Source organism: Amblyraja radiata, chromosome 24, assembly GCF_010909765.2.
Source record: "Amblyraja radiata isolate CabotCenter1 chromosome 24, sAmbRad1.1.pri, whole genome shotgun sequence".
Taxonomy (NCBI): Eukaryota; Metazoa; Chordata; class Chondrichthyes; order Rajiformes; family Rajidae; genus Amblyraja; species Amblyraja radiata.
The window spans coordinates 1,872,210-2,010,395 of NC_045979.1; the positions used below are offsets into that span (position 1 = coordinate 1,872,210).

The 138,186-nt window shown below is 45.9% G+C and overlaps 1 protein-coding gene across 2 annotated transcripts; it reads right to left on the minus strand.

Annotated features, from left to right (window-relative positions):
- Nucleotides 1-27,022: 27,022 nt before the first annotated feature.
- On the minus strand, nucleotides 27,023-120,599 carry slc16a4 (solute carrier family 16 member 4). Of its 2 annotated transcripts, XM_033042259.1 has the most exons (10): nucleotides 120,318-120,599; nucleotides 76,257-76,410; nucleotides 74,240-74,390; nucleotides 68,632-68,764; nucleotides 66,217-66,360; nucleotides 56,765-56,926; nucleotides 54,455-55,057; nucleotides 37,636-37,847; nucleotides 33,766-33,859; nucleotides 27,023-28,927 (listed from the first exon to the last, which is right to left on the minus strand). In XM_033042259.1, exons 3-10 carry the CDS (start codon nucleotides 74,342-74,344, stop codon nucleotides 28,674-28,676), a joined length of 1,707 nt encoding a protein of 568 aa, XP_032898150.1. In that variant the 5' UTR covers nucleotides 74,345-74,390; nucleotides 76,257-76,410; nucleotides 120,318-120,599; the 3' UTR covers nucleotides 27,023-28,673. The 2 variants fall into 2 exon arrangements, with proteins under 2 accessions (XP_032898150.1, XP_032898151.1); XM_033042260.1 differs by lacking the exon at nucleotides 54,455-55,057 and having other exon boundaries at nucleotides 27,423-28,927; nucleotides 120,318-120,539.
- Nucleotides 120,600-138,186: the final 17,587 nt, after the last annotated feature.

Here is a 138,186-nt window from a genome sequence, read left to right on the forward strand (position 1 = left end):
TGTTGTTATAGTACCTTCCTCAACTACCTCCTCTGGCAGCTCGTTCCATACACCCACCACCCTGTGTGTGGAAAAACTCACCGCCTCTATTAACTCACCTCACCCTCTCGCCTTAAAACTTGATCTGTCTGTCATCATGAATGGGCCACAGCAAGTGTTAAGTATGTCATCTACTGTGGGTATTCTCATTGGGAAACTTCCTGGCTTCAACATTGATGTGGCTGGGCCAAGCCAAACCGTTGGTATCGACGGACGACTCCTTCACTCTGTTGACACTGATGAGGAAGTTGAAGTCATGCTGCCATGTTATTAAACTGTCGATCTCCTTGTATTCAGTATTCAGTATTTACTTTAATGTAGTTTTAACTGAGTACTTCCATACACAGTAGAAACGAAAAATTGTTTCTCAATCAGTTCCCGTCAGTGCAGTTAATAAAAACAGAATAAACACATATAGCTTTAAAATTAAAATTACCAAATCTAAAATAGGCCTAAAAATTGAAATAAAAACAGACATTCAGACCGAACAGTGGCTTTGCTTTGACAGGTGCCTAGCTGTCAAAGTATGGGCGAGGTTAGATGTGTTGGTGTATGATATATGGGGAGGGGACACGGTCCGTTAACCAGTCTTATTGCCTGTGGGAAGAAGCTGTGGAGCATCCTGCTGGTTCTGCAGCTGATGCTCCTGTACCTCTTCCCAGATGGCAGAATGGAGAAGATGTGGTGTGATGGATGATAGGGGTCCTTGATGATGGAGATGGCTCTGCTGATGCTCCGCTTCTTGTAGATCTCCAACAGGAAAGGGAGTGGAGCACCAATGATCCTACTGGCTGTCTTCACTATCCTGCTAAGTTGTTTTTGTTCATACTTCCTCTTGTACTTCCTCTTGTCATCGCTTGAGATCTGGCCCATCATAGTGGTGTCACCCAAAAACTTGTAAATTAAATTGGAGCAGACTTTGGCTGTACGGTCACAAGTATAGAGGTGGAAAAATCATGAGAGGAATAGATCGGGTAGATGCACAGTTTCTTGCCCAGAGTAGGTGAATCAAGGAACAGAGGACATAAGTTTAAGGTGATGGGGAAAAGATTTAATAGGAATCTGAGGGGTAACCTTTTCACATTAAGGGTGGTGGGTGTATGGAACAAGCTGCCAGAGGAGGTAGCTGAGGGTGGGACTATCCCAACGTTTAAGAAGCAGTTAGACAGGTACATGGATAGGACAGGTTTGGAGGGATATGGACCAAACACAGGCAGGTGGGACTAGTGAAGCTGGAACATGTTGGCCGGCGTGGGCAAGTTGGGTCAAAGGGCCTGTCTCCACACTCTATTGCTCTAAGTATATAGGGAGTATAGTACCGCGCTGAGAACGCAGCCCTGTGGGGCCACTGGTGTTGAGAATTATCGTGAAGTTTGTTTGGTTGTCTATCATTGTTGATTATGGTCTATAGCTCAGGACATCCAGGATCCAGTTAGAAGAAGTTGAAGTGAGTTGCTGCTTTAACTGGAAGGAGAGTGAGTCCCTGGGTGGGAAGAGATTACAGAGAAGGTTTAGTTTAGTTTCGAGATACAGCATGGAAACAGGCCCTTCAGCCCACCGGGTCCACGCCAACCAGTGATCCCCGCAAAGTAACACCCACTAGGGACAATTTTTTTACATTTACCAAGCCAATTCACCTACAAACCTGTACATCTGGAATGTGGGAGGAAACCGAAGATCTCAGAGAAAACCCACGCAGGTCACGGGGAGAACGTACAGACTCCGTACCGGCAGCGCACGTAATCGGCGCTGCATTCGGTGTAAGGCAGCAACTCTACCGCTGCGCCACCGTGACTGCAATAACTCTGCCTGCATGTCATAATATTGGAGTGTTTGCAGGTGAAGTTGGAAGAGTGAAAGAGAGGCATGGAAGCAGTGGTTCCTTTCCAAGAAAAGAAAGGCTAGTGTGGTAACCCAGTAGTTGACACTGTTGCTTCATGGCTCCAGGCACCCAGGTTTAAAGAAGGGTCTCGACCCAAAACTTCACCCATTCCTTCTCTCCAGAGATGCTGCCTATCCCGCTGAGTCACTCCAGCATTTTGTGCCTACACCAGGTTTAAGGATTGGTTTGAGTTCAGTTTCAGTGTAGTTTATTGTCACGTGTACTGAGGTACAGTGAAAAGCTTTTGTGGTGAGCGAACCAGTCAGCAGAAAGACAATACATGATTACAATTGATCTATTTACAGTGATTAGATACATGATAAGGGAATAACATTTAGTGCAAGGTTAAGCCAGCAAAGTCCGATCAAGGATAGTCTGAGGTTCATCAAAGAGGTAGGTAGCAGTTCAGCACTGCTCTCTGGTTGTGGTAGGATGACTCGGTTGCCTTAACAGCTGGGAAGAAACTGTCCCTGAATCTGGAGGTGTGCATTTTCACACTTCTATACCTTTTGCCTGATGGGAGAGGGGAGAGGATGGAGTGGCCAGGGTGAGACTCATCCTTGATTATGATGCTGGCCTTGCCAAGGCAGCGTGAGGTGTAAATGGAGTCAATAGAAGGGAGGTTGGTTTGTGTGATGGTCTGGGCTGCGTCCACAATTCGCTGCAATTTCTTGCAGTCTTGGGTGGATCTGTTCCCAAACCAAGCTGTGATGCTTTCTATGGTGCATCTGTAGAGGTTGGTGAGAGGTGTAGGGGATTTGCCAAACTTCCTAAGTCTTCTAAGGAAGTAGAGGCATTGGTGTGCTTTCTTGGTCGTTGCTTCAATATGGGTGGAGTTCCTTTGTCCTGCTGACCTTGAGAGAAAGGTTGTCGTCTCGACACCAGGACACGAGTTTCTCGATCTCCTTCCTGTACTCCGTCTCATCATTATTTGATATTGGGCCCACAATGGTGGTGTCGTCTGCGAATTTGAAAATTTACATTAGAGCTCACTGTTTTTTTTTTTGTTCCCCTCCCCCGTGTCCAGGCAGGTTTCTGCCAGGTGCTTCCATTTCTATCCGTATCTCCACGGTGTGCTGGTAGGTTAATTGATTACAGTGAATGGCCTAAGATTGAGGTAAATGGCAATAAGAGCCAAAGGGAGTTGACGTTAGATGTGAAGGCAGGGGACTGGGATTGGTGGTTTTGCCATGGACCTGATGGCTAAATCCCTGACTTTTATCATAATTAGTGAGAGCTGGTGAGGGAAGCATTGTCATCAGAACAGATCTATTTCCTGCCAAGAAGCTCCTGCATGCTCTCCAGTCACTAGTCTTTATTTCACAGTTCCAGCCTTGCTGTTATTTGTTCATTCTTTGAGGTCATTCACCTCCTGTAGACAAGTTGACTTTGATTAATGAACCTTCACCCCCCCCCCCCCCCATCTCAACCCATACTATTGTCATTAGCATCATTTCCACCTACCCTCGTCTCCACCTCAACAAATACATTGCCTTTATTCTCTTCTCCATATACTCGCCTCTTGACTTACAATAATATTTTATAACTTGTCCTAGTTCTAATTAACCATATAACCATATAACAATTACAGCACGGAAACAGGCCATCTCGGCCCTACAAGTCCGTGCCGAACAACTTTTTTCCCTTAGTCCCACCTGCCTGCACTCATACCATAACCCTCCATTCCCTTCTCATCCATATGCCTATCCAATTTATTTTTAAATGATACCAACGAACCTGCCACCACCACTTCCACTGGAAGCTCATTCCACACAGCTACCACTCTCTGAGTAAAGAAGTTCCTCCTCATGTTACCCCTAAACTTCTGTCCCTTAATTCTGAAGTCATGTCCTCTTGTTTGAATCTTCCCTATTCTCAAAGGGAAAAGCTTGAGCACATCAACTCTGTCTATCCCTCTCATCATTTTAAAGACCTTTATCAAGTCCCCCCTTAACCTTCTGCGCTCCAGAGAATAAAGACCTAACTTATTCAACCTATCTCTGTAACTTAGTTGTTGAAACCCAGGCAACATTCTAGTAAATCTCCTCTGTACTCTCTCTATTTTGTTGACATCCTTCCTATAATTGGGCGACCAAAATTGTACACCATACTCCAGATTTGGTCTCACCAATGCCTTGTACAATTTTAACATTACATCCCAGCTTCTATACTCAATGCTCTGATTTATAAAGGCTAGCATACCAAAAGCTTTCTTTACCACCCTATCTATATGAGATTCCACCTTCAAGGAACTATGCACGGTTATTCCCAGATCCCTCTGTTCAACTGTATTCTTCAATTCCCTACCATTTATCATGTACGTCCTATTTTGATTTGTCCTGCCAAGGTGTAACACCTCACATTTATCAGCATTAAACTCCATCTGCCATCTTTCAGCCCATTTTTCCAAATGGCCTAAATCACTCTGTAGACTTTGGAAATCCTCTTCATTATCCACAACACCCCCTATCTTGGTATCATCTGCATACTTACTAATCCAATTTACCACCTCTTCATCCAGATCATTGATGTACATGACAAACAACAAAGGACCCAACACAGATCCCTGAGGCACCCCACTAGTCACCTGCCTCCAACCCGACAAACAGCCATCCACCATTACCCTCTGGCTTCTCCCATTCAGCCACTGCTGAATCCATCTTGCTATTCCTGCATTTATACCCAACAGTTTAACCTTCTTAACCAACCTTCCATGAGGAACCTTGTCAAAGGCCTTACTAAAGTCCATATAGACAACATCCACTGCTTTACCCTCGTCAATTTCCCTAGTAACCTCTTCAAAAAATTCAAGAAGATTAGTCAAACATGACCTTCCAGGCACAAATCCATGTTGACTGTTCCTAATCAGACCCTGTTTATCCAGATGCTTATATATATTATCTCTAAGTAACTTTTCCATTAATTTGCCCACCACTGAAGTCAAACTAACAGGTCTATAATTGCTAGGTTTACTCTTAGAACCCTTTTTAAACAATGGAACAACATGCGCAGTACGCCAATCCTCGGGGACTATTCCCGTTTCTAATGACATTTGAAATATTTCTGTCATAGCCCCGGCTATTTCTACACTAACTTCCCTCAATGTCCTAGGGAATATCCTGTCAGGACCTGGAGACTTATCCACTTTTATATTTTTCAAAAGTGTCAGTACTTCTTTTACTTTGAAACTCATAGTATCCTATAACTACTCTACTCGTTTCCCTTACCTCACATAATTCAATATCCTTCTCCTTGGTGAATACCGAAGAAAAGAAATTGTTCAATATCTCCCTCATCTCTTTTGGCTCTGCAGATAGCTGCCCACTCTGTTTCTCCAATGGACCAATTTTATCCCTCGTTATCCTTTTGCTATTAATATAGCTGTAGAAACCCTTTGGATTTACTTTCACCTTAGTTGCCAAAGCAACCTCATATCTTCTTTTAGCTTTTCTAATTTCTTTCTTAAGATTCTTTTTACATTCCTTATACTCCACAAGCACCTCATTTACTTCATGCTGCCTATAATTATTGTAGATCTCCCTCTTTTTCCGAACAAGATGTCCAATTTCCCTTGAAAACCAGGGCTCTTTCCAATATTTACTGTTTCCTTTCAACCGAACAGGAACATAAAGATTCTGTACTCTTAAAATTTCCCCTTTAAATGTCCACCATTTCTCTTCTACATCTTTCCCATAAAACAAAATGTCCCAGTCCACTCCTTTTAAATCATCTTGCATCTCATCAAAGTTAGCCTTTCTCCAATCAAAAATCTCAACCCTAGGTCCAGTTCTGACCTTCTCCATAATTATATTGAAACTAATGGTATTGTGATCACTGGACCCGAAGTGCTCCCCAACGCATACCTCCGCCACCTGTCCCGTCTCATTTCCTAACAGTAGGTCCAGCACTGCCCCTCCTCTAGTAGGTACCTCTATGTATTGCTGCAAAAAACTATCCTGCACACATTTTACAAACTCCAAACCATCCAGCCCATTTACAGAATGTGTTTCCCAGTCTATGTGTGGAAAGTTGAAATCTCCCACAATCACTACCTTGTGCTTACTACTAATATCTGCTATCTCCTTACATATTTGCTAATTGGTAATTTGGTAATTGAAAAGTTTATGAACTTGAAAGATTAACCTCTCTTTCTTTCTCCACAGATATTACCTGACCTGCCAAGTAATTCCAGCATTTTCTACTTCACTTTCTGCTACCAATGAATGAGTTGAGTATGGTAACTTGGGGATGATTATAGGCTGACCAGATAAGCTTTTGTAACAGTTTAAAATCCTTCAATACTGATTGAGCTTGACGTTGAAGAAGCCTTTCTCGTGCTCTGAACTGTTATGCTAGCTCACCAGCCTTCCCTCAATCCCCTCTACCCCTCTCTTGGTTGCTCATTTAAAGTGTGGCAAAGACGCAGTGCAGAACTGCTCATATCATTGCAGTAACAGACGGATTTCTGACAGATGATGAAAGAATGGGTCGACTGGGCTTGTATTCACTGGAATTTAGAAGGATCAGGGGGCTTCTTATAGAAACATATAAAATTCTTAAGGGATTGGACAGGCAAGATGCAGGAAAAATGTTCCCGATGTTGGTGGAGTCCAGAACCAGGGGTCACAGTTTAAGAATAAGGGGTAGGCCATTTAGGACTGAGTTGAGGAAAAACTTTTTCATCCAGAGAGTTGTGAATCTGTGAAATTCTCTGCCACAAAAGGCAGTGGAGGCCAATTCACTGGATGTTTTCAAGAGTGTTAGATGTTACTCTTGGGGCTAACGGAATCAAGGGATTTGGGGGGGAAAGCGGGAACGGGGTACTGATTTTGGATGATCAGCCATGATCAAATTGAATGGCGGGGTTGGCTCGAAGGGCTGAATGGACCACTCCTGCACCTATTTACTATGTTTCTATTTTGCAAATGGGGAATAGATTTCTGCAATGGAACGCTACTGAGATATGAACTATTTATTTTCTCTCCTAAGGGACTCCTGGACCCATCCAGTGGCTTTCAAGACAAGGCATTTATTGAAGTTTTCCACAAATTGCAATCATTTACCCCAGGAAACTTTCATTGCTAATTAAACTTTGGTCAGTCGTTTAATGAAATGTTCATAATATATCAACATTCCGGTGAAGAGATCACCAGGAGGGCAGAGGAGAAGAATCTTCTCATTGGGAAAACTGTAACATCCTCACTGAACCATGGAAATCTATGGCCCACAACCCCTCAATTTAGGGTCCCAACCCAGAATGCTGCCTATACATTCCCTCCACAGATGCTGCCTGGCCTGCTGAGTTACTCCAGCACTTTGTGTTTTTCTCAAGATACCAGCTTCTGCAGTTCCTTGTGTCTCCAGGGTCAATAGACAATAGGTGCAGGAGTAGGCCATTTGGCCCTTCGAGCCAGCACCACCATTCAATGTGATCATGGCTGATCATCCCCAATCAGTACCCCGTTCCTGCCTTCTCCTCATATCCCCTGACTCCGCTATTTTTAAGAGCCCTATCTAGCTCTCTCTTGAAAGCATCCAGAGAACCTGCCTCCACCGCCCTCTGAGGCAGAGAATTCCACAGACTCACCACTCTCTGTGAGAAAAAGTGTTTCCTCGTCTCCGTTCTAAATGGCTTACTCCTTATTCTTAAACTGTGGCCCCTGGTTCTGGACTCCATTTCCCATACCATATCCCATTAAGAACTTGCAGTCCTGCGCATGACTGGGTCTGCAGGAACCATATTGTTCTCCAACCATCATAGAGCCCACCGAACTGGATTGGAAGCAGGTCTCCCTTGACCTAAAGGACCACTCAAGAGGGCATGGGTTGTGTGCATACCAGACACATTCAGGTTTGTGATGGAGGACTGAGAATAAAACTGTTACACATGCTCCAAATGACATCCCTTAACTTCAGCTTTTCAGTGAGGGTATAGTGAGTGACAAAGGCTGGACAGCCACCTTCACGTGGGTGAAGGTTGCTCTGGGAACTGCCTTAGAAATGATACCTTGTAAATTCTCACTAGAGTCGCACAAGGGGTAGTTCTAAGGAGGTGACCATAACACATAAGAACAGATTTAGGCCATTCAGCCCATCGAGTCTACTCTGCACACCACTACAGGAGCTAACCCAAGAGGAGATTCACTGTGAATCTAAACATGCAGTTTCCCCATCGGATAGGGTAGTGCTGATGCTGTGAGTCAGTAGAGAATGCTTTCCTCTCATCATTAAAGTACTCCCTCCCAACAAAGAACATTTTTTTTCTAAAACAAAACAATTTCTCAATACTAGATTTACAGTTTTTTTAAATATTTGCAATCTTATAGTGTGTATTTACTTTCACAGCTGGTTTCATGTTGTGTGCTGATCCGAGGGAAATGCCTGGAGCAGGATTGTGAATGAGGTTTCCATCCATCGGAGAGTCCAGCCTGAGATATGTAGTTCTCCTCTTTAAATTGTAGGCTATGATAACATTGCTTCTGGTAAGTAAATTGCATCTTTCACCCTTGCTCGGATGATCTCACCAGGACTACCAGCAGTAAGTAAGAAGAACATTTTCATCCTTTCTTCCATCCAGTTTTTTTAGTTTAGTTTATGATTGCCACGTGCACCGAGGTGAAGTGAAAAGCTTTTTCTTCCGTTCTATCCTGTCAAGGAAAAGACTATATGTGATCTCCAGAGATGCTGCCTGTCCCGCTGAGTTGCTCCAGCATTTTGTGTCTATCTTCAGTTGAAACCAGCATCTGCACTTGCTTCCTACACATGATTCCAATTAAGCCGTCCACATAATACAGATAAAGGAGAAAGGGTACTTTTAAACATAACATGATTTTTGGCTTTGAATTGTTGGTTGGAATACAAGCTTGCAATCTCAACAGAAGATGCCTCACAGAGGAATGATTTAACATAATTTGTTGCTGGGCCAGTTCAATGGATGACTTAATTTGATCGAAATGGTAGTCTTTTGGGAGGAAGTGGAGCATATGGAGGAAATTCGAGGGCAAGAAGTTAAGAGTCTGAGGGTATTGGTGAAGAGATAAAAGGAATTGAAAGCAAAAGAGGAAGGAAGAGTTTGGAACAGGTTGGCGGGAGGAAGCTGGGAAAAAGTTGACAAAGACGGTGACAAAGGCAGTGAAAGGATTTTGCAATATTAAGTTTAAATTGGGAGTCAAGAGTGTGAACCTGTCTGCTTGGATCATCATCATGCACTTTCATGTTCTCTTTTAAATCAGTGATTTGTAGAATGGAATTTATCTAATGTCTGCTGATTTGTAACCAACAGGTCCTTTGGTTTTATTTTCATTGCATTCAGATACAAGTTGCTGCTGAGTGTGTTCCCTGCTACATCCAGTCCCATCATTCTGCTTCCCCACTTGAAGAGCCTTCACTAATCATTGCATTTGTTTTCACAGACTCTAGCACTCTCGTGTTTTGTGGAGAGTTCATACTGCAACCTGGAACATTGATTTTGTTTCTCTTCCCACAGATGCATGTGACCTGCTGTATATTTCCAATGTTTTATTTTTATTTTTTAATGTATTTTTATGCATAAACAAAACATCTTTTTAAAAGTTCATTCTCACTTCTGTATCCATTTTATTGTAGTTAAACCAATGCGCACATGTACCGATTGCTCTCCCTAAAGGGCCTGTCCCACTTAGGCGATTTTTCAGGCGACTGCCGGAGACTATGCGGTTGCCACATGTTCGCGGGTGGTTGCCGGGGAGTCGCCTTCATGGTCGTGAGGAGTTCCTGCATTCTGGGAACTAGTCGCGGCCTCATTATGGTCACCGTGAATTTTTCAACATGTTGAAAAATTAGTGGCGACTAGAATGAAGCCGCCATGGAGAGTAGCGAGAATTCTCGTGCTGTGGGTGGGTCGCTAGGAGATCCTAATGGGTTGCCAGGAGGTCGAAGGTTCTCGTAGGTTACAGCCGGTGCTGACCGGTGAATTTCATTGGCTCATTGGGGAAAAAAAGTAAGTAGTTTTCAGAACCAAGGATAATCGACCGGTAATGTTAAATGTTCGCCGAGCTTCACAGCCGTGTATCTCTGGCTTCTTAAAAGTTGTCTCCACTCCTTCTCCCTCCTTCTCTCTCCCCTCCCCTCCCCCCCTCTTTTAAAAGATTTACCGCTTTAGCCGTCTTAATTGCAGCGCCAACCTTCCTGTTCATCGCGGTGTCTGTCTATCACCTTGGCTTTGTACCATGTGAATTTCACGCAGACAGTGCTCTCCCCACTTGCCCTGTCACCCGCCTGCATAACGGGCTGGTGAAGGAAGAGCTGTGTGTGTGTGTTCGTGTGTGTGTGTTCGCGCTTGCGTGTGTGTTCGTGTGTGTGTGTTCGTGTGTTCCACTTCCACTCTTGACAGTCGCCGTTCCAGTTGCCTGAAACATCGCCTAAGTGGGACAGGCCCATTACTACCTTTACTCCAGGAGCTTTTGCCTCTGATTGTTATTTTGCAGTGCTACATGTTAAATGTATGATGAAATGCGATGCCTTTGTAATGAAGGAGTCCCCAAGTAGCCTTGAAGGAAAGCCTGGATACTGTGGCTGGAGCCTGCATATATTCAGCATGCAGAGCGGCAGTCTGCTGGCGGGAAACAGCAAGGACCATGAGCGCTAATTCAGGCATCATCTTCCACTTCCAAATTCTTGCTGGTGCTCCATGTTTAAAAAAATATATATTGTTGGCTTTTTCCCAACCATCTTTAGCTGCTTCAATTGTAAACACATTGTTTACCATCTTAAGGTCAGAAGTGGGAATGTTTACTTATAATTACACAGTGTTCAATTCCATTAACGACCTTGGGAATGAAGCAAGATCTGGATAACGTTCAGAGATGGGCTGATAAGTATTGAGTAACATTTGTGCCACACAAGTGCTGAGTAAGATCTCTCCAGCACTGTATGACCACCTACTTTGCATTCACTAACGTTACCGGCAGTAGAGTAAATGGAGAAGTGCTTTAAATGTGAATAACTCAGGCTTGGGTATGCAAAGATAAGTAAAATGTCCTGAACAGAGTGTAGAAAATATTCACAGGTAGAATATTAGCTCCAGAAGTTCCAGAAGAAACTGCAGATGCTGGAGAATCGAAGGTAGACAAAATTGCTGGAGAAACTCAGCGGGTGCGGCAGCATCTATGGAGCGACGGAAATAGGCAACGTTTTGGGCCGAAACCCTTCTTCAGTCTGAAGAAGGAACGTTGCCTATTTCCTGAGGTAGAAGTTCCAAGTGTTAAACCACACGTGGAGGATAAGAGCACTTCCGTGGCGGTCCTTTGAAAGTAGGATAATTTTATCAGAATGATGACTCTTCCAAGAGCTAAATACCAATACAAGATTGTACAAACTGGTCTTGTCCCCCAGAATGTGGATATTTCATCAAGTTTTTCAACATTTCATGGAGAATTAAGAGGCTACATAGAGCAGTGTCATTGCTTGGAGAATCTAGAATTGGAGAAGTGGAGAGAACTTGGTTTGTTTTAATAAAAACTCTCTGCATTGATAAATACTGGAGGGTGATTGGTAAAACTGTAGTTCGGTGTTCTTCTGTAAATTACACTTTGCACGAGATTTACTTATTTGTTTAAAATCTGAAATTGGTAGTTTTAATAACCAGGAGTATTAAGAGACTGAAACAAAACGGCGATGCAGAGTTCAGGTAAGAAATTCAACCGTAGCTTGTGGCAGTAAGTGCAAAGTCATCACCTGCTGTCATACACGCCTCCTTAGTGCTGACACTGTTGTCAACAGTGGAGCTGAGTGCGGAGAGATGGACACCGGCAGGGGGCAGGCAATACACGCACGTTTAGAATGAGGAGCCAGAAATTAATATCCTTCCCTAGCTGTGATCTCACAAAGTTGTGGGACAGGTCCGAGCTGCTCGGTGGTATGTTCCTGTCCCTGGGTTCATGTTTCCTTCCTTCAACAGCAGGAAAAACACTTCGACTGCTTCTTCATTCGCCTCATGATTATCTTAGAGAAACGTGAACCAAATTACTCTTTACTTACCTCATGTTTTTATGCTGAATCATTCTCAGTGTTGTGCCACGGTGTTAATATGAATGTTTTTTTAATCTATGTGGTGATGCATCAGAAGAGAGTGATTGTGTTATATTTTGGACTTTCCTTATATTTTTCGTTTTATTTTGTAAATTCATTACTTTGAAGAAGTTGTACTGTTTTTATAGCCTCTTGCACGAGTGAGAAATGGCCACAAAAAAATATTTGATCTTGGTATGAATCAGAGTAAAAGAAGGGATTTATCTGATCACACCTGTTGTTTATCTGATCACACCTATTAACATGTATAATCTGCTTAAAATGTGGTGTGAATTTCTTTTCCATGCTATCACTGTTACATCCACAAAAAAGTACAGCAATTTTACACCCGTCCAGATGCAGTAGTGGATGACGGCACATCTCTTTCAAAGATGACACATAGAGAATAAGACATTACACATTGCTTCCCTGATCTTAATTTGAATGTTAGATTTATGATTTATAGTTCACAGAGTTAAACGATTGCTTTTAGAAATGAGAGATAATGTAAATAGGTATTGTTGCCAAGGTCTGCTGGGGATGGAGTATATTTGGTATTGACGTCTAATCCCTGAATTATACTGGATGTTGTGGTTATCAAGCACTAGACTTAGGTGGAAGTGGACAACATCTACTCCCACCCTGTTTGTGTAAGGACAACATCCCTTTCTCATGGTTTCTCTGTCTCTGCTCCATCTGTTCTCAAGATGAAACTTTCGACTCCAGGATATCTGAGATAACCACTGAAGACTTCTTTCCACAGTGGTTGGATCCCTCACCCATGTCTCCTCCATTTCCTGGCAGTTCTCAAAACATACCCCCGAAAGACAGGTTTCTCTGCTCTTGTCTTTCACCTCACCAGCCTCTGAATGAACATATCATTCTCCAACATCTTTGCCTTCTTCAACATGATCCCATCATCAGGCACCAATCTTCCCCTCCCCACCCCTTCTGCTTTCTGCAGAGACCATGCTCTCAATGACTTCCTGTTTGCACATATCACCCTCTCCCTCACCACGCACTTTCTCCTGCAATTGCAGGAGGTCCAAGACCTGTCTCCCTACCTCACTACTGTCTGAAGAAGGGTTTCGGCCCGAAACGTCGCCTATTTCCTTCGCTCCATAGATGCTGCTGCACCCGCTGAGTTTCTCCAGCAATTTTGTGTACCTTCGATCTTCCAGCATCTGCAGTTCCTTCTTGAACACCTAAACAACCTCCCAGGTGAAGCCGAGGTTTACATGCACCTACACCAACCTCATTATTGCATTTGATGCACTCCATGTGGCCTCCGCTACATCGGTGAGACCAAGTGTAGTCTCAGCGACTATTTCGCTGAACACTTCAAGTCAAGTCAAGAGAGTTTATTGTCATGTGTCCCAGATAGGACAATGAAATTCTTGCTTGCTGCAGCACAACAGAATATTGTAAGCATAAATACAGAACAGTTCAGTTCAATTCAATAAACAAGCAGATAAAGTGCAATAGGCTGTTACAGTGCAATAGGCTGTTTGTTGGTGAGTTTAATAGCCTGATGGTTGTGGGGAAGAAGCTGTTCCTGAACCTGGATGTACCAGATTTCAGGTTCCTATACCTTCCACCCGATGGTAGCAGAGAGATGAGTGCGTGGCCAGGATGGTGTGGGTCCTTGATGATGTTGGCAGCCTTTTTGAGGCAGAGACTGCGATAGATCCCTTCGATGGTGAGGAGGTCAGAGCCCATGATGGACTGGGCAGTGGTCACAACTTTCTGCATCTTTTCCGCTCCTGGTAGCTCAAGTTGCCGAACCAAGCCACGATGCAACCAGTCATCATGCTCTCTACTGCCCTCTATCCACCAGGATCAGCGGTCGCTCCTGGTAACGACATTTCATTTCTCCTTCATGTTTCATATTCCACGGGTAGCCCAGGTCCTCTCGCACACATCTTTCTTTCCTCTCTGCCATCACTCAGTTTTTATCCACCCTCTACTCGTCACCCATCCTTGTTTACCCACTATCCCTCCCTCTGGTTCTACATTCCTCACCTTCCTTTCTTACAACACTCCACCATGTGCAGCCCTGTTTGTTTTCTTCACATCACCTCCAGCCTTTGACTTTCTCCACCATTTTCCCTCCCACTTACCTGGATGCACCAGGCCACTTGCCGGCTGTTACCCCCTCCCCTTTCCTTCACCTCTTTCTAGTGGCTATCTCCCCTCTTCTCTAGTTTTGAGGAAGGACCCTGATGTAAAACATCATCTGTCCATTCCCTCCTCAGATGCTGCCTAACATCCTCAGTTCCTCCATTACTCCTTTTTTTTGTTTTTGCACTAGAATTAGTCATGGACCAGCTATGAGCATTGCTAGGTACACAAAAATGCTGGAGAAAATCAGCGGGTGCAGAAGCATCTATGGAGCGAAGGAGATAGGCAACGTTTCGGGCCGAAACCCTTCATCAGACTCTTCAGTCTCTTCAGACTCTTCAGTCTGAAGAAGGGCTTCGGCCCGAAACGTTGCCTATCTCCTTCGCTCCATGGATGCTGCTGCACCCGCTGAGTTTCTCCAGCATTTTTGTGTACCTTCGATTTTCCAGCATCTGCAGTTCCTTCTTAAACACATGAGCATTGGTAGTCCAGCCAGAATTGCAGATAAGAGCAAAAATATATGAATGTCTTTGGTTTTTCAGACTTTGTGCGTGAAATTTAGACCCTTCAAGAGCTGCTGGGCAAATGGAAGGAACTGGAAGAGGAACCATTTAGCTCGGGTGCTGCCCATGTAGGTATGAGATGAAAAAGATAGAGCATAAGAATGTAAAGGTTTATTGTGTGGCTGTTGTAAACAACAGTCTGATTGAAGTTGGATGAAGGGAGCATTACCTGATCTTTTTCAATATTATTTTGGCTGAATTTATTTTCATGCATTTACTATCAATGGCTTAAATTACATACAGTGTCCTCCATAGTGTTTGGGCCAAAGACCCATCCTTTATTTATTTGCCTCTGTACTCCACAATTTGAGATTTGTAAAAGAAAAAATCACATGTGGTTAAAGTGCACATTGTCTGATTTTAATAAGACCATTTTTATACATTTTGGTTTCACCATGTAGTAATTACAGCAGTGTTTATACATAGTCCCCCCATTTCAGGGCACCATAATGTTTGGGACACAGCAATGTCATATAAATGAAAGTAGTTATGTTTAATATTTTGTTGCATATCCCTTGCACGCAATGACTGCTTGACATCTGATTCATGGACATCACCAGTTGCTGGGTGTCTTCTCTGGTGATGCTCTGCCAGGCCTGTATTGCAGCCATCTTTAGCTTATGCTTCTTTTGGGGGCTAGTCCCCTTCAGTTTTCTCTTCAGCATATAAAAGGCATGCTCAATTGGGTTCAGATCGGGTGATTGATTTGGCCACTCAAGAATTGACCATTTTCCTCCTTTGTTGCTTTAGCAGTATGTTTATGGATCATTGGCTTGCTGTAGAATGAACCACCGGCCAATGAGTTTTTGAGGCAGATACCCCAACGGTATGAACATTGATTTTTCTAACTTCGGATAGCCCTTGCTTTCTCTCTCTCCATCCCCTTCCCAATTCTCCCACTTGTCTTCCTGTCTCCGCCTACATTCTATATTTATCCCGCCCCCTCCCCTGACGTCAGTCTGAAGAAGGGTCTCGACCCGAAAGGTTGCCCATTCCTTCTCTCCATAGATGCTGCCTCACCCGCTGAGTTACTCCTGCATTTTGGGTCTACCTTTGATTTAAACCAGCATCTGCAGTTCTTTCTTACAGTTTTTGAGACATTTGTTTGAACTTGAGCAGATAGGATGTGTCTATACACTTCAGGATTCATTATGCTACTACCATCAGCAGTTGTATCATCAATGAAGATAAGTGAGCCAGTACCTTCAGCAGCCATAACATAACATAACACAGAAGGCCATAACACCCCCACCACCATGTTTCACAGATGAGGTGGTATGCTTTGGATCTTGGGCAGTTCCTTCTCTCCTCCATACTTTGCTCTTGCCATCACTCAGATATAAGTTAATCTTCATCTCATCTGTCCACAAGACCTTTTCCAGAACTGTGGTTGCTGTTTTAAGTACTTCTTGGCAAACTGTAAACCGGCCATCCTATTTTTGTGGCTAACCAGTGGTTTGCATCTGGTAGTATAGCCTCTGTATTTCTGTTCATGAAGTCTTCTGCGGACAGTGATCATTGACAAATCCACTCCTGACTCCAGTGGAGTGTTTCTGATCTGTCGGACAGGTGTTTGGGGATTTTCCTTTATTATAGAGAGAATTCTTCTGTCGTCAGTTGTGGACTGGCCTGCCAGTCCCTTTGCGATTAGTAAGCTCACCAGTACTCTCTTTCTTCTTAATGATGTTCCAAACAATTGATTTTGGTAAGCCTAATGTTTGGCTGATGTCTCTAACAGTTTTATTCTTGTTTCTCAGTCTCATAATGGCTTCTTTGACTTTCATTGGCACAACTTTGGTCCTCATGTTGATAAACAGCAATAAAAGTTTCCACAGGTGATGGAAATACTGGAGGAAAGACTTGGTGCTTATACCTGCATGGAGGAGGCAATTAAACACACCTGAGCTATTACAAACACCTGTGAAGCCATGTGTCCCAAACATTATGGTGCCCTGAGATGGGGGAACTATGTATAAGCACAGCTGTAATTTCTACATGTTGAAACCAAAATGCATAAAAATGTCCTTTATTAAAATCTGACAATGTGCACTTTAACCACATGTGATTTTTTTTCTATTACAAATCTCAAATTGTGGCATACAGAGGCAAATAAATAAATGATGGGTCTTTGTCCCAAACATTATGGAGGGCAGTGTACTTTGGAAAGCTGATTATCCAACAAGAGTTTGTCACAAACGTTGCATTATTAACGTTGGATAAATCCAAACCTGTGTTCACAACCAGCCTGCTATGTCTGGCTGCAGCTCATTGGTTGATTACAATTTCTAGTATAATAGTCAGAGTTATGGAACGTTTCCAATGTTATTGTAATTAATGTTTACTACAAATTTTCTGTTCAGTGTTGATGGAATTATGATGATGTAACTCAATAATTTGACTGCTTAATAAAGATTTTATATTGCACTAGTGTTATCTCCATACTTCCTGCCATGCTTGGATAGGGGACCAGATTGCCTGTATATAAGAAACACATGGGTTACTGGCCGCATTTGCATGAGGCAAATCTTTTATCAATTAGATGTCCTATAAATTGTTTCTTTTGACGGCTGCTCTATTGCTCTTGAGATAACGGCATAGCTGGCAAGCCAGTTACTGCCACGTAGCACTCCACCAGTAGATGAGATTTGCAGAATCTCTAAGTTTGCCTACTTTGAAGAAGTCTCTCCAGTGGGAGTTCTGTATGACCCTCTCTCTCTCTCTCTCTCTCTCTGCTCTCCCTGCTGCTCTTTAACCACGGTCCGACCCAGATTTACCCATCTGCCAATCAAGCCCACCCTCACCTGTATCCACCTATCACTTGTGTAAGAAGGAACTGCAGATGCTGGTTTAAACCGAAGATAGGCACAAAAAGCTGGAGTAACTCAGCGGGACGGGCAGCATCTCCGGAGAAAAGGAATGGGTGATGTTTTGGGTCGAGACCTTTCTTCAGACTGGATAGGGATATGGGAAACGAGAGATATAGACTTTGATGTGGAGAGATAAAGAACAATGAATGAAAGATCACTCATTCCTTCTCTCCAGAGATGCTGCCTGTCCCACTGAGTTACTCCAGCTTTTTGTGGCTTTGTGCATCCCCCCCTCTTTTTCCAGCTTTCTCTCACTCCCCCACTCACTCCATCAATCTGAAGAAGGATCCCGACTTGAAATGTTGTCTGTCCATTCCCTCCACAGATGCTGCCTGACCAGCCAAGTTGCTCCAGCACTTTGTTCACTCAACGAGCTTTGAAGGTGCATTGTAGATCAGCCTGTGTAGATCTCTTTTTCAGATGTCAATTCCCCATTTGCCAGGTTTGATGAATTTATTTTCACAACTTGGCCGGGTGAGGTTTAACCAACGTGTCGAGAAGTAGCATTGATTGGTCCCTATCTGTAAAGCTGTTCGTCGGACAGTCAAGGAAATATCGTAACCAGCAACATTTTAAATACACAGGTGGGCCTAAATACAAGAAGGGCCTAATCCTGGAACATCACCTCTCCATGTTTTCCAGAGGTGTTAGAAACATAGAAATTAAGTGCAGGAGTAGGCCATTCGGCCCTTCGAGCCCGCACCGCCATTCAATATGATCATGGCTGATCATCCAACTCAGCTCCGATCTGCTGAGTTACTCCAGCACTTTATTGTGTAAGTCAGCATTTGCAGTTCCTTGTTTAAGAAGGAACTGCAGATGCTGGAAAATCGAAGGTACACAAAAATGCTGGAGAAACTCAGCGGGTGCAGCAGCATCTATGGAGCGAAGGAAATAGGCAACGTTTCGGGCTGAAACCCTTCTTCAGACTTGTAGTTCCTTGTTTCTCCTTTCAGAATTTCAAGTTTGGCTCATGTCCATTTTTTTGACAGCATTGTAAAACCATTTCCACTGAAAGTAATTTACTGATTATTCGCAAATATTTCTGAGAAGAGATTTTATTTATAAAAGAAGATCTATTCAACCCTTTGAGGTTTATGTTATTAAACTTTACGATGTTTCTGGTCTCAACTCTATTCGACCAGAATTTAAATTAGTTTTGTGACTATGAAGAGCTTGTTCGGTTCTCTGCACATTCAGCTTGACTGAAAGAGGTGCCATCCTGGTGCATTTCCTTGGACATTGTAGCAGCCGTTTAAATACAATTTATTATTGATTCCCTGATGTATTTAAATGTAAATGAATACCTCGAGGGAATAAACATCTATTGTTCAAAATACTCATTAATGTTCTGGCTAACACCTGTCAGGTTGCTAACTATGCAACAGCTCATCTTCCCAACATGGTAACACCAGGCACTGTCCCAACTCCCCGATGGAGAATAGCTGTACATAGGCTGTATATAATGCGTTTCCATCCTGTGGCCCAAAGATTTCCACACACAAACAGCAATGCATTTGAATCAACCATTCAGTTTAGACTTACAGTGTGGAAACATGCCCTTTGGCCCCCCGAGTCCGCGCCGACCATCGATCGATCACCCTTTCACACTAGTTCCATGTTATTCCATTTTTGCCTTCTGCACACTCTGGGCAATTTAAAGAGACCAATTAATCTACAAACCTACACAACAATAGACAATAGGTGCAGGAGTAGACCATTCGGCCTTTCGAGCCAGCAACGCCATTCAATGTGATCATGGCGAATCATCCCCAATCAGTACCCCATTCCTGCTTTCTCCCCATATCCCCTGACTCTGCTATCTTTATCTAGCTCTCTGAGGCAGAGAATTTCTCTGAGGCAGAGAATTCCACAGACTCACAACTGTGTGGAAAAAGTGTTTCCTTGTCTCTGTTCTAAATGACTCCCCCCAACATCAGGAACATTGGAAGGTGAGAGGAAATCAGAGCATGCTGAGAATTCATTTCACTTGCACTTTATGTGCAATGTGACGAATAATACTGATTGATTGATTGATTGAAAACACAGGCGGTCACAGGGAAAACGTGCAAACTCCGTACAGACAGCAGCCGAGGTCAGGATTGAACCCAGGTCTCTGGTGATGTAAGGCAGCAATTTTACCAATGCCGCATGTAACTTATCAAATATGTCTTGCCCTTGTTCAGTCACACAAAATTCTAAAGGAAAAATAATTTTACCTTATGTTCTGTAGTGGCGGCTCTTTATAGGCTGTATTATGATATCTATCTATCTATCTTCTATCTATATTTAAAACTCTGTGTCCGACCGGCTGCCTGCTGCCGGCTTTCTGTCTGACTTGTGGCTGCCAGCCTTTGATTCGTTGCTACGCCAACACCAGACGCAGAATCGCCGAGATTTTTTCCATTTTGGTAGATATTTCACTTTTCATTCTAAGTATCCACTCCTGATTAAATTTCGTCGTGTTTATGTACACATTTTTAATAAAATCTTTCACTTCCCCCCCCCCCCCCCCCAAATTTCAAAAGAAAACTGCTTCTCACCCATAGAATAGATAGATAGATAGATGTTGGTGAACGTTCCATCGTGTGATGTCACAATGGCCAATGCTCACAGATGTCCAATCGGAATGGATCCATTTACATATGCCTTTGCACCAGCCCCAGCCGCAGCCCCTCCCCCCACCCCCGCAGCCTGTGTCGAAGCGCGTCATCACGTATGTGGGAATAGAGAAAGAGGATTGGGGGTGAAAGGGAATGGGGAACAGATGGACTGTCCCTACCCCTCCCCCTCTCCCTCCCCACTATTTCCCCTCTCTCCTCCCACCCCTCCCCCTCCCTTCACACTTACCCCTCCCTCCCCTACCCCATGCCTCCCCCACTCCCCCTTGCTCTCTCTCCCACTCACCTTCCCTCTCCCCCACCCCTCTATCCCATCTCCCTCCTCCCCTCCCACTGCCCCTCCCCCACACCTCTCTCCCCCTCCCCCATCCCCCACCCCTCTCTCCCCTCTCCTCCCCCTCCCACCGCCATCCCTTTCTTCCCCCATCCCCTCTCTCTCCCACCCCTTCCCTCTCTCCCCACCCCCTTCCCCCTCCCCACTCTTCCCCCTCCCTCCACACTCTGCCTCATCTCTCCCCTACCCCCACACATCTCTCCCCCTCCCTTCTCTCCACCCCTCTCTCCATCTCCCTCTCCTCACCCTTCTCCCCCTCTCCCCCACCCTCCTTCCCTCTCTACCCCACCCCCTTCCCTCTCTTCCCCGCCCCCTTCCCTCTACCCCTCTGTCCCTCTTCCACCACTCCCCCTCCCCCACACCACACTCCCCCTCCCTCCCCTCTCTCTCCCCACCCCTTCCCCCACCCCTCTGTCCCTCTTCCATCCCTCCCCCTACCCCTCTCCCCCTCCCTCCCCACTCTTCCACTTCTCTCCCCCCCCTCCACTATCCCTCCCCACTCTTTCCCCTCTCTCCCCCACCCCTCTCCCTCCTTCCCTCCCTCCCCATCCCCCTCCTCCCCCACACCGCTCTCCCCATCCCCCTCTTTCACCCCATACCCCGCTCTCCTTTCCCTCACAAATCTCTCCCGTTTCCTCCTCCTCTCCCCTCCCTCCCCTCTTCTCATACTCCCCTCTCCCCACCCCGTCTCCCTCTCCCCCCCTACCCCCACCTGTGTGTTTGAGGGGTGGTTAGTGTGAGTGTGATGCCGCTGCCCCCCACCCCGCAAACGCCGTTGGGGAAACAGACCCAACGGGTCTGCACTTGGTCTAGTACATAACTAAAACTCTCATCTTGTTATCTTCCAGTCTTTTTATTTCTGGGAAAACGGTTCGCGTTAGCGCTATGATTTTTCGCCAGTCCACTCACCGTTCTCCTGCGCTGCGATTGCACCAGGTTTTGTTCTGATCAGTTGAATGTCGTCAAAGTTAGCGAAGTTTAAAAATCTTATAAAACGCGCGTGCGCAGATCGATCTCTTCTCCTGCCAGTCGGCGCCGCGTGGATTGGTCTCTTCCCCTGTCACTCCCCGGGACGGTCCGCCCTTTCCTGCGCCATCGAGTCTTTACTGGAGCTGCGGGTGGCCTGTGGAGGTTTCCAACCGGACTTCGGAGGAATCCCAAGCAGCCCAGTCCCAAGCACCAGCCCAGCCCCAAGCACCAGCCCAATGTTGGAGACTCGGACCAGCATAGCCCGGAGTCGGAGATGTCGCCAAATGGAAAGCGGAGACTCAGATCCCGATGGAGAATGACCAGCGCCTGCTGTGAGTCCCCATCGCACTGCCAATTCCAGCCACAACCCCTCTGGTCCCCCTCGCCGGCTCCTCCCCCGTTATGCCCCCATGGCTCTTCCCCAAGCTCACTCCCCCCTCCCCCACCACCCCCCCCTGCCCCCACAACCCCCCCACTCCCAAACCCCAGAACAACCCCCTCCCCCCCAAAATCAATCCACTCGCAAGTCAGGTCCTTAGGTCGACGCTCGCCCGCTGCCTGGTGCGGAGGCTGCTGCCACAGGCCAAGCACAGCACATGGGCTGGACCAGAGCCTGGAGCTGGAGTGAAGGCTGAGCTCGGGGTTTGGGATGGGGCTGTGACCGGCGCCGAAAAAAAAGCTGCCGGTGTAACCAAGGACGTGCCGGGGTCAGGGACGAGCCCGGAGGTGAAGTCGGGGCCTGGACTGGAGACCATGCGGCGGCCGAGCTGACGGCTGAAGTCTACAGGACCAGGCCGAGTTCCAGGCCCTGGCGCTGCTCTACAACCTGGGTAGCTGCTGCGGCAGGGAATGGGAGGGAGGGGAGGAGGATGAGGGAAATGAGGAGGAGGGAGATGAGGTGGGGTAAAAAATCTTATAAAATGCGCGTGCGCAGATCGATCTCTTCTGCCAGTCGGCGCCGCGTGGATTGGTCTCTTCCCCTGTCACTCCCCGGGACGGTCCGCCCCCCCCCCTCCCTCTACCCTCCCTCTCTACCCCCTCCCTCTCCAGCCGCAGTTTGGGGTTATGCATGAGTGGATAGGGCGGGGGACGGGGACAAAGGAGCAAATAATATTAATATATCGGGGTGGTTCGTGTGTGTGTCTCCGCTGGCCTCTTCCTTTCCCCCCCCCCCCCCCCCCCCCCCCCGAGGGGACAGGACCCAACGGGTCCCCCCTGGTCCAGAAGTCTCTAAAACTCTCTGGAAGGGAGCTTGGGACATATTTGTAAATCTGGTTATTAAATTCTGGTGTGGTTTTTTGTTTAACCCATCCAGCTAGAAGATGGGAAGCAAGTGAACGTTTATTACCTCTCTGAGTCAATTACATTTGGGCTACGAGTCTAGACTAGACTGGGTAAGATCCCACTGGCTTGAGGGTCTGCCTGCTATTTTACCACATTCAATATTACTTTTACCACATTCAATATTACTGCCTGCTATTTTACCACATTCCATATTACCGGAAGTGACGCATGTACCCCAGTTGAATTTTGCGGTCACGTGGGTGCGGATCTACGCTCCAGTGACCTTTTGTGAAATCACCCTATACAGTATGTGTCTGTCACAGCCTCAGAAGCTACCAAAGTTGTTGGCTATCAGTGAAGTGTGGTCACTGCTAGGAAATTTGACAGCCAATATTGTGATTGAGGCAGTGCAGCTTAGGTTCACGAGATTGATCCCTGGGATGGCGGGACTGTCATATGAGGAAAGATTGAAAAGACTAGGCTTGTATTCGCTGGAGTTTAGAAGGATGAGGGGGATCTTATAGAAACATATAAAATTATAAAAGGACTGGACAAGCTAGATGCAGGAAAAATGTTCCCAATGTTGGCCGAGTCCAGAACCAGGAGCCACAGTCTTAGAATAAAGGGGAGGCCATTTAAGACTGAGGTGAGAAAAAACTTTTTCACCCAGGGAGTTGTGAATGGCAGTGCTGGCTCGAAGGGCCGAATGGCCTCCTACTGCACCAATGTTTCTATGTCCCCCTTCCCACAAAGAGCACTGTGAAAATGGCAGGATATTGGGAGATCATTCTAGGTCGGGATACAGTGTGTACTAATCACCCATTCTTCAAAATAATGGCAATAAATCTGAAATGATCATCTAATGGAACAGATTTGACATTTTCATCAAAAAGCCAACCCCCACTTGGAATTCCCATGTGCTGAAGCTGAGTATCTACATGGGTTTTACCCAATCTCTTGAGGAGGACACAAATCCATGTCTGATTTGGGGCCGGATTATAATTTGTACAATACAGCAGAAAATGGAGGCAAATAGAAGGAGGTTTGTTCTACCTAATTCCCTGGATTTTCTTCTCTGCAAACAGGAAGGATATGAAGGTTTGCAGAGGGTGTAGAAGAGGTCTACCTGGAATGCTGCCTGTATTGAAGGGTAGTTTAGTTTAGTTTAGTTTATTGTCACGTGTACCGAGGTAAAGTGCCCTTTGCAGTGAAAAGGATATCAGCTACAAAGAGAGGTTGGACAAGCTCTGGACTGTATAAATCTATATACTTCCACCGGAACTCTTGAAGGACGCCACAGTCGCACAGCGGCAGAGTTGCTGCCTTGCAGCGCCGGACACCAGGGTTCCATCCTGACGACAGCTGCCGTTTGTACGGTGTTTGTACGTTCTCCCGCGTGGGTTTTCTCTGAGATCTTCGGTTTCCTCCCACACTCCAAAGACATACAGGTTTGCAGGTTAATTGGCTTGATATGAGTGTAAATTGTCCCTAATATGTATAGGATAGTGTTAATATGCGGGGATCGCTGGTCGGTGCGGACTCAGTGGGCCAAAGGGCCTATTTCCACGCTGTATCGCTAAACTAAACTAGACTCAAGAAGTATATAAAATTGTGAGAGGCATAGATAGGATAGACCAAAACTGTTTCCCTCCAGGGTGGAATAGGCAAAGACTAATGCCCCTGTTCCACTTAGGAAACCTCTGGAGACTTTGCGCCCCACCCAAGGTTTCCATGTGCGGTTCCCGGAGGTCTCCCTACCTGCTTCCACTACCTGCAACCTCCGACAACCACCTGCAACCTCCGGCAACCACCTTCAACTAGCATCGCAACCGGCTTCGACTAAAAAATTACCGCTTTTTAAAACGGCAACCTATTTTTAGTCACGACCGGTTTTGAATTTTTTGAAATAATCGCCGGAACATAGAAGAAGCGGAAACCACTTTCGTCCATTAGGGAAACTGACAAAAACCTCCCCAAACAGCACGGAAACCTTGGGTGGGACGCAAAGTCTCCAGTGGTTTCCGTTCAGGTTTCCTAAGTGGGACAGGGGCATAAGAGGGCATAGCCTTAAGCTGTGAAGGACATAGTTTAAAGGAGATGTACTTGGATTTTTTTTTACACAGTGGTGGTTGCCTGTATCGTGCTGCCCAGGGTGGTGGAAGCAGATAGAATAGTGGCATTTAAAAGGCTTTGAGAATGACACATGGATATGCAGGGAATGGAGGGGTATGGGTTACGTTAGGGCAGAGGAGATTAACCTGGCATCATATTCTGCATGAACATTGTGGGCTGAAGGATCTGTTCCTGTACTATCCTATGTTTTAAAGTTAGCCTGTAGTTTGTGACAATTGTACAATGAACAATGTGGTCGGAAGAAAATTGGACTGAAGACGGGGTGATGTTTTTGCTGCACCTTGTGTCTCCACAACTTTATTCAATATGGTGTTCCAGTCTACCCAGAAATATATTAACTGCACAGATTCTGCTAAGGAATAATCAGACCATTTGTGGATAGTGCTCCGACCTCTGTGAGAAAGAGGACTTTGCAGAGAGCTGCAGTGTATTAGATATTTGGACAAATGGTGCATGTCCAACATCAACAGAATAATTGAAGCCACAGCATTTTAACATGTTCTTGGGTCTGAGACATCCCAAGAAAAGAAGAAATGTATTTTATTTGTTTTATATACAATAAAATCTATAATCTTTTTTAACCACAGTTTATAAAGTACAAATCCATTCAACAGAGAAAAGGTGATTGCTTATTAATAAAGATTTTCTTGGAAAACGAATGTCTGCCCAACTGACATGGAGAGTGGAAATAGACCTGACAGTGAGTAATGTTGTGACTGGCTCCTGTTCGGTACATATTATTGGAATGATGCTGCTTGTAGAATTGGGTTTCATACTGGAGTTAGCATGATTCCCAGTGGAAAATAACTACATATGAGGTGTAGTAATTAGAGAAGTCAAACCATGGCAGCACTTTCGCTGTAAATGGTAGGGCCCTGGAAGTGTGGAGCGGAGGGGTCTTGCAATGCAGGGATATATTTCCCTGAAAGTGTTGTGACAGGTAGAATGGATGGCCAAGAAGGCTTGTGGTACGTTGACCTTCACCAGTCAGGGTATGGAGTATAGTATAACATTACGTTACAGTTGTACAAGGTATTGTTGAGGCCACATTTGGTGTATAATGTTCAATTTTGGTTATCCTGCTATTGGAAGGATATTGTTAAGCTGGAAAGGGTGCAGAGAAAATGTATGAAGATGTGATGACTCAAGGGCCTGAGCTATATGGAAAGGTTGGGCAAGCAGGACTTTATTCATAGGAGGCAAAAGGCTGAGGGGTGATCTTATAAAGGTGTATAAAATCATGAGGGGAATTGATAGGATGAATGCACACAGTCTTTTCCTAGACAGCGGAATGAAGGAACCAGAGGATACAGGTTTCTGGTGAGGTGGAAAAATTCAATAGGAACCTGACGTGCAATTTTTTCACACATGGTGGTGGGTATATGGAACGAGCTGCCAGAAGTAGTTGAAGCTGGTAGAGTCATAGAGTTACACAACATGGATACAGACCCTTCGGCCCAACTTGCCTATGCCAACACTAGTCCCACCTGTCTGTTTGCCAATATCTCTCAAAACCTTTCCGATCCATATAACTATCCAAATGTCTTTTAAATGTTATTATCGTACCTGCCTCAACGATCTCCGCTAGCAGCACGTTCCACACACCCACAGATGCAATAACAACAATTAAAAGACAGATTAATAAGTAAGGTTTAGAGGAATATGGGCCAAATGTGGGCAAATGATACTAGCCTAGAGGTGGTACCTTAGATGAGTTGGCCCAGTTTCTGTTCTGTATCACTACACAACCAAAGATGTGCTCAGGATTTGAAGTCCTCGCATGCTGCAGCTCGAAAGAATAAATGGCAAATCATTGTGTTGGTAACAGATGTTTGGCCACACTGCCAACGTGTTGATAAAGCCCAAGTTGCCCCAGAAATCCACACTAAAGTAGTTGAGATGTTCAGCTCATGCAAGCATGTAGCAGATCCATGCACAGGCTGTCTAAAAAAATATGATCTCAATAAGTAAAAGAAAAGGTACAATGGGCTGGAGTAACTCAGCGGGTCAGGCAGCATCTCCAGTGAGCATGGATTGGTGATGTTTCTCGTCAGGACCTTTCTTCACAGGTCTTGACCAGAAATGTCACCTCTTCATGTTTTCTACAGATGTTGCCTGGCCAGCTGAGTTACTCCAGCACTTTGAGCCTTTTTTTAATAAAATAAACCAGCAGCTGCAGTTGCTTGTATCCAACTTAATGTTATTTACTAATTCTAGGCCTACATAAATTTTAAAAGCGGTTTAAAATCCTGTCATCCACGTCTTTCTGACCCGCGTAACAATCCCATTCCCCAATAAAATGAACACAAAATCTTTGTCCCAGTGTATGGATTTAGTCTTTAGGGATTCAGCATGGAAACAGGCCCTTCGGCTCACCGAGTCTGCACTGGTCAGCAATCCCCGTACACTACACACTAGGGACAATTTATAATTTTACCGAAGCCAATTAACCTACAACTGTGTATGTCTTTTGAATGTGGGAGGAAACTGGAGCAACTGGGGGTCACAGGGAGAATGTACAAACTTCATACAGACAGCACTTGTAGTCAGGGTCTAACCCGGGCCTCTGGCGCTGTAAGGCAGCAACTCTACCACCATGCCACCAAAGGATCTACATTTTCTGCAGACTAAATAATACATGCCAATTACAGTCCCTCCTACAGAATGACTGAATTGAAAATAGAACTTGTAAGTGGATAGTTAGTTAAGGATAACTCTTTGGTACTGTGCGTCCACTAGCCTACCCCAGCATTGCTATTCCTGTAGCCAGCCAATCTGGGAACTGCCTGGATGGTGAAACTTGAGCAACAAAAGGAACTGTAGAGAGAAGTAGTGAAGATAATGTCTAAAGTAGACAGTCATAACATGAACTCCCCCCCCCCCCCCCTGCACCATCTGCTCGGGGCCCCACGTTAAGCCCCATGAATGAATTTTTTTTTATTTTTTTTTACACAGAGAGTGGCGGATGCCTGGAACCAGGGATGGTGGTATTAGCAGATATGATAGTGGCATTGGAGAGACTTTTGGGTGGGCAATGGATATGGAGGGATATGGATCACGCACAGGCAGATAGGAGTTGGTCTAGCATTGTGTTTGCCACAGTCCTTGTGGGCCGAAGGGTTTGTTCCTGTGCTCTACTGTTCTATGCTCTTATGGGAAGGAGGAGAGCTGAAGGAGATATGGGCAGTTTGGTGATCTTCTCTTGAGTTTGATAGGGCCTGGTACCCTGGTACCACGTGTATTGGGTGTAACTGTGTGACGGGCCGCTCGTTTCACCTGCTACAACTCTCAGATATATTAAGGAAGCAGAGTTATGGTGGGAGAGATGGCATGGTGGGTCTCTGTGCAAAATGGCTCATTTTGGTTCCTGCAGGTAGAACCAAAATACAAAAGTGACTTTAGTCTAACATGAGAATTATTTTTTCCATCTGCTGCTGTCCTTTGAAGACAAAGATGAGAAATGATTTGTGTTGGTGGCTCTGAGGAAGCTCTCTCTCTGCGTCAGATGAAAGCCCATTGACTGTGTGAGTGCTTGCCCAGAACCACCTTTCTCTCACATCAAAGCTGTGCAAAAAGTTGGAGGATTTTCTTGTTTTATCAGGCATATTCATACCTTGTGCTGACCAAAACAATTCACCACAATTTCATTATCTGAAGAATTGCATCAAAAAAAATCACATTTTAATTTTGATGCAATACAAGTGTCCCTGCACAATGTGCTCAGAACTCTGGGCACTTGGATTTCCATCAGACAATATATCACTGTGGTGTTTTAAATAGTTTTATGTTCCTTGTGGGGCAAGACAGTCTTCTTTATACAGAGCTGATATGCTGCAACTTCTCAGATCTCACATCAGATGGAATAATGACTTGTCCGTTTTGGCATTCTGCTATACAGGCCACATTGGTGATAGTGTCCGTCTTCACTGTCTGAGTCTTGGCTAGTTTCCTTGCCTTGTACCTGCGTGCCGTGGGTTCCAGGAAGAGAGGCACAGCAGACAGGATGTAGCAGATGCCCGCCAGATAAAAGGAACAGTCGTACGTCCGAGTGTAGTCATACAGCCAACCTGGAACAGTTAACAGAGGCACACAGTTAGACAATGGAGAAGGGACTATTATCTCCCTGTCCGTTGAAATCCTCCGTGATATCCTCCATCAAGACCATGGCCGCATCGTCAAGATCCTCCTGCTGCTGAAGATCTTAAAACTTTTCTTGAAAACAGGATTATTTCTTTTAATAGTAAAATCCAGCAGGTCAGGCAGCATCTGTGGAGGGAACGGACAGACAACGTTTCAGGTCGGGACCTGTCTTTGGACTGTTGAAGTAAGGAGGAGAAAGCTGGAAAAGAGAGGTGGGGGTGGGACAATGTCTGGCAAGTGAGACGTAACGACAAAGGCAAGAGGTGAAAAGGTTTCAGATAAGCAGAAAGGAGGAGTGAAATGTTTCTTTCAATGCCACTTTCATCATCCACCCAACAACACAAATGCTGGAAAAGCATTGAAACCCTGGAGAGATTAAATGCTGATTCATCAATTTAGGAAGCTATTGCAAATCAATTTATAGACTAGAACATGACAACTGTGAAGAGTTTTGATCAGAAATAACAATTTTGTCTGCATAGGGACCTTGAATTTAATGTTGCCACAAGGTGAGCAAGAATTTAGGGGAATTTTATTCAGGCAGATGGTTCTGGGAGCTTAGAAAGATCAGCAATGGGGAGTAGTTACACAAAGGTCTGGTCAGATAAAGGATGATGCTTGCAGGACGAGGAAGAGCCTGGTTACATAAAGGTTAATGAATGCAGGACAAGGAAGTCAAAGTACATTGACTGGTCCCAGCCACCGTGACACTTGTTTGGTGAGTATTTGAATGATTGATGCAGACTCGAACACTAGAGGGCAGATGTTTTGAACAAATAATACTGTAGTGCTGGAGTAACTCAGCAGGTCAGGCAGCACCCCTGGAGAACATGGATAGGTGATGTTTCAGCTCAGTCAGCATAAGCACACGTTTCAATGCTCCTGGCTTGTGATAATCCAATGAGGAAAGATTCTGTTAGAATTAATTCCTACGTACCACTTTCATTAGACCCTCAATCAACTTTAATTTACTGTGGTAGTCTCAGCAATAGAACCATTTTTTAAGATGTTTTTAAATATTTTTCAACTGCAAGATGCAGATACCAATCAAAGCTGTGGTCTCATTTACTATCTGATCACTGCACAACATGAGATATGACACAAAGTGCTGGAGAAACTCAGCGGGTTGCTGGAGTAACAGCATTCTGGAGAACATGGATAGAGGGGACGCTTCGGGTTGGGACATTTCTTCAGAGATGCTGCCTGACCCGCAGGAGTACCTGGCTTTTGGATTTGGCACTGTTCACATCTCTCTCCCATTTATGTCTCATCATTTTGTAAGAACAGTTATCCCCTGTCATCGTCTCTTTGGCTCTGCAACATTTTGATGAGTTTGAACCTCTGCAACTATATGACCGTGTTTTTGACTTCACGCGTAGACGTGGAGAAGTGTAATAGTTACACAGTTTTGTATCCATAATTAATTTGTTTCATAAAAAGCCCCTTCATGATCTACTGGTGTTGGTTTATTAATGTCACGTGTATGAGGTACAGTGAAAAGCTTTGCTGTCCAGGCAAATCATATCATACACAAGTATATCATGATGGGGCAACACGGTGGCACAGTGGTAGAGTTGCTGCCTTACAGGGCCAGAGACCCGGGTTCTATCCTGACTATGGATGCTGTCTGTACGGAGTTTGTACATTCTCCGTGTGATGCGTGGGTTTTCTCCGGGCGCTCTGGTTTCCTCTCACACTCCAAAAGCGTACATGTTTGGCCTGGCCACACACTTATCTCACCGCTGCCATCGGGAAGTAAACAGCTATCCTACAGCCATCAGGCTATTAAACACTACAACCTCATAATCTATGAACTACAATAGACACATTATTATTGCACTGTTATTGTTCCTTTTTTTCCCCGCGTTTTTGTTATTTAATTTATTATGTTTACATATCCTGTTGTGCTGCAGCAAGTAAGAATGTCATTGTTCTATCTGGGACATATGACAATAAAACACTGAGGTGAAATTGTCCCTAGTGTGTAGGATAGTGCTAGTGTATGGGGTGATTACTGGTCTTGGTGGGCTGAAGGGCCTGTTTTCACGCTGTATCTCTAAAGACAAAGTAAAGTCTAAATCAGGCTATGCAAAAGAGAAAAAAGAAACAGGATAGAATATAGTATTACAACTACAGAGAAAGCACAGTTAGAAGAAGTACAAGGACTGCAATGTGGTACATCGGTGAATCGGTTATACATCCTGAGCATATGAGAGATACGTTTAAAAATAAGATGACAGCTGGGAAGAAACCGTTCCATCTGGTGGTACGTGTCTAAGCTTTAGTATCTTCTGCTCGATAGTAGAGGGGAGTAGAGGGGAGAAGAGGGAATTTCCGGGGTGTGAGTGTCATAGTTATGCACCATTGAAATAGGTCATTCGGCCCAACTTGTCTGTGTCGACTAGGTTTCCATTCTGAGCTAGTCCCGTTTGCTTGCATTTGGCCCATAAATCCCTCTAAACCCTTTCTATCCATATAACTGCCCAAATGTCTTTTGAAAGTCATCATTGTATCCAGTTCTGTAGCTTCCTCTAGCAGCTTGTTCCAGATACAGACTACCCATTGAGTAGAAAAAGGTGCCCCTCAGGTCTTGTTTACATCTCCCCTCCCACAACTTAAGCCTATACCCTCTCGTTTTAGAATCCTCAACCCTGGGATAGGGACTGTGAGAATTTACATTATCCATGGCCTTGTCCACCTCAAAAAGCCCGCCCTCATCCACCTAGGCTCCAAAGTCATTGATTATCACACTGTACAGTGTGAGTTGTAGATTAGAGTTGATGGGTAAAGGGGTTGTGGTGGGATGCTTCTGATAATGACATGTAAATATATAACTTAATCATAAAGTTTTTTATCTCATGTTTTGGCACATCACTGTGAGCGGTAATTATTACTTTTAAAGTTAACACGCTGCCTTTGGGTAAATCACATGCTGATGGAGGGCTGGCTTATAGAAGGTAAAGGTGCAGCAGTAGAGGTCTTGCCTTGCAGAGACCTGGGTTCAATCCTGACTATTGTGAGTACGGAGTTTGTACATTTTCCCTGTGACTGCGTGGGTTTCCTCTGTGTGCTCTGGTTTCCTCCCACGTTCCAAAGTAGTGCAGGTTTGTAGGTTAATTGGCTTCGGTAACAATTCTAAATTGTTCTAGTGTGTAGGTTAGTGCTAGTGTACGGGTGCTCGCTGGTCGGCGTGGACTCGGTGGGCCGAAGGGCCTTTCCGCGCTGTATCTCTAAACTATGGACTGTATGTCGATTTGAGATCTTTGACTGCCCAGTCTGTTATCTTTTCATTGTCTCCACGCCCCAGCAACGTGGTTCTGAGCAGCCATGGTCATGGCAAAGTAAGTCTGACCTTGCACTTTGTACAACAGTGTTAAACCTAATCTCAGGAGGGTGCGAGCTAGCACACATTGACATCTCACATGCACGGGGGAGCAATCTTGGACTCATGAACACGAACAAAACCCTGTGCATTCATTGCCATTTAGCCAGCACTGGGCCAAGCACTGATCACAATGCTTGAGGGGGCGTTTCCTGCTTTAAATACATTGGCTTTAAGAATGAGGTGACACAACATAATGACAAGAAAATCAAATGTCTGACTTAAAAAAAAAAAAACCTGTTCAACCACCTAAACACCCTGTTCTCATCTATCCACCCCAATTGCTGCTGTCATCTACAATATTTCTCTTCTGCCTCCCTCAATGCCAAGTATATTCACATTTTTGTTTCAGAAGAAACTGCAGATGCTTGAAAATCAAAGGTAGACAAAAATGCTGGAGAAACTCGGCGGGTGAGGCAGCATCTTTGGAGCAAAGGAAATAGGCGACGTTTCGGGTTGAGACCCAAAACATCACCTATTTCCTTCGCTCCATATATGCTGCCTCACCTGCTGAGTTTCTCCAGCAGTTTTGTCTACCGTCACATTTTTATTGATCATTTCGTTCCTGTGCTGATTGTGCACAGTCACCTACAAGGTGAATTTTTCTCTGCAGTTCAGGCATAGGCAGTAAGTGGCTCTCATACATCTACCAGTGAACTGCAGTTGCTGGAATCTTGAATAAAGCACAAAGTACTGGAGGAACTCAGCAGATCAGGCAGCACCTGTGGAAGACTACTCTAAAGAAGATCCCAACCCGAAATATCATCTGCCCATTCCCTCCATAGATGCTACCTGATCCAATGAATAATGGCAAATGCTTTATTGGTATTTTGAATATAATCAGGCACAATTTATGATAATGCCCAAACGATCTAATGTCCTGGTGTGCAGGAGGGAACTGCAGATGCTAGTTTACACCGAAGATAGATGCAAAATGCTGGAGTAACTCAGCGGGACAGGCAGTATCTGTGGAGAAAAGTCAGTCTAAAGTAGGATCTTGACTCGAAATGTCACCTATTCCTTTTCTCCAGAGATGTTGCCTGACCTGCTAAGTTACTCCAGCATTTTGTGTCTATCTCAGATGTAATGTTCTTTTGTTTTAACCTAACTTGCCAGTGAAGATTCATTGAAACATCACCAGCAATCCTGGTGATTTATTGTCCATCAGGAAGGCAGTAAAGGGAAACATTCTGCATTTGCTGATCATTTATCCCAGGAAACAAAGATCTCGGCATAACATTGTGGGCCTTCAGATCTTGGTTACACAGGAAGATCTAGTACTTAAGAAACATAGACAGAGGAGAACAATGCGCATTTGGCGAACATTGTGTGCTGAGGAACGCTGAAGTAGAGAAGACCTAGTAACCATTGCCATGTCTTTACCTGCTGCTGGAGGTCCTGTCAGGCAACCAATCCCAGCGAAAAACATTGAAAAGCCCAGCGAGATTCTCACTTTTGTCACTCCGACCAGATCAACCTGCGAACACAAGGAAGGCAAAGATGAACATTAGTGCATTGGAATCCAATTCTGCATTAATATCATCACATCAAAATCTGACCCTGTATTTGATGCAGTACACTCTATCTTGGTACAATGTTCAGTCAAAGATAACCAAACCTTCCTGTTACTAATATAACTAAGACCATTTGACATAGGACCAGAATTAGGCCATTTGGCCCATCAAGTCCACTCTGCCATTTGATCATGGCTGATCTATTTTTCCTTCTCAACCCCGTTCTCCTGTATTCATCCAATAACCTTTGACACCCTTACTAATCAAGAACCCAATGATCTCAACTTTAAAAATATTCAATGACTTAGCCTCAATCGCCATCTGTGGCAATCAATTCCACAGATGAATGAATGAATGAATGAATGAATGAATGAATGACTAAGTTTATTGTCCAAGTATTCACAGACAAGGGATTTGCCTCGGTGCTCCGACCACAAGTGACAACATGACATACAGTGACAGTTAAGAATGATACATAAAACATTAAACATTAATAATAAAACATTATTGATTAAACATGTGAATTAAACAAAATACCAGATCAAAAGGAGGCTACAGATTTTTGGTTATTGAGTAGAGCTACTGTTTTTAACTGTTTTTATGTCTGGCTGTGGCAGCTTTGACAGTCCCAAGTCGCCTTCCAGAGGGAAGTGATTCAAAGAGTTTGTGGCCAGGGTGAGAGGGATGATCCTGCCCGCTCGCTTCCTGGCCCTTGCAGTGTACAGTTCGTCAATGGGGGGGAAGGTTGCAGCCAATAACCTTCTCTGCTGATCGGACGATTCGCTGCAGCCTCCAGGTGTCGTGCTTGGTGGCTGAGCCAAACCAAACCATGATGGAGAAGTTAAGGACAGACTCCACGATGGCCATGTAGAATTGGACCATTATTGCCAGTGGCAGATTGTGCTTCCTCAGCTGCCGCAGGAAGTACATCCTCTGGTGCCTTTTTGACTGTGGAATCGATGGTAGCCCCCCACTTAAGGTCCTTGGAGATGATGGTTCCAAGGAAGTTAAAAGACTCCATAGATGTGAAGAAGGGTTTTGACCTGAGATGTTGCCCATTTCCTTCGCTCCATAGATGCTGCCTCACCCGCTGAGATTCTCCAGCATTTCTGTCTACCACAGATGTGACTGTGGTGTTGTTGATGGTGAGTGGGGTGAGGGGAGGGGGAGCTCTCCTAAAGTCTACAATCAATTCCACTGTCTTAAGAGCATTGAGCTCCGTCCGGGTTGTTGCGATGGCACCCGGATGCTAGGTGTGACACTTCCTGTCTGTAGGCAGATTCCTTCCCATCCTTGATCAGTCCAATCAGGGTTGTGTCGTCCGCAAACTTGAGAAGCTTGACAGAGGTGTCTGTGGAGGTGCAGTCGTTGGTGTAGAGAGAGTAGAGGAGAGGAGAGAGTACGCAGCCTTGCGGTGCTCCTATGCTGAGGGTTTGCGGGTCCAAGATGTGCTTTTTCAACCTCACATGCTGCTTCCTATCCGTCAGGAAGCTGGTGATCCACCGACAGAGGGGTTCAGGCACAGTCAACTCAGAAAGTTTGGAGTGTAGTAGCTCTGGCACAATGGTGTTGAATGCAGAGCTAAAATCAACAAACAAAATCCTCGCATAGGTCCCCTGGTGGTCTAGGTGCTGGAGGATGGAAGTGCAGACCCAGGTTGACTGCATCATCCACAGATCTATTGGCCCGATATGCAAACTGCAGATATTCCTGATATTTTTCAGCTTGGCCAGCACAAGCCTTTCAAGGGTCTTCATGACTACAGAGGTCAGCGCGACAGGCCTGTAGTCATTAAGACAAGCAATCCTTGCCTTTTTGGGTACAGGGACAATAGTGGAGACTTTGAAGCAGGCAGGGACAGTACAGGTTTGCAGGGACTGGTTGAAAATGTCTGTGTAGACCGGTGCCAGTTGTTCAGCACAGAGCTTGAGAGTAGAGGGGGAAACATTGCCAGTCCTGGAGATTTCTGACTTTTCTGTCTTCTGAAAAGCCTATCCACCTCCTCTAGTTTTATTGTTGATGATGGAGAAGTGATGTTGTGCAGCACGGAGGGTGTGGGTAATTGGGTGTGAAGTGGTGATTGGAGAGGGGTGGGTGGAAAAGGGTCCAGTCTTTTCAGACTGGGGTCTTGCTTTAAGTAGGTGTGAAGTGGTGATTGGGGAGGAGTGGGTGTAGAAGGGTGCAATCTTTGCAGACTGGGGTCTGGCTGTGTTTGTTGGGGAGGGGTTACCAGGGGTTACGTTTCTGCTTGTCTAGGAACTTGTCTCTCCTAGACTCTCCCATTCAATTGAAGAAATGTTAAAATTGTGTATATGCTGTTGGTGACAAGCATATTAACTTATGCTTTTATGGTGAGATATATATGTAGTAGGAATGTACAAGAGCAAGGTATTCACTGCATAGTTCCCTCGTGTTAAAAAAAAAGGACACAAGTGTTGGAGTAACTCAGTGGGTCAGGCAGCATCTCTGGAGAAGGGTCCCGACACAAAACATCACCTATCCATGTTCTTCAGAGATGCTGCCCAACCCGCTGAGTTACTCCAGCACTGTGTCTATTTTTGGTATAAACTAGCATCTGCAATTCCTTGTTATTACAACTACACATTGTTTCTGTTTCTTCAACTTCCCCAACACAGGTCACCAATAATTAAACCCATAAACCTGGACAGACATCCAGTCACAGAGTCACATAGCACGGAAACAGGCCCTTCGGCCCAACTCGTCTATGCTGACCAAGATGCCCCATCTACACTAGTTCATGTGCCTGTCCAGTGTCTTCTAAATGTTATCACAGTACAATGCCTCAACTACCTCCTTTGGTATTTTCACTTCTTCAATCCCTTGGTCTTCTTATGCCTTGAAATATTCCTTTGGCTCTTTATTCTACCTGACAGTGTGTGCTGATATGTCTTCAGTGTATCGTTCATGGGGCCCTTATTCACTGAAGCTTTACAAACAAGTTGACAAATTGATCCAGGCCTAATTTAATCCTAATGTCAGCTCGGGCGGTGGTGGACTTCACTTTCCAGAGACCCAAATACAAAAATCCAGGGCAATGCCAGGGAGCACTGGGCTGCTGCCCTGCACACCTGGTGTTAATGTGATGCCCTCTATGCTTCCTTATATTATTGCAGAACACTCAAAGGGGGTATTGCACTCTGACACGGTGCGGAAAACATTCCAAATGCAAGGCTCCTACTCACCATGACTGTGTCACAAGAAGAATTTAGAAAAAAGGATCTACAGATGCTGGTTTACACAAAATGACACAAAGTGCTAGAGTAACTCAGCAGGTCAGGCAGCATCTGTGAAGAACATGGATAGGTGATATTTTGTGTCAGGATCCTTCAGATTGGGTGAGGTCGAGATTGGGGAGGAATCAAAACAGGGAAATGTCTGATTTTATATCTTTTAAATATCCAGTCCTCTGAGTGAAATTGGTAAAGTCGTGATAATAAAGATGCTGGCCTCAAGGATGTGTCTCCACCACACCATCCATCAACACGAGAAATTGCCCGAAATCCTATCACTCATGCAGTAAGACTTTAGACATACAGTTTGGAAACAGGCCCTTTGGCCCACCAAGTCCTCGCCAACCAGCGATCCCCGCACACTAACATGTTCCTACACACTAGCAATAATTTATAGATTTACCAAGGTCTGTGTTTAAGGCAGCCACCATGCTGCCCATTGAGGAGTAATGAGGAGAGTCAGTAAGGAGGAGAAGGTGCTGATTTACCAGGACTGGGAGCAGCAGAGCCATGTATCCGCCACAGAACACGGCAAAGAACACCACATAGACCATCAGCTGGGCATAGGTGGTCGCCATTGGAGCCAGCAGGTTGGACAGGCCACACAGGAGAAGGTAGGCTTTGTGATAGTGGAGCTTGTTGGCGTAGTTTTGGTCAGCTATCCATCCTGAAGCCAGCTGGGCAACAGTCTCCGTTATACCTGCAACCACACAGACACAGCAGCTTGCATTACATAGCACGGTGAATGCAGTCACACATCCCAGGGCACTGTATGGTTCCCCTAGTGATCAGTCAGCCGACGGATTCAACGGACAAAGTAACTAAGTAACATGGTCCAAGAATCAGCTTTAAGTTCCATCCGCCCAGCAAGCTCCTGGCACGGGAAGGTTGTACGGGTTAGACAAGGGGAGGGGCAGGAACATCGAGTGGGGAGTTTAGAAAGGACGAGGAATGATTATTGGTGGCGGCACAGTGGCGCAACGGTAGAGTCGCTGCCTAACAGCGCCAGAGACCCAGGTTCAATCCTGACTAAAGGTGTTGACTGTACGGGGTTTGCACATTCTTCGTGACCATGCCAGTTTTCTCCGGGTGCTCTAGTTTCCTCCCAGGTTTGCAGGATAATTTGCATAATTAAAATTGGAAATTATCCCTAGTGTGTAGGATAGTGTTAGTGTACAGGGTGATCGCTGGTCAGGTGGGCTGAAGGGCCACACAGTATCTCTAATGTCTAAAGAACAATTGTGTGCAGTTCTGGTCACCTCATTACTGGAAGGATGTGGAGGCTTAGGAGAGGGTGCAGAGGTGGTTTACCAGAATGCTGCCTAGATTAGAGTTTCATTTATCAGGAGAGATTATACAAACTTGGATTGTCTTTCCTGCAACGTTGGAGGCAAAGGGGCGATCTGTTGGAAGTATTTTAAATGAGGCGAGGCATAGATAAGGCAGATAGTCAGAACCTTTTTTTCAGGATGGAAATGTCAAAGATGTGAGGGTATAGGTTCACGATGAGAGGGGGCAAAAGTTTAAAGGATATGTGTGGGGAAAGGTTATTCGACAGAGGGTGGTGGGATCCTGGAACGTGAAGCCTGGAGGCAGATTTGACAGTGGAGTCTAAGAAGCTTTTAAATAGGCACTTGGATATGCAGCGCATGGAGGGATATGGGGCACATGCAGGCAGAAGAGATTAGTTGCATCGTAAAGCACTTTACAGCCAGTGTAAGGATGTTTCTAGGTGGATATTGTAACAATGAGGAATCGTGACTGCCAACCTGATCATAGCAAACTATCACAGCCAGTGGCGGCAATGAAGGGGTCTAAAGAGGAAGAGGGCAAGGGTTGAACCTTGCAGCCATCTTATGGGAGAGGAAAGGGGTACAATGGGGAGAGGTGATGAGAAAGGGTGGCTGAGGAGAAATGGGGGAAGGAGGAGAGCGGATGAAGGAAGGATGAAAGTGACAAAGAGAAGGGAGGGAGGAGAGGTGGGGGGGGGGGAGGGGAGGAGGGGAGGGGGAGGGGAGGGGAGGTGGGGGGAGGGGAGAAGGGAGGTGGGGAGAGGGGAGGTGGGGAGAGGGGAGGTGAGGGGGGAAGGGAGGTGGGAGGTGGGGAGACGAAGTGGGGATGAAGAAGAGGAGGTGGGAGCAGGAGGGGAAGTGCTTCAGACGAGTGCAGCAGAGTGTTGTGGGCACGTGTGTGGAGGGGGTGGGCAAGAACTGCTGGGGATCGAGCAAGATGGGTGGAGAAAGGAAGTGGAGTGGGGAACATTAGAGAGGGGGAGAATAAGTAAGTGTGAAGCAGGGCGGATTTGTACGTGATTATGGTTACAAATGCTGGAATAGGCATTTGAGCAAGCCAGTGCCTGTGAATTTGGCAACAGACCAAAGGTTAGTGGGTTCTTTTGGCTGGAGTACGGAACACAAATACATGTGCTAAGAATAAAAAGAGTCTCAGCTGTGAAACAAATTCTCAGTAGCAATGCCGCTAGTGATGACTGAATGTGAACCCTGGAAAAATACAGGATGCAGGAAGAGTGGGTGAGGTGTGAGCGAGGATTGCCCACTGGATCGCGATTGACCCAGACATCAGCAGAGTGCAGGCGTAGACTGGGCCATGTGTAGGAAAGAACTGCAGATGCTGGTTTAAACCGAAGATAGACACAAAAAGCTGGAGTAGCTCAGCGGGACAGGCAGCATCTCTGGATCTTCAGAAAGGTCTCGACCCGAAACGTCACCATTCCTTCTCTTCAGAGATGCTGTCTGTCCCGCAGAGCTACTCCAGATGTTTGTGTCCGTCTGGGCGATGGGATGTCAGGCTGGTAGACGGGCTGGGGCCTACTCTACCCCAGCTGCCATAGTCTCTTCAAAACCTCAACCAAATACTCTTTGACCTCCTAATTCCAGCACATAAACACCTTGTTCACAGTCTCTTCTGCTTATTGTCCCTTGGTGTGAGGCATTATCCCTCCATATCCTTCCTAAGACTTGGTACCCGAGGATCTGAGATTCAAGCAACAGACCCTTGGAGAAGAAACATTCGATTGAGGAAAATGGGTGAGAGGTTGAACGAAGGATTTGTAAGGAGTTATGTTGTAATGAGATTACCTCTCAGGCTTATACATTCCAGACCACATAGAATCATGCAGCACAGATTAAGGCCCTTCAGCCCAACTCGTCCATGCTAACCAAGGAGGCCCATTCTCATCAGTCCCATTCGCCAGTGTTTGGCCCAAATCCCTCGAAACCTTGCCTATCCATGTAGCTGTCCAAATGTATTTAACATTTATTATAGTACCTGCCTCAACTCCTTCCTCTGGCACCACGTTCCATACATCTACCACCCACTGTGTGAAAAAGTTGCCCCTCAGATTCCTATTAAATCTTTCAGGGGCCAGAGGTTATGGGGAGAAGGCAGGAGAATGGGATTAGGAGGGAGAGATAGATCAGCCATGATTGAATGGTGGAGTAGACTTGATGGGCCAAATGGCCTAATTCTGCTAATCACATGATATGATCTTATGAGCTCTCTCATTAAACCTGTATCCTCTGGTTCTCGATTTGCCGACCCTGGGTTAAAGACTCTGTGCGTTTACTCTATCTACAGTTTTGCCTCATGATTTTATACACCTCTATAACATCACCCCTCAACTTCCTGGACTCTAAGGAATAAAGTAAAAATTAATCTGCAGGTCCCAACCGGAAACATCATCTATCCATGTTCTCTAGAGATGCTGCGAGACCGGCTGTGTATAGCTTTTAGTTTAGAGATACAGCATAGAAACATGCCCTTCGGCCCACCGAGTTCGTGCCAACCAGCTGGCCCTAGCCCTATCCTGCATACCAGGGACAATTAAATTTTTTTTTAAACAAAGCCAATTAACATCGGATTACTTTGAGAATGGGAGGAATTGGGAGAACCCGGGGAAAACCCACAGGACAATGTACAAACTACGTACAGACACCACCCGTAGTCAGGATCGAACCCAGGGGCTCTACCACTACGCTACTGTACTGCCCTGTGAGTTACTCTGCATTTTGTGTCCTTTCCAAGGAAACAGTGCTAGCCTAACCAATCTCCCCCCACATCTCAGGCCTCGCAGCATCCTCGTAAACCTTCTCTACTCTCTTTCCAGCTTAATGACATCTTTCCTATAGCAGGGTGATCAAAACTGAACATAATACTACAAGCACAGCCTCATCATTGTCTTGTACGACTGTAAGATAACGTCCCAACTTTAACACAACATCCCACTCAGCTCAACCTCTCCTCATGAGGGAGCAGCTGATCCCTGGACGCAAACCTGTGACATAGACGGAACGGGCTGCTCCTGGCTGCTTCCTGTAAGTGGTGATATTCCAGAGAAGCCACTAAGACACACAAGGGTTGCCCCAGGGGGAGCTGTCTGACTCACCTCACGAGTTCAGCAGTGAATCCAGGTTGGACCGACCGCTGGAATAGCGAGAGGCCACTGCACTGTGGAGGGATGCACTGCCCGCTGGATGAAACGTGCACTGATGCCCTAACAAAGCTGTCGTCTTTTGGACAAGGCTTTAGAGCAAGGCCCTGTCAGCCTTCAGTGGTTCTGGCTTAACTTCCCATGGCACTATCCTGAAGATGAGAGGAGGAGCTTTCTTAAGTGTCCTGATTGAAACAACACCACCAAAACCTGATTAACAGGTCGCTCATCTGCCTGTGGATCTTTCTGTGCACAGAAATTCCTCTCGTACAACAGGCTTAGTGCCGGGAAATAGGGAACTGTAGATGCTCGTTTACAACAAAAAGACACAAAGTGCCGGAATAACTCAGCAGGTCTGGCAGCATCTCTGGAGAGTGTGGATAGGTAACATTTCAGGTCTGAAGAAGGGTCCCGGCCCGAAATGTCACCTATCCAATGTTCTCCAGAGATGCTGCCTGACCCGCTGAGTTACTCCAGCACTTGAAGACTTTGTAACTAGTGATTTGTCACATGCCAAGCCCTCCCTGAGGTTGGCAGGCTTTCTTTCTTGGGTAAGAAAAAATAAATCTGCATTTCAAAAGTGGATTTCTGTGACTGAGCCGAGAGGCTTTGCGACAACGCTGACATAACTCTTCCTCTCGGGCAGTTGATAAAACATAGGGAAGGTTGCAAAATCAAAATGGAAACCTCAAGCTTGTTAGAACACTTCTCTCTCGCGCTGGGATATAGAACTGGTGGCCTTCCTGAGGAGCGGGCAGAGAATTCCCGAGAGACAGTGGAGACAGGGCAATGACTGCTGCTCCTGTTTTATCCACAACTGCGGGAAGGGGAACAAGAGGCAGGAGACACCAGCAGGTACATGTGATCAAACATGTGATCAAACTGTAAAGATAGGAGTGAACGGGTCCTTTTCAGAATGGCAGGAAGTGGCGAGTGGAGTGCCGCAAGGCTCGGTGTTGGGGCCGCAACTGTTTACCATATATATTAATGATTTGGAAGAGGGAATTAGGAGCAACACTAGCAAGTTTGCGGATGACACAAAGCTGGGTGGCAGTGTGAACTGTGAAGAGGATGTTAGGAGGTTGCAGTGTGACCTGGAAAGGTTGAGTGAGTGGGCAGATGCGTGGCAGATGCAGTATAATATAGATAAATGTGAGTTTATCCACTTTGGCGACAAAAACAAGGGGGCAGATTATTATCTCAATGGGGTTAGGTTAGGTAAGGGGGAGGTGCAGCAAGACCTGGGCGTCCTTGTACACCGGTCACTGAAAGTTGGCTTACAGGTACAGCAGGCAGTGACGAAAGCTAATAGTAAGATTAAACGAGAACTTACCAGTTTGAAGTTTGATCTTTATTTTATAAGGAGTTACGTCGAGGGATTACGTGAAGACCCCGCCAGCACGCATGCGTGACATTCTTCAAAGCAGCGGTGTGAAATCACAGACAACAATAAGTGAAATAAACATAGTAAGATAAGAGGAACTAGAATACCAGTTGACCTTTATGATAGAGGGTGGGCGTGGAGGGCACGTAATCCCTCGACGTAACTCCTCATAAAATAAAGATCAAAATTCGAACTGGTAAGTTCTTGTTTAATCTTACTATTTTACTTCAGAGTCACGTGAGTTGCTACGTGAAGATTTTAAAGATCTGTGATTTCATGCCGTGGAACGAGTCCATGCTTCACTCACTGCCGTAGTCGTCCAAGGGAGGAAGTATGTTATCGTATTCAAACATAAATCAAAATTCAAACAATATCAATTTATTTTAACAAAATAATAATGATCCCTTGGGATGAATCATATTACAGGATTTAAAATTGTTTCTGCAAACACAGCAGGTTTGGTGACCGGTTTGTTATAAAAGAGTTGGAAGGTCTTCTCTCTAGACCATCCTGCAGTAGCCAGGATATGGTCCATAGGCACTTCCATTTCTCTAGCTGTCGATGTTGCTGCAGCCCTGGTGGAATGAGATTTTAAAATGTCAGTATCCACCCCAGCAGCTCCCAAAACTGAGGGAGATGGTCTGCACTGATACCCCGCTATGAGGCTGTTTATGGCTGATCCATAGTGCCAATTCACTACCTCTTGTGGTTTTAGTGGACTCTAAATATAGCAGAAGGTGTGTCATAACACATAGTCGAGTATCTGATGGGTATGCCCGGAATTCCAAATTAAGTCCTGATAATCCTGGTCTGTTTTGTTTAACCAACTCCAAGATCCGAAAATGTATCTTGTCAGTTGATACAGTCATGTTATCCAGCCTCAGTTTATGTAGAGACTGGACCCTTTGAGCTGAGACCAGTGCCATCAGCATAACTGTTTTACAGTCAGCTTCTCCAGGGACAGGGACATTGCTGGTGACCAACACCTGAGCAATGTTAGAACAACACTGACATCCCATATCTGGGAGTACCTCGCTCTAGGAGGGTTTGTGTTGTATATACCCCTCATGAGTTTAGCAACTGGAGGGTGAGATCCCATGGAATGCTGTCCTAGTCCCTGCCACAAGTATGCTGACAGGGCATTCCTAGTGCAATTGATAGCGCTGTAGCTCAGTCCTTCTTCGAAATGAAGGCTGGACAGGAATTCTAGGACATTGGTAACTGTAGATGTGTTATACGCTATACCAGTCCTTGTGTAATACAACTCCCATTTCCTTATACAGGAGAGATATTGCTTCTTTGTTGATTCTCGGTAGGCCGACGTGATCATGTTCATAGTCCACTCCGTCTTGTTACAGGCTTCTATTAAGTCTGCTGCTTTATTCTTTGGCAATGTTACAGACATGTGGATAGAGTCAATTGTGAAACCCAATAGTCCATAGTTGTGGATGGCGTCAACTTAGATTTATCTGGATGGATGATGAACCCCAGTTTTTCAAACAAAAGTTTGGTAGCTAAGACTGCTGACTTAGCTAGTTCCAAGGTTTCCCCACAATTAATATATCATCAAGATATATCCATTAGGCAAGGCTTTATACTGCCATTGTTACCCCATCCAGTTAAATTTTAGGTATCGACGATGATCCTTTTGTATGGGTACCGAATAGTATGCATCTTTTAGATCGATGCATGCCATGAAGTATCCTTCGGAAACTAATTGCTTGGCAGTAACAAATGTTTCCATTTTGAAATGAATATAGTTTACAAAAGTATTCAGTTTAGTCAAGTCAATGATGATGCGACATCCACCATCTTTTTTGTTTTTTGTGAATATGAAAAGGGGAGATGCAGCGAGACCTGGGTGTCATGGTACACCAGTCATTGAAAGTGGGCATGCAGGTGCAGCAGGCAGTGAAGAAAGCGAATGGTATGTTAGCTTTCATAGCAAAAGGATTTGAGTATAGGAGCAGGGAGGTTCTACTGCAGTTGTACAGGGTCTTGGTGAGACCACACCTGGAGTATTGCATACAGTTTTGGTCTCCAAATCTGAGGAAGGACATTATTGCCATAGAGGGAGTGCAGAGAAGGTTCACCAGACTGATTCCTGGGATGTCAGGACTGCCTTATGAAGAAAGACTGGATAGACTTGGTTTATACTCTCTAGAATTTAGGAGATTGAGAGGGGATCTTATAGAAACTTACAAAATTCTTAAGGGGTTGGACAGGCTAGATGCAGGAAGATTGCTCCCGGTGTTGGGGAAGTCCAGGACAAGGGGTCACAGCTTAAGGATAAGGGGGAAATCCTTTAAAACCGAGATGAGAAGAATTTTTTTCACACAGAGAGCGGTGAATCTCAGGAACTCCCTGCCACAGAGGGTAGTCGAGGCCAGTTCATTGGCTATATGTAAGAGGGAGTTAGATGTGGCCCTTGTGGCTAAGGGGATCAGAGGGTATGGAGAGAAGGCAGGTACGGGATACTGAGTTGGATGATCAGCCATGATCATATTGAATGGCGGTGCAGGCTCGAAGGGCCGAATGGCCTACTCCTGCACCTAATTTCTATGTTTCTATGTTTCTATCTATGTCGGATACAAATTCTAGAGAGTCATGTTCTGATCTCTCTATTACTCCTTTGGCATATAATCTCCCCAGATCTGCATGTTCTTCCAATTTTTCCAGTTGCGAGAGCACAAACTATCGGCTAGGCACATGTTGAACTGGGGGCATGACTTTTTGGATAAACTCAATTTCATATCCCTGAATACTTTGAGTATATAATGGTCAGTAGTAATAGACCTCCATGCCTCCCAAAACAGGTGTAACCTTCCCCCTGTTGGTACAGAACCTACACCTTTTATGTTCTGGAAGGAACCAGACCCACCTACCTCCATGGTTACCGATGCCACATTCACTTCTTCAGTTTCTGCCTCTTCTGCGGAGGAGGCGCTGGAGTGCGGGGTTGGCGCATCTTCCATGAGGGTCACTCTGGGCCATGGCCTAAAAAAGACCTCCGTGGTTGTTGCGCGGCCCTCATGCTTTCACCAGCATCCTGGTGTCGTTGCCTGCTGGTGGATGCATAGGGGTGCTGCCGTCTGGGGTAAGTGGCCTTGCTCGTTGATGATGACGCCCTCATGAGTCCGACGGCTATAGCCTCCTAATTGAGTTCTTTGACTGTTTTGATAAATTCCCTCCAAATAGCAGTATTTATGGTTGTTTAGTAGCTGTCTTACACAACCCTGCAAATGTGGGGTTTAGTGCAGGTCTAATCGCACTCTTTCTTAGGCAATTCATCTCATATTGTGTATTGCAGAGCAGCGCCAGTGTATCTTGTTGAGTGTCCGTACCATCCACGGAACGAGCGAACGCCGTTATGCCCGATGTCAGAAGCTTTAATATCTTCTGCATTTTAACCTCTTGGGTTCTTATGCCAACTCCAATGTACCCACAGATTGCACTATTTACTGCAGGGACATTTAAGGAGACACAGTTCTCAGAAGGCATGTATTTTGCTGTTGTCTCGTTGATTGTAGTGGATGGAAAGACAGGTAGTCGATGCTGGCCGCCAGTTTGGTCTGTAACGGCTGTCCTGATTGCGGTGGCACCGCAAATGTCGTGACCACTCCCAGCAGCTCTTGTGGATCCTGCACCCCCAGCACACTGCCGGTTTCTTCAGCCATGTCCCCTTCTTCGGGGCCAGCCCAGCCCTGGCCCGTAATGCTCCCCTCTGTTGAGGGAGATGCATTATACAGCCCTGGGTAAGGTGCTGTGATGGGTGTGCGATGGTGACCATACTCCATCTCGCGGAGCATGTCACGTTGGAGCATTTACTCCATCAACCGCTCCATGCGGGAAATGCGGTCACCACCGCTGCTACCCGGCAGCGGGTCCTCCTGGCCCGACTCATCCGAGTCAACCGGCCGGACCGACTTCTGCTTTGCTTTTCCACCAGTCCGCTGCGCTGGTTCGGGCTGTGCAGCTTGCGCCGCTGGTCCCAGCTGAGCAGGATTTACATCTGTGACTACGGACCGTATTAACTGCGGTCCAGGTGTCGCTGGTCGCCGTTGACGGCCGGAACTTTCGCGGTCCCCCGCGCCAGTCGAGACGCGACCCTCTTCGACTTCTTGCCCTTGTCCATAGTTTTTACTGCAACAGAAAAACACAAGGGAAAAATACACGACCTCAGATTAGATAACTTACCTGCAGGTCCCGTATTTAAACTTTGCCGCGGGAGAACTCTTCACCTCGCCCGTCGCTGTGCAATGCGTGAGACGATATGTTGCACATGCGTGCTGGCGGGGTCTTCACGTAGTCACTCACGTGACTCCGAAGTAAAATGGACTGTTGGCCTTCATAACAAGAGGATTTCAGTGTAGGAGTAAAGAGGTTCTTCTGCAGTTGTATAGGGCTCTGGTGAGACCACATCTGGAGTATTGTGTACATTTTTGGTCTCCTAATTTGAGAAAGGGCAATCTTGTGATTGAGGCAGTGCAGCGTAGGTTCACGAGATTGATCCCTGGGATGGCGGGACTGTCGGTAGGGAGCTTTTCCATTTTTCAGCTTGAAATTGTGCAATCTAGTGCATACTGTAGTGAGTCATTTTACTTACACTTGAATGCAACATTTATGCTTCAATAGGTTAGGCTAAATCACATTCCACAGTAGAGCCAGGCTCTGATCAACAGGTGCAGCACATGAATGTCATTAGTATATTCATGTATGGAAATCAGATTATAATTTATGCTGTTATGCATATATACAGAGAAACAAAAACATAGAAACAAGGCAAGAGAAATCAGGCTTCCATCACTGTTCTGCACAAATAAATCAACCTTACCCTTTGACTATAGAACCAAGATGAAAATAATGCCACATATTCAACCGTATATGGTTCAATGAAATTAAGATATATATAGATAATATCTATATATATATGGAAACAGGCCCTTCGGCCCACTAAGTCCACCGACCAGCAATCTACAATACACCAGTTCCATCCTACATGCCAGGGACAATTTACAGAAGCCAATTAACCTACAAACCTGCACTTCTTTCGGATGTGGGTGAAACCGGAATAGCTGGAGAAAACCATGTGGTCATAAGGAGAATGTACAAATACTGTACAGACAGCACCCGTAGTCAGGACCAAATCTGGGTCTGTGGTGTTGTAAGGCAGCAACTCTACCGCTGCACCACCGTGCCACCCCATTCAATTATTTTTTCTGTAATATATTTATTATGGTGTCACGTCAATAAAGATGAACACATGATTCTGATTTCTGCCCTTAGTTGGATAACACACGTCCAGTCATTGTGTTTTATGGCTGGTTTTCAACCTCTTTAGTCTGAAACATCACCTGCTGCCTGTCCTGCTGAGTTATTCCAGCTTTTAGTGTCTATCTTCAGTTTAAACCACCATCTGCAGTTCCTTCCTACACTCTTTGTTAAGCTAAACAGGTCCTATTCTCATATTATTCACCTCAACTAAGTCTTTTCTTCACCTCCGTTGCTGCAGAGAATACAATCCCAGTTATCAAATCTTTCTTTAAAGTGAAAAAAAATTTCCAGCTTTGCCAATATGTTCATAAATCGCCCCTGGATCCTCCCCAGAGCAATTGCACCCTTTCCATTGTGTCATAGTCTTACAACATGGAAACAGGCCCTTCATCCCAACTTGTCCATGCAGATCAAGATGCCCCATCTAAACTAGTCCCATTTATCTGCATTTAGCCCATATCCCTTTAAACCTTGTGCGTGCCAGTGTGTGTGTAAGAGTGTGTGTTAGGTTGTGTGTGAGAGTGTGTGTCAGTGAAGCGTCGACAACACCCGGAGTGAGTGGAGACTTGGCAATGTCCGGGGAGCATTTTCCTCTCTCTCACCCCCCCCCCCCCCCCCCTCCCGGGAATGCGGGCCAACCCAGGTGCTCTGTGTCCAGCTGGGGTCCGGGGGAGGCGATGGACAGTGACCCGGGGGTTGGGCATCGAGGGGGTGGTGGGGGGGGGGGGGGGGGGGGGTCGGTGCTGGGACCACCGCCGTATCTCACCTATCACACCATCTGCACGGGAATGTGAATGCGGGAGAGGCAGCATCTATAGAGCGGTATACAAAAATGCTGGAGAAATTCTTGCGTCTGAAGAAGGGTCAAACTCAGACATAGATGCTGCCTCACCCGCTGAGTTTCTCCAGCATTTTTGTCTACATTGCCATTTTAAATAGTGTACGATGGGCTTAAGCCAATTGCTCGTGGGGGAGTGTGACTTTATTTATATATATATATAAAACATATTTTTTTGAGCGTGAGAACTTCTGTCATCAGCGCGAGAGCGTGAGAATTTCATCAAATGTGCGAGTCTCAGGCTCAATGCGTAAGAGTTGGCAGCCCTGACATGGATAAAGTGAATGCTCACAGTCTTTTTCCCAGGGAGAGGATTCTAACACTAGAGGGCATCGACATAGGGTGAGGGTGGAGACTTCAAGTGCAACATTTTCACTCAGAAGGTAGTCCATATCTGGAATGAGCTGCCTGAGGAAGTTATAGAGAGAATACAATGGTGACTTTTAAAATAATTTTGGACAGAGATTATGTATGGGACGGATTTAGAGGACTATGGGCCAAATGCAGGCAAATGGGACCAGCTCAGTATGGATTGGGTGGGCTGAAGGGCCTCTCTGTGCTGCACAGCACTGTGACTCTCTCTGTCAGGCTGCTGCGAGCGAGGCTGCAATTCAGACATGATCACCTGAGTGGAAAACCAAACGTGGTGTCCTGGGTCTGTCTCGTTATAGAAAGTGCCTGAACAGATGAATGAATTACATTTAAGTTGTTGACATTCAAGTTTCAAATCTTCTGCTGGGAATAGAAACTAAAGAACCGGGATTAGTTTTCAGCAGTGGACAAGATGAGAGAGAGATGCGTGGAGCGTGGAGAGACGATAGATTGAGAACAAATTAGTTAAATTAGATCAGGCGTTGTTGTCTGTGGTGTTTGCTGCTAACGGCAGAGATGTGGCTGTCATAGAAAGAGAAAAATGTTGACTCTCCTTCCCTGTGTCATAGTCAGACAGCATGGAAACAGGCCGTTCGGCCCAATGCATCCATGCCGACCAAGATGCCCCATCTAAGCGGGTCTAATTTGCTTGCGTTTGGCCCATATCCCTCTAAACCTTTCCTATCCATGTCTTTCCTGTGCAAGTGTCTATTAAATATTGTTATTGTATCTGCCTCAACTACCTCCTCTGGCAGCTTGTTCCGTACACCCACTAAGTGAAACCGTTGCCCCACAGATTCTCATCATATCTTTCCCCTCTCACCTTAATCCATGAGTATTCCCAGTAATTTTATTTTAAATTGTGGATTTTCAGTATCTGCTTGAGTTTATGCTCATTTGCAGACTGGCCCAGGTTGGTCTCAACATGGTCTGGGCTACACACACTATGGTCTAGGATGGTAGACAAAAATGCTGGAGAAACTCAGCGGGTTTTTCACTCAGAAATTCACCCACTGAGTTTCTCCAGCATATTTGTCTACCTTCGATTTTCCAGCATCTGCAGTTCCTTCTTAAACAAGAAGAACGGTTTGTACTCGCTAGAATTTTGAAGATTGAGGGGGGATCTTATAGAAACTTACAAAATTCTTAAGGGGTTGGACAGGCTAGATGCAGGAAGATTGTTCCCGATGTTGGGGAAGTCCAGGACAAGGGAGTCATAGTTTAAGGATAAAGGGCAAATCCTTTAGGACCGAGATGAGAAAAACATTTTTCACATAGAGTGGTGAATCTCTGGAACTCTCTGCCACAGAAGGTAGTTGAGGCCAGTTCATTGGCTATATTTAAGAGGGAGTTAGATGTGGCCCTTGTGGCTAAAGGGATCAGGGGGTATGGAGAGAAGGCAGGTACAGGATACTGAGTTGGATGATCAGCCATGATCATATTGAATGGCGGTGCAGGCTCGAAGGGCTGAATGGCCTACTCCTGCACCTATTTTCTATGTTTCTATGTAAGATCTAGGATGGTCTCACTATGGTCTGGGACCTAGATACACTTGGGCCTGGGTTAGTCCCACTATGACCCGACATATGTACACCACAGACCGTGTTAGTCCCCTGCCCGGGGTTAGACACTCAATGGTCTGGGTTGCTTTAACCTTGACCTGGGTTGGTCTTAACATGGTCTTTGTTAGACTATGGCGTGGATTGGTCTCACCATGACCTGGGTTATCTTAATCTTGACTTGGGTTAGTGACACTGAGACCTGCAGGTTACCAGCATGCCCTAGTGTGGTCTAAATGAGTTGGAGATCTCCAGAACCTACCAGGTTAATCCCAGATCCAAAGTTTGGCCCAAGTTACTGTTGCCGTGCTCTGTCTAGCAATCTCTGCCCTGAACAGCAATGATTCACAGACTACAGTTGTTTTAAAAAAATGAAAATGTTTTACATTTGATGAGCCAAGCTGAATAATCAGAGAGTCTCCCATGTTGAAATGGATCCAAATAAATCCTGGATTGACCAAGAGACGAGGAGAAAAGAAAAAGCCAAGATCAGCTGGGGAAAGTTTGCTGTTGCTGTGCAACGAGAGGAAGAGCAGGCAGCGTGAAGGCCAGAGAAATGAAAGGCGTCTTTTATGAAGAAGGGGTTTTAGACAAGCAGCATTAGCAGGGAAAGATTGCACACAACGAGAGGTTTAGGCACAAACACACAAGAGAACATAAGGGCCATTGTGGAGGCGAGACGGGGCTAGTTCCTGGACTGGTACTTTAGGTTAAGCATAAGGCAGAGTGATCTGCCCAGCTCTCGCCTCTGCAGCCACTCAGTTGCCAAGCCGGGCGAGGTCTGTGGAGAAGCCAGCCGGTGCGGTGCTGCCATGTGACGTGACTCTCACACAGAGTGACGTCTCTCCATGCAGCCCACATCCTCAGCTAGTGGGCTTCAGTATAATGCTCCTTGGACCAAGAGCATCAACTTGCCCGGGAAAACATCCAATTAACCCTTCGTGTGCACTTCAAAATCTAGCTATGGAACTTTTAGTTTAGTTTAGAGCATGGAAACAGGCCCTTCGGCCCACCGAGTCCATGCCGACCATCGATTATCGACAACACCAGTTTATTTCAATTTATCATTGTATTACCTTACTGAGGTACAGTGAAAAGCTATTTTGTTGCATGCTATCCAGTCAGTGGAAAGCCCAAACATGATTACAATCAAGCCATGCACAATGTCCGTCATTTTCTCCACCTCCAACGTGACCCCACCACTCGCCACATCTTCACATCTCCTCCTTTCTAAGGAAGTAGAGGCGTTGGTGTGCTTTCTCAGCAATTGCTTCGATATGGTTGATCAAGGACATGTTGCTGATGGTATTTGCTCCTAAGAACCTGAAGCTTTCAGCTTTGTCAATGTATACCGGGGTATGTGTACCGCTCTGCTTACTGAAGTTGATCACCTTTGTCTTGCTGACATTGAGGGTAAGGTTGTTGGCTTGGCACCAGGACACGAGATTCTCCATCTCCTTCCTGTACTTTGTCTCATCAATATTTGATATCCGACCCACTGTGGTGGTGTCGTCTGTGAATTTGTAAATTGACGTAGATTTGCATTTGGCTGCACATTCATGGGGGTATAAGGAGCAAAGAAGCGGATTGAGACTACATCCTTGCAGGGTATCAGTGCTGAGGATTATCGTAGAGGATGATTTGTCACATCCTCACATTATAGTTGGTTCCAGGAAGTCGAAGAACCAGTTCTATATTTTCCCACTTTCTCACCCACTCCCTACACACTACGGGCAATTTACACAGGGCCAATTAACCATCTATGTCTTTGGGATGTGGCAGGAAAAGGGAGCACTTAGAGGAAACCCACACGGTCACAGGGAGAATGTGCAAACTCCACACAGACAGCACCTGAGATCAGAATCGAACTAATGTCTCTGATGCTGTGAGACATCAGCTGTACCAGCTGTGTGTGGAGTGGATGAGATAGTGGTATAACATAGAACTATGAATGTGTGAAAGTTGATCGATGGTCAGAATGGACTCCCAAAGCGCCTGTTTCTAGGTTATATCACTCAACTCTAATCACTGTTCCAGAGAGCAATGGGATTTTTCACGACCTACCTGTGAACATTGTATCTGCTTCCACAGATTGTTCTATTCATCGGGACAGGGACAAATTGGAAATAATTTGAACTGTGCACAACTGATTAGAACAATGCATCTCCGATGCAGCAGGCTGCAACAGTGCTCGTCATTATGTTATACAATAGACAATAGGTGCAGGAGAAGGCCATTCGGCCCTTCGAGCCAGCACCGCCATTCAATGTGATCATGGCTGATAATCCCCAATCAGTACCCCGTTCCTGCCTTCTCCCCATATCCCCTGACTCCGCTATGTTTAAGAGCCCTATCTAGATCTCTCTTGAAAGTATCCAGAGAACCAGCCTCCACCGCCCTCTGAGGCAGAGAATTCCACAGACTCACAACTCTCTGTGTGAAAAAGTGTTTCCTTATCTCCGTTCAAAATGGCTTACTCCTTATTCTTAAACTGTGGCCCATGGTTCTGGACTCACCCAACATCGGGAACATGTTTCCTGCCTCTAGCTTGTCCAAACCCTTAATAATGTTATATGTTTCAATAAGATGCCCTCTCATCCTTCTAAATGCCAGAGTTTACAAGCCCAGCCAATCCATTCTCTCAGCATATGACAGTCCCGCCATCCCGGGAGTTAACCTGGTGAATTCCCTCAATAGCAAGAATGTCGTTCCTCAAATTTGGAGACCAAATCTGCACATAATACTCCAGATGTGGTCTCACTATGGCACTGCACAACTGCAGAAGGACCTCTTTGCTCCTACACTCAACTCCTCTTGTAATGAAGGCCAACATGCAATTCGCTTTCTTCACTGCCTTCTGCTTACTTTCATTGACTGATGAACAAAGACCCCCAGATCCCGTTGTACTTCCCCTATTCCTAACTAATATAGAAATAACATTGAAATGATGTGCACATTTCAGATGTGTGATCGCCCTAAATAATCCAGTGCTGTGGAAGTGTGTGGTTTTCAGGGTGAGGCTCAGTCTACAAACAGCCCACCTCTCGATGCTGTTGAACAATTTGCTGACACCAAGCCCCACTCTCGTTAGGTTACAACGTGGTTAGAATAGTGTATTCACATTCAAGTTTTACACCTGGGATTACAGACTGTTTTGGGCATTGAAGAGGACATTGTATGATTGTGTGAAGGGGTACGTTGAGCAGCAGCAGAAAGTCAATGGAGACACAAGGAACTGCAGATGCTGCTTTACAAACAAAGACACAAAGTGCTGGAGTAACTCAGCCGGTCAGGCAGCATCTCTGAAGATTGTGGATAGGCGACGTTTCTGCTTAGGTCCCTTCTTCAGTCTGGAGAAGGATCCCGCTGAGTTACTTTGTCTTTTGTTAGCAGAAATTGAATGAGACAACGTCTTTCACCCTGAGCTTACCTGCAACAGAAATGATGAAGGATGCATCCATTGCATTGATGTCCAGGGTTTTAGCCCTTGCCGATAGGTGGAAGTAAGGAATGAAGTATGCTAACTGGCTGAACATCACTGAGAAAGTGTATATACAAAAGAAAGGATCCTTCAACAGCGTGAAGTCCAGGAGTTTCTCCTTTCGTTGCAATCCGTTGTCCTTGCCCGAGAACTCAACGCTGTCACTGTGAGATGTCGTGAACGTCACTTTATCCAGAAAGGCTTTGCTCTCGTGGCCCACACTCGCCTCCATCTCCCCGCGTAATGGGTTGATGCTCAGACTCTCCTCGCCCACAATGCAACTGTCATAGTGCTTCAAGTCACCAAGGTGACCAATGGCCAAGTGGCTCACTGTGGAGTTGGCCGAGATGAGGCAACCTTCCGGATGGTTCTCAAAGATGCCCTGCTTGGTTGCTCCATTGTGAAACAGACTGTTCTGTGGGCTGATGAGTGTTTTCACATTGGGGGGCAAATCCAAGTGCTTGGGCTTGTTTTCATGGAGATATATTGGCCTCAATAACATGCTTGTAGCAATAAGATTCAGCATTATCCCTCCCAGAATAAGCAAAGCACCTGTAGAGACAAAACAAGTGGACATCAACAGTCTATTCCTTGCAGGTACTGTATGTAGTATTTTTTTAAAGCCTCACAAGTGTGTTTTGCTATTTCGAGGCAGTGATATTCAGGGAAAAATAGGAAAGGAAATGCTTTAATATTTGGAGGGCCTCACATTAGGTAATATTCAAAGGGAGTTTTACAGACATGTTAGTATTTACAGGTATCTTAATATTTAGAGTTACCACAGAAACACGATATTTAAGAGAACCCCCACATATTAATATTTACAGAGAACATTGCGAGATCTGCTAATATTTGCAGAGTTACCACAGTGGAGTGAATGTTTCAGAATAGCCCCACAGTTTTGTTACTTGGGACACACTTGTGTTAGTATTTACTGAATCCCACAGGTTTGCTGTCATTCAGGTGTTTTAGAGTCCGGCCTACTGGTGACTTCATGTGTACAGAGACTCCCATGTTTATGTTCAATAACATCAGTGAACCATTGATGATGTTGTCAAGTCAAGGTTACATTGAGAATAATGACCCTAGCTTCCCCACCTTCTATAATAACTTGACCAGAAACAGCAGATGACAGTTGTTACAGCTGACTACGTTTCCCTAGAGTTTCAGGCAACTGCCCACAACAACTGGTGGGAGATCAGAGGAACCTCATGAAGACTCCTGGTAGATGTTGGCTGATTGTTCAACTGTGGGAGGCTGATCAGTTTACAAGTGGGACATTCTGGACGTTCCTGCTCCCTATAATCTGGGCCAGTGAAGCTAGCGGCCCTGTGGGACTACCACCTGTGGGACTGTGGCACTAGCGACTGCAGACACTGGGCCTTGGACATAATGCACAGTGCTGTAGGAACACAGTGGGCCAGGTGGTATTTGTGAGGGAATGGACAGACAGCGTTTCAGGTCAGTACCCTTCTTCACAGCATCTGGCTGAATGTTTTTCTCAATAGTACCTGGGACAACTGATGCAGTGTAGCCACTGCCCTTGCCCTTCACTGACTGGTCTGCCTGGAGCTTAGAGATACTTCCAGACACATTGTCTCCTTTAGAATTGTTCATGGAAGATACGTAGAGTTGAAGCAAAAGATCTGGTCAGCCTTGATCTCATTAAATGACGTTATTAAATCAATGTTGTTCAACTGGAAAGGGTACAGAAAAGATTTATGAGGATGCTGTCAGGACTCGAGAGCTTGCGCCTGAGCTGTAGGCTGGGACTTTATTTCTTGGAGCGCAGGAGCATGAAGGGTGATCTTACAGAGGTGTATAAGATCATGAGAGGAATAGTTTGGATATATACACAGTCTATTGCCCAGAGAAGGGGACTCAGGAATCAGAGATCACTGGTTTAAGGTGAGGGTGGGGGGGAAAGATGAACTTGAGGAGTAACTTTATTTACACAAAGGGTGGTGGGTGTACGGAACAAGCTGCCAGAGGAGGTAGTTGAGGCAGGTACTATCACAATGTTTAAGAAACACTTGGACAGGTACATGGATAGGATAGGCTTGGAGGGATATGGGCCAAATACAAGCTGGTGGGACTAGTGTAGATGGGGCACGTTGGTCGGTGTGGGCACATTGGGCGGAAGGGCCGGTTTCAGTGCTGTACCACTCTATGAGCTAATCTGAGGCACATGTTTATTGATAACTGCCATGCCTTAAAACTCATGAAAGAATTTATGCCCCAGTGAGGAGGGATTCTCACCTTGCCAGTCGTACTCTGCCAGCAGTAACTGTGTGAAGGGGGCAAGAGCGAATGTCAGGCCCATTCCTGACCTGGCGATGGCGTACGCGGTGGCCAGTCTCTTCCTGAAGTATTTAGCGTGCAGGACGGTTGCTGCTTGGTAGAGGAAAGCAAAGCCAAGCCCTGCAACACACATTCACACTTCAGTAAAACACCGAGTGCTGGGGGAACTCAGCCAATGATTCTCACATGATGAATACAAGTACAACATCTACACATCTTCACGTTGGCGCCCCTACTCGCTTCCTCACATCGCCAGACACCTGCTTTTGGAACCTGATTACAGATGCTGTCTGTACGGAGTTTATACGTTTTCCCCGTGAACACATGGGTTTTATCCGGTTGCTTTGGTTTCTTCTCACAGTCCAAGGACATACATGTTTGTAGGTTAATTGGCTTCCGTAACATTGTAAATTGTCCCTAGTGCGTAGGATTGTGCTAGTGTGCGGGGTGATCCCTGCATGTGTGGACGTGGCATTGAAGGGCGAGAAGCCGAAGCAAAGAAGTGGAAGCCAAATAACCGAATGGAAACGAAGCTGAAACCAAAGAACCAAAAGCGTACAAAGCCGAAACGCCAACTAACTGAAAGGGTGGGACGCCTAAAAGCAAACTCACAGAAAAAGCACACTTGAATAGATGCAAGCGGCAGGTAATGCATCTCTTCCATGAAGCTGATGAAATGAGACAACTGTCACACCAAAGATAGACACAAAATGCTGGAGTGACGGAATGGGTGGCGTTTTGGGTCGAATCCCTTCAGACTCAGTCTTCAGGTCTGAAGAATGGTCTCAACCTGAAACGTCACCCATTCCTTCTCTTCAGAGATGCTGCCTGTCCTGCTGAGTTCCTCCAGCTTTTTGTGTCCATCTTCGGTTAAAACAGTTTACAGATTATCTGGTGTTTTGTGCGTGGGAGCTTGTTGTGTGCGTTACGCAGGCAACCAGACAGTAATAAACAAAACGTGCTTCTTGTTGTCGGGGGGGGGGGGGGGGGGGGGGAGGAGATAAAATTGTTTGTTGTCATACACACTTGTCATCAACCCGCATGGGAATTTGTGTGTCCACCCTCCCCCATGTTTGAAAAGCGATTTACTATGGCTGCCAATGCCCCGAGCCGTCTGTCCCCGCGGGTGGGGGGGGGGGGGTGAATCGCCCGTTGTGGGTGTCAGGGGGTAAATCACCCTGTGTGTGTGGGTCGGGATCCAGGGGTCGGGGTGAATCACCCGGTGTGGGTTGGGGTCGGGGGGGTCGGGGTGAATCACCCCGGTGGGGGTTGGGGTCTGGGGGTCGGGGTGAATCATCTGGTGTGGGTTGGGGTCGGGGGGGTCGGGGTGAATCACCCGGTGTGGGTTGGGGTCTGGGGGTCGGGGTGAATCACCCGGTGTGGGTTGGGGTCTGGGTGAATCACCTGGTGTGGGTTGGGGTCTGGGGGTCGGGGTGAATCACCCCGGTGTGTGGGTCGGGGGGGTCGGGGTGAATCACCCCGGTGTGGGGTTTGGGGTCCGATGGCGGTCAGTGACCCTGGGTGGGCGGAGGGACCAGCCTGTCCCACACCTCTGCTCCACCCACAGCTGGAGAGTGGGGGCTGTCTCGAGGGATGCGTTCCTTCGGCCGCTTACAACTTGGTGCTCGGGTTCAGAGTGCCCAGTCACCAATGGCTTGTGTGGGAAAATGACTCCCACCCTCCCGTCTCGATCGGCCAGTGATGTGATGGACGCGGGGGCCTGGAACAATCGCTGACAAGTCCGGCGACGTCATGTCCGTTATTTGACTTTTCGGCAGAGCGGCCATTCTGTGAGTTTGCTTTTAGGCAACGCAGCCTTTTGGTTAGTTGGCGTTTCGGCTTCATTTCCATTCGGTTATTTGGCTTCCACTTCTTTGCTTCGGCTTCTCGTCCTTCGACGCCACGTCCGGGTAGCGATCACTGGTCAGCACAGACTCGGTGGGCCGAAGGACCTGTTTCTGCGCTGTATCTTTAAACTAAACCTGTAAGTATTGCTCAGAGAACTGAAGTGGGTCGTTACTTTTCATGGACAATGGGAAATCCTTATTGCAAATAGCGCAGGTTAAAAAAAGACACAGAGTGCTGGAGTAACTCAACGGCACAGGCAGCATCTCTGGAAAACATGGACAGGCGATGTTTCGAGTCGAGACCCTTCTTCACTCCATGTTCTCCAACGATGCTGCCTAACCTACTGAGTTACTCCAACACTGAGTGTCTTTTTTTGTAAACCATCAACGGCACACAACAAAAGCTTGTCACAGTACCTCGGTAACAATAAACTAAACCCAACCAACACTGCACATCCTCGCTTCTACAAATAGTGCAGGTGCTGTAGATCTGGAACGATGACAGAGAACGCTGCAAGTATCTCCAGCTGGGGGCATCTGTGAGAGAAGTTTCCTACTAGTTTGGGCTTTTTTTTCTTGTTTTAATTTATTTAATTCCTATTGAGGTCTTCTTTCAGTTAGTGATGAGTCATTTCTTGCTCTTTGTAAAATGAAAGATTTTACTTCGGAATCACGTGAATGACTACGTGAAGAAGGGCTGTCCGTCTGCGTGCGCGTCTTTACGTCTGAACGCAACGCGCACGACGGACTGGCAGGCACTGTGTCCTCCCAGCCGTCGGGATGGGCAGGTAAGGAAAGTTGAACTACTTACCTGCGTTTCTTTCGGGCTTGAAGCTTTTTGTAGTTTCAGAGCCCAGATGTCGAGGAGACGGTCCGTGGGGAAGTCGGCTGCCGAAGACCCCAGCATTCCCAGTGGCGGGCGACGGTCTTGTTCACGACATTAGCGCCGGCAGCAGAATCGGCAGGAGGCTTGGTGCAGGAAGAGGAGCTCCGTGGTGGTCCTGCGGGACGTAATACCACCCGCAAGTCTGACAAACCCGTTGACTCAGATGAATCCGGGGAAAAGGGATACCCTCCCTCAACGGAGAGCGTCGGAGGACGACTCTCCCAACAATGATCTGCTCCGAAGGAGGGAGCAGTATCAACACGGGCCCACAGCAGGCCGTGCCAGCAGCCTCGCACATGGGGCAGCCCAATGTCTTCCCCATTGGAGGGGGAAGTACATATGGAAGAAATCACTCTGAATCAGAGTACAAAAGAACAGGGGGGGGGGGGGGGAACCTTCCCAGGGACAAGCAGAAGAAAGGAAGTAAGTAATTAAGTTTTACTTATATAGCACTGTTTAAGTCAACTCACATTGACACCAAAGGGCTTTACATAAAATGAATAATAAGTTTCCATACAAACAAAAGAAAAGAAGTACTTCTGCATTCATCCAGGTTCTACTGGGTGCTTCCCTGGATGGAGATCTAGCTAATTGACAGCCCGGGTATTATGGAGAACCCGCAGGCTGCGGCACCTGTTTCAGGGCTGCACAAATGTCTCCTGCTCTGAGCAACCACGGTCAGTTTCAGTCTGACCCAAAGCAAGAATCTCATTTAGGTCCGCTGGAGGGGCCATGTCAGCGCAGGTATCCTCAGGGGCCTGCGGCAGCACCTGTTTTCAAGGCTGCCTACAAATCTCACTCTCAGTGGAGGGGAGTGCGATTGATCAGTAGGAAACTGATCTCAAATTTAAAGTATGAACATACTGAAGCACATGCATATGGCCTCAAGAGCCAGCAATTGGCAATGCTACAAGTGCCGGCAAGGGAAGGCAGGCTCAGTATGATGAGGTTTTTCAGACCAAGAGCCAAGCAGAGGTCAGGAGAAACATGGAATCCACACTCACTACCAGTCCTACTCCCAATCAAGGAGAGAAAAGGAACCCGCATCAGGGGCCTTTGGGACCACCGGTAGCCATGGAGGTAGGTGGGTCTGGGTTTACCGAAACAAGGGATTGTGGACCAATTACATGTTGGTAATTTTTACTCTTGTGTTTTTGTTCGAAATGACAATAAAATGAATTTCAGATCTGGTTTTAAAAAACAGATAATAACATGTGATTATTTTACTGCACAACATACATAGGTTCCAAGCAGACTTGGAACTCGGACCGGAGTTGTCTTCGAAGCAGGTCCAGTATTATGGGCAGGATTGCCTTCCAGGACAGGTGACAGATGGAGGATGTCACTTCATCCAGGTTTAACTCATTTGTGCAGTACAGACTTTCAGAACAGTAAATTTTTGTTACGGTCTAACAACTGTTTATAGGAGCTTCCTATAATATGGTCACATGGCATGCATCGACCTCAAAGATGCATACTATTCGGTGTCTATTCACTAAGAACAGGAGATATTTGAAGTTTAACTGGATGGCATGCCAAATGGGTTGACATCAGCTCCTAGACTATTGACTAAACTACGGAAACCAATTCTGGGTCTACAAAGGTCTCAGAACCACATAGTAATGGCATATTTGGAGGACTTTTTCAGTTTGGAGTCACCAAGAATTGGCAGAAGCATCACTCAAAGCAAACCAAAACCCTGTTTGAAAGACTTGGTTAACTCATCCATCCAGTTAAATCAAAATTGACACCTACAAGGGTAATTGATTACCTAGGATTTACTATCAAACACAGTAAATATTTTGGTGACTTTGCCTTGGGGCAAACAACAAGATTTAAGTAAGCCTGCTATGACCTGATAGTCAAATACTAGCCATCTATCAGGCAAACAGCGAGTGTAATTGGCAAATAGTAGCTGCATTCCCAGCAGTATGTCACGGGCCTTTGCATTACCAGAATTTACAGCGAGCAAAGGAACGGACACTCAGATTCCATGTAGGCCTAATTGGCAAACTATGGATTGCCAGCAGAGGCCATTGTTGAATAACTATGGTGGATAACGAACGTGAGACAGCTCAAGGGAAATCTTGCTCGAAAGCCATCGGTGGTTCTTCAAACCAATGCAAGCGGCTAAGGATGGGGAGCCACAAACACAGTCTAGAGCTGTGGGGGCAGATGGAATGAGCAGGAGTCTGTAATTCCCCAACACATGGAATCAATTACCTAGAATTGTTGGGGGCACAATATGGGCTCAAGGTTTTCTGTAGCAACATGCATCCTGTGCTTGTTCAAATTCAGATTGATAGCACGGCATATATCCATTAACAAGGGTGGTGTAAAATCTGTATCTTGCGACAGATTGTCAAACCTCATTTGGCACTGGTGTATCGAGAGGAATATTTGGGTTACAGCGATCTTTCTACGAGGTAGATATAACACGCTGGATCACGAATGTTTAATAACAACACAGAATGGATGTTGAATCGGGCAGTATTTAACGAAATAACTACACAATTTGGCATACCAGATATTGATCTGTTTGCATCTAGGCTAAACCATCAGTTACCCAGATATGTGTTCTGCGAGCTGGATCCAGGAGCAAAGGCAGTGGATGCTTTCTCCCTCAATTGGGGAGCAATGTTTATGTATGCTTTCCGCCAATTTGTCTCACAAACCGATGCTTGACAAAAATCAAGCAAGACTAAGCCACAGGCATATTGGTAGTGCCAGATTGGCCTACTCAAGCCTGGCTCCCAAAATATTTGGGAATTATAGTCCAGCCAGTTATGGCTGTACCCAAGAGCAGGGACCTCCTAGTGAATCCAGTTACAGGGGACAATCATCCACTACATGAACGTATTAACTTGTTGGTCTGCAGATTCTGAGGAGGCCATTTCAAGGCATAGGACTGTCTGAACAAATACAACACAGTTCGGATAACGGATGTCTTGGAGTTCCTATTAACTCTGTACTATAACTATAAACAAAGTTATAGTGCAATCTATAGTGCCAGAGGCGCATTCTCCTCCTATCTGATGCTGGAAGCAGGGCATGGGTCGATAGGAACGCACCCCTTTACAACAAAATTCATGAAGGGAATTTACAATTTAATACCGCCAAGGCCAAGGTACACATGGGATGTGAGCGTGGTACTAACCCTACTTTGACAGCGGGGACCGCCTATAACTAACCCTGAAGGTGGTATGCTGATGGCACTACGAACAGCACAAAGAGTCCAGACACTCCAAAAGCTACGGTTGGACTACATGACCACCAATATGAACAACATAACATTCATAATCAGGAACCTGATAAAACAGAGCAGGCCAGGAATGCCAGGGATGAAGATCCAGTTCTTGGCATATCCAGAGGACCAACGGTTGTGTGTGTGGTAACATACTAACACCACTATCTGAGAGTTACGGAGAACCTCAGAGGCTCAGAACAATCGGTCCTCATCAGCCATAAAAAACCACACCAGCAGGTGTCAACTCAAACCATCTCCAGATGGTCAAAGGAGGTTATGGCAGTACCAGGAGTGAACATTTACATAGTTAAATGTCACTCCACCAGGGCTGCATCTACGTCGGCAGCAAGAGCTATGGACGTGCCCCTTGACATCATCCTAGTGGCTGCAGGATGGACGAATGAATGAACGGTCCACCGGTTTTATAACAAACCCATAACCGGACCGGGGGTGTTTGCACGTACCATTTTAAGTTCTGTTCCCTAGTTTCCCTCCAAGGTTGGGAGGGGTAACTATTTAAAACAAATGTTTTCTTTCATTTAAAGCATCAGTGTCTTTACTTAACTACGTAATGTCTGAATGCTTTAATGATTACACTCATCCATGGTCAATCCATTCAGTGTGTGACGCCTGGATTCATAACCGTCGTAAAATCACAGAGCTTTGAAATCTTCACGTAGTCACTAACGTGACTCCGAAGTAAAATAGTACGATTAAACGAGAATTTACCAGTTTGAAGTTTGATCTTGATTTTATGAGGAGTTACGATGAGCGATTACGTGCCCACCGCTCCCACCCTCATACTATCAAGATCATATGGAAGTTCTAGTTTCTTCACAATCTTACTATTCTCAGGTCCTCTTTTTATCTGTGATTTAACACCGCTGCTTTGAAGATTGACGCACACGCAGACGGACGGCCCTTCTTCACGTAATCGCTCATCGTAAATCCTCATAAAATCAAGATCAAACTTCAAACTGGTAAGTTCTCGTTTAATCTTACTATTAAATCGACCTTCCACTCTTCCCTTGTTTTCACACAGTCCATGGGCAATTTGCCGAAATGTCACCTATTCTTTTTCTCCAGAGATGCTACCTGACCCGCTGAGTTACTCCAGCTTTTTGTGTCTATCTTTGGCATTGTTTCATCTACTTCTCTATCTTCATTCAGGGAAAGACAATTGAGAGGCAGTTGTCTCTGACAGTGACTGATGACATAAGCCTCTCACTGTATAAGGATTTTCTATTGATCTCCCAGTTCCTCCATCTCCATGGCAACTGCATCGCTGTACACTCCTTCCTTTTTCATCAATGGATGATTTTCCTCGTTTATGACGGACAGGTTGTTCAACCCTGCAAGGACAAGGGGCACATTCCACTTCCTATATTTCTGCCTCAACAACGTTTCCTCCACAACTCCCTCGTTAACTCGCTCGCCCCCCCCCCCCCCCCCCCCCCAAGCACCTGTCCCTATAACTCATCACTCACCACCATTCAGGGATCCCAACAGTCCTACCAGGTGAGGCAGAGGTTCACTTGCACCTCCTCCAACCTCATCTGCTGTATCCGTTGTTCCAGGTGTGGACTCCTATACATCGGCGAGACCAAGCGCAGGTGTTCGCCGATCATGTCGCTGAACACCTCCACTTAGTCCGCCTAAACCTACCTGATCTCTTGGTTGCAAAACATATTAACTCCCCCTCCCAATCTGACCTTTCTGCCCTGGGCCTCCTCCATTGTGAGGCCCAATGCCGAAATGTCACCTATTCTTTGTGAGGCCCAATGCAAATTGGAGGAACAGCACCTCATATTTCGCTTGGGCAGCTTACACCCCAGCGGTATTGACTTATCTAACTTCAAATAACCCTTGCTTATCGCTCTCAGTCCGTTACCCACACTAGTTCGATTAGTTTCACTGTCCTCCTGATTAATTTTACTGACTGCAGTATGCCTTGTTGTCATCTTCCCCACAGCTACCAATGAACCGTTCTACATTTCTTTGATCAACGTCTACTTTGAACTGTTGTTTTCACCTTACCCTTCCATATCTCTAGTCTACCTCTCACCTGAGTCTGAAGAAGGGTCTCGACTCGAAACGTCAGCCATTCTTTCTACCCAGAGATGCTGCCCGACTCGCTGAGTTACTCCAGCACTGTGCTGTTTTTTGTAAACCAGCATCTGCAGTTCCTTGTGTTCAGATTCCCTCCACGATCCCCTGGTTCAAGTCCCAATCATCCCAACTCCTTTCCCTCCTTCAACATCTTCCCATGCAAGTCCATGGGATGCTCCAGTGTTCTTGGTCATCATTTCAGATTCACAGCACCTGCACTATTTGTAGAAACTAGGAACTGCAGATGCTGGTTTGCAAAAAAAAAGACACAAAGTGCTGGAGTAACTCAGCAGGTAAGGCAGTATCTTTGTTGAGCCTCTGCCAATGGTACAGTTGCACTCTGGCCCACGACTGTTACCCATTGTAGGAGGGGACTTTGTGTTATTTTGGGCTATACCTCTACCCTGGATGTTGCTTTACTCAGACGCTTTTATTTTGTGTCTGTGCCTATCGGAGTAAAGCCGGATACAGGTATAGTACAAGAATCCCTCCTGCACCATGTTGCATGAAATGATATCCTTCTTCTCCGTAGCTCCCACCCTTCACTTCACATCCGCTCACGGGCCGATTACAAAATGGCCAAAGATCAACATTGTTGACCATAGACCATAGAACAGTAACAGGCCCTTTGGCACACAATGTCTCCACTTGCATGTGATGCATATGCCACCATTACCTGCCTATCCATCTACCTATCCAAAGACCACGACCATGCCTGCCTCACCGTGGCAGCATGTTCTAGATTCCCACCACTCTCTGTACAAAATACTTACTCTGCACAGGTTTAAACTTTGCCTCCATCACCTGAAAGGTATAGCCTCTAGTCTATGACATTCCCACCTTGGGGAAAGGGTGCACCCTATCTATGTCTCTCATAATCTTATACATTTCGACCATGTCTCCCCTCAGCCTCCAACACCCCAAGTTTCATCTAGGATGAATTGCAGCACTTTTTAAATTCCAGCCAGCTTGTTCTATGCTTAGCAAGTTTTCTTTAATGTACTTAAAGCTCAGATTCACAGAGAATTAATTTTTTTTAAATCCATGATTTAAAAAAAAAATTTAAACACTAATTTAAATGTTGCCATAGGAGGTTACTGGCCATTCACACAAGGGAATAGTCACACATTATACATTAAATATTGATTTCACATGTGTCAAAATAGTGCATTGTTTGTAATCAGTGTGTTTTACATGGCACTCCGCGAGGCGTCTACATTGTGGCCCATGAAGGACTTGAGATACTCTCTGGTTACAGAGAAAACCCTGAGGGTTAATGTCACATATAGAAACGTGCCTGAGCAGAATGAAGATGTCTTACCCACAACACCGCCCAGAGACACGTACAGGAAGACCACGTTGGTGGCCAGGATGCTAATGAGAAATCCAAAGCACACTAGGACAGCCCCCAGAATCGAAGTCCATCGATCGCCCAGCTTCCCACAGGCCACTGAGGCAATCGGACCTGGACAGGGAAAGTCAAACATTCACTGTACTTCTTTCTCGACAATACATCCCTCGTAGAAACAAGGAACCACAGGCGCTGGTTAATACACAATGGACACAAAGTGCTGGGGTAACTCAGCGAGGCAGGCAGCATCTCTGGAGAACATGGATACGTGATGTTTCTGCACCTGTTCAACCTTTCTGCCATTTCCTTGTTCCCCATAATAATTTCAACTGTTTCTGCCTTCAAGGGACCCACATTTGTCTTTACTAATCTTTTTCTCTTAACATACCTAAAGAAGCTTTTACTATCCTTCCTTATATTCATGGACAGCTTACCCTCGTACTTCATCTTTTCACCTAATATTGCCCTTTTTGTTACCTTCTGTTGTCCTTTGAAAGTTTCCCATTCCTCTGGCTTCCCGCTATTCTTTGCTATGTTATGCACCTTTTCATTTAGTTTTATTCCATTCCCTAACTTCCCTTGTCAGCCACGGTCACCTCTTACTGTCCCAAGATCATTTATCCCCAGAAAACCCAATATGCTCTTGCTGAATGTCTGGTCTGACATACATTAACAACTGTGTGAAGCAATTATAACAGCTTTGTGTTTACTTGAAAGCAATTAAGAAATGTTGGTCTTCCCAATGTCCAAAGACCAAACATAGAACATGGGATAATACAGCACAGGATCAGGCCCATCGGTACACACATTCTGGGCCAAAATATAGTTAATCTACTTTGCCTGGACGCGATCTATAAACCCTCCATATCCATGTGCCTATCCAAAACCCTCTTAAACACCACTATCGTATCTGCCTCCACTGTGTGTTCCAGGAACTCACCTCTCTGTGTGTAAAACACATATCCTTTAAACTTTGTCTCTCTCGCCTTAAAGCTACACCCCCCTGTTTTTGACTTGTCCACACTGGGAAAAGGTCTGACTGTCTGGCCTATCTCTGCCGCTCATAATTTTATATACTTCTATCAGGTCTTCCCTCAACTTCCGATGCTCCAGAGAAAACAATGCGAGTTTGTCCAAAGAGCAGATGAATGGTTGGAAAGGTGGTGACCGCTGTGAAAACAGAAGAGTGCGGGACAGACCTAATAGTGAATAGGTAGAATCCTTCCTGACTTTCACCATCATCTACCACATAGAATGGGATCAGGAAAAATCTGTCCCCAGCTAGGGAAAGTTGGGAATCACTGGAATGTACTGCAAGATGTTACCCGGCCACAGGAAGGATGTCATTAAGTTGTAAATGCAGCAGAGGAGATGCACCTGGATGTACCTGGGCTTGTGTTATAGGGAGAGGTTGCATCGGCTTGGACTATTTTATTTGGAGCGTAGGAAGCCAAGGGGGTGACCCAATCGAGGTGTACAACATCATGAGGGGCATGGATAAAGTGAGTGCTCAGTCTTTTTACCAGAATAGAGGATTCTAAAACTAGAGGGCATCGGCTTAAGTTGAGAGGGGAGAGAATTAAGGATCTCAGGGGCAACTTTGTCACCAGAGGGTAGTCCATACCAGGAATGAGCTGCCAGAGGAGGCTATTGGAGCGGATACAACTATGATTTTTAAAAAGTCATTTAGACAGATATGGACAGGAAGGTTTAGAGGGCTATTAGTTAAATGCAGGTAAATAGGACCAACCCAGTATGCCAACTGGTCAACATGGAGAAGGTGGGTTGAAGGGCCTGTTTCTGTGCTGTACAGCTCTATGACTCTATATATGTCACACAAAGACAAACGTTATGGGCATTCAGTGATGGATACCCAGATGAGTATCACCCAGTGACGCTGGGTCAAGGTGTAGCAGTATCAAGGCAGTGCCCTGCTCCCTGTCCCTCTCTGGCTCAGGGGCCCCATCACTCTGGCATCTTCCATCACCTTCACCAGCCGCTCGGCCGCAGGTCTGAGTGACCGTGCCAACATAAGATCATAAGTGATAGGAGCAGAATAAGGCCACTCGGCCCAACAAGTCTACTCCTCCATTCAATCATGGCTGATCTATCTCTCCCTCTCAACCTCATTCTCCTGCCTTCTCCCCAAACCACCACCACCCTTACTAATCAGGAATGCATCAAACTCCACCTTAAAGAGGAATCAAGGGATATGGGGAAAAAGCAGGAACAGGGTACTGAATTTAGATCAGCCAAAATCACATTGAATGGCCTACTCCTGCACCTATTTTTCTATGTTTCTAATTACTGCAGTAGGGGGACATCTGCCAAAATTCACCCCTCTCCTTGTTGAGACTGACCACACCAGGTTGCAGGGATGGTTACCTGCGGAGAGACGGAGGCTGGACATAATTGACCCAACCCAGCTGATCTGCTCCGAGGAAGCTCCGAAGACATCCTGCAGCGTCACAAAGAAAATCCCAAATGTTTTCAGTGTTCCCATCACCAGGACGTTCACCTGCAAAATAAAGATGGAGAAATTACACAGTGAAACACACCCAGTTTCAATGCCCCAATGCAGCTCTAAATGCGACAGAGCTTCAAATGGCATCTATTATACAAATGCCCAAGGAAAGCACAGTGACCTGCCAGTCTGACAGCACTTGCATCCACCCCAATAAAGTGCTTTGAGAGCTTGGTTATGGCTTAAATCATCTCTTGCCTCAGAAATGACTTGGATCTGCTTCAGGTCGACAGTAGACGCTGTCTCACTGGCTCTCCTTTCGAGTCTGGACCATCAGGATCACACATACTGCAGACCAAAGATCCTATAGCAAGCAAGATAGACCTCTCCTTCTAAATGCAATGGGCTGATGTGTAGTACGCAACGGAGCGGAACGTGGGCCGTTTTTTCATCCATTTCAGTAACCCGACCCGACTCGCAGTGTATTCAACATTGTGGGGGAACAGTTTGTGTTTATAAATTATAATTCTGGAAATGAGGAGAAGATTTATGCCAAATAACTTTTATTTTTACGAGGATGTTTCCGTAACCAGGTTCCGTCTCTGCAGTAGTATCCTATGGTATCTTATTGGTGGGGAGATGGAAGCCGGTTACGGAAATGGGGCCGAAAATTACCCGTGAATCTGCCCATGACCGTACTACGTCTTTTTTGTCGAGTGATCTATCTTGCTTGCTATAGGATCTTTGCTGCAGACTGCTGTTCATCGACTACAGTCAGTTTAACACTCACATCCCCACTAAACATATCAGCAGCCTCCAAGACCAGGGCCTCTGTACCTCCCTTGGCAACTGGATCCTTGGCTTCCTCATTGCCGGATCTCAATCAGCGCATGTCTGTGCCAACATCTCCTGCTCACTGGCCATCAACACTGGGATACCTGTGTGCCTAGTCCTCTACTCTACTCTCTTTACACCCACGACTGTGGGTCTGAGCACAGCTCCAATGCCATCTATAAACTCACCAATAACACCACTGTTACTGGCTGAATCACAGGTGGTTGTAAGCTAACAGCTTCTTGAACCAACCTGCCATTTAACATGGACTATAGGTCTGTTAAGCTGCAGCAGGCAAACATTTCATTGTTCTGTTGAATCATGGGAGGCAGCATCTCTGCAGACTATGGATAGACAACATTTCGGGTCAGGAACCTTCTTCAGACTGTCAGAAGGGCCCCAACTGAAAATGTCTCCTATTCTCCTGAGATGCTGTCTGACCCGTGAAGTTACTCCAGCACCTTGTTTTCTTCTGTGAACCAGCACCTGTGGTTTAGTGTCTGCGTTCTTGCAATGTTGACACATATGATAATTAAACAACTCTTGGCTCTACAAGATTCTAGAGTGTAGTGTTTAATAGCCCTATCCCATGGTACGAGTTCATTCCAAGAGCTCTCCCGAGTTTAAAAAAAAATCAAACTCGTGGTAAGGACGGAGAATGAACGTAGCGGGTACGTCGGAGCTCGGGGACGTCTCTTAGCAGCTCGTAACGCTAACGGCAGGTACTCTGGAAGACTCGCTAATGGCAGGTAAGCACGGGAAGACTCGTGAAGCTTTTTCAACACGATGAAAAATGTCCACGAGAGCCCCGAGTACCGACGAGTGGCCATTACCGTAAATCTCCGAGTTCGAATCAGGGCAAACTCGGGAGAACTCGTGGAATGAACTCGTATAGTGGGACAGGGCTATTACCTGCAGCAGCTTAAACACACTACTCTTTGACATAATAGACCAAAACAATTAATTAATGATTACCCCCCACCCCCCCCCCCCCCCCACCCCACCAGAGATGGTGCCTAAACTGCTGAGTAACTCCAGCATTTTGAGTCTATCTCAAATAAATTAATAGTCATATCTTGACCGTAAAGCCTGGGGGGGGGGGGGCGGTGAAGAGGAACAGAGTGAGAACACACCGTGACTCCGGCTAGCTTTCGACACCAGCAGCTGGGATACGCTTGGAAACATGTGTCACACTTAGTCACATGCATCTCGGGACGCCTTTGGTCTGGATATAATTTCTAACAGGCCACTCGCTCGCTTTGCAGACTCCAGTGGTTTTAGTGCGAGCCAGAGCAAGGATCACAAAGCTCAGAGTCAACGGGAGATCTCAGCACTAAACCACTGATTGGCCCAGGTTCGAGGCAGCCTCCTTCCCCCCTCAATACCTGGAATTCTTTCCGATCCCACATCTTAACGTTCCGCCGCTGTGGCAAAGTCACGAGCCACAGGAAGAAGGTTTATTATATTCATGGCCGCACTCATTTGGCACGATCGGCATCTGTCTATTAAAAGTGAGCTCGAGTCTTGGTGTTTTGCTCCAAAGCTTGAAGTTGTAATATTTAACAAGTAGGACCTCTGTAGTCATTATCAGAGAGTTAGACAGCAATCTGCAGGGCGGGATCGATGGCGGTAAAGAAAAGTGGCTTTAAGGAGCCCCTTAAAGAAGAAAAGTAAAGAGACGGAAGTGTTTCTGGAGGGAATTAAAGAGCTTAAGGCCTTGGCAACTGAAGGCACAATAGCCAGTGGTCAGGGATTAAAGTCCAGCCGCATGCGTGACTGGAGCTGAGGTTCCAGCGATGTGGAGGCTGGAGCAGGTCTTGGAGGGATGTGGACACAAAGGGAACGTTATAGTCACTGCATGAGAAGCAAACCCCAGATGGTGGATGTGTGGGATTTGGGGAAAATTAAGACAGATAAATATTGGGTAATTTTATGGGTATCCGAGGCTGGGAGTTGGTCAGAGACCATCCAGAATGGACGTGATGGGAGATGTGCATGAGGTCTAAGCAGCAGATAAAGACAGAAGCTTCGTTTTGGTAAAGTGCCCTTAAAAGCTTCATGGCATCCCAGCGCATTTAGTCATAAGAGTCACACAGCACAGAAACAGGCCCTTCAGCCCATCTTACCCCATCTACACTAGTCCTACCTGCCTGCGTTTGGCCCATATCCCTGGGTCAGGATGGTAACGCAGTAATCTGATGCTTAGCTGTTTTGGAGTTGATGTTAGGCTAATGTTTTGATGGTACTGGTCATAGGTTGATGTTTTAGCAGTTCATAGGTTTGTAAATAACTTGCACGAAAACTTGCAAAAAGTTTTGATTTTAAAAAAGCCTGCAGTTTTGCAGTACTTGCCAGTCACTACGAAGCATACACTACAGTCACTACGAAGCATACACTACAGTCACTACGAAGCATACACTACAACCACATATTTCTTCCAGAGCCTCGAAGCTAAATTTGGAAGTTTCCTTTCCTTTGATGGGATAAAACTTTGGTGGAAATTCCGTCTGTTTCCCGGGGCTGTGAGGAATGGGAGTGTCGTGGCTGTCGAGAGAGAGAGTCCTGCCCTTGTACCCCAGTGTGAATGTAACCATCCAACACGTTGCCCTCTGGTCTGCAGAGGCAGGGCACAGCTACACGAGTGGTGTGGAAGGAACCTCACTGCTGCTCGTGACAACAGTGTTGCACGGAGCTCACAATGGCTGCCAACTCACCCCAAGGAAGGGTGGACTTGGCAAAGACGTTGCCATGGAGACCGTGCCCTTTGAGTCAATACCTGGTATTGCGTGGTGAATGAGAATGTGCCGGTCCTGCAGATTAATGTTGTTATTGCTTCCCACCCACATTAAAACATCGCCTCAACCTGTCAATTAGAAACACTTTGAACCATCCTGACACACAGTTCCCCAGCGCTTACAATGTGGCTCGAGCCAGAGGGCAGCGTACCAGTGTCTGGACAATTCTTCATCGCGGTTCAAAATACTTGTGGAGCTTATAAGGAAGTAGCAGTTGGTGTGGGGAGGTGTTACTGAGGGATGGTGTTGGCACAGGGAGGGATGATGCTGCCATGGTGTCGCAGTGTGAGCATGCAGACGGGGCGCTATGCTAGAGAGGGTACAGACACAGACAGTAGAATCAGAATGTAACTGAGGGAGAACCCAGACAGAGGGTGGTCAGAGTCACCTGTGAGAGGGTGTAGACAGGCATGAGCTGAAGATGTCAGTGAGAGAACACAGGTAAGTGTGAGCAGAGTGTGATAGTCAGGGAGAAACCTGGGAGAGCTGGGTGTCTAGGAGCTAGGGTGAGGGATCAGTGGTGAGAGAGGGATCTGGAATGAGGGCAGGTGTGAGCACAATGTCCAGCACTAAGGAGGGACTGCACGGAGTGTGCAAGCAAACAGAGGCACGTGTACTCGTGAGGGAGTGAGCGGAGAGTGAACAAGTGTACAAGAAGCTGAGAGTGGCTGACACACAGGTGTGGGAAGCTTGTGAAGAAGCACTCCTTACTGCCTCAAGCAATCCAGCAGTTTAAATGGCATGCAGCGCTCTGGCACGGCCAAGCCCCCATGGCCCCCAAACACTGTCACCTAAATATGTATCCAATTAGCTTTGAGTACAAGTACAGTCTCTGTTCACAGCCCCACAGGCGATGCATTCCAGTTCATACCAGCTCACTTTATTTCTAATTATTTTGCCAATTTACATTAAATATCTCCTTATAGAAAATGGATCTCTCTGTGGCTGGGATCAGCTGCTTTCTTTATTCTATAAACACTGCATCATTTTGAACACTCCTATCTGCTTTCCCATGTCTGAGCACAATGGTCATTTCTCCAGCCTCTTCCATACAGTCATCGAGGAGAGTCACAGGCTATTCAGCCCAACTCATCCAAGATGTCCTATCTAATACTTGCCCCCATTTGGCACACATCCCTCTAAACCATTCATATCCATGTTCCTGTCCAAATGTATTTTAAATGTTGTTATTGTACCTGCCTCAACATCTCCCTTTGACATCTATCTCTAATTCTCCAATTACTTGACAACCAATTTGAAATATATTTACAATTTGTCTCTGACCCAATTTGGCCTAAATGGTGATTCAGAAACACTTAGGAATTTGATTTAGAAAAAGATAATCCCTTTTTGAGGTCATATGACCAACGAGTTAATGAAAATTCTCTTCCTGTTACCAGGAGGCCAAATCACTTGTGGCACAGATTAGTAAATTCTCTGACTGAAAGTACTATTAGCACAGCCCAAAACCAGATGGGATAAAGCCACAAAGTGTGGCAAGAGGGGTGATTAGTCTTCCAAAGAAGGCCATGATTAACTTAAGCTTTGAGAAATAGGTTAACACTCCCACATGTGTGGGTGTATGGACTAATTGCCCCCTAGTGTGTAGGGAGTGGATGAGAAAGTGGGATAACATAGAACTAGTGTGAATGGTGATTTATGGTCAGCATGGACTTGGTGGGCTGAAGGGCCTGTTTCCACTGTGTGAATAAACTAAACTAAATATCAGATCCTAACACAAGAAACCACTTCCTCCATGAAGGTTTGATTGTAATCACCTAGACCTCTTGTGGACTGGATAGTCTGCAAAGAAATCGTTTTTCACTGTACCTTAGTTCACATGACAATAATAAACCAAACTCGAACAGTGTTATAGAGTGGATGGAACTGGCTTTCTTACCAGAAAGAAGTGGGCTACAATCATCCAGCCCCAGCCTCCGTCCGGTGGGCTGACGTATCTCCTCTCCCTCTGATCCTCACCCTTCGCCTCCCTTGCCTTTTCCATGTTCCCTCGACAGATGCCCAGAACAAACTGCAGCTTCTCCGGCCCTCTGCAATGAATCAACAGAGGACTTCTGATTCTATGCAAAATAACACCAAATATCAGGATTCAAACACACAGAATCGGCTGGTGTGGGACCTGTCTTTCACCAAATTCATTGTTCACTGGACCAATCATTTATCCTTTATGGGTGGCACAATAATGCAGTGGTAGACTTGCTGCCTTTCAGCGCCAGAGACTCAGGTTCAATCCTGACTATGGGTGCTGTCTGTAAGGAGTTTGCATGTTCTAACTGTGACTGCGTGGGTTTTCTCCGCGTGCTTCAGTTTCCTTCCACACTCTGAAGACGTGCGGGTTTGTAGGTTAATTGGCTTCAGTAAAAATCGTAAATTGTCCCATGTGTGTCTGATAGTGTTAGTGTACGGGGTGATCACTGGTAGTCGCTGACTCGGGGGACCAAAGGGCCTGTGTCCACACTGTATCTCTAAAGTCTAAAGGTGTCAAATGGAATCCAAGTGTGTGCAGTATTATAATCCAGCTCCATCGACTAGTTTCCAATCAGGGGCATCTCACGGCATGAAGTTCATCATGAGTGTCTTCACTACACAGGGACGATTCACACACATTCACAAACCCTGTCCCATTTCTCAAAACCCTAAAGAGCAGGTATGTGACTGGCTGGAGTGGAGTGGAGCTTCTTTCTATGCAAATAATGTTCAGGTTGATAAACACATCGTCTGGCAAGGACATCAAAGTGGCTCGACTATCCTTGATCACTCCAGGGTGGACAGGGTGGACAGGATGCATCATTCGGGACCAACCCGTGGAAAGAGACGTCTGTGGGCATGGGACGGGAGGCGAGGTGAGGGAGGGGCAGGAGAGGTGAGGGAGGGGCAGGAGAGGTGAGGGGAGGGGCAGGAGAGGTGAGGGGAGGGTCAGGGGGAGGGTCAGGGGGATGGGAGGTGAGGGAGGGGCAGGGGAGGGGCAGGGGGAGGGGAGGTGAGGGAGGGGCAAGGGGAGGGGAGGTGAGGGAAGGGGAGGGGGAGGGGAGGGGAGGGATAAAGAAACACAATCAAATGGAAGGGTTTGGAGGAGGTTTGGGGAATATAAATGATTGGGTGGTAACTAGGATGGACTCCAGATGACAGCAAAATATCTAGACTTTTCTAATCCAATAATATAAAATAATATTTTGATTTTGACTGAGTCCAATCAATGGAAGAAGCCAGTCTTCCACCTTGGCGTGGGACGCTGGTGAGCCACTCAGTGGTACAGTAATCAACCCATGTTCCTGACTGTCAGTTGATACAACCCAGGGAGGGGTTTGCTCATGGGGGGGCCACCCTGAGTGGTTAAATCAACTTCTCTGAAACAACAAACTCTGATGAGGCTGGCATTAAACCAGGCGATGCTGCAAGGATTTAGCAGGTGTGCGGGGTCCAGATGTTAGAAACATAGAAAATAGGTGCAGGAGGAGGCCATCCCCAATCAATAACCCGTGCCTGCCTTCAGGAGTGTCTTGCAAAGGTAGACCCTTTTGCAACCGTTTGTCCGTCTCTCTGTCATTTTCAGAACTCCTGAGTTTACCCGAGTGATAGTTTCAAGAGAGAGTTAGATTTAGGTCTTAGGGCTAAAGGAATCATGGGATTTGGGAAAAAAGCAGGAACGGGGTACTGATTTTAGATGATCAGCCATGATCACATTGAATGGCATGTTGGCTCGAAGGGCTGAATGGCCTACTCCTGCATCTATTTTTCTATGTCCTATGTTTCTATGATCTGCTTTGCTAAAAGGCGAGATCTCGCTGGTCAGATGTTCTCTGAGCAACTTGGCCATTTTACTCAAGGTTTGGGGTGATTATCCTGGTCTTTGTTCCCCTGCTGTAAGAGGCACACCGCTTTTAGAATGGACTCACCTGCTGCTCTCCTGTCAAGGCTAGATACGTGAGGCGTTTAGTGAGGGTGGCTCGCTTTGCTGCCCGTCTACTCATTATTTTTCATTGTTCAGATGATACACTCTTCATCAGACTTTAGGTTGGGCGAGACATTCCATCTCCAGGCACTTCGAACCTTCAGTGGAGACAATACAAAATGCTTTAGTACTTTGAAAATGAGGGAGTGTTTGAAGTGGAGTCTACACTCCTGGGACACAACAGAAAAAGGCGATATTTTGACCTCAATGTAAAGTCTTGGGGTCATGAGAGTCCACACTGGGCTGCCAAGCTCAAACTGATCATCAAACATCCTTTTACACTGTCTGAAGAAGGGTTTCGGCCCGAAACGTCGCCTATTTCCTTCGCTCCATAGATGCTGCTGCACCCGCTGAGTTTCCCCAGCAATTTTGTGTACCTTCGATATTCCAGCATCTGCAGTTCCCTTTTGAATCCTTTTACACTAACCCTGCATCCCATCTACAGCCCAGATTCTACCGCTCACATGACAATGAAACACTCTTGACTCTCGACTCGTCTGCGCGCTTGGGGCAACTTAGAGACGTCTCTAAGTTAGGGGCAGCACAGTGCAGAGTTGCTGCCTTACAGCACCAGAGACCAGGTTCGATCCCGACTATAAGTGCTGTCCGTATGTCGTTTGTTAGTTCTCCCAGTGACTAGTTTCTCCAGGTGCTCCGGTTTCCTCCCACATTCCAAAGATGTACAAGTTCGTAGGTGAATTGTCCCCCATTGTGTAGGATAGTGTTAGTGTACGGTCATCGCTGGTCAGCGCAGACTCGATGGGTCGAAGGGCCCATTTCCGCGCTGGATCTCTAAACTGAACTAAAGTCAATCAACCTGGGGACTCGCGTGTCTTTGGGATTTGGGATGAAACAGAGCGAGCGTGCAAACTCCGCACTGACAGCAGCCAAGATCGGGATGGAACCTAGGTTGCAGCTGCGAAGGACAGACTCTGTTAGTTTTGTCACCCTACAAAGTTTCAGCAATGGGACAAATATTACTCAAACTACCCTGAGGAAATGTACATCAGTTTTTAATCTATTGGCAGATTTTTATGATATGCTTTGACAATTGATATTAAAACTGTTTGAACAAAAATAGGGAATAGTTTTCAAACACTGATATTGGATTGTTCACACACTGCACTCATGTTGCAATATGTGAACTGTTATTTGGCCCATCTTGTAGATACGGGATTTTGAAAGTTCACGCCAACTATTTCCATTCCTCCATTATTTTATGGTCTTTATTTTTAAGCTGTTCCTTTCACAGAAACATCAAACTATTAAAATGGTGATCAGAGGCATTGTAGAGGGTTCGGAGAATCTTTCCCTGGGTGAAATTGCCGGTGAGGGAATGTGGCACAATGCTCCAAGATGTCTCCTGATACATCTGAACAACATGTGCAGTCAATTACACTGTTGCTCTCCAGTCAAACATGTCCTGCATAATTGGTGAGCAATCATGGAATACGTCTTCTTGGACACTTATTCCCAAATGGGCAACAGCCGGCTATATGGAATAGATGACACCAGAGCACTTGGATCCACAGTGACCAAGTGTACCCATAGTGTAAGAGGCCATCTTTGGAAAGCTGTATATAAACGCACATTGAATGGTATCTGAGGCTTCACTGAACCTGAGCTACTGCTCCCTCTCCTTTGTCGCAATATTGGCCAAACGTTGTTTCTCTGTCAGAAGTTGGCCTTACGAGGGTCCCAACCCAAAACATTGCTCATCTTTTTTCTCTAGAGATACTGCATGACCTGCTGAGTTGCTCCAGCACTTTGTGTCTCTCTTAATATATAAAGCAGCACCTGATATAAAGCAGCACCTGCAGTTCTTTGTTTCTACGTCGATGCGCCATGGCTGGGTTAGGGTTACACGTAGACTAGGCCACCACGGGGCAAGGGAGAGGCTCCAATGTGTGGACAACCCACCCTATCCTTTCCATTCTCCATGAGCATGGAACCAAAGCTCTTCAGCAGACTTATCGAAGGGCCGAGTGGCCTCCTCCTGCACCTATTTTCTATGTTGATCAAGTCTTTCCCTGTACAGTCTGAAAGCTGTCTGGGTCATCCACGAACTCACCCGCCAACAAGCTAGCACCTCCTTCATCCTCACCATTTGTCCTAAGTGCAGGCCACACACCCCTTGATGCACCCACCCTCTGTGCTCTCCCCTCCATTACTAACAGAATCAGCTTCTCAACCTGTGGTGTGAAATCAGGAGATAACGTATCTTTATCAATGTTAAAGTCTTCCTGTATCTGCCCAGCCAAATAAAGTGAACACTCACGGTCATTTTCCCCAGGGTAGAGGGTTCTAAAACGAGAGCATAGGCTCTAAGATGAGAGGGATCTCGGGGACAACCTTTGCTCAGTGGGTGCTCCGTATCTGGAATCATTTGCAGAAGCTATAGAAGCAAATATAATGATGACTTTTGAAAGACATTTAGACCAATATGTGGATGGGCCGGGTTTAGAGGCCAATGGGCCAGATGCAGGAGAATGAGACTAGCTGAATATCCAACTGAGTCAGCATTGACAAGGCTGACCCAAGGGTCTGCTTCCATGCTATGACGGTAAAGGATGTGAACATTCATTTTTCACTTCTCCTTTCTTACCCGTTTCTCAGCCCATGGCATTACATTTGTGCATTTGTCATTTCAGTTCATCAGGATTAAAGTCCTAGAACTTAAATCTCTCCCCTCTCACCTTAAGCCGATGCGCTCTAGTTTTAGAATCCTCTACCCTGGGTAGAACGACCATGATCGTTCACTTTCTCCATGTCCAGGTGACACTTACCGCTCGTAAATCGGAAGGGGTGTAGGGAGAGGACCCGGTATGACGTGAGTGAGTATAGATTAGACACGAGGACATGCTCATCTTCAATGGACGGAGCTCTGACATTAGTTACAGCTGCAGCAGCAGCAGCAGGTAGCACCATGTCCCCGCGGGAGGAGATGCCATTCACTATCACACAGATGTTGCTACATCCAGCTGTGCACCACCTCACCCTGCAGAAGAGTGTGCAAAGCGACATGTTTTTATGGATGCTTGGGCAGCATGGTGGTGCAGCAGTAGGGTTGCTGCCAGAGACATGGGATCGATCTTGACTACAGGTGCTGTCTATACACAGTTTGTACGTTCTCAGCGCGCACTGCGTGGGTTTTCTCAGAGATCTTCGGTTTTCTCCCACATTCCAAAGACATACCGGTTTGTAAGTTAATTGGCTTGGTATAAACAGGGCCGGCCTAAGGAGGTGCGGGGCCCAATTGTGAAAAATTTTCATAGAAATATAAATAAATAATTATAAATGAGTCACGTGTCGTGAGTAATATGATAGTCAGTCGGCTTTTTAAAAAAAATCTTAAACCGCGCATGCGCAGATTGTTCTCTCTGTAAAATAAAATAAAAATAAATATTTTTAAAAATATAAACATATAACCATATAACAATTACAGCACGGAAACAGGCCATCTCGGCCCTACAAGTCCGTGCCGAACAATTTTTTTCCCTTAGTCCCACCTGCCTGCACTCATACCATAACCCTCCATTCCCTTCTCATCCATATGCCTATCCAATTTATTTTTAAATGATACCAACGAACCTGCCGTCACCACTTCCACTGGAAGCTCATTCCACACCGCTACCACTCTCTGAGTAAAGAAGTTCCCCCTCATGTTACCCCTAAACTTCTGTCCCTTAATTCTGAAGTCATGTCCTCTTGTTTGAATCTTCCCTATTCTCAAAGGGAAAAGCTTGATCACATCAACTCTGTCTATCCCTCTCATCATTTTAAAGACCTCTATCAAGTCCCCCCTTAACCTTCTGCGCTCCAGAGAATAAAGACCTAACTTATTCAACCTATCTCTGTAACTTAGTTGTTGAAACCCAGGCAACATTCTAGTAAATCTCCTCTGTACTCTCTCTATTTTGTTGACATCCTTCCTATAATTGGGTGACAAAAATTGTACACCATACTCCAGATTTGGTCTCACCAATGCCTTGTACAATTTTAACATTACATCCCAGCTTCTATACTCAATGCTCTGATTTATAAAGGCTAGCATACCAAAAGCTTTCTTTACCACCCTATCTATATGAGATTCCACCTTCAAGGAACTATGCACGGTTATTCCCAGATCCCTCTGTTCAACTGTATTCTTCAATTCCCTACCATTTATCATGTACGTCCTATTTTGATTTGTCCTGCCAAGGTGTAACACCTCACATTTATCAGCATTAAACTCCATCTGCCATCTTTCAGCCCATTTTTCCAAATGGCCTAAATCACTCTGTAGACTTTAGAAATCCTCTTCATTATCCTCTTCATTATCTTGGTATCATCTGCATACTTACTAATCCAATTTACCACCCCTTCATCCAGATCATTGATGTACATGACAAACAACAAAGGACCCAACACATATCCCTGAGGCACCCCACTAGTCACCTGCCTCCAACCCGACAAACAGCCATCCACCATTACCCTCTGGCTTCTCCCATTCAGCCACTGCTGAATCCATCTTGCTATTCCTGCATTTATACCCAACAGTTTAACCTTCTTAACCAACCTTCCATGAGGAACCTTGTCAAAGGCCTTACTAAAGTCCATATAGACAACATCCACTGCTTTACCCTCGTCAATTTCCCTAGTAACCTCTTCAAAAAATTCAAGAAGATTAGCCAAACATGACCTTCCAGGCACAAATCCATGTTGACTGTTCCTAATCAGACCCTGTTTATCCAGATGCTTATATATATTATCTCTAAGTATCTTTTCCATTAATTTGCCCACCACTGAAGTCAAACTAACAGGTCTAAATAAAGTAACAATTCAATTTTCCCACGGTTTCCAAGTCTCCTTCTTTCTGAATTACTGAAAGGGTGGGGGGTGGAGGGTGACAGCAGGTGGAAAGATGGTGGGAAAAACGGGAGCACACCGGGACAAGTTGAATCAGTTGTCATCTTATTGAATGACAATACTAGTTCAACTTATCATGAGACCAATTGGGGGGAGAGTTCCTTTCACTCCTACCAGGGGTAAAGTTGCGGGGAGGGCAGGAGCGTTGAGAAGGAGGGGGTCGGGGTTCATGCCAGTAACCCACTCACTCACCGCTGCCGCGGCGCTCCGGGTGCAGAGCCACTGCATTGTGGCCGGGGAAAGAAGCAGCTTGCGTGGCTACGAGCGGCCGCCATCACCGGACAGCCGAACTGACTGCCATCTCAGCACCTTCTGCCGGCCTGCTCATCTCTGGCAGTGCTCTCCGTCTGAACAGTGAGGGGACCAGCTCAAGAGCAAAGATCATAGAGCGGAGTGGGTCAGCGGGTGATGGATAACATCACAGCAGGCGGTGGAGCTTAATCCTGTGTCAGCGCGAACAAGGGATCAATTGAGGTTACTCGCCCTGACATATGGAGTAAGCACCACCGCCCGTGGTCCTGTTATCCATCGCCCGCTGACCTGCTCTTGAGCTGGATGATCCCCGGCTGACCCCCTCCTTCTCAACGCTCCTGCCCTCCCTGCAACTTTACCCCTGGACAGACTACCCACACGCTGTGAAAGCCCCCCCCCCCCTCCCAGCCGGATCGCTACATAAATGTAAATTATTTTTGCATTTATTTTATCGTAGCACCCCCCCCCCCTTATCACCACACAAGAAGCGTAACTTGAAGCGTTTGCATTTGGAGAAGTTCGATACGGACTAGGAATGAAAATTCTATGAATCGATTAACCACAAGCTACGAGGTTAGATTGAAACACCTGTCAGAGGGCGAAGAAACAATCCTGAGTTGACAGCGTATTGTTTTAAGTGAGCATTTTGCAGCGACCTCATATTCTGGTTAAATATTCTTTCCACTGAAATCTCCTATTTCACTTTGAAATTATATTAATTTATAACCGTTTGCAACATCAGTAACCACCTTAATGTTCGTGCGTTTAGTGCCGGGTATGCTTGAAACTATTTATTGTAATGTACTGTATCTTTCAAAAAAACTACATCAACCAGGTGTGAATATTACACCGAATCGAACGATGATTGAAAATGTGTGGGAATTGACTAATCGCGATCATGCTGCGAAATTTTTAAGTCGAAAGTCGTATTTTATTTCAAAGTGGGAATTTGAAGATAGGGACAGAGATGCTACACAGAGATTTTAAACTTGGGAGAGCTCTTGGGTGAACTCGCACAGTGGGACAGGGCTTGAGGCAGCATCTATGGAGCGAAGGAAATAGCCAACGTTTCGGGCCGGGTCTGAAGAAGGGTTTCAACCTGAAACGTTGCATATTTCCTTCGCTCCATAGATGCTGCCTCACCCGCTGAGTTTCTCCAGCATTTTTGTCTATCGCAAAACGTCAATGATTCCGGGAATGCTGAGAGAGCTAGGGAGAGACAAGATGGGGAGTGGGAGAGAGAGAGAGCGCGAGAGAGAGGGAGGGAGAGAGTGAAAAACAGAGACACAACGTGGGTAGATAGGTAAATTGAATGACTAACCTGCTGCACACCAAGAAGCTCACCAAGAAGAAGTCCTCAATCATGATGGTGAGTTTAAAAAAATCCTCAATGTGTCATCAATGCATTGATCTACATTCCTCAGTAAATGTAATTGTATTTTGAACAAGTGTTAATGACACCGCGTGAATTGTATTCAAAGGAATGCAGCGTCATTAATACTTGTTCAAATAACAATTACATTTACTGAGGAATGTAGATCGATGCACTGATGACACTTTGTATAACTACTTGTTAACTACTGGCTGTTAACAAGTGCTACGGTAGTAGTTAACACATCGTTTCTGTCTGATGGCCGTGCAGCAGTTGTTATCCATGTTTGTTTTGTAAAAAAAATCCGTATGGCGAATGTTTTAAAAAAAATCTTTATTTAACAAAGCGAATTTGTATTTCCATATGAAATACGGAAAATTAACGCGGGGCCCAATTTGGAAAAATCGGTCCAATCGGCTTAAGGCCGGCCCTGGGTATAAATGTAAATTGCCCCCAGTGTGTGTAGAGTAGTGTTAGCGTGCGGTGATCGCTGGTCGGCATGGACTCGGTGGGCTGAAGGGCCTGTTTCTGCACTCTAATCTAATCTAAGGAGGAAATAGGCGACGTTTCGGGCCGAAACCCTTCTTCAGTCTGAAGAAGGGTTTCGGCCCGAAACGTCGCCTATTTCCTTCGCTCCATAGATGCTGCTGCACCCGCTGAGTTTCCCCAGCAATTTTGTGTACCTTTGAATGTGTAGGTATGAGCTTACATCTCTTCCAGGTGTTTATGTAATAATAATGTTGGCATGGATCCAATTCAGAGACTGTCGGCTGGTGGGTGGTTGAGGGCTTAGGTCGTGCCTGAGGCTGAGGCGCAGTCATGGGAAAGAGCAGCTCAAATTAACGTACTGACGGAAAACAAACAAGTAATGGCATCGAGGTTCTCAAGCCACCAAATCCAGTTCTTGAAGACATGGAGACACAAGGAATTACAGATGCCGCATTACAAAAAAAAAGTAACTCAGCGGGTCAGGCAGCATCTCTGGAGAACATGGATAGGTTACTTTGAGCTGCTGAGTTACTCCACACCTTGTGTTTTCAGCGCATGTCTTGACTTTCAGCCTCTCTGCTCCTGCTGTGCACTGACTGTGTATCTGGACTGTGTCCTTTTCCCAAGTTCTTCCCTGCAATCACTCCACCACCATTTTCTCGCCCTCCACTGGTCCATTGCCCTACTAATGCTCATGTCTGAATTTGCCCCACAATCTGTCCACCAAGCGCCTTGGTAACTAATCAATAATAATTCCTGTTGAAGAAAAAACAGACCTGCAGTTTCAAAGCATTATACCATCAAATGCAGAGAATGGGACTGACCCAGCATGTCAACTTGGTCAACATAGACAAGATAGGCCGAAGGGCCTGTTTCTGTGCTGTACAGCTCTATGACCCTATGAATTTACAATCCAGTTATACCAGAAAACCCCCTGGAATACATCTCTCCCAGACCATATCCTGACCATACCAGACCATATCCTGAACTTTATGTCTGTACCCCTTTCCTACTTCCCATCTAATCATAATCATCCTTTATAAGCCAAGTATGTTTTGCAATATACAAGGAATTTCATTTGCATAGTCATACCAATAAAAAGCAACAGAACACACAAAATACATTTTAACATAAACATCCACCACAGTGACTCCTCCACATTCCTCACGGTGGTGGAAGGCGAAAAAAAGTTCAATCTACCCGAGACTGCGAGCTCCTCGATGGTGAAATCCACAGGCCACGGTTGGAGCGTCGATCCCAGGCTCCGATGGTAAGTCCACGGCCCCGCGGTGGGGCTCAAAGTCAGTCCCCAGATAATGTTTTAGTTTAGAGTTTAGAGATAGATGTAGCATGGAAACTGGAACTCTGGCGCTGTAAGGCAGCAACTCTACCTCTGCACGATAGTGTCACCTCATTTATTATTGCCACATGTACCGGGGTACAGTGAAACACTTTGTTTTGCATGCTATCCAATCAGATATAATATACATGCATACAATCAGTTCATACTCAAGTACAACAGGTAGAGCAGAGAGGGAGAGAGAGCGCAGAATATAATTCTCAGCACTGTGGTAGGTATATCTCAGCATCTGTTGGAAGGTGTATGGAACGAGCAGTTGGAACAAGAAGTTCAGCCGGGTGCTATCACTACATTTGAGAAACATTTAGACAGGTATATGGATAGGATAGGTTAGAGGGAGATGGGCTAAACGCAGGCAAGTGGGCCTAGTGTAGATGGGGCATGTTAGGCCTAAGGGTCTCCTTCCACGCTGTATGACATTATGGCTCTAAATCATCATTACTACTTTTATAATCTTTCAACCATACAGTGGCTCCCTAGTTGGTCTCCTATCCTTCTTTCTCTATGAATAAGATTATCGCAAACTCTACTGATAGTATTTTAGCTGAGATAAAGTCTAATTGAACATCACCAGTCAGTGGTGTTTGTGATGCGGTGACTAACATGATCCACGTGCGTTTGACACGATGACCTTCATCATTCATGGAATTGAGTAGTTAGGATGTTGTGTTATTGTTGTACAAACGGAAGGATTTTACTTCGGAGTCATGTGAGTGACTACGTGAAGAAGGGCCGTCCGTCTGTGTGCGCGTCATTACGTCTGAACGCAACGCGCACAACGGACTGGCAGAGGCGCTGCGTCCTCCCAGCCATCGGGATTTTCAAAAAACAAGCGGCAGGTATGGAAAGTTGAATTACTTACCTGCGTTCTTTTCGGGCTTGAAGCTGTTTGTAATTTCAGAGCCCAGATGTCGAGGAGAAGTCGGCTGCTGAAGACCGCAGCATTCCCAGTAGCGGGCGACGGTCTTTGTCCCCGACATTACCGCCGGCAGCAGCAGACGTGGTGCGGGAGGAGAGCTCCGTGGTGGTCCCGGCGGGACGTAAAACCACCCGCAAGTCTGTCAGACCCGTTGACTCGGATGAGTCCGGGGAAGAGGGATACCCTCCCCCAACGGAGAGCGTCCGAGGACGACTCTCCCACATGGAGCAACTTATGGAGCAGTTGCTCCACAATGATCTGCTCCGAAGGAGGGAGCAGTATCAGCGCGGGTCTCCACAGCAGACCGTGCCAGGAGCCTCGCACATGGGGCAGCCCAATGTCTTCCCCATTGGAGGGGGAAGTACATACGGAAGAAACCACTCTGAATCAGAGTACAAAAGCACAGGGGGGGAACCTTCCCAGGGACAAGCAGAATAAGTACCTCTGCAATCATCCAGGTTTGCTATCACAACACCACTGGGTGCTTCCCTGGATGAAGATCTAGCTAATAATATAAATTACCTAGCATCCCATCAACTTTAAGACCTGGCCATGGAAGGAACCATGAACAGGTACCCCCCACCAGCTACTGTGCTTCACTGAAGGTCCAAGCAGTGAACCATGTCATCTGGGGACAGATTGGACCTATCATCCGAAACAAGAAGTAAAATTCCAGAAGGTATTAAACCTACTGGGGTCTGGGATCACATCATTTGCAGGAGGAGTGGAAGATGGACTCCTCACTGACAGAGAACAGGACACAATGGCACTATTGTGTTATGCCCACTTTGAGAGAAATTGTATTCAGAAGAATGCAATCAAACCATCGATTAACTCGAAGTTTGCTGTCCTCTGTAAAGCCAGCAATGTCCATCCCACAAACTACCTGTTCGGGGAAGACCTGCCGAGACAGGTACGGGATCTGGACGACGAGGCAAGAACGATCCACCTAATAACCAGAGGTCAGGTTACCCAAAAGGGTTAATCGACAAGGATGCATCCTTACAGCTCTCGGCGTTTTACGCCTAGAGGGCCAGGCACTGGACGAAGACCCACACCGGAGTCAAGGTCTTTTTAGGGGCAGTGCCCAGCTGGCCCACAGTGAGGATGAGGAGAGAACAACCACCAGTTCAACCTCGCGAATGAAAACCAGCGCCATACCGCCAGTAACATCAGAAGTAAGTCAAACCAGTTCCTTAGGGAACACCCCAGACAAGCCTCACATACTGGTGGGAGGAAGGTTAAAATATATTTTGAAAGAATGGTGTTGGGTCACTACGGATCCCTTTGTACTGCACAGTATAGAAGGGTTCAAAATTAAGTTCATTTTGAACTCATCACCACCCACAAAATTTCGCACATAGGTGTTCTCTCAACAAGAAACTATGGAAATACAGGAGGAAATTGGAACTTTATCTGACAAAAATGTAATTGAGAGGTCACATACAGAACCTCACCAATTTATATCCAATATATTTCTCAAAAGAGAGAAAAGATGGAGGGTCCGCATCATTCTGGATCTTAAGGAACTCAAAAAACATATGTGCAATATAAACAATTAAAAATGGACAATATTGGAACAGCAACTCAGTTGGTTCCAATATGGCATATGACATGGCATGGCATGCATCGACCTCAAAGATGCATACTATTCGGTGTCTATTCACAAAGAGCAGGAGATATTTGAAGTATAACTGGATGGGTCAATTATGGCAATACATGGCTCTGCCAAATGGATTGACAACAGCTCCTAGACTATTGACTAAACAACTGAAACCAATTCTGGGTCTACTAAGGTCTCAGAACCACATAGTCATCGCATATTTGGATGACATTTTCATTTTTGGAGTCACCAAGAATTGACAGAAGCATCAGTCAAAGCAAACCAAAACCCTGTTTGAAAGACTTGGTTATCTCATCCATCCAGTTACATCAAAATTGACACCTACAAGGGTAATTGATTACCTAGGATTTACTATCAAACACAGTAAATATGTTGGTGACTTTGCCTAGGGGCAAACAACAAGATTTAAGTAAGCCTGCTATGACCTGATAGTCAAATACTAGCCATCTATCAGGCAAACAGCGAGTGTAATTGGCAAATAGTAGCTGCATTCCCAGCAGTATGTCACGGGCCTTTGCATTACCAGAATTTACAGCGAGCAAAGGAACGAACACTCAGATTCCATGCAGGCCTAATTGGCAAACTATGGATTGCCAGCAGAGGCCATTGTTGAATAACTATGGTGGATAACGAACGTGAGACAGCTCAAGGGAAATCTTGCTCGAAAGCCATCGGTGGTTCTTCAAACCGATGCAAGCGGCTAAGGATGGGGAGCCACAAACACAGTCTAGAGCTGTGGGGGCAGATGGAATGAGCAGGAGTCTGTAATTCCCCAACACATGGAATCAATTACCTAGAATTGTTGGGGGCACAATATGGGCTCAAGGTTTTCTGTAGCAACATGCAACTTGTGCTTGTTCAAATTCAGATTGATAGCACCACAGCGGTGGCATATATCAATCACAAGGGTGGTGTAAAATCTGTATCTTGCGACAGATTGTCAAACCTCATTTGGCACTGGTGTATCGAGAGGGATATTTGGGTTACGACGGTCTATCTACCAGGTAGATATAACACGGTGACAGATGCTAGATCACGAATGTTTAATGATAACACAGAATGGACGTTGAATCAGGCAGTATTTAATGAAATAACTACACGATTTGGCACTGGTTGAGCAACGTTTTTTTGTTTCCTCTGGGTATGTGAGTACTCAGGAAAATGACAATAAAGATATACTATACTATACTATACTATAACCCCATTCTCCTGCCTTCTCCCCTGACACCTTTACTAATTAAGAATGTATTAATCTCCAACTGAAAAATGTCCATTGGCTTGGCCTCCACAGCCTTTTGTATCAATGGATTCCACAGATTCACCACCATCTGACTAAAGAAAGTCCTCTTCATCTTTCTAAAGATATGTCCTTTTATTTTGAGACTATGCGCTCTCCCACTAGTGGAAACTTCCACTCCAAATCCACTCTATCTAGGCCTTTCACTATTCGGTGTAGAAAGTCACATGGGCAATAGAGAGGGTGAATACACAGAGGGTTTTTCTCCAAAATAAAAGGACCAGAGATGAAAGGGATTTACTATGAGCCCGAGTGGCAATTTCTTTACTCCGAGGCTGGCAGCAGTAGTTGAGGCCGGCATTTTAACAACATTTAAACGTCACTTGGTCATGTACGGGCTTCTTCTGGTGTGCAGGTAAAGGCATTCCCCCACGTGTTTGTTTGTGTGCTCTCTCTCTCTCCCTCTCCCTCTCTCTCCCTCCCTCTCTCTCCCCCTCTCTCTCCCTCTCTCTGTCGCTATCTCTCTCTTTCTCCCTCTCCCCCTCCCTCCCTCTCGATACTATTATGGATGTTGTAATTGGAACATGGTCCAAGATGTTTGTGATATTCACAATCTAGCTCAGCAGAAATGCACACCACCTTGCCCCATCTCCTATATCTTCACATGGCTCTCTGTCTGACACTACCTCCAGACTCCTTTGACCTGCTTGTCCGCTTGCCCTGCCTAATGATACATGGATTGCCGCTGAGTATGTGAAGCAGAGGTTTTGGTTACGGACAATTTTCTACTCTTGACATTTAAAGAAACTTCCTCTCTGCTTCCCACCCAGGATACAAGCGCAATGTTAGAAAGTCCAATGTCAATCTTTGCAGTCGATTAGCTCGTTCCTTGTGAATCTAGGCTGAACTCCGCTCATTAATGTGGGATTCCTCATGGGAATTAAAGATCTTCACGATGATCTCCTCCCATAGAACCCTCACAGGATCAGCCCCAATAATACTGCATCAAACTTAAAGTATAGCTGTACGATTCCTAGACATCGCCTTACACAAAAAACCAAACGCAACAAAAAGCAGTAAAGTTGCATTAACGGCAGATCCATTCATAACATGAATGATTTTGTCTATTAATCTGTTGATCATTATTTAGTATTTAAGACATGGAATTGTCGGCATGGTTGACATTCTTTTTCAAAACATGATTACCCCAAGAAGATAGAGATAAGGTTTTCCTCGGGTGTAATAGGGTAGTGCGATAGGTTCCCTCACGTACCCGCCCTGCTCCTCGCCCACCATTGCCATTGGCTCCATCCTCCCGTTGCTGGTCTTTGGGGAAGAGCAGGACCTGCTCAGTCGTCTCCCCACTACCGACCACAGCCCGCTGGGTCTTAGTGTGTCCAAGTGAGGGGGAGGAACAGGAGCCAGCTCAGTGGCTTCCTGCCAACAGGTCTGTTTAATCTGAAGAAAGTTTCCAACCCAAAATGTCATCAATCCATGTTTTCTAGAGATGCAGCCTGATCGCTAGGTTACTCCAGCACTTTGTGTCTTTTTGTGCAAGCAAATGAGACTAGCTTAGATGGGGCATCTTAGTCAACAAAGCTGGGATGAGACAAAAGGCCCGATTCTGTGACTGACAAAGAGCAGGTTGAATCCAGGTTGTGCCTTGTCTTAATCCACAATTTCTGAAAGTTATTAAACATGACAAGGAACTAAAATGCTTTAATCACCTCCTTGGTTTCAGCATCAAAATCTACTTTTTACTGAAGACACCTGGAAGTAACCAAAATGGGACTTTCAGAAAGGTCTCAACCTGAAACGTCACCCATTCCTTCTCTCCAGAGATGCTACCTGTTCCGTTGAGTTACTACAGCATTTTGTGTCTTTCTATGGGACTTGCAGTTTGATTTTGACAAAGTCTATAGAGAAGGGTCGTTTTATCCAGTCAGGAAACACTCACAGCTACGTAATATCCATCACATATTCAAGCCCCTTCCAAATGTTTCAGAGATAAGTAACCACTAATTTTATACCCAGAAGCAAAGTTGCAGCTAATTGGGACTGAGAAAGATGCCGTTCCACCATGGATGTGAAATGAATAGTGGTCGGTGTTTGCGTTTTGTTTTATTTTCCTCCCACTCTGGACCCGGTCAAACGTCACATCAACATGCATCAGGGGTTCAAGAACGGCAGAACATTAAAGACATTTTCAAAACACCTCAAGAGCTATTTGGTTTTCAATATTCCTTTTATGATATTTTGATTCTAATAAATAATCATAGAAACAATTATACGGAGGATAATTATAGGGCGTCATTCAGCCCATCCGGACAATCCAGGCTGCAAGAGTAGACTTGAATTCTACAGTATCTCTAATCTTTCCTTAGGCAGTTCCTTCTCAGGTTATAAGAGAGTTCCTCTGTCTTGAGGCCTGTTTATAACCCTCAACAGTTTTCAATTCCAAATTACAGCTACAGGTATATGGCAATTTGTTTAATTAATAACATATTCTGACCAAGGGCATCGTGTAGTTAGACCACGGCATTTAACCCAACTATTGGTTTTGCTGCGATATGCATTGAACCAGGTTCTTCCCCAAGAGAAGATGCCTGCAGCCTTGCAGCCACTGGCAAATCCTTCCGTCTGTCTGCCAAACACTCGATCCTAAGTAGATAGCTTGGCCATTCGTAACGTGGGGAGGTCCTGCACACATTTATACTTCAACATTTTCAAATACTTATCTTCAATGTTCCCTGGATGAGTTGGCCTTGATATACAGCATGGCACCAGACTCCATCTCTAATAGAACATCCTGCTGGAGGAACCCAGTGGGTCGAGCAGCACCTTGTAGAGGAAACGCTAACTGTCCATTTCCCTCCACAGATGGTCTGGGCCACCTGACAACTCAACATGGCACAACACTAACCTCAGCAAGTATGGACTGTGTCGTAGGTGGCACTTCTGTCTTACACTATTATGGTTAGCTGGTATTATGATTATTCTTTTCCTGTATTGTCGATTATTATATATTTATCTGTGTGTTATTGCGTTTACGGACCTGTTAAACTGCAAAAAGTTGAATTGATCCATCACTGGTCCCAAACTCACCGACCCGACCCATCGCACTCTCCCACCTTCTCTGCACCATTTACTCTAGAGATATAGCATGGAAACAGGTCCTTCGGCTCACACCGGCCAATGATCTCCTGCACACACTCTAGTTCTATGTTAATACCGCTTTTTCATCCACTCCTCACACACACCTGAGACTAACTCATTTCCATGAAGGGTCTCAGATCTGAATCATTGACTGTCCGTCTCTCTGAACAGGTACTGCCTGATCTGCTGAGTGGATCCCGCATTGTAGGTATGTTACAAAACTTACCTTCAGCGGCGCTGCAATTCTGCCACTGGCTGTGCGCGCTATTTTGGCGCATTTGGGGGGGGGGGGGGGGGGGGGGGGGGGGGCGGGGATAAAACGGGGTTTTTTCCCGACCTGGTCCTGAATTATATTTTGTTGGAATGCAAGATGTTGCTAAAGAATCGTTCCTACGGCCGTTCTGTGTGTTTTTAAAAAGAATTCACCTGACAAGTTAATCGCTGGAGTGATTTTAAAATAAGCTTCTGAAGCTGTCAATGCCGACAACAGGGCTGGATTTTATGTAGGGGACAGGTAAAAGAAAGTAGTTTATTTTTATGTATAAAAGTGTTTCTTAAGATGTATTTAATTCACATTTTAAGTTGCGAAACAGTGATTTAGTCCCCGAACGAACCGGCAGTGTATTTGCTGCCGATATGGGGGACTAAATTCACCGCATCCTGAACGTTCCAAATGGTCCCGTTCCAGAAAATCCCACTCGCAAGTTGATTTAAATGGCCATTAATTTATAGGCATTAAACATTAAATGCCTTCCATTTGGCCTATAAACCCATGACAATGAGATTTAAAAATTATGTTATATTCTGAATTATTGTGTGAATGTTATTTGGACGCTTAGGCTATTTAAAAATATTAATCTATTCTTAAGAAATGGATAGATGTTTAGATCTAGTAATTGAATTTTGTAATTAGCTACAATTAGGTAACTAACTAATTATATGCTTTAATTTCAAGTCATCTAAGTAAGATTGTTTCATATTTGTTTCAGAATGCTTCAATCTATAATAACTGAAATTTATTTCAGTTCTCTTAAATTTTAAGAAAGTTATCAGCTTTTAAATGTTCTCGATCACAGCTTTTGTGTTAAGTCAATGAAAAAGCAATAGGGAACAAGATGCCAATTTCCGTATGAAAATGGCCATAACTTTTTTAATACTGAAGATATGAAAGTGAATTAGGTGTCAAATTAAACTTTGTTTTATGCTTTATCGGATAAATTAAAGACTTGATTTTTAAAATCTCAAAATTTTGTAACATTGCTAAGCATTGTCTGATCATTAGGCACATACTAATTTTTGCAGTATTTGTGAGCAATTAAATGGGAACATGGGTTGTCAATCCGCTGCTCTGGCCTTTAATAACTGGCTGAGAGATTTAGATGGTGCTGTGACCTCTCTCAGTCAGTGTGCCAACCCCCAGCACTTGCCAAAGTAATGTCTGCACCAGCCAACACAGGACAAAGGAGAACCAGTCATTGAGAATCAATTCACCTTGTCTTAGTAGTGAATTAATTGTGATGCATGTATAACAAAGAATTTTAAGGATTGAAGCCGGCCATGTCCTACTTACAAGCTGGCTTAGCACCACACTCCTGGCCTTTCCTAGAACATAACTCACCCACCTGTTTCAAATATTTAGCCATTTCCTTTTACAAAGTAGTTCTATATCCTACTAGACCAAGAGGGGGGGGGAGAGGGGGGTGGAGAAGAGGAGGGGAGAGGGGGAGGGAGAGAGGGGGGGAGGAGAGAGAGAGAGAGAAGGGGGGGGAGGGGAGAGAGGGGGGGGAGAGGAGGGGGGGAGAGAGAGGGGAGAGAGGGAGAGGGGAAGAGAGAGGGAGAGAGGGAGGGGGAGAGGGGGAGGAGAGAGGGGAGGAGAGAGGGGAGGAGAGGGAGGAGGGAGGGGAAGGGGAGAGGGGAAGGGGAGAGGGGAAGGGGAGAGGGGAAGGGGAGAGATGGGTGGGGGGAAGGGGAGAGAGGGAGGGGAAGGAGAGGGGGAAGGGGAGAGAGGGGGAAGGAGAGAGAGGGGGAAGGAGAGAGAGGGGGAAGGAGAGAGAGGGGGAAGGAGAGAGAGGGGGTAGTGTGTGGAGGGAGGGGAAGAGTGGTGAGGGAGGAGGAGCGAGGGAGGGAGGGGGAGAGAGGGAGGGAGGGAGAGGGGTGGGGGAAGGGGGGAGAGAAGGAAGAATGGGGAGGGAGGGGTAGGGGGACTGGTGGAAGAGGGACAGAGGGGTAGGGGGAAGGGTGGTGGGGGAGAGAGGGTAGGGGGGTGGGGTGGAGGAGGGGGTGAGGAGATGGAGATGGAGATGGAGAGAGGGGTGGGGGAGGAGAGACGGGCGGGGGAGAGAGGTGTGGGGGAGGGGGAAGGGTGTGGGGGAGAGGGACGGGGTGGGGAGAAGGAAGGGGGGTGGGGGAGGGGAGGAGAGAGGAGAGGGGGAGAGAGGTGTGGCCCTCACTCCAGCTCCAGGCTCTGCTCCAGCAAGGCAGCAGCCTCCCCATCAGTCGCTGGGCGGGGATCGACCTGAGGACCCCGAGCGAGGCAACGGGCGGGCGTTGAACCGGGCTTGGCCCGTGGCAGCAGCCTCCCCACCAGGCGCCGGACCTGAGCGAGGATGTGGACGGGCGTGGACCCCGAACAAGGCCGCGGCGGGCGAGCTTCTGCAGAACTTTCTGGATATTTCTGAGCTCCATGGGCTCGCATACTCGACGCTTTCTCCATCTCTCTGCGCCTTTAATCCACAGCGGCGGGGGGCGGGGTTTGGAGGCAGGTGGGCCTGGATAGGTCAGCATGTTGGCATTGTGATGTCAAGCCACTCGTGAGTCCGATTTAGATTTTAAAATTAGTGGTTGGGGGAGGGGGGGGGGGGAGGATTTTATTAAAAAACGTGTACATAAAAATGTCAAAATGGTTTGAGGAGTGGATGATTGAATGTAAAAGTGAAATCGCTAGCGAAATGGTAAAAATCTCGGAGAATTTTGGAGTTGTTTTGGCGTAGGAAATAATCAAAGGCCGAATCTGGCACACACACACAAAAACACACACACACACGCGCACGCACACACACAGAAACACACACACACACACACGCGCACGCACACACACAGAAACAGAGACAGAAACACACGCACACACAGAAACACACACACACACACACACACAGAGAAACACAGACAGAAACACACACACACACACACACACACACACACACACACACACACACACACACAGAAACACAGAGAAACACAGACAGAAACACACACACAGAAACACTCACACATACACACAGTTTTAATATATAGATATGATATGATGATATGATAATAGTGCATAAAATTGGTTTATTCCATAACATTTAGGATGGAGTAAATTTAATATCTTGATCACCCATGTGATCAAGATATTACATTTATGATTATGATAAATATTTTCCCATTCGCAAAATCAAAATTAAATGAGCAGATAAGCAACTTGGACAGGTACATGGAATGGAAAGGCTTGGAAAGATGTGGGCCAAATGCAGACAAAAGGAACTACCTTGAATGGGGCATCTTTGTCAGTATGGGTGAGTTGGGCTGATAGGCCTGTTTCTGTCATGTCTGACTCCATGGCTCGAGTTTTTAAATTATGTTCATTCTGAAATGAAATCAGGAATCATGTCTTTGGACAAATGGACAGTGAAAAGAGTGAAGAGAGTTAAAGAATTGAGGTTGGGAGAATGGGGAAAGGTGAGCAAAGACTTTTCTAAAGGAGGGAAGGGTTTTTGAGGGTTAAAGAAACATATCCCACAAGATGAAATAAAATGTGGATTTTAAATTGATGGGGAATTTTGTTCAGATGCGAGGTGCTGAGAGCTGTCACCTGGGACTAATGGAGATAGGTCCTTGGGAAGAAGCACTGGCTCATTTACAGGCAAGAAAAAATAACGACAAATTTCAAAACCTCATTAGATCACAGAACAGTACGTGGAACACAGGAACAGGCCCTTCAGCCCACAATGTATGTGCCAAGCATGATGCCAAGACTCTTATCTGACTGCATGTAATCCATATCCCCACATATCCATATGCCTATCCAACAGTCTCATATACACCACTGTCGCATCTGCTTCCACCACCACCCCCGACAGCACGCTCCCCGCACATCCCCTTAAAAACATTGCCCCCTCTCACCTTATAATGTCCCAAAAATATGCTTTAGTGTTAGAACATCAAAAACAAGTGGAGACAGGTCTGCAAAACCTGTAGAACCAGCACACTCATCCACAGTGAGTTTTTTTTTTTTTTTTTTTTTTTTTTTTAAAAACCTTTTTCTATGGTTTGCAATGGAACTTATTATTATTTAAATTATGTAAAGCGCTTTGGGGTCAATGCAAATTGGCTTAAAATGCGCTATATAAATAAAGTTTACTTACTTACTATGTAGGTGTGTGGGTTTCAGGCCGAGTTTATATATCCTAGATATGTCTGTGCTGAACAGACTGTTCTCATATTCATTTGGCCATACTACCCATTGTTGTCATATTTATTCCGTGACTTGTGGGCCACGTGCATATTAACTTGGAAGGATTTAAGCACTGGCAGCTTTCTTCATCCAACATAGAATTCAAGATCTGCAACATCAAAAACTATGGATGCAGGAGGGCTGTGATTGGAAACTAAATATTCCAGGATTTCGTTGCTTCAGGTGTGATAGAATTGGAGGGGCAAGAGGTGGTGGTGTTGCATTGCTAGTCAGGGAAGATATTACAGCAGTGCTTTGGAAGGATAGATTGGAGGGCTCATCTAGGGAGGCTATTTGGGTGGAACTGAGAAGTGGGAAAGGTGTAGCAACACTTATAGGGGTGTATTATAGACCGCCAAATGGGGAACGGGAATTGGAAGAGCAAATATGTAAGGAGATAGCAGATATTAGTAGTAAGCACAAGGTAGTGATTGTGGGAGATTTCAACTTTCCACACATAGACTGGGAAACACATTCTGTAAATGGGCTGGATGGTTTGGAGTTTGTAAAATGTGTGCAGGATAGTTTTTTGCAGCAATACATAGAGGTACCTACTAGAGGAGAGGCAGTGCTGGACCTCCTGTTAGGAAATGAGACGGGACAGGTGGCGGAGGTATGCGTTGGGGAGCACTTCGGGTCCAGTGATCACAATACCATTAGTTTCAATATAATTATGGAGAAGGTCAGAACTGGACATAGGGTTGAGATTTTTGATTGGAGAAAGGCTAACTTTGATGAGATGCGAGATGATTTAAAAGGAGTGGACTGGGACATTTTGTTTTATGGGAAAGATGTAGAAGAGAAATGGTGGACATTTAAAGGGGAAATTTTAAGAGTACAGAATCTTTATGTTCCTGTTCGGTTGAAAGGAAACAGTAAAAATTGGAAAGAGCCCTGGTTTTCAAGGGAAATTGGACATCTTGTTCGGAAAAAAGAGGGAGATCTACAATAATTATAGGCAGCATGAAGTAAAAGAGGTGCTTGAGGAGTATAAGGAATGTAAAAAGAATCTTAAGAAAGAAATTAGAAAAGCTAAAAGAAGATATGAGGTTGCTTTGGCAAGTAAGGTGAAAGTAAATCCAAAGGGTTTCTACAGCTATATTAATAGCAAAAGGATAACGAGGGATAAAATTGGTCCATTGGAGAAACAGAGTGGGCAGCTATCTGCAGAGCCAAAAGAGATGGGGGAGATATTGAACAATTTCTTTTCTTCGGTATTCACCAAGGAGAAGGATATTGAATTATGTGAGGTAAGGGAAACTAGTAGAGTAGTTATGGATACTATGAGTTTCAAAGTAAAAGAAGTACTGACACTTTTGAAAAATATAAAAGTGGATAAGTCTCCAGGTCCTGACAGGATATTCCCTAGGACATTGAGGGAAGTTAGTGTAGAAATAGCCGGGGCTATGACAGAAATATTTCAAATGTCATTAGAAACGGGAATAGTCCCCGAGGATTGGTGTACTGCGCATGTTGTTCCATTGTTTAAAAAGGGTTCTAAGAGTAAACCTAGCAATTATAGACCTGTTAGTTTGACTTCAGTGGTGGGCAAATTAATGGAAAAGATACTTAAAGATAATATATATAAGCATCTGGATAATCAGGGTCTGATTAGGAACAGTCAACATGGATTTGTGCCTGGAAGGTCATGTTTGACTAATCTTCTTGAATTTTTTGAAGAGGTTACTAGGGAAATTGACGAGGGTAAAGCAGTGGATGTTGTCTATATGGACTTTAGTAAGGCCTTTGACAAGGTTCCTCATGGAAGGTTGGTTAAGAAGGTTAAACTGTTGGGTATAAATGCAGGAATAGCAAGATGGATTCAGCAGTGGCTGAATGGGAGAAGCCAGAGGGTAATGGTGGATGGCTGTTTGTCGGGTTGGAGGCAGGTGACTAGTGGGGTGCCTCAGGGATCTGTGTTGGGTCCTTTGTTGTTTGTCATGTACATCAATGATCTGGATGAAGGGGTGGTAAATTGGATTAGTAAGTATGCAGATGATACCAAGATAGGGGGTGTTGTGGATAATGAAGAGGATTTCCAAAGTCTACAGAGTGATTTAGGCCATTTGGAAAAATGGGCTGAAAGATGGCAGATGGAGTTTAATGCTGATAAATGTGAGGTGTTACACCTTGGCAGGACAAATCAAAATAGGACGTACATGATAAATGGTAGGGAATTGAAGAATACAGTTGAACAGAGGGATCTGGGAATAACCGTGCATAGTTCCTTGAACGTGGAATCTCATATAGATAGGGTGGTAAAGAAAGCTTTTGGTATGCTAGCCTTTATAAATCAGAGCATTGAGTATAGAAGCTGGGATGTAATGTTAAAATTGTACAAGGCATTGGTGAGACCAAATCTGGAGTATGGTGTACAATTTTGGTCGCCCAATTATAGGAAGGATGTCAACAAAATAGAGAGAGTACAGAGGAGATTTACTAGAATGTTGCCTGGGTTTCAACAACTAAGTTACAGAGATAGGTTGAATAAGTTAGGTCTTTATTCTCTGGAGCGCAGAAGGTTAAGGGGGGACTTGATAGAGGTCTTTAAAATGATGAGAGGGATAGACAGAGTTGATGTGATCAAGCTTTTCCCTTTGAGAATAGGGAAGATTCAAACCAGAGGACATGACTGCAGAATTAAGGGACAGAAGTTTAGGGGTAACATGAGGGGGAACTTCTTTACTCAGAGAGTGGTAGCGGTGTGGAATGAGCTTCCAGTGGAAGTGGTGGCGGCAGGTTCGTTGGTATTATTTAAGAATAAATTGGATAGGCATATGGATGAGAAGGGAATGGAGGGTTATGGTATGAGTGCAGGCAGGTGGGACTAAGGGGAAAAAAAAAAAATTGTTCGGCGCGGACTTGTAGGGCCGAGATGGCCTGTTTCCGTGCTGTAATTGTTATATGGTTATATGGTTATATGGTTATATGGACAATCGCAGCAGAGGCAAACTTGATGTCTCACAGCTACGTTAGCCCAGGAACTCAGATGGTCAAGAACAGCATCACAGTCTTATCAGCAAGGGAAGGCCAGAGAGCAGATGTCCACCTTCTGGACAGTCACACTGATGAGTTCATGTCCATTAGGCATAGGGGCACAATTAGGCCATTCGGCCCATTGTGTCTACTCCGCCATTCAATCATGGCTGATCTATCTTAACCTCTCAATCCCATTCTCCTGCCTTCTCCCCATAACCTTTGATACCCTTACTAATCAAGAAAAGGTCAATACCCAATGACCTGGCTTCCACAGCCATCTGTGCAGAGAAGATTTACGAGGATGTTGCCAAGACTCAAGGGCCTGAGCTACAAGGCTAGGACTTTATTCCTTGTAGCAAAGGAAGATGAGGGGTAATCTTATAGAGGTGTACAAGATCATGAGAGGAATAGATCAGGTCTTTTGCACGGAGTTGGGGAATCTCGAGGACAGAGATTTAAGGTGGGGGGGGGGGGGGGGGGGGGGGGAATACAAATCTGAATGGTAATTTTTTTTTTTACACAAATATTGGTACGTGGAACTAAGCTGCCAGGAGGTAGTAGTCGAGGCAGATACTATCAGGACATTTAAGAGTCATTTGGACAGGTACACACACATAGATGGGATAGGTTTAGGGGGATATGGGCCAAGCATAGGCAGGTGGGACTAGTGTAGATGGGGCAAGTAGGTTCTCAAGGGCACGTTGGGCTGCAGGGGCTGTTCCCATGCTGCAGACCACTTCACAGCTCAGTCAATATGAGGCATCTTACTTGAGGGTTGAGTGATCAATGTAGATTTCAGGCGAAGGGGCAGAGCGTAGGCAGAGGTATCAGGTGAGGGCCAAGTGGGCACCTGTTGAGCTGCTGCAAGTAAGAATGACTATAAAACACACTCTGATGGCTCTCTTGATGTAGGTACTGAATGAATTCAGGTGAAGGAATTTCAGGTAAGCAGGTGTTACAGGTAAGGCAACAATGTATAGAGGGGTAGAGACTAAATGCTGGAACAACTCAGCAGGACAGGCAGCATCTCTGGAGAGGGGAAATGGGTAATGTCTCAGATCGAGACCCTTCTTCAGACCCGAACCCGAATCTCGACCCGAAACATCACCCATTCCTTCTGTCCAGAGATGCTGCCTGTCCTGCTGAGTTACTCCAGCATTGTGTGTCTATTCCACGCTGAATGACTATGACCCTATAATCCAGATACCTGCCCATCCACATCATCAACCATGACTAAATCACCCATGACCCGTCTGCCATCTCCTGTCACCAGCCAATTAGTTTAGTATTCCTCACCTTAATTCCAATCACCCACCCTACTGCCTCTACCAGTTCCAGTGCACCACGCCTGGTATTGACACACCCTGCATAAGCCACAATCTCGACAAAAAACAAAATGCCTATAAGGGAAGACAAACATTTGTTGACAGGAGTTTCAGTTTCAGGAGGTGTGGCCCTCACTCCAGCTCCAGGCTCTGCTCCAGCAAGGCAGCAGCCTCCCCATCAGTCGCTGGGCGGGGATCGACCTGAGGACCCCGAGCGAGGCAACGGGCGGGCGTTGAACCGGGCTTGGCCCGTGGCAGCAGCCTCCCCACATGAACTCATCAGTGTGACTGTCCAGAAGGTGGACATCTGCTCTCTGGCCTTCCCTTGCTGACAAGACTGTGACGCTGTTCTTGACCATCTGAGTTCCTGGGCTAACGTAGCTGTGAGACATCAAGTTTGCCTCTGCTGCGATTGTCCATAGTTTTTGATGTTGCAGATCTTGAATTCTATGTTGGATGAAGAAAGCTGCCAGTGCTTAAATCCTTCCAAGTTAATATGCACGTGGCCCGCAAGTCACGGAATAAATATGACAACAATGGGTAGTATGGCCAAATGAATATGAGAACAGTCTGTATTAGCACAGACATATCTAGGATATATAAACTCGGCCTGAACACACCCACACACCTACATATATCACTGTGGATGAGTGTGCTGGTTCTACAGGTTTTGCAGACCTGTCTCCACTTGTTTTTGATGTTCTAACACTAAAGCATATTTTTGGGACATTATAAGGTGAGAGGGAGCAATGTTTTTAAGGGGATGTGCGGGGAGCGTGCTGTCGGGGGTGGTGGTGGAAGCAGATGCGACAGTGGTGTATATGAGACTGTTGGATAGGCATATGGATATGTGGGGATATGGATTACATGCAGTCAGATAAGAGTTCTTGGCATCATGCTTGGCACATACATTGTGGGCTGAAGGGCCTGTTCCTGTGTTCCACGTACTGTTCTGTGATCTAATGAGGTTTTGAAATTTGTCGTTATTTTTTCTTGCCTGTAAATGAGCCAGTGCTTCTTCCCAAGGACCTATCTCCATTAGTCCCAGGCGACAGCTCTCAGCTCCTCGCATCTGAACAAAATTCCCCATCAATTCAAAATCCACTTTTTTTCATCTTGTGGGATATGTTTCTTTAACCCTCAAAAACCCTTCCCTCCTTTAGAAAAGTCTTTGCTCACCTTTCCCCATTCTCCCAACCTCAATTCTTTAACTCTCTTCACTCTTTTCACTGTCCATTTGTCCAAAGACATGATTCCTGATTTCATTTCAGAATGAACATAATTTAAAAACTCGAGCCATGGAGTCAGACATGACAGAAACAGGCCTATCAGCCCAACTCACCCATACTGACAAAGATGCCCCATTCAAGGTAGTTCCTTTTGTCTGCATTTGGCCCACATCTTTCCAAGCCTTTCCATTCCATGTACCTGTCCAAGTTGCTTATCTGCTCATTTAATTTTGATTTTGCGAATGGGAAAATATTTATCATAATCATAAATGTAATATCTTGATCACATGGGTGATCAAGATATTAAATTTACTCCATCCTAAATGTCATGGAATAAACCAATTTTATGCACTATCATATCATATCTATATATTAAAACTGTGTGTATGTGTGTGTGTTTCTGTGTGTGTGTTTCTGTGTGTGTGTTTCTCTGTGTTTCTGTGTGTGTGTGTGTGTGTGTGTGTGTTTCTGTCTGTGTTTCTCTGTGTGTGTGTGTGTGTGTGTTTCTGTGTGTGCGTGTGTTTCTGTCTCTGTTTCTGTGTGTGTGCGTGCGCGTGTGTGTGTGTGTGTGTTTCTGTGTGTGTGCGTGCGCGTGTGCGTGTGTGTTTTTGTGTGTGTGTGCCAGATTCGGCCTTTGATTATTTCCTACGCCAAAACAACTCCAAAATTCTCCGAGATTTTTACCATTTCGCTAGCGATTTCACTTTTACATTCAATCATCCACTCCTCAAACCATTTCGACATTTTTATGTACACGTTTTTTAATAAAATCCCCCCCCCCCCCCCCCCCCAACCACTAATTTTAAAATCTAAATCGGACTCACGAGCGGCTTGACATCACAATGCCAACATGCCGACCTATCCAGGCCCACCTGCCTCCAAACCCCGCCCCCCGCCGCTGTGGATTAAAGGCGCAGAGAGATGGAGAAAGCGTCGAGTATGCGAGCCCATGGAGCTCAGAAATATCCAGAAAGTTCTGCAGAAGCTCGCCCGCCGCGGCCTTGTTCGGGGTCCACGCCCATTGTTGTCATATTTATTCCGTGACTTGCGGGCCACGTGCATATTAACTTGGAAGGATTTAAGGCATAGGGGCACAATTAGGCCATTCGGCCCATTGTGTCTACTCCGCCATTCAATCATGGCTGATCTATCTTAACCTCTCAATCCCATTCTCCTGCCTTCTCCCCATAACCTTTGATACCCTTACTAATCAAGAAAAAGTCAATACCCAATGACCTGGCTTCCACAGCAATCTGTGGCAATGAATTCCACAGCAACACCATCTTTCTACCGCACGTCAACTAGACTGGGCATCTTAGTCTAGATTTACGACAATCCAGCAGATTTGATGCCACATTTTCAGGTGATGTAGATGACCAAGTATACTGTGGAATTCTAGCAGAGCAGCAAGCACGTTTTGATGTGATGTACCCATTTTTGCTTACTCTCGGCAAACAATCCTTGAGCACGTCCACTCTGGCGCCCAACAGGACATTAGCGCTTTACCTGCGATGATTCCAATACCAACGTCGGAAACTAATCAAACCTTTGGAAAGACGTGACGAGCAGGGAAGGAGTTGGGAAATTTCACTTCAGTGGAGACCTCCACTTGATTCAATGCTCAGAATACTACCATTACCAACAGCCTGCTTTGATGCCAAGCTGGCCATCCGCGAGTCACGGCGCCAGACGGTGGAGGGCTCTACCCGAGCCAGCTGCCTGCCCCTTTTCTGGGTTTACGTCCGTGCCCGGGTGGGATTAGAAAGGGAATACGCCCTGTCTGCGGGCACCCTGAGGGAGTTGCGGGACCGCTGGGCTCCGCAGGGTGTTGAATGTATCCTCAATAAGGATTGTATCATAGTTGTATAGTAGTTTATTATGGATACATGTTTGTATTGTATTATGGTGGTGGGTTCTGGCTTGTTTTATTGTAGTGTAATATTATTTTTAATAATTGAATAAATTTTAAAAAAAAACACAGCCTGCTTTGTCAAGGAGCAAAACACAAGGTCTCCTGGCAATGCCTTCAAATTGAGAGTTTTGTGCTCAGTTTTGGTCACCCTGTTTTCATGTTTTCATGCTGGATGGGGTGCAGAGAAGATTTACGAGGATGTTGCCAAGACTCAAGGGCCTGAGCTACAAGGCTAGGACTTTATTCCTTGTAGCACAGGAAGATGAGGGGTAATCTTATAGAGGTGTACAAGATCATGAGAGGAATAGATCAGGTCTTTTGCACGGAGTAGGGGAATCTCGAGGACAGAGATTTAAGGTGGGGGGGGGGGGGGGGGGGAGGAAATACAAATCTGAATGGTAATTTTTTTTTACACAAATATTGGTACGTGGAACTAAGCTGCCAGGAGGTAGTAGTCGAGGCAGATACTATCAGGACATTTAAGAGTCATTTGGACAGGTACACACACATAGATGGGATAGGTTTAGGGGGATATGGGCCAAGCATAGGCAGGTGGGACTAGTGTAGATGGGGCAAGTAGGTTCTCAAGGGCACGTTGGGCTGCAGGGGCTGTTCCCATGCTGCAGACCACTTCACAGCTCAGTCAATATGAGGCATCTTACGTGAGGGTTGAGTGATCAATGTAGATTTCAGGCGAAGGGGCAGAGCGCAGGCAGAGGTATCAGGTGAGGGCCAAGTGGGCACCTGTTGAGCTGCTGCAAGTAAGAATGACTATAAAACACACTCTGATGGCTCTCTTGATGTAGGTACTGAATGAATTCAGGTGAAGGAATTTCAGGTAAGCAGGTGTTACAGGTAAGGCAACAATGTATAGAGGGGTAGAGACTAAATGCTGGAACAACTCAGCAGGACAGGCAGCATCTCTGGAGAGGGGAAATGGGTAATGTCTCAGATCGAGACCCTTCTTCAGACCTGAACCCGAATCTCGACCCGAAACATCACCCGTTCCTTCTGTCCAGAGATGCTGCCTGTCCTGCTGAGTTACTCCAGCATTGTGTGTCTATTCCACGCTGAATGACTATGACCCTATAATCCAGATACCTGCCCATCCACATCATCAACCATGACTAAATCACCCATGACCCGTCTGCCATCTCCTGTCACCAGCCAATTAGTTTAATATTCCTCACCTTAATTCCAATTACCCACCCTACTGCCTCTACCAGTTCCAGTGCACCACGCCTGGTATCGGCACACCCTGCATAAGCCACAATCTCGACAAAAAACAAAATGCCTATAAGGGAAGACAAACATTTGTTGACAGGAGTTCCAGCTAACCCGCCCATAGTCGGTTGGACATACTGCACACGACGTGATCGCAACAGAAGCAAAGGACTGTGGTGCAAAACAGAACATTCGTGGACCAGGGAGAGGAAGAGGGAGGATGTTGGTGGCAGACTTAGATTCAGGAGGGGACACAGCGGGAGTAAACTCATCAAACTTCCAAAATAATGTGAACAATGAAATAATCAGAAGCCATCTTACAGGGTAGCTCAATGGTATCAATTCAACATCCAGAATGTGAATGACAGATATAAGATAAATATCCAATGGTGAATGAGGCAATGAAAAGCTGGCTTGTTTGGGCAAGCGCAATGGTGTTTAGGTTGCCGGTTGTTGTCATGTTTACCGAGGTACTGGCAAAAGCTTCACTTTACATGCTATCCATTTAGATCAGATAATACTATACACACGTACAAGCAAGTCAAACGCAAGTACAATAGGTAGAGCAAAGAGAAGGTTACAGAGTGCAGAATATAGTTCTCAGCATAGTTGCACATCAGTTCCATAGATAAATTCTAGTATCCGTAACGGGTTAGAGGTGAATTATTCAGTACCCTAGCTGATGGGAGGATGGCTCAGAAGCCTAATAACAGAGGGGAATAAGCTGTTCCTAAGTTTTGTGGTATGCGCTTTTAAGCTTCAGCATCTTCTGTCTAACGAGCTCAGAGAGAAGGAGGAATGACCAGGGTGGGACAGATCGTTGATTATGTTGGCTGCTTTTCTGAGGCAGCGAGAGGTGTAGATGGAGTCAATTCAATTGCTGCTATGGCAAAAATCTATCCACTATGAGGGTCAAGGGAAATGAAATGAATTATTAAGGGGATAAGTATGTTAATTCTGGCCAAATTGGAGAAGCCAGGACACTAAAATTGAGTAAAGGCTTCTGGGCTGCTAGGCCATTTGGTCAATTTAAATGTGCCTTCTGCAGAAATGGGACAAGTTGCAGAATGGTGTCCGCTTGTCTAGAGCCTACATTAGAGTTGCAGGGAAAGAATGGGACATCTGCAGATTCTTACAATTAGGTGTAAATTGTATGAAACAGATTGGGTGAATGCAAACCAGACATTCACACTGTAAATATTGTTGCAAAGCTTTACTTTGCTAGATGTTGATTGGGTTAAGTGTTGAGCCTTGTCTGGGTTTCCTGAATATCCAGGCACATGTTGCATAATTCATCTCTGTTAACTTGCATCTAGAAACTTTGTCAGTTACATTGTATTAGTCACTGTATTATTGGATTAGGGAAATGTCTATCATATACTGTGTTAATTGATATCTGTTATTGGACTGTACAGAGACCACCCCCATGTGTTTTGGCCCCTCAAGGTTCGGGGACCTATAAAAGGCCGCTCCCACGAGGTCCTGTGTCGATCTTCTGGGAGACCGCATAGGACTGCGTGACCTTCTGGACTGTCTCTGCTTGCACGAGGCTAGGAGGGCTTGGCCAGGCAGATACAAGGATCAAACCCACGGTGGTTAGGTATAGTGGTGGGGAACTGTTATTGTGTTTTTCCATAATAAAGTTTAGATGCGCAAGTGCTTGACTCCGTATCCTATTGACTGAAACTAGACTGGGGAAGCTTTTAGAACGAGCTATTTACATGTACAGCCATGAACAGTCCACACCAGAGGAGATGGACTTATAATTCAGATTTATTTAATTATTTGAATTAACAAAATTTCCAGCTGTCGTGAACAAATTCAAACTAATCTAGCTGGTTCGGTGGATTTGCTGTAAATCCTGTGTCATTCTGTGTTGGCAGGTGAGATGAGAGCCTGGATATTGATCAGCAAGCTGCTCTTCTTCTGACCACAAACATATACCCTCTATGACTAATTCTTCTTTAAAATCAAGTGTCGTTCTGGTCGCCCCATTGCTTGAAGAATGTGCATGAAGGATGCAGAGGTTTGCCAGAATGATGGTGTATTAGCTACAGGGAGAGGTCGGATAGACTTATAGAAACATAGAAAATAGGTGCAGGAGGAGGCCAATACGGCCCTTCGAGCCAGCACCGCCATTCATTGTGATCATAGCTGATCGTCCCCTATCAATAACCCGTGCCTGCCTTCTCCCCATATCCCTTGACTCCACTAGCCCCTAGAGCTCTATCTAACTCGATTTCTCATGGAATACCAGAGGTTGCGGATAGAAGGCATAGATGGGGTAAACGGCCAGAACCTATTTGCGAGGATGGATATATCAAATACGAGAGAGAATAACTAAGGAGAGAGGTGCAAGTATAAGAGAGATGTGCGGGGCAAGTGTTTTTACACAAAGGATGGTGAATGCCTGGAATGTGCTGCCATGGGTGGTGGCGGAGGCAGAGATGATAGTGGTGTTTGGATAAGAGCATGGGTATGCAGGGAAGTGAGGGATATGGATTATGAGCAGATAGATAAGAGTTGGTCTTGTTGGCATCATGTCTGGCATGGACATTGTGGGCTGAAGGGCCTGTTCCTGTGCTGTGCTCAATATTCAAGTGCAGCTACTAAACCAGAAATGCCACAGTTCAATCGAGGATGGGTTCTCAGTATGTCCATCAACTCGGCACATCATTAGGGAATTCCATCCATGTACTTGGATCAGTTAAGCTTCAGTATCTGCAGTCTGAAGAAGGGTTTCGGGCCGAAACGTTGCCCATTTCCTTCGCTCCATAGATGCTGCTGCACCCGCTGAGTTTCTCCAGCACTTTTGTCTACCCAAGCTTCAGTATCAATGAAGACTAGCCATTCAATACCTCATAGTCCACATACTCCAACCCCACGCTCCTTTCCACAGTGACAAGATGCATGGGAGCGCTGCAAACTCCAAATACTGTCGTGAGCAGCCTGCTGGAAATTTCAGGTCATTCGGTTGAAGTGTAAAATAACAAAATGAACTTGATTTGTCATAGTGGTTAAGTGGATAGGTTGGTTAAACCTTACTTGGTAAACTTTACTCTGCAAGATGCTGCAAGTAAAAGATCTTCCAAAGATAACGAGGAAGAGATGGGGCATCTAAAACTACAATTAAATAAAAATAAATTCCTTGATGCTGCATATCTGCATTTGAGTGAGATATTATAACTTGTTGTGAAGAGGCAATCAAGTTGATGGACTTAGTGGTGTGCACCTAAACTTCCTATGCATTAAGATGGCTATTATCTTATCCCTTCTGCCCTCCTTCAATCATTAAGTTAAAAGTTGTCAAATTAGCCAAGAGTTCGGAAGTTAGAACATCATATCAACTGAAGCAACTTTGTTGAACCAGATAGCAACAAGAGAATTGCTTTGGTCCCTTCTGAGTACAAGAGTATGTATGTATGAAAATAGACACTAAATGCTGGAGTAACTCAGTGGGACAGGCAGCATCTCTGGAAGGATGGAATGGGTGATGTTTCGGGTCGAGATCCTTCTTCAGTTACCCATTCCTTCTCTCCAGAGATGTTGCCCGCTCCGCCGAGTTACTCCGGCATTTTGGGCTGATCTTCGGTGTAAACCAGCATCTGCAGTTCCATCCTACAGTTTGATGTGAAATATTGTTGAGCAAGTCTAACTCATATTTGGCGCAAACAGAACTACGGCACTAATTGAAGTATGACTGATATTGGATAATGGAAGTGTGTGTGTGTGTGTGTGTCTGTGTCTGTGTCTTGTTTGATGGGGCGGTATTGAGGGTGCTCCACTTTGTATCCAAACCATGCTCTATATGGCCTGTCACTGCCTGTGATAATAGAAACATCGAACATAGGTGCAGGCGTAGGTCATTCAGCCCTTCGAGACAGCACCGCCATTCAATATGATCATAGCTGATCATCCAAAATCAGTACCCCGTTCCCGCTTTTTCCCCACATCCCTTGATTCCGTTAGCCCCAATAACTAAATCTAACTCTCTCTTGAAAACATCCAGTGAATTGACCTCCACTGCCCTCTGTGGCAGAGAATTCCACAGATTCACAATTCTCTGGGAGAAAAAGCTTTTCCTCATCTCAGTCCTAAATGGCCTACCCCTTATTCTTAAACTGTGACCCTTGGTTCTGGACTCCCCCAACATCTGGAACATTTTTCCTGCATCTAGCCTGTCCAATCCCTTAAGAATTGTATTTGTCTCAATTAGATCCCCTCTCATCTTTCTAAATTCCAGTGAATACAAGCCCAGTCAATCCTATGTCAGTCCTGCCATCCGGGGAATTAACCTGGTGAACCTACACTGCACTCCCTCAATAGCAAGAATGTCCTTCCTCAAATTAGGAGACCCAAACAGCACACAATACTCCAGGTGTGGTCTCACCAGGGCCCTGTACAACTGCATCGAGATTATCCTCCTATCATTTTCTCCAAAGAATAATGTTGAAAAGAGGCAGCCATGCAAATGTAACTTCTTGAATTACTAATGTATGCGCTTACATCAAAAGTGAATGTTCAAGCTAAGCATCATAACAGCTGTTAAAAAAAGTCACTGCAATGAAAAAAACACAGATTAACCCTTTAAGGCACTGAATGTCATTTGGAAATTGAATGTATGTTGATTGCCCACAAAATATTTGTTCTTTGATCTGGGCAGAATGTCAGAAACATGGAGAATGTCAGGATGAACCAGTGTCACAACCAACACATTGAAAAGATATAGCTTTGGCTTAAGATGCTCATTATCTTAAATTGAAAGCATGTGACAATGACACTAGGGCGTTGTGGTTAAACTTTGCCTATAGTGTAACGCATGGACTCATTCATATATTCCCTCGGGTTGCCAACATCTGAAGCACAGATTTTCTCATGCAGTGTTTCACACTGACCATTGTGTAACAGACCCGTTTATCCCAGAGATAAGCTCAACTCTGATACACAGAACCGCACACGCAACTCCTGAAGCTCGCCGTAGTGTAACACGCTGCCTCGATCTTGCAATCCCCGTTTGTAATGTTCCACTCAAACGCTCATGCAATCCCCATAAAGGCGTGTGCTGTTCCACAGGGATATACCCAAGCAATTCCTGATGTTATCTACAGTGGGTCAGAGCGACCATCTTCCCCAACACGTCACAATGCACTTGCACAATTGGCGATGGTCAGCTTACCCGGGCACGCCCGCCCGCTGTGGAACCGGTTAACCTGCCCAAAGAGGGAAGCCACTGAGCCTGACCAATGCTCATCCCCAAGGGCCAGAGAACCGGAGAGGAGCATGGAGGGTTGGCAATGACTGACACAAGGACAAAGGGCCGGAAAGAAGAACAGGGGTCTTACCATCCATGCCCACAAGGTTGGCTGCGGGAGACCCCCCCAGAGCACAAAGGCTGAACAAGGAGGAGAGAGACAACAGTTCACTGGATGACCAGATGGAGGCGATGGCTGCAACAGGCCTGGCAACACTTGCTTATGGTCTCAGTGCACTGTTTCTATCAACTTTGTACTTGATCTAGGATTGTATTTATGTATGGTAATAATTTACTGAATTGTATGCAAATAAAAATGCACTTTACCGCGGTACATGTGATAATAAAGAGGCATCAAACGGATTCGTCGGTGCCCAGAATGTGGCACACTGACTGGCGCTCACCACCACAGATGCTGCCCATGGCTTGGTATTGACTGTGACTACTGTGCATTCCCTCCCGCAGACGTCCTGACACAGACATGGGCTATATCACCAGTCTGGCCCTGACCTATTGCTCATTAACATGATAATATTGTATTGCTTATCTTGTGGACTGAGCATATATTGTGTCAGGGATTGAGCAGAGTCAATGTTCACCAGCCCTCTCATCTCCCAACTTATTGTCGTAAACAATGTGTGCCAGTATAGAGTTTCCCAGACCTTCTAATACACCAAAAATGACTGATTGTTTATATATCGGGATCTGGGCACTCACTGCATGACTAGACTCGTAGGGCCGAATGGCCTACTCCTGCACCTATTTTCTAGACGTTGGTGCCCATTTGTGATTGTCCTAGGGAAAGTGAAGGTGAACCATTTTCTCCAACAACGCTGCAGATCTTCTGGTGGTGACTCACACAATGCTGATGGGGAAGATGCTTTTAGCATTTAAACCAGGTAACAATGAAGGAGCAGCAATGGATTTCCAAGTGTGAATGGTGTGTGACCTGGAGAAGGAACTGCAGATGTGGTGGCCCTGCAGTTGTGGTGGCCCTGCAGATGTGGTGGCCCTGCAGATGTGGCGGCCCTGCAGATGTGGCGGCCCTGCAGATGTGGCGCTCCAACGTGCAGATGTGGCGGTCCTTATCTTTCTTGGTGGGTTTGGGAAATTTGATAGTGGAGTGTGGGTGACTGACACAGTAAACAGTGTGGCCACTGTGTATCAGTGGAGTGGACAGCAAGGAGGAGGAAGTCTGAAGAAGGATCCAGATCCAAAGTCACTTATCCATTTTCCCCAGAGACGTTGCCTGACCCGTTGAGTTACATCGAAACATAGAAAATAGGTGCAGGAGTAGGCCATTCAGTCCTTTTAGCCAGCACTGCCATTCAATATGATCATAACTGATCATCCAAAATCAGTACCCCGTTCCTGCTTTCTCCCCATATCCCTTGATTCTGTTAGCCCTAAGAGCTATATCTAACTCTCTCTTGCAAACATCCAGTGAATTGGCCTCCACTGTCGTCTGTGGCAGAGAAGGCACTTTGTGTCTATCTAAAGAATGAAGAATGTTTGGGTTGATTGATAGAATGTAGGTTATACAGTAAATGAAGATCAAAAGACTGCAAATGTTATTTCTCCTTCCACAGATCCCAAACCGCTGAGTGATTCCAGAATCTGCTGTTCCATGTTAGTCTAGGTGGCTGAAGCACTGAGGGGAAATTCTTCAACTGCACAGTCGTCAGACCAGGGCTGATCTGAAATGAGTTCTATATTATAAATGGGAGAGGATCCCGGTCGGGCTTTTCCCCAACCTGATGGCTGTGGCCATTTGGCTAAAGATCTTGCATCTCGCGACCCCAAGACTCTGTCACTCCGTGGACCTTCAACCAGGTGCAGAGGGTGATAGAGCCTCAGCTTCTTGCTGCTGCAGTGGCCCTTTGAATAGAAGGGGTGCAAGGATCTGTACTTCCATGCACAAGGCTATGTGCTCGACAGACTGATCACAGGTGATGCAACAGATGACAACTGCTGCTGGAAGGCCAGCAACTTGCAATGAAGCTCGTCATCTTCCTGACATTAATCTTTGAAAACATTGGTCAAATAGATTGCAAGTACTTTGTAATCACCTCTCAGTAATCACCTCTGGCCTTACAACCCACTCGGTAATCGACACAAGTCTAATGCTGGCCTTTCAATCTTCCTAAATGTAATCACCACCATTGTTCCTCCAGCTTCCAAAACCCACAGCTCTGGAATTTCCTTTCTATATAAAATTTACCTCTCTCCCTTTAGACCTTAGAGGTGCAGCATAGAAACAGGCCCTTCGGCCCACTGAGTCCGTGCCGACCAGCGACCTCCCCATACACTAGCACTAGAGCAATTTACAATTTTTACTGAAGCCAATTATCCTACAAACATGCACGTCTTTGGGATGTGGGAGAAAAGCGGAGCACCCAGAGAAAACCCATGCAGTCACAGAGGTACATGTACAAACTCCACACAGGCAGCACTCGTAGCCAGGATCGAACCCGGGTCTCTGACGCTGCAAGGCAGCAACTCTACTACTGTGCCGTTATCCCACTTTCCATCTTAAAGATCCCCTTAAAACATCTTCCCTAACCTACCCTACTGTAGTTTGGTGCCATTTCTGACACCTACATGTAATGCTCCTGTGAAGACCTCAGCGATATTTGTGTTATATTAATGTGCCACACACAGTCATGTTCCTGTCTTTGTCAGCCCATTTCTGTTTGCTGCTGCCCTCTGGGTGGGCCAGCACATGAAGTCACGTTCATCTAACGGGCTCCTACCTAGAACATCCCATCTGCTGTGGAACAGCACAGACGCAGAGAATGACAAGCTTCTCAAATAGTCGCATTGTACACTGGCCCCTGGGACAACTCTAGCGAGGACTAAATGATCAGTTTTCAATGAACTCAGTGACTGGTGTTTCTACAACTCCCTGGGGTAGAGAAATCCAAATATTCACCACTCTGCAAATGAAGATTCTCCTCTCTATCTCAGCCCTCACTCACATACCCGAGCATCCATTTGTCACTCCTCAGACAGCGAAATATAGTCCCCGTGTCCTGCTTGTCAAGGTTTGTGTGTAAATTTCAATAAGATTTCTTTCATTACAACACAAGAACATAGAATATTGCAACACAGGAAAGGGTCCTTCGGCCCATAATGTCCGTGCCAAATATGATGCCAAGTTAAACTGATCTCATCTGCCCGCACGCGACCCATATCTATTCCCTGCATAAAAGCCTCTTCAATGCCATTATAATATCTGCCTCCACCACTACCACAGGCAATGCATTCCAGGTCCCCACCATTCACTATGTAAAAAAACCTGCCCCGCACATCTCCATTAAACTTTCCACCTCTCATCTTATAGCGATGCCCTCTAGTATTGGGCATTGCCACCCTGGGAATAAGGTGCTGATATCAACCCTATCTATGCCTCTCATAATAGAATAGAATAGAATAGAATTTATTTGCCACACAACCAGGGTCGGTGGAATTTGGGTTGTCAGCAGCGGTACAATAATAAAGAACACACAACCACAATAAAAATGTAACACAAACATCCACCACAGCATTCATCACTGTGGTGGAAGGCACAGAACTTGGCCAGTCCTCCTCCATTTTCCCCCGTGGTCGGGACCTCCACCCTCCGCAGCCGTTGCTGCGGGCGTCCAGATGGTAAGGGACAAAGTCAAAGTCAAGGTAAGACCAGGATCGGCTCTTCCCCACCGGAGACCATGGCTTCAGGTTGGTGTAGGCCGCAGGCCGGCGGTCGAAGATTTAAGGTTCCCGCCACGCCGCAGCCAGAAGCACCGCAGACCGCAGGGCCGGTGGTCGAAGCTCCCCTCCAGGTAAGTCCATGCCTCTCCGTGGAGGAGGCGACCGAAGCGGTATCCCCCTTACCCCCCCCCCCCACACAAGACACACAAAGGAACATTAAAACAAACTTTAAAACATACTAAAAATTGAAAAGACTAACGCGCTGCTGACAGGCGCAACCGCTGCAGCTCCCCCTACGAATAAAGTTATAATAATTATATATAGATGTAATGTTAAAATTGTACAAGGCACTGGTGAGGCCAATTCTGGAGCATGGTGTACAATTTTGGTCGCCAAATTATAGGAAAGATAGAGAGAGTACAGAGGAGATTTACTTGAATGTTGCCTGGGTTTCAGCAACTAAGTTACAGAGAAAAGTTGAACAAGTTAGGTCTTTATTCTTTGTAGCGCAGAAGGTTAAGGGGGGACTTGTTAGAGGTCTTTAAAATGATGTGCGGGATAGACAGAGTTGACGTGGATAAGCTTTTTCCATAGAGAGTAGGGAAGATTCAAACAAGAGGACATGATTTGAGAATTAAGGGACAAAAGTTTAGGGGTAACATGAGGGGGAACTTCTTTACTCAGAGAGTGGTAGCTGTGTGGAATGAGCTTCCAGTGGAAGTGGTGGAGGCAGGTTCGATTTTATCATTTAAAAATAAATTGGATAGGTATATGGACGGGAAAGGAATGGAGGGTTATGGTTTGAGTGCAGGTAGATGGGACTAGGGGAGAATAGTGTTCGGCACGGACTAGAAGGGCCGAGATGGCCTGTTTCCGTGCTGTAATTGTTATATGGTTTGTTATATGGTTATATATACTGCTGTCAGGTTTGCCCTCAACCTCCAAATCTCAACACTTTATGAAATCCAGACCCCATCCATCAATCTCTCCCCATATGACAAGCATGGAAGTGGTCATGTAAATCTGTACTCCACACCAACCTTGGCAAGTGGATGTTTTTAAAACTAGGACACCAAGACTGCACACAATACTCCAGATGCAGCCCTATGTCATTGCAGTACGATATATTTTCTGTTGGAACAGGCAACATGCCATTTGCCTTCCCAAATGTAGCAGCAGCTGGCTGTCAGTTTTCAGTGACTTGTGCGCTAATAAACATCAGAGTTACCCAGAGTTACATGAATACAATCGAGCCATTTACAGTGTTAAGATACATGATTAGGGAATAGCATTCAACGCAAGGTAAAGACTGTAAAGTCTGATCAAAGATCGTCCAAGGATGACCAATGAGATAGACAGTAGTTGAGGACTGCTCTCTAGTTGTGGTTGGGAGTACGTCCAGCTTCTCTGTACCCCCTCAAAGCCTCTTTACATTCTATTCCCATTGCTGAGAAATGATCACAACGCACTTACAATCTATTTGATCAATGTGTTCAAAAGACTCGTCTCAGGAAGACTAGGCTTCTTTCAGAGTTGCTGGTCTTCTGGCAGATTAGTAAATTAGGTGAGGATGAAGATGAAAAGAGATTAGAAACCATAAGAACAAAAGACGTAGGAGCACCTGCGAGCTACATGATGCTTCAGGTCTTTTGACCATTCCATCAGATCATGGCCAAATGTACACCACCTTTCCAAATAATCTCCAGAACCAGTTAGAGAATAATAAAAATCTCTCCATCTCCATCCTGATTTTCTGCCACAACTGAGAATCCACCACCTTCTCAGGTAAATATTTACTAATATCTATGTGAGGAATGTTCCTTTTATCACATTTTTAAATGGCTGACTCATTATCCCAATTCCTGCAGTAGTGGACAACCTTGTAACACCTCCCAGCACTAGGCCTCTCGGCCCCTTGCTCGAGCCAGACAGTCATAGAGCTGTACAGCATGGAAACAGGCCACCTGGCATACCTTCTTCTTTGTGACCAAATGGGCTTATTATTCTCGACCCTGACCCTTGTCCACATCCCTCTAAACCTTTCCTAGCCATGTTTCCAAATGTCTTCTAATAGTCACGATTGTATCCACTGTTATAGTTTCCTCTGGCAGTTCATTCTAGATACAGACTACGCTCTGAGTGGAAATGTTGCTTCTGAGGTCCCTGTTAAATCTCTCCTCTCACTATAAACCTTGGGGATCATGACGGAAGCCTCCTTGTGGCGATCCCCGGAAGCGAAGACACGATGCACTCAGTGACACGCGGGCGATCAATTCTGTCAACATGTTGGTTGACGACGGAAGCCAACAGCGAGCTACGTGCCGTCTGACTCACGACCGAACGAACTATAAACCTTTACCTTCTAGATTCTAAATACTCTAACCTGGGAAATAGACAGAAAGTTCACTTCACTCATATTGCTTATGACCTAAATTCCATTTGCCATGCCTTGGCCCACCTTCCCAACTGATCTAGATCTTTTTGAAAACTTGGGTATCCTTCCTCATTGTCAACTTTACTACCAATGTCAGTGTCATCTGCAAACTTACTAATAATATTAACTGCATTGCCATCCAAATCATTAATGTACACAACAAACAGTAGTCCATAAGTCATAGGAGAAGAATTAGGCCATTCAGGCCATTGAGTCTACTCCACCACTCAATCATGGCTGATCTATCTTTCCCTCTCAACTCCGTTCTCCTGCCTTCTCCCCATAACACTTGACATCCTTACTAATCAAAAATATGTAAATATTCACTTTAAAAAATCTTATTTACAATGTTCACTGCACTACTCCTGGTGACCTCTTCAAATGATCTGTGGGACATGATTTCCAAAACACAAAGCCATTCCTAACTGGACCATGCATTTCCAAACCCTGGTAGATCCTGTTCCACAGGATCCCCTTCAACAACTTGCCCACCACCAATGTCAGACTCACTGGCATGTAGTTCCCCGAACCATTTAATAAGGTCACGGCTGATCTAATCAATTCCACCCTTCCACCAAAAGGGTTTAACCTGTCAAACCCCTTGCTTATCAAGAATCTGTCTAACTCGACCGTAAAAATACTCTGCCTCCACACCCTGTGAGAAACATCCAAAGATTCACCACTTTAGACTCGAGATACAGCCGGAAACAGGCCCTTCAGCCCATCGAATCCATGCTGACCAGCGGAACGTGTAGTGTGTCCCTACACACCAGGGACAATTTATAATTTTACCAAAGCCAATTAACCTACAAATCTGTACATCGTTTGCAGTGTGGGAGAAAACTGCAGCACCTAGAGAAAACCCACGCGGTCACAGTACAAACTCCGTACAGACACGATCCGTAGTCAGGATCGAACCCGGGTCTCTGGAGCTGCAAGAGAGCAATTCTACCGCTGTGCCACGCACATCCCGGGACAAAACATGTTGCCTGATCTCCACCTAAAATAAGTGAGCCCTGGTTCGACATTGTCCCACAGGAGTCAATGTGTTTCCCACAGACATTTGATCACAATTCTTCCATTGGCTTTTTGAGTAGGTCCTGAATAGATTGTTATAAATCCCACAGTCTCAGTGTTCTCCCTCCTATAGGTAACACCCAATCTCATCACCTCAGACTAAAATAACTCTGATTAATCTGCCATTTATCAGTTTCAAAACAGACATATCGCTCGGCGAAACCGCATAGGTGTGGTCTCAACTCTCAACAGGTAAGGTAGTTAACTCTTGACCAATCTTCAGTTAAAATCCATCTCAACATTAGTTAGAGCCACGGAACTATTCAGCACAGAAACGGGCCCATGCTACCGGACTCAGGACACAAAGTGTAGGAAGGAACTGCAGATGCCGTTTTATACCGGCCCGAAACGTCTCCAGTTCTCCAGAGATGCTGCCTGACCCACTGACATACTCCAGATCTTTGTGTCGATCCAGGACCCACTTCTCCTTCAGAAACATTCCCCCCCAGGGTGGCAACGTCAAATACTAGCGGCTTTAAGGTGAGAGGAGAAATGTTTAAGGGAGATGTGCGGGGCAGGTTTATGGTGAGTGCCTGGAACATGCTGCCTCGTGGTGGAGGAGGCAGTACCATGAAAAGGTTTTTGGATAGGAACATTGATGCTGGAATATGGATCTGATGCAGGCAAAGGAGATCAGTTTAACCTGGCATCATGTTGGGCATGGGCATGTGGGCAGAAGGGGCCGTCCTGCACTGTACTCTTCTGTTTTTATATATTTTAATAGCGAAGCCCTTTCAACAAGCACCTGTCCTTGAGTTTGTGACAGGGACCTGTTTTCCAGCCTGAAAATTTCAAATGAAGTTTTTTCTCAATCCAAAACGTCGCCAATACATGTGTATGAAAGAACTGCAGATGCTGGCTTAAATCTAAGGTAGACACAAAATGCTGGAGTAATCTTCCAACAATTTCACCACCTCCAACAGGATCCCACTGCTGGCCACATCGTCCCATCTCCGCCCCTTTCTGCTTTCCGCAGAGACCATTCCATCCGAAACTCCCAGGTCAACTCGTCCCTTCTCACCCAGGTACTTTCCCCTGCAACCGCAGGAGATGCAACACCTGTCCCTTTACCTCCCCCCTCGACTCCACGCAAGGACCCCGACAGTCTTTCCAGACGAGGCAGAGGTTCACTTGCACCTCCTCCAACCTAATCGACTGTATTCGCACATCCCGGTGGCTCAGCACTTCAACTCCCCCTCCCATTCACAATCTGACCTTAAGTTTCTGTCCTGGGCCTCCTCCATTGTCAGAGGCCCAACGCAAATTGGAGGAACAGCACCTCATATTTCGCTTGGGCAGTTTACACCCCAGCGGTATGAACATTGACTTCTCTAACTTCAGATAGCTCTTGCTTTCTCCTTCCTTCCCCTCCCCCTTCCCACTTCTCCCACCAGTCTTACTGTCTCTGTTGCCCCTGTCCCACTTAGGAAACCTGAACGGAAACCTCTGGAGACTTTACGACCCACCCAAGGTTTCCGTGCGGTTCCCGGAGGTTGCAGGTAGGGAGACTGACAAAAACCTCCGGGAACCGCACGGAAACCTTGGGTGGGGAAGGTCTCCAGAGGTTTCCGTTCAGGTTTCCCAAGTGGGACAGGGGCATAATCTCCCGCCCCCTCCCCTGACATCAGTCTGAAGAAGGGTCTCGACCCGAAACGTCCCCCATTCCTTCTCTCCAGAGATGCTGCCTGACCCGCTGCGTTACTCCAGCATGTTGTATCCACCTGCAGTTCCTTACATCTATCGAGGGTTTTTAATCTGTGTTGTCTTTATTAGTTGTCTTAAACCGTGATGATGCAGACCCACAGTGCCCGCGGCGGGCGGGAGGGTGGGTGTTGTGTTGTGACGGGCAGTGTGGCTGCAGCGGCCGCCGCTTCGTCTCCCTGCTCCGTCGGCCAGTGGCCGGGAGAGAGGACAAGTGGCCACATGGTGGGATAGTGTCCGGCAATGGGCCGAGTGGCAGCCGGAGGGTGGGGACGAGTAGCTGCGATGGGCCGATTGGTCGCAGGGTGGGGGGGATGAATGGCCGCGGAGGGAGGGTTAGTGTCCGGCAGTGGGCCGAGTGGGAGGGAGTGGGGCGATGGGCCGAGTGGACACAGGGTGGATGGGGGGGTAGTGACGGGCGATGGGCCGAATGGCCGCAGGTGGATGTGGGGGGGGGGGGGGGGTAGTGACGGGCGATGGGCCGAGTGGCCGCAGGTTGGATGGGGGGAGATAGTGAGTGGGGCGATGGGCCGAGTGGCCGCAGGTGGATGTGTGTGTGGGGGGGGGGGGGGGTAGTGCCGGGCGATGGGCCGAGTGGACACAGGGTGGATGGGGAGGTAGTGAGTGGGCGATGGGCCGAGTGGCCGTAGGGTGGATGGGGGGAGGTAGTGAGTGGGGCGATGGGCCGAGTGGCCGCGGGAGAGGGGCAGAGGAGAATGAGTGGGACTGAAGGCTCGGGCAGTTGTAGCTGGGTTTGGGATGTGTTGGCCGGTGTGTCTGTGCCGGGCCGGTGTGTCTGTGCCGGGCCGGTGTGTCTGTGCCGGGCCGGTGTGTCTGTGTCGGGCCGGTGTGTCTGTGCCGGGCCGGTGTGTCTGTGCCGGGCCGGTGTGTCTGTGCCGGGCCGGCGGGCGGGCGATCTCTCTCACTCTCTCTGTCTGTCTGTGAGCCCCGCTCTCCCGCTATCATTCAGTCGCCACCTCTCTCAGGAGAAGCCGAAACAAGGCAATTCGCCAAGCTTGCCCCCGACCCACCCTGCACTCCCCCACGACCGGCTACAACCCCCCATTACAGACACACATGTAAAACAAAACAGCCTCAGTTTTGGATTTGGCAAATCCATGCTGGACGAGAGGAGCAGAGAATCAGCGTCCGCTACCTAGTTGGTACCAACAAGTTGCCCCGTCTCCCGGGCTCACTTCAATGACATTACAAGTTCTTCCACAGTTTGCCCGCTCGCCTCCCGGCGCCCAGACCAGTCAGTCACCAACACATCCCAATACTCACACACCTCGCTTCACCCTGTCTGCCTGCATTGACTGTTCCCCAGTCACATTCACTGGGCTCCGAGACGGGTGTTGCTACACTTACCGTGTCCAGTGCCGCTGCCGGGCGAGCGAGCGGTTCCCGTCTAATCCGCCTCCAGCGCTGGACTCCACAAGCGCGGCTTTGTAGGCATGTGACCAGCGCTCTCCACAATCTCACAAGCTAATCTGCACTTGTGGCTGGCTGGCGAGAGAGGGTCCGTGTCGTCGCCTCCTCCTCTCACCTGCTGCCCGGCCACCGACCTCCCTCCAGCCCACACTGCAACTGTGGAACTTTTCATACACTTAGAGCTGCCTCACCTTACACACTCCCGCCCCGCCCCTACATCGGTTCGCCCTTCCCCTTTCCACAGCGCCTCCCCCCTGCGTATTCTGCCCCTTCATGGCTGATCTATCTCTCCCTCCTAACTGTGGGGGGGGGCACAGCCTCCCTATTCTCCCCTCTCCCATCAGGCAAAAGGAACAGAAGTGTGAAGGCGCACACCTCCAGATTTAAGGACAGTTTCTTCCCAGCTGTTATAAGGCAACTGAAATGTTCTCTCACCAAATTGAGCGCAGTCCTGAGATACCATCTGCCTCATTGGAGACGATCTTTAATCTGGACTTTATTTTGCACTAAACATTATTTCCTTTATCATGAATCTGTGCACTATGGACAGTTCGATTGGAATCATGTATTGTCTTTCTGCTGACTAGTGAGCATGCAACAAAAGCTTTTCACTGAACCTCGGTGCACGTGACAATAAACTAAACTACTCTGAACTATACCTGCCTATTGCTGTATCTCTCCAGCTATTGTTTAAACCCCTCACATGTAGCCCATACTCTCCCCTGTATTTCCCAAACCCCCCTTCGCCTGCCCCCATCCACCTCAGATGCTTCCCATACATCCCACTCACAACCCCTCACCCTGAACCTCTGAGAACCCCACCTTGTGTCTCTCAGTCCCTCAAGTTATGCGTTCAGTCCCATTTGTGTCCCAATCAACCATCAGGCTCTCTCCTCACTCCCCACTCAAATCTCCCCGGAACCCCCTACTTCCTCATCTGTAACTCTCAGCCTGCCCTGGTGACTGCCAGGACCAAGCGCAGGCTCAGCGATCATTTCGCTAAACAGCTCCGCGATCAACAAACCTACCCGATCAACACTTTAACTCCTCCTCCCATTCCCACACTGACCTTTCTGTCCTGGGCCTCCTGCATTGTCAGAGTGAGGCCCAGTGCATATTGCAGGAACAGCACCTCATAGAAACATAGAAACATAGAAATTAGGTGCAGGAGTAGGCCATTCGGCCCTTCGAGCCTGCACCGCCATTCAATATGATCATGGCTGATCATCCAACTCAGTATCCCGTACCTGCCTTCTCTCCATACCCTCTGATCCCCTTAGCCACAAGGGCCACATCTAACTCCCTCTTAAATATAGCCAATGAACTGGCCTCGACTACCCTCTGTGGCAGGGAGTTCCAGAGATTCACCACTCTCTGTGTGAAAAAAGTTCTTCTCATCTCGGTTTTAAAGGATTTCCCCCTTATCCTTAAGCTGTGACCCCTTGTCCTGGACTTCCCCAACATCGGGAGCAATCTTCCTGCATCTAGCCTGTCCAACCCCTTAAGAATTTTGTAAGTTTCTATAAGATCCCCTCTCAATCTCCTAAATTCTAGAGAGTATAAACCAAGTCTATCCAGTCTTTCTTCATAAGACAGTCCTGACATCCCAGGAATCAGTCTGGTGAACCTTCTCTGCACTCCCTCTATGGCAATAATGTCCTTCCTCAGATTTGGAGACCAAAACTGTACGCAATACTCCAGGTGTGGTCTCACCAAGACCCTGTACAACTGCAGTAGAACCTCCCTGCTCCTATGCTCAAATCCTTTTGCTATGAAAGCTAACATACCATTCGCTTTCTTCACTGCCTGCTGCACCTGCATGCCCACTTTCAATGACTGGTGTACCATGACACCCAGGTCTCGCTGCATCTCCCCTTTTCCTAGTCGGCCACCATTTAGATAATAGTCTGCTTTCCTGTTTTTGCCACCAAAATGGATAACCTCACATTTATCCACATTATACTGCATCTGCCAAACATTTGCCCACTCACCCAGCCTATCCAAGTCACCTTGCAGTCTCCCAGCATCCTCCTCACAGCTAACACTGCCCCCCAGCTTCGTGTCATCCGCAAACTTGGAGATATTGCCTTCAATTCCCTCATCCAGATCATTAATATATATTGTAAATAGCTGGGGTCCCAGCACTGAGCCTTGCGGTACCCCACTAGTCACTGCCTGCCATTGTGAAAAGGACCCGTTTACTCCTACTCTTTGCTTCCTGTTTGCCAGCCAGTTCTCTATCCACATCAATACTGAACCCCCAATGCCGTGTGCTTTAAGTTTGTAAACTAATCTCTTATGTGGGACCTTGTCGAAAGCCTTCTGGAAGTCCAGATACACCACATCCACTGGTTCTCCCCTATCCACGCTACTAGTTACATCCTCGAAAAATTCTATAAGATTCGTCAGACATGATTTACCTTTTGTAAATCCATGCTGACTTTGTCCAATGATTTCACCACTTTCCAAATGTGCTGCTATCCCATCTTTAATAACTGACTCTAGCAGTTTCCCCACTACCGATGTTAGACTAACTGGTCTGTAATTCCCCGTTTTCTCTCTCCCTCCCTTCTTAAAAAGTGGGGTTACATTTGCTACCCGCCAATCCTCAGGAACTACTCCAGAATCTAAAGAGTTTTGAAAGATTATTACTAATGCATCCACTATTTCTGGAGCTACTTCCTTAAGTGCTCTGGGATGCAGCCTATCTGGCCCTGGGGATTTCATATTTCGCTTGAGCAGCTTACACCCCAACGATATGAATATTGACTTCTCTCTCTCCACCCCTCACCCTGCCTAGTTCTCCCACCAATCTGACTGTTCCCCTGATTAAATCTGTATGCTTCATTGCCACCTTCTCCTAGGTATTCTACATTTTCCTTGAACCGCATCTCCTTTGATGTCTCATTTTTACACCTTACAATTCCTTATCTCTATATCTCCCTCTCCCCTGACTAGGTCTGAAAAAGGGTGTCGACCTGAAACATCGCCCATTCCTTCTATCCAGAGATGCTGCCTGTCCCGCTGAGTTAATCCAGCATTTTACGTCTATTGTCGGTCTAAACCAGCATCTACAATTCCTTCCTACACATCTAGCTTCCAGGATAGATTATGTAGCCTTTGCTTGGTCTATGTGAAACCATTGCAAGGTTCCCTATTCTCATCGAAGTTGGAGTGTTGATCCCCAGTTACAGTAACAACACATGTGTAACAAGAGTAACAACACTAGTGAGGCTTCTCACAGGTGACACAGACTGTGTTACTGCTGGAGGTGCCAGTACACATCCTGATGTTAGCCACACCAGCAGAATCAATGGGTGGCGACACAAGAAACTGCAGGCGCTGAAACTTGAACAAAGCGCAAAACTGCTGGAGGAACTCAGAAGGTCAGGAAGCATCTGTGAAGGGAATGAACAGATGACTTTAGAGATACAGCGTGGAAACAGGCCCTTTGACCCACTGAATCCGTGCCGACCAGCGATCATCCCGTACACTAGCGCTATCTGACGCACTAGGGATAAGTTACAATGGAGAGAAGCCAATTAGCCTATGAACACACACGTCTTTGGGATGTGGGGGAAACCGGAGCACTGAAGCAAACCCACATGGTCACAGGGAGAACGTGCAAACTCCGTACAGACAGCACCCACAGTCAGGATCAAATCCGGGTGTCTGGCACTGTAAGGCAGCAACTATACTGCCGCGCCACTGTACCAGCATGGACTCGGTGGGCTGAAGGGCCTGTTTCCATGTTGTATCTATAAAGATAAACTAAATAAGAAAGATTGGCTTAGCCTGTCTTCAGATATTCATTTAAATCCAACTAAATCCATTGACTAACCTATGTCAATTAAAAATGTGTTAATCCTCTGGTGCCTTCATCAGCAGGAGCCTTGGCTGACTCCTTGCCTATCATATCCCCCTCCCTCATCACTAAATGTCAGATGGAACTGGTGGGGAAGGTCTGTAAGATTGAAAGATGCAGCATGGAGACAGGCCCTTCGACCCACCTTGTCCATACTAGCCATCGATCACCCACTCCCTGCACACTATGGCAATTTACACAGTTCAATTATCCTACAAACCTGCACATCTTTGGGATGTGGGTGGAAAACGGAGCACCCAGATGTAACCCACGTGGTCATAGGGAGAACGTGCAAACTCCACAACAGACAGCGCCTGAGGTCAGGATCGTACCCGGGTCTCTGGTGCTGTGAATCAGCTGTGCCACCGTGCCACCCCAAAAAGGCTCTGAATGCTGGCATAGACATGATAGGTCAAATGGTCTCCACGTGGAGATGTAGAACACAAGGGAGATATCCTCTCAAACATGCCATTCACAAAATCTATCATCACATTCACCCTCTAATTCACCCGGTCTAAAATATCTGATTGATCTCATATCTAGGTGATCAATACTCAGCTCCCACATTACAATTTACTGCACACCTGATTCAATATCAAACGGAACCGTTTCCAACATTCAAAATAACACAATCAAGCTGTTTATTAAATCTCCCAATGTCTCTGATTTACCTGTTTATCATTCTCCTTTGACCACAGAATCACCTCAGCTCCGACTTCATTTGTTTTACACCAGCTTACGTTCTTCCTACCTGTCTTTGAATGAATATTCTTGGAACACTATTTAGTTTAGGACTTGAATTTTGGTTGTAAACAATCAAAGCTGGAGAAAAGACTGTGAGGAATCACGGGAATAAGAGTCTCGACCCGAAACGTCACCTATCCAAGTTCTCCAGAGATGCTGCCTAATGCCCCTGTCCCACTTAGGAAACCTGAACGGAAACCTCTGGAGACTATGCGCCCCACCCAAGGTTTCCGTGCAGTTCCCAGAGGTTGCAGATGGTTGCCGGAGGTTGCAGGTAGTGGAAGCAGGTAGGGAGACTGACAAAGACCACCTGGAGCCTCCGGGAACCGCACGGAAACCTTGGGTGGGGCGCAAAGTCTCCAGAGGGTTCCGTTCAGGTTTCCTAAGTGGGACAGGGGCATTATGCCCCTGTCCCACTTAGGAAACCTGAACGGAAACCTCTGGAGACTTTGCACCCCACCCAAGGTGCTAGTTGAAGGTGGTTGCCAGAGGTTGAAGGTGGTTGCTGGAGGTTGCAGGTGGTTGCCGGAGGTTGCAGGTAGTGGAAGGTCTTACCTTCCACTACCTGCTACCTCCGGCAACCACCTTCAACTAGCATTGCAACTGGCTTCGACTAAAAAATGACTGATTTTTAAAACGGCAACCTATTTTTAGTCGCGGCCGGTTTTGAATTTTTTGAAATAATCGCCGGAACATAGAAGAAGCGGAAACCACTTTCGACCATTAGGGAGACTGACAAAAACCTCCGGGAACCGCACGGAAACCTTGGGTGGGGCGCAAAGTCTCCAGAGGTTTCCGTTCAGGTTTCCAAAGTTACTCCTGTACTCTGAGTTACTCCAGTACTCCATGAAACGTCACCTATGCATGTTCTCCAGAGATGCTGCCTGACCCGCTTGAGTTACTCCAGCACTCTGTCATTTGATGAATTATTATTTTTTTAACCAGGAAAACCTCATTACTGGAAATAAATAACAAGCATGCAGACTTTATATTGTCATTCATTTTGTTTTATGAAGTCTGTGCATGGCTTTCACAATCCTCATGTAGAGAAATCCCTTGATTGGTGTAAATGTGGGATGCCGGTGGTGTGTCTTTGTGGACAGCTGTAAATTTTATAATTAATGATACTTTGAAAAGACGTGTCATCTATACTAATTTCAATTTTGTTGCTTTTTAGAAAGCAAAGATTTGATGCATCTCTTGATATGCCATAAAAATCCCAGTTTTGCTGAGTATTAATAAAAAAACACAAAAATACCCCCAAAAACTAACCAAATCTAAAAACTAAATAGATTCAAGCCTTATTTTGTATTACATGTCAGACTGAAGATATTCTGGATTCAAGAAATAAATGCTTTTCTCCCTAAATTGTCTCTCCAGTTTGTGGAGCTGAAGCAAGCAGGCACTTGGCATAACTTCTGCAGCTCGTTGAGTCTCCCCAGTTACTCCACTTGTAGACAGGATAAATCCCATCGCCTTCCAGTCACAAGGAGGACTGATTATGTATTCAAGTATGCATTCGGTTTGTGGTGCTTGTGATCTCTAATGCATTACTGCTAATGGGTGTAGAGTTGCAGAGGCCAAAGACCTGGATGTTTCACAGATTTCTGGTCATGCTCAGTCTGCTTAAGCAAGTTGCATGTGCTTAAAGATTCACAATGACCCCTCACGTCCCATAGTTTGGATTCATTATTCAATGTTCTGTTTGATGACATTTCTTCTCCTGATTGTCTTGTTCTCAAATGTGATGATTCTCCCCCATTCTCAGTTCCTTTCAAATTATTCTCCGGATAACTTTATTCCATGGAGCACAGGAGGCTGAGGGGTGATCTTTTAGAGGTGTATAAAATCGTGAAGGGAATTGATAGGGTGAATGCAGTCTTTTGCCAAGGGTAGGGGAATCAAGAACCTGAGGACATTGGTTTATGGTGAAGCGAAAAATTTAATAGTAACCTGAGGGGCAGCTTTTTCACTCAGGTGGGTATATGGAACGAGCTGCCAGAGAAGGTAGTTCTATAACAACATTTAAAAGACACTTAGACAGGTAAGGTTCAGAGGGATATGTGGACTAAGTGCGGGCAAATAGGACAGGCTTGAATGGTACATGTTGGGCAGCATGGACAAGTTGGCCGAGGTGCCTGTTTCCGTGCTGTATGACTCTAATGGGCCTGTCTCACTTAGGCGACTTTTTAGGCGACAATGTGGTCTCCTTCATGTTCCCACAGTTTGGGAACTAGACGCGGCCTCTTTATGGTCGCCGCGTATTATTCTACTTGTTGAAAAATTAGCGGCGACCAGAATGAAGCCGCCATGGAGAGTAGCGAGAATTCTCGTGCCGTAGGTGCAGTGGTAGTGGGTCGCCACGAGGTTCAAGATTGTCGTAGGTTCTCATAGGTTGTAGCCGGTGCTGACTGGTGAATTTCATTGGCTCATTGGGGGAAGAAAACGTAAGCAGTAGTTTTCAGAACCAAGGATAACCGACCGGTAATGTTAAATGTCCGCCGAGATTCACAGCCGTGTATCTCTGGCTTCTTAAAAGTTGTCTCCACTCCTTCTCCCCCCCTCTTTTAAAGGACTTACGTGACCCTACCTGTACTTTCACTGTCTTAATTACAGCGCCAACCTTCCTGTTCATCGTGGTGTGTGTCTGTATCACATTGGCTTTGCACCGTGTGAATTTCACTCAGACAGCGCTCCCCCCGCTTGCCCTGTCCCCCGCCTGCATAACGGGCTGATGAAGGAAGGGATGTGTGTGTGTGTGTTCCACTCTGACAGTCGCCGTTCCAGACGCCGTTTTTTCCCTTAAATTGTCTAAAGTCAATCGCCTAAGTGGGACTGGCCCATAAGACTCTCTACAACTAAAATCCCTTCATTGAACATTCGCCTTGCTTGTACTATCTCTTGAGATGCAAAATTGGTATATTTACTTGTATAGTATTCACAACCCGGTTAGTTTGCCAAGTTCATTCAGAATTGACATACACTTTGTTTCCCTATTCTGTCGCTTGATAAAATTAACAGGCTTAATTGTGTTTAGCATCTTGTTCTGTGAGGAAGATAAGATGCCTTCATCTCTGGCTTGCTGTCTGTGCAGATCGTTCCATTGGCCTCAATGACTTGTCCTGAGAGGTGGAGGTCATTTGTAATCTGATCGAAAATTCTCCAATCACTTCACATAAGGAAATGAGTTGGCCAGGATTTCAAACCTCATTTGCTCCTTACTTGGTATCTGTCTTGTAATTCAGTACCTAACTCCAATAAAGGTAGTTTCTTCATGAGATATTCACTTTACAATCTTGCATCAATATTTGTTTTCCATCCAGAAAATGTCTGGCATGTCCTCTCCTGTGTTCAGAATTGACATCCTCAGCGATTATTGTTTCTGTTTCTGGAACATTCCGATTCCAGTGAAATGTAACATTATTCTTGTTAGTTTTCTCCCTTTGTCTTTCTTGAAGGTTGTTGCTGCTCAGTGATCTACAGTTCTGTGCAGGTTAACCTTCATCAATTGGCAGGAAATCCACCCTGAACTTTAGCCGTCAAGGGTCACGAGTGTTTAATTGTCACATGTACTGACAACAGAACAATGCAATTCGTACTTGCTGCAGCTTAACGGACCCATTAACACATGGATAAATATACTTTACCCAGAGTAGAGGAATCAAGGTCCAGGTTTAAGGTGAGGGGAAAAAGATTAAATAGGGAGATGTGGAGCAACTTTTTCAAAAAGTTGTTATAACCACAAAGGTGGTTATATTGAACCATCTGTCTGAAGAGATCGTTGAGGCAGGTACTATAACAGGATTTAAAGGACAAGGTACATGGATAGGAATGATTTAGAGGGATATGGTCCAAACGCGGGCAGGTGGGACTAGTGCAGATGGGGCATCTCGGCTGACATGGGCAATTTAGGCCGAAGGCCCTGTTTCCATGCTGTAGGACTCTATGACTTAATAATAACTATATGTGAACCATAATATGAGGCAACGGGATGATGGGGATCATCAAAATTGTCCAGGGGTTTAATTATCTGATGTCTATTTCTAAGGTCAATCATGGACAGTGGATATTTAAGACGTTTTCTGAATCTTGGTGAAACAATTTGTGATGTGCCTTGACAGTAAACGTTCCCTGCAAGAAATGCAACATAGGAAGGACTCACAAACCGCCTTAGTTCCTAATTTGGTTGTTATGTTGGTTGAATGATAAATATTGCCCGGTTTGCCAGAAGAAATTCATTATTCATCTATGTGCAACAATTTGTGAAGTGCCTGTAGCAAGCTCAGAATCCTTTACAGTCAACACTTTGTAGGAAAAGCAACATAAGAAAGGTCTCACAAACTGCCTTATTATAACCAAAATAATTCCAAATTTGGTTAGTTATGTTAGTTGGATGATCAATGTTGTCCAGTGTGCCAGCATGAATTCATTGCTCATCTCTGATGACCCATCATACCATTCATGTCTGCTTGAATGCAGTAATTCCTGCGCTCCAAGGAATAAAGTCCTAGCCTGCTCAACCTCTCCCTATGGCTCAAGCCCTTGGGTCCTGGCAAGGTCCTCATAAATCTTCTCCACACTTTTTCCAGCTTGGTGGCATCTTTCCTACAGCAGGATGACCAAGACTGAACGCAATACTACAAGTATTAATACAAGGACATCCTTGTGATTGAGGCAGTGCAGCATAGGTTCACGAGATTGATCCCTGGGATGGCGGGACTGCCATATGAGGAAAGATTGAAAAGACCTAGGCTTGTATTCACTGAGTTTAGAAGGATGAGGGGGGGATCTTATAGAAACATATAAAATTATGAAAGGACTGGACAAGCTCGATGCAGGAAAAATGTTCCCAATGTTGGGCGAGTCCAGAACCAGGGGCCACAGTCTTAGAATAAAGGGGAGGCCATTTAAGGTGAGACTTAGGTGAGAAAAAGAAATTTCACCCAGAGAGTTTGTGAATTGTGGAAGTGGAGGCCAAATCACTGGATGGATTTAAGATAAGTTAGATAGAGCTCTAGGGGCTAGTGGAATCACGGGATATGGGGAGAAGGCAGGCACGGGTTATTGATTGGGGACAATCAGCCATGATCACAATGAATGGTGGTGCTGGCTCGATGGGACGAATGGCCTCCTGCACCTATTTTCTATGTTTCTTATTGCACCCTCACCAACATCTTGTACATTGTAACATGACGTCCAAACTTCTAAATCAAGTCCCTGACTGATCAAGGTCAGGATGCCAACATTATTTTTCACCAGCCTGTCTACCTGTGACGCCACTTTCAGGGAACTATGTATCTGTCCTCCTGTGTTCTACAATGCTCCAGCAACTCTCCAATGCTACACGTCAGAGTTATGAATAATATATTGAGGGAACAGAAGGTTAAATATCCAACTTTGTTGATGACAATATTATATTGTAAGCAGTGTAGATGGAAACATTAAATAACAAAGTCCTATTAATAGTATTAAAGTGAGCAAAACTGTGGAAGAATTGCAATTAAGGCAATTGTGTGTTGATCACTAAACATGAGGAGGACAGAAACAATGCTTTCTGAACACGGAAAAAACTATCAGCTGCATTCTTTTAAAGAGAAAGCGAGATCGATATACAGAGATCATTTAAAAGCTCAAGGATGATTAGAGAAAGGAATTAAGGAATTTGGTTTTAGAGATACAGCGTGGAAAAGGGCCCTTCGGCCCAGCAAGTCTGCACTCATCAACTATCACCCGTACACTAGCACTATCCCAGACACTAGCGACAATTTATAGAAGCCCATTCACCTAAAAACTTGCACGTCTTTGGAATGTGGGAGGAAACCGGAGCACCCGGAGGAAGCCCATGTGGTCACGGGGAGAACATACAAACTCTGTGCAGACAGGACACATACTGTAGTCAGGATCGAACCCGGGCGTCTGGCGCTGAAAGGCAGCAACTCTACTGCTGCGCCATTGTGCCGCCCTTCTCCATTGGACCTTGCTGTTATGTCTATGGTACAAGATGGCAGTAGATCCCCGCCATCTGGGCCGTGCTGCAACCATCGGGCAGCAGGGACAGAGCCTGAAGCCCCACACCACCAGGGTCAGGAACAGCCATCATGTTTTTCAACTGACCTGCACATGCTAATCTCACCTCAGCAACGCAATACCGCGCGCCATTCTTGCACTACCCTGGACTGTTTTTTTTCCTTATCTAATTATGTTTTTGCACTAATGCCTTGTTTTTTTGCAGTAATCTCTGGAATTGTAGATGTCATTTACATTTTGGTGCGTTGTTTGAGTCTATGTGTGTGATGCCGCTGTGAGCAAGATTTTCATTGTCCCAGTACATCACTGCACTTGTGCATCTAATAATAAACTTGACTGGACTTGAGAATCAAAGCGGAATTTCTCATGGCAGGAAGGAATACATTGCAAGAGTGCAGAAGAATGGGATTGGTGGGATACCTCTGCTTGGAACCAGTAGGGATCGGATGGGCTGAAGGACCTAATTCCACATCATCATAGTAAAGATATGTGACTGTAGCAGGCCCTGGGACACAATTCTGGAAGGTTTCAATTCTCTCTGGGATTTGTATCTAGTTTAGAGATACAGCATGGAAACGGACCCAAAGGCCCAGCAAGTCCACAAAGACAATCGATCACCTGTACACTAGTTCCACGTTATCCCACTTTCTCATCTACCCCACCCCCTACACACAGGACATATTTAAAGAGGCCAATTAACCTACAAATCCGCACGTCTTTGGGATGTGGGATGAAACCCACGTAGCACGGGGGAGAACGTACAAACCCTGCACCGACAGCACCGATAGTCAGGATGAAACTCGTGTCTCTGGCACGGTGAGGCAGCAGCTCTACCACTGTGTTACAGACTTACCCTAATTTGGTTTCACCAAGATTTGCTTTCACCAAGCACTTGCAAAAATGCTTTGAGTTGTTGGCTGCAATCGTGGCTCTCATTTATTATCCGTCTAATCCACTCGGGTGAAGCAGCTTCTGTGAGGGAGAGACTCTTAGTGATAACACATTGACCTTTCTGTTGCTTTTGGAGCGTGCATAGATAGTCGGCCCTGCCGCATGCATTATGTTGCTGCAGAAACCATTGCAGAAGACCATTGACTTCAGTAGCATTCCAACACTATCCACGATTAACATGAGCAAGTCTGAGATCAACCTACTCGGCCCCTCGGACTCCATCAAAACTCATAACAGGCAGCCTTGGAAGCTTTACCCCCTTACTCAAACCTCATGCCAAAAACCTTGGCGTGATATTTGACTCCGCATTAAAGTTTGACAAGCAAGTCAACTCTGTGGTAAAAGCTAGTTTCTTCCAGCTTTGCACGATAGCTAAAATCAAACAATTCCTCCAATTTGACGACCTTGAAAAGATCGTCCACACATTTATCTCCACCCGCCTTGATTACTGCAACTCCCTCTACACTGGCATCAGCCAATCATCCCTGTCCCGCCTGCAACTGGTCCAAACCGCACGCAGCAAGACTCTGAGGGCACCCGAAAATGGGAACACATCACCCGATCCTGGCCTCTCTACACTGGCTCCCAGTACGGTCAGAATCAACTTCAAGCTCCTCCTATATGTATAAAAGCCCTTAAAGGGCTTGACCCCACCTACATCAAAAATCTGCTAACCCACCATACCACCTCAGGCCTCAGGTCGGCCGAACTTGGGGCTACTGACCAGGTATAAGCTCAGGGGCGACCACGCCTTTGCGGTTGCAGTTCCTAGACTGTGGAACAGCATCCCTCTTCCCATCAGAAACTGCCCCCTCCATCGACTCTTAAGTCTAGACTTTAAAACTTACTTCTACTCACAAGCTGTTTCTTGAGGTCCTCTGAGGGAGCGCTGTATGTATGTGTTTATGTATGTATTGTTAGATCTATGTACCACTGTATGTAGCATGTTAGTACCTGCACTGATGTAAAGCACTTTGGTCAACGAGAGTTGTTTTTAAATGTGCTATGGAGAACTAAAATTGACTTGACTTGATTCCTTGATCTACTCTGTATTGTGGAACAATATGGATCTGCTGGCTGATGCACGTCACTTTAAAACTTTAACTTCAAAAAGTAAGTGAAGATTTAGTTAGTTTGAGAGACACAGCTTGGAACCGGCCCATCCGCCCATCCAGTCCACTGCTAACTAATATTGTGTGTAGGAAAGAACTGCAGATGCTGGGTTTAATCGAAGATAGACAAAAATGCTGGAGTAACCTCAGCGGGAGAGGCAGCATCTCTAGAGAGAAGGAATGGGTGACTTTTGGGTTGAGGACCTTCTTCAGACCTGATGTCAGGGGGAGTGCAGCGGTACAGAGATAAATGTAGTCGGAGACAGTAAGACTGGTGGGGAACTGGGAAGGGGGAAGGATGGATGAGGTTAGGGAAAGCAAGGGCTACTTGAAGTTAAAGAAGTCAATGTTTATACCGCTGGGGTGTAAGGTTCTCCAATTTGCCCTGGGCCTCACACTGACAATGGAGGAGACCCTACTATTGTGTGTATCTTGTTATCGGTTGAGTACTAATCCTGCCAAATAGGTTTTGCATCTCTTCTCAGATCTTCCTGCCAAAGGCCATTTCTCAGATATGTGTGTAATTATTTAATTTCCATTTCCATTTCACAATGTTAATATGTGGTGTGGCCAATATTCCAAACCTACATACAAGATCTGACAAGTAAGGCATTTTCTCACTGTCAGTCTCAGCAGAAGTCAGGCAAGATGTCAGGTGGGCTTCCACTGGGATGAGAGAGTATGATCAAGAGCTGGCAGGTGATTAGTGGAGATGGGAGGATGGTGCAGCCCTGTTCCTCAGCTAGCAGGTATCTGTGCACCGGGACCAGGAGATGATGGTTGGGAGATGTGCTGATCACGTATCATAGAAACATAGAAAATAGGTGCAGGAGTAGGCCATTCGGCCCCTTCGAGCCTGCACCGCCATTTCAATTATGATCACGGCTGATCATCCAACTCGTATCCCGTACCTGCCTTTCTCCATACCCCCTGATCCCTTTAGCCACAAGGGCCACATCTAACTCCCTCTTAAATATAGCCAAGAACTGGCCTCAACTACCTTCTGTGGCAGAGGATTCCAGAGATTCGCCACTCTCTGTGTGAAAAATGTTTTTTCTCATCTCGTCTTAAAGGATTTTCCCCTCTATCCTTAAGCTGATCCTTGTCCTGGACTTCCAAACATCGGGAACCATCTTCCTGACTAGCCTGTCCAACCCCTTAAGAATTTTGTAAGTTTCTATAAGATCCCCCCTCAATCTCCTAAATTCTAGCGGTACAAGCCGAGTCTATCCAGTCTTCTTCATATGAAGTCCTGACATCCCAGAATCAGTCTGGTGAACCTTCTCTGCACTCCCTCTATGGCAATAATGTCCTTCCTCAGATTTGGAGACCAAAACTGTACGCAATACTCCAGGTGTGGTCTCTGCAGTAGACAACTGCAGTAGAACCTTCCTGCTCCTATACTGAAATCCTTTTGCTATGAATGCTAACATACCATTCGCTTTCTTCACTGCCTGCTGCACCTGCATGCCTACTTTCAATGACTGGTGTACCATGACACCCAGGTCTCGTTGCATCTCCCCATTTCCTAATCGGCCACCATTTAGATAATAGTCTGCTTTCCTGTTTTTGCCACCAAAGTGGATAACCTCACATTTATCCACATTATACTGCATCTGCCATGCATTTGCCCACTCACCCAGCCTATCCAAGTCACCTTGCAGCCTCCTAGCATCCTCCTCACAGCTAACACTGCCCCCCAGCTTTGTGTCATCCGCAAACTTTGAAATGTTGCATTCAATTCCCTCGTCCAAATCATTAATATATCATTCCTGAATGCCTCATCACCTCCACCGCCACATTACAGGTCGAACACTGTTTGGTCTCTCTGGGAGAACAAAGACTGCCAACCTCTGTGAAATATTTCATTAGTCACCAGGTTTTCTGCCTGTTCCGTCCGTCACTCCCGCTGAACCCAGGTGTGGGCAGGTGGGGATTCCAATTTTTCCCATTTATAAATGATTTTGCTCACTCCACTCCACGGCCGATCAGTCGAGTATTTCCAGCATTTACCACTTTTATGATAAATTCCCAAATTCATAAAGAAATGTTGCTTTGTGCTTTGAATAGTCTTTAATGGGATGTGTGCAGTTAATTCAGAGATCACATATTACCCAGAAAAGGAAAATTCACTTCATGTTTCTCAGAAACCACTTCATATACAATGAACTATTTAGAAATTTACAGATGTTGTTCCAGTGCCAGAACATTCCGTGTGTAATAAAATGCCCCCGGCACGTGGAGATGAATGTGTGTCATCATATGGAGTTGTTTTCTCTTAGAAACAAATCCAAGATAGTGGGGCTCCACAATATTTCACCAATGCCCATTCCTCATTCTTCTGCAATCCTTCAGTTCTACAAGGACCTCCGCGTCAGCCTTACAAACAACATATCCCTGACTGTCGTTGGACACCAGGAGTGATCTGTATACAGAGACACAAGAGAATGCTGATGCTAGGATCTTGAACAAACTGCTGAAGAAACTCAGTGGTTCAGGCTGATTCTAAAAGACGTGTAAGAAGGAACTGCAGATAGAAACATAGAAAATAGGTGCAGGAGTAGGGCATTCGGCCCTTCGAGCCTGCACCGCCATTCAATATGATCATGGCTGATCATCCAGCTCAGTATCCTGTACCTATGCTGGGTTAAATCGAAGATAGGCACAAAAATTTGGAGTAACAGGCAGCATCTCTAGAGAGATGGAATGGGTGGCGTTTCAGGTCGAGACCCTTCTTCAGACTGTGGGCAGATGTAGAGGAAGGTTTGGCAGCATATCGGACGATAGGAGGTAAATGGAACCAGCCCAGTGTGCCTGAAGGGCCTATTTCCACGTGGACACCTCAATGTGATCTATAGCTCTATCAGTGCAGGGAATGGACAGGCGATGTTTCAGGTCAGGACCCTTCTTCAATCTGTCTGTTTTCTTCCACAGATGCTGCCCCACCCGACGAGTTCCTCCTGCATGTTGTGTAGCATTGCACTGCAGATGCTGGTTTAAACCGAGGATAGACACAAAAGCTAGAGTAACTCAACGGGTCAGACATCACCTCTGGAGAAAAGGAATAGGTGACGGTTTGGGTCTGACCAAGGTCTCGACCCAAAACGTCACCTATCCCTTTTCGCCAGAGATGCTGTCTGACGCTCTGAGTTACTCCAGCACTTTGTGTCTATCTTCCAACATATTGTTCTTTGCTCGGAGTACAGGCAGTTTATTTCTTTATTCATCCACAGGATGTGAGTGTTGCAGCCAAGGTCATACTCTTGTCCATCCTTAAGGGACACGCTTAGGTTGACAGGCCTTGTTCGTGGTTTCATTGGATTTCAAATGTCAAACATGTTGTGTAGTCTGATCAAGTGCAGCTACATCGTGAGAAAGGGAGGCTTTCCTTTGTTGAATGAACTAGTGGAGGTTTCACGGCAACCCGTTAACTGATGATGAAGATACAGCGGTCTGAATGGCCTCTCCTGCTAACAGATCATGAAGATACCACTATCTGAGTGATATCTCCCCGGATGGCTGTTCATGTTCATAAGTTCTTGGAGCAGAATTAGACCATTCACCCCATGAAGCCATAAGTACCAGCTCCTCGGTATTTGCAAGAAGTGGCTTTCTGTACCATGGCAGTCGTGATAGGAGAAGGAGTGGGGATAAATGTGGGTATGTGGGATTAGTATAGATCAGTACAATGGTCAGCATGGACATGATGGGCCAAAGGGCCTATTTTTGTAATTTACGACTTTCACTATCATGCACTACAGGTGACAATTTAAACACTCTTCACTCTCAATAATCCTTTGAGCTACTGAAGATATATTGGGTGCAGGGGGCTTCTTCTAAGTTGCAACATGCCAAGTTATCCTGAAGGCTTTCCTGATTTTGAAGATTTTTCCCAGATGGAGGTGCAGCAATGCCTGAGTTCTAACCCTGCTCTGAAGTGGGGGATTTGGTATTATCAGCTAGTCCTACTTCACTGACTGACATTTTATCAGCTCCACTTGATATCAGAGAATATCCGTGCAGCAAAAGGATGCAGCAGATTCAGAAACAGCCTTGGTGAGGATTTGTCATTATCCTTCATTTAACTGTGATTTGACTCCCAGGGTTTGGCAGTTTATTGTTGATGTTCGTTTAGATTTTAGTTCAGAGATACAGCGGGGAAACAGGCCCTTTGGCCCACCCAGTCCACGCCAACCAGAGATCACCCTGTACACGAACACTATCCGACACACACGTGGAACAATTTACAATGTGTACTGAAGCCAATTAACCAACAAACCTGTTCATCTTTGGAGTGTGGGAGGAAACCGGAGCACCTGGAGAAAACGTATGTGGTCACAGACAGAACGTACAAACGCCATACAGACAGCACCCTTAGTCAGGATTGAACCGGGGTCTCAGTCGTGGTGAGGCAGCAACTCTACCACTGTGCCACCGTGCTGCCCTTCTGTCTTCTGATTCTACAGTATTGGCCACCTCCTCATTCTACACTTCTGGACCTCTAGTCGACCATGGGCCCCAGGTGCTTTTTTCGTTCATTTCGTGACCCAAATCACGTATCTACCTGTATTTATAACATATTGTGTAAAAATATATTAGAAATCATACCTGAAACTCGTCAAGACCAAACGCTGCCCATATTTTTAAAATATGAGAAAACCTCAAATTTTCCGTTCAAATCATGCACGTTTGACATTGAGTCGAACGGCCAATTGACCAATCATGCGCTTTGTTTCATGGTAGCTCGGCAGCGAGCTCACTGGGATCACGGCTGCCTCCTAATTACATTAAAAAATAGCAAGGTTTTCGAAGGAAGAAAGGTAATGCTAACCTTGCTGATAATTTTTGTTTACAACTGATTTATCGTTGTATAGTTATGATGTGAACTGGTGAAATAAAAATGATAAATAAAAATGTAGAGCTAGGGGTTAGGATTCGGATAGGGGCCAGTCATTCAGTTGGCCGGCCAGTGGTTACAGCGAGCGAGGCGGGCGTAGTAACGGAGCCGGCACCATGGGGGTTGCAGGCAGCCCGGGCGGCGTGCAGGGCAGTGCTGCTCCCCACCATCATCAACCATGATGATCCAGAAGGGCACGCTGGCCGAGGT

What these genes read in the sequence shown, in the direction of transcription:
- slc16a4 (XM_033042259.1), bottom strand. Translation starts at nt 74,344, where the DNA reads ATGGAAAAGGCAAGGGAGGCGAAGGGTGAGGATCAGAGGGAGAGGAGA. An exon ending in CAGCCTCCGTCTCTCCGCAG is followed by an intron (nt 66,361 to 68,631) that starts GTAACCATCCCT and finishes TTCCCTGTCCAG; the next exon opens with GTCCGATTGCCTCAGTGGCC. An exon ending in GGCAGAGTACGACTGGCAAG is followed by an intron (nt 55,058 to 56,764) that starts GTGAGAATCCCT and finishes TTGTCTCTACAG; the next exon opens with GTGCTTTGCTTATTCTGGGA.